Here is a 144,179-nt window from a genome sequence, read left to right as displayed (position 1 = left end):
TATATATACACATATTTCCAAACAGCAGCACAGAATTCCTCCCCATTCAGTTCAATGATCACAAATACACCTATGCCCACAAGCCCTAGGGTTCTATACATCCGCAGAGCCTCAAACACACGTACTCCTCCATCCCCAGCCTCATTCTGTGCTCCCTGTGCTGAATCGTGCATTTCCCCCCGTAGTCCCTTCACCTCTCCTCCTCCTCCTCCTTCTTTTCTGAGAACTAATAAACTTTATTAGTTTCAGCCATAAACATATGCTGCTCCAGTGAGAAAGAGACTTTATTGCCAGCAGGAAGGGCTTAGGTACATACAGTATAAGCAGGAGGTAAGTCCCCCGGAGACTTCAGCTCCCCATACAAATGTACTTACAGTAACCCTTTCATGGCAAATGGAATAACACAGAGCCTTCGGGTTATTTGCTGCTTCTTTCTTGTTAAGGGTATGCTTGCTAGGTACATTATGCTGAATTGGGTAAGAAATCACTGCTTTACACATTTCTTCTAATAAAATGCATGCACTTAAAGAAACAGTAAAACCCCAAAAATGAAAGTAATTCAAATATAATGTACTGTTGTCTTGCACTGGTTTGTTTGCTTTAGAAACTCAGCTATAGTTTATATTAATACCCTGCTTTGTAGCCATGGGGGCAGCCATTCAATGGAGAAAAGGCACAGGCACATAGCAGATAACAGAAACTTATCTGTTATCTGCTATTAAACCTGTGCCTTTTCTCTTTTTTGTAGATTACAATTGTGTTTTATCTGATTTTGTATTTATTTCTTGGTGTTACTGTTTCTTTAAGGTACCTTTCCTCCAGAAAATTGGAAAAATGTTCATATCCATCACTTTAGTTCCTGTGCCTAGGAAAGGACATGGAGGTATGGGTCACACCTTGTGTCTCAACCCTTTCTCCTTGTAGATTGTAAGCTCTTTTGGGCAGGGCCCTCTTCACCTCTTGTATCGGTTATTGATTGCTTTATAGGTTACTCTCTATGTCTCCTTGTAGATTGTAAGCTCTTTTGGGCAGGGCTCTCTTCACCTCTTGTATTGGTTATTGATTGCTTTATATGTTACCCTGTATGTCCAATGTATGAAACCCACTAATTGTACAGCGCTGCGGAATATGTTGGCGCTTTATAAATAAATGTTAATAATTATAATAATAATAATAATAACATGGACAGTCAGTCTGTGGATTAGGTTGCCAAAGAGGGACATTGTAGAAAATGAATAGGAAGTGCTGGACCTTGGGCGTCTGTCCCCTCCGGTCTGGCTCTACAGACAATGCCCATGTCTGACTCAAATTCATGACCCCAGCACCACAAGGTCCAAGTTCTAATCACTGACCCACCGTGCCATTGAAATGTACTGGTGATAGAAAAGAGTGTATGTACAATAAAGTACTATTCATATTTTACAGCTAAACAGATTTGCCCAGTGGCACATTATTCATGGAAACCCTCCGTACCTTATTAAACACAAACACAGTGGTGCAGAAGAGTGGGTGGCATGGAATGAATAGGCACAGTCTCCGGGCAAGTCGGACGGCACAAAGATGCTTATTCTAAGCAGGTTCCTAAGGCTCCTTTTATGATGCGCCATGCACCGCTGTGCTGCTACTGCTGCTGCGGCTGCTGAATTTGCAAATCCTGTAACTGGCAGAACAATAAAAGGCTTCCCCTTGCCTGACTGACAAATAGACTGCTTTGTCAATAGCTCATATCGGAATGGTTTTTATAGGAAACAAAGCTGCTTAGGAAAGAGCTGGGCTGCTCCTGAGTTGGCAAGATACATTCTGAGTCTGACCGATGGCTGTATCCACTCTCAGCAGGGGAAACTGGGAATATTATTGTATGGAAATGGGGGGGGGTGATAGTGTAGGATTTGTTAAAGGGAAACTATACCCCCCAAAGTGAATACTTAACCAACAGATAGTTTATAATATGTTAAGTGGTCTATTAAAGAATCTCGCCAAACTGTAATATATATATCAGTAAATATTGCCCTTTTACGCCCTTTCCCTTGAGCCGCCATTTAGTGATGGGCTGTGTGCTCCCTCAGAGATCAGCTGACAGGAAATAATGCAGCTCTAACTGTAATTAATTAATTATAGTAATGTATTTAATTAATTGGCTGATGTGGTCTAGCATGTATGTGTGCCTTGGCTTGTGATCCCAGGGGTTGGTCCTTAATTCTATATATAAAAGTATATTTATATGAAAATGGTTTATTATTATTTTACATATGAGCTGGTGTATGCAATATATGTTTATAGAGACCTACATTGTTCTGGGGTACAGTTTTCCTTTACATATGGGTAGCGAGAAAAGGGAATATAAACCCAATAGGGCTGTTCTGCCCCCAATAAGGGGTAATTATATCTTAGTTGGGATCAAGTACAGGTACTGTTTTATTATTACAGAGAAAAGGGAATCATTTAACCATTAAATAAACCCAATAGGGCTGTTCTGCCCCAATAAGGGGTAATTATATCTTAGTTGGGATCAAGTACAGGTACTGTTTTATTATTACAGAGAAAAGGGAATCATTTAACCATTAAATAAACCCAATAGGGCTGTTCTGCCCCCAATAAGGGGTAATTATATCTTAGTTGGGATCAAGTACAGGTACTGTTTTATTATTACAGAGAAAAGGGAATCATTTAACCATTAAATAAACCCAATAGGGCTGTTCTGCCCCCAATAAGGGGTAATTATATCTTAGTTGGCATTAAGTACAGGTACTGTTTTATTATTACAGAGAAAAGGGAATCATTTAACCATTAAATAAACCCAATAGGGCTGTTCTGCCCCAATAAGAGGTAATTATATCTTAGTTGGGATCAAGTACAGGTACTGTTTTATTATTACAGAGAAAAGGGAATCATTTAACCATTAAATAAACCCAATAGGGCTGTTCTGCCCCCAATAAGGGGTAATTATATCTTAGTTGGGATCAAGTACAGGTACTGTTTTATTATTACAGAGAAAAGGGAATCATTTAACCATTAAATAAACCCAATAGGGCTGTTCTGCCCCCAATAAGGGGTAATTATATCTTAGTTGGGATCAAGTACAGGTACTGTTTTATTATTACAGAGAAAAGGGAAATCAATTTTAAAAATCTGAAACTCCATTAAAATGGATGCTATGGGAGACAGGCTTTCCATAATTCAAAGCTTTCTTGATAACGAGTCTCCGGATAACAGATCCCATACCTGTACTTCATTGCAGTATAACAGGGGCTAACTTACTACAGAAGTGATATATGTGCCCATACCAACCACCCAGATATTTGCTTTCAATTTCTAAACAGAAGTAGGCTGATCAAAACTAACCAGCCCCATTACCCATCTCTATAACTTCTTCATGAATGTACAGTGCAGCTGGGGCTCTGCTATGGCAGTCCAGACTGTATGGACATTGCTACAGGAGTCACACTGGGCCATATTTGTTTCTTTCTATGAATATACCTTCTATATTCCACAACATAGGAAGTATCCACCATAGTGCCAAGTCAACATTCTTGCCTTAGTGAGAGTATATTGTACCTTAGGAGACACCTTTACTTTCATCTAAATGAGAAGTGACTGCCAATAGGGAAAGATATTGGCAATGGCAATTAATAAAAAAAATAAATATATACAGTATTATTGCCCTTAGAAGCTTTGATTTAGTTTAATTAGATTCACAATTAAGCTTTCAGGGTAACACTGGGTAAAACCCTACTGGGATATGTATCATTTCTCGGTCCCTGGGAAATAATAACTAGTGAGGCTCATTCATAAATTCAGCAGAATAATGAATAGCAATTGGATGTTTCATTGGGGGATGTGAGAGCCTATTACAGCCCCTGTGTCTGCAAGTCTGTGCAACCCCCACTGCATCAAAGCAAAATAATATTCCCAGTTCTGATGTCAATGGCAAACTTCAAAAGAAGCTGCAACAAATTGCATGAAACCCCTTTTAAAGCCCCCCCCCCCATACTAAATTCATGCATTTGTACTCCTTTAGGACTAGGTGGACATGTGTTTCTCTTCAGCTGATTATGGCAGATGAAAAGCAAACAGGGAGACCCCTGTACAGTTCCAGTAACCCATAGCAACCAATCAGCATTTAGCTTTAACTGCAGTTAAAATGGACTCAACTATTTGCTTTGATGCCACGGCATACCTTGCCCATGTCATTGCATATCAGTACATATAGGGGTGTATTTATTAACATAGCAACCAATTAGATCTTTCCTTTTGTTTTCTAACTTGTAGATGACCATTCAAATCTAATTATTGAGCGGTTGCTATGGGCAACATCACCGGCGATGTTTGTCTCCAATAAATACACCCCATATTGTAATATTTCAAGCACAAAATGTATGTTTCTAATTACCAAAGGCCACACGATATGGGTAATGATGTACTTGACAACACTCAAAGCTTAACGAGTCATTGTTCTCCTGAAATGTAGCATAAAAGGCAGAAATGATATGAGTTATGCTAATACAGAAGAGATAATCATTTCTCTATTGTTGTCTAATGGAAATATGTTTTCCCCCCAAAGCTATTATTATGTATGTATATCTTTATTTATAAAGCGCTACTTATGTACCCAGCGCTGTACAGTAGAATAGATTAATATAAACAGGGGGTTATTAAGATAATAGATAGATACAAAGTATAACAATAAATACAGATAAATACAAGTTACAGTTGCAATAAGATCAAAAGACACAAGACACAAGAGGATGGAGGTCCCTGCCCCGTAGAGCTTACAATCTATATGGGAGGGTAACTAACAGACACAAATAGGCAAATATAAGTGCTGTAGGTCACAGTGGGTGACATTACAATATAAGTGCCAGTTCCCAGATCAGGTGCTGGGTGAGTGCTCCAAAAGGGAGTCTTTAAGTTTAGTTTTAAAAAGACTGAGGGAGGATTCTCTCCGGAGGAAATCAGGGAGGGCATTCCCAATGTAAGGGGCAGCAAGGCAGAAAGGTTTAAGGCGGGAAACAGCAGTAGTAGTGGGGGGCGCAACCAAACGGTTGCTCTGCGAGGAACGAAGGAGTCGGCCAGGAACGTACGGAGACACCAGGAAAGAGATGTAGTGAGGAGCAGAGGAATGGAGGGCTTTGAAGGTTAAGAGAAGGAGTTTGTAAGATATTCTTTGTTTAATAGGAAGCCACGATAAGGCCTTTAGCAGGGGAAGGGCCTGAACTCTCCTGGATGAGAGGAGGAGAATTCTGGCAGCGGTGTTTAATATAGACTGTAGGGGGGAGAGATTGGAGTTAGGGAGGCCGGTTAGTAGCAGGTTACAGTAGTCCAGTCGGGATAGGATTAGAGCATGCATGAGCAACCTAGCTGTTGCAGTAGAAAGAAAGGGACGGATTTTGGCAATATTGCGTAAGAAAATGTGACAGGTTTTTACAGTGGTTTTAGTATGGTCAGAGAAGGAGAGACTGGAGTCAAAGATCACCCCCAAACACAATCACTAGCTCAGCTTACAGTTCAAGCCTTGCCTGTTTCCTTTTTTTTTCCGACAGGCTAGTCACAACCTAACTTGCCACTGCCCATAACCTTACTAATGCATGTATAATAATTATATCTAATTATAATTCCATAAGGAGGCAGAAGTAGAATGGCTTAATAGTTCAGATGTGGGGTCAAGTGGAATTGTGTGGCAGGGCCAGAACTAGGGGTAGGCAGAAGAGGCAGCTGCCTAGGGCACAACGATTAGGGGGTGCCAGGCAGCCTCTCCTGCCTACCCCTAGTCCACTCTCTTTAGTCATTGTCCCACCGCTTGTCCTTACGCGGTGGGGGCAATGATCCATCAAATCGTATCGCGGACCCCGCCCCCCCCCTACGACTGCACATGCGCGCCAAAGCGGGGTGGGGATGAGGAAGGTGCAGGGGCGAGGTGGCCGACCGGGTTGCCTAGGGCACTCGGTCAGCTTGGCCCGCCCCTGTTGTGTGGGCATAGCCAATCAAACAGGTCCTCTCCATAGCAAGGACAACACGTGTGCCTGTGGGTGCCTGGCACTGAGACAATAGATTGTTAGATTACCTTTTTAATTAACTTGGAATGTCATTGATGGACCTACTACTAAGCAACTTTCTAATATGTCTTATTAATGTTGTATTCATTTGGTTTTCTGGCATTCCTATTTCTTCCTATACCCAGCCTGCAACTGAAGCAGCTATCAGTCTATCGAGGTCACTGACCTGACAACCGTAAACATGCACTGTGTGAGTTCTAAGGCAGATCTGAGCCCCTTGGTGGTTTAGCATTTGCACCCGAGGTCACAGTCAATGTGCATTTGAGCACAGAATGCTGACAACTTCTTCCCTTCTACTTCTCCCACCGCTATGCCAATGGCACACACACATATAATAAATGAAGTAAAAATTCTGAGCAAATGTCATCACTTTACAGATGCGTGATCATGAATACTCAGCGCTGGAATGCGAGTGTAGTTCTTCATTAGTCAACCTGTACCAATTAAATTGATAACATAATGAGATTTAGAGTCTTCCTCTCAATTCTCAAAAAAGCCCAACCTCGGCACGATGAATTCCTCCGCTTACTGCACCGCAAACAATAAGGAGGGAAGTGTACTTAATGGGAGTTCCAAAAAATGCTTTTAAAACAATTTATTCAGTTCCCTCCTTTCCACCCATAAAGTAAACAGTCAGCCTTTTTGTTAGTATTAAAGGAAAATTAATGAGTTTGTTTGATGTGAGCTCTGAAAGGCTCCAATAGTTATTTCTTGTACAGTGTATCCCTCCCTATCTGTAGATTCATTAGACCTACTCTAAATTCCCATAGGCCCGTGGGGTGCCTTCCATTGGACGTCTGTTGAAGTTCTAAAGGTGGCCACACAAGGGCTGATCGGATATGCTCCTCATGCCCGTGGGCATTATACTCTAAAGTGGGGTACCTTCCATTGGACGTCTGCTGAAGTTCTAAAGGTGGCCATACATGGGCTGATTATAAATGCTCCTCGTGCCCATGGGCTTTATACTCTAAAAAGGGGTACCTTTCATTGGACGTCTGCTGAAGTTCTAAAGGTGGCCACACAAGGGCTGATCGGATATGCTCCTCATGCCCGTGGGCATTATACTCTAAAGTGGGGTACCTTCCATTGGACGTCTGCTGAAGTTCTAAAGGTGGCCATACATGGGCTGATTATAAATGCTCTTCGTGCCCATGGGCTTTATACTATGAAGTGGGGTACCTCTCATTAGACATCTGCTGAAAAGTCTAGAGCAGCGTTTTTCAACCGCTGTTCCGCGGCACACTAGTGTGTGCCTGGTGTGCCGTAGGTGCGGTCCCCTCTGGGACACCTTCCACTTCCTGGCTCCCTGATGCCCGGAAATTGTCACTGCCTGTGACGTCATCCGGCATCGGATCAAGGGGGGCGGAGCAACCAGAGAGGAGAGGCAGCACTATCCTGCCCTGGCACAACCCGACCGGGGGGAGCAACTGCCCAAGCCCTGCCCCGACAGACCAGATCCACCAGGGGCCAGGCCCATGCACAGCCGCCCTACTCCCCACCGGAGGACAATCCCGGGACACCCCTGGATGCCGCACCCCAAGACAGCCTGACATGTAAGAAAACAATTAATAATAATATATATATAATATAAAATTTTTGTGTGTATAAAAAAAAATAAAAAATCAGTGGGGGGGGTGGGTTTGTGGAGAAAATTTTTCACTATTTTGTTTACTTAATATTTCATAATAAAGTAATTATAAAATACTTTCTTTGTGTTTATTTGATTCCTATTCAAGAGAATTACTTTATATATAGTCAATATAGGCACAGAGTTAAATTTTTTAACATTTTCTAATGGTGGTGTGCCTCGTGATTTTTTTCATGAAACAAGTGTGCCTTTGCCCAAAAAAGGTTGAAAAACACTGGTCTAGAGGTGGCCATACATGGGCTGATTAGATATGCTCCTCATGCCCATGGGCTTTTTACTCTGAAGAGGGGTATCTCTCATTAGACGTCTGCTGAAAGGTCTACATCTGGCCATACATGGGCTGATTGGATATGCTCCTCATGCCCATGGGCGTTATACTCTGAAGAGGGGTATCTCTCATTAGACGTCTGCTGAAATGTCTACCGGTGGCCATACATGGGCTGATCAGGTATGCTCCTCGTCTAGTGGGTCAAATGGACAGACGGGTCTATACATGGTATGGCTTTCTTTTTATTATTCTGATTTTTGGGGTAAACAGTCCAAACAATTAGACCAGAAGGAAGTGAAGAGTAACTGTGCCTCCTCTTCACTTCATAATCTGCTTGTGCAGCACAGTCATTTTTCTGAAGAACAGTCACTTTTTGGTTTAAAGGAGAAGGAAAGGTAAAAACTAAGTAAGCTTTGTCAAAAAGGTCTATGTAAATACAGCCATAAGCACTTACAGTAGTGCTGTAAGTCCTCTATCAAAAGAAACATGGGATTTCTTGTCTTTTTTTATTTCTCTGTAAGACTCTATCTAGACTGCAGGAAAGAAGCTGCCTAAAATGGCAGCTGCTGTCTTAAGCCAAAGGGGAAAGCTTCTAAAGCTGTTTACTCAGGTATGGTAATGGTGTCTGCAGAATACATATAGTGTTCTAGGTGGCACTAATGTGGCAAATCTATTGGCAGTAAAATGCCAAAATGACTTTCTTTCTCCTTTAAAAACATATACTGAACAGCTAGATATAGCGGTGCCCATTATCTTTTAGGCAGTTCTTCTCCAAGGGTATTAAATTATTTGTTGCAATAGCAGAATAGCAGAGTAGAATAAATAAACCATGCTGTGTTTGCCTGTTTCTCTATTGCAGCAAGGCTAATTTCGTTTTATAGCAAGAGAAAAGCCTATCCGTCCCTCTGCTCCAAGCAACGAATTCACATTGTTTGGCTTCATGCATTTCTGTGATATAAACAAAGATAAACAAAGTGAGAAATGTACAGGGATGGAGCCAGATAGGGCCACTTGTGATTGTGATTGTGATTGTGGTTTCATAGTAAAGTAGAGACCGCCAGGCATCCGTTATATACACCGGATAGAAAGTCAGGACTATATAAAACCAGCAATTAAATAAGGAATGACTTGTGAACCAGAATGTGTTAACCAGCATGGGAATTTGGGTTCTATATTAGGAGACTTATGTCGTTTGTGCTTATAATAAAACTAAAACATATTAAAAACCCCAATAATGTTGCTTTTGCATCATCAAGCCCCATGGGGTGAGCAGGACAGCTGTGAGGGGGTCATGATGGGATTTTGGAATCAGTTTAGCCCCAGGGTTACAAGTTATGTAAGCAGGTGATTGGTTAGGAGAGGTGGGCAGCTCCCAACCCTAACGCAGAGAAGGCGCAGTTAAGGGGTTACATTGTTGAGCAGGGGAAGGGCTTCTTCTTAGGGTTTTACAAGGTGGGTAATTTACAATTAGGAGTGGGTTAGCTTTTCAGCTTTTTTGAACCCCTGAAGTGGTCAGCAGGAAACTGCCCCCGTGGTGCAGCTACACAAATGGTTTTGGTTGATTCAGTGTTATTGTTACTGATATTTACTAAAATATAGTAATATACTGAATGGTTCCTTTGGTTTTGTCTTGTCATCCTTTTCCATGGGGCTGATTTTTTTTTATTTTTGAGATTTAGTTTTGCCACAATTCAGTGGGTTTTTCATTGTTGGACTGGGGTGCAAGGTCCACCTGAGCTGCCACCTTAGGGGCCCCCCACGACCTGCACAATAAGTCTACAGCTGCCCCTCCCCCATACATGCAGATCCGCTGCCTACCTTCTTCCATGCAACCGTGCGGGATCACCCACAGTTCTTAAGGTCCCCATACACGGTGATTCTAGCTGCCGATATCGGTCCCTTAAGGTGGCCATACACGAGCAGATCCGCTCGCTTGGCGATGTCGCCAAGCGAGCAGATCTTCCCCCGATATCCCCACCTACGGGTGGGCGATATCGGGGACCATTTAGGTAAAAAAAATAATAATCCGATCGTTTGGCCCTGGGGCCAGACGATCGGATTATGTGGGCAGCAATGGGGCAGTCGGATCGGGGACCGCATCAACGAGCCGATGCGGTCCCCGATCCGACCAGATTTTCTAACCTGGCTGATCGAGATCTGGCCAATTTCAGGCCAGATATCGGTCGACCAGGCCGATCTGCTCTCCCCATACACGGGCCGATTAGCTGCCGAATCGGTCCAAGGGACCGATATCGGCAGCTATAGTCGGCCCGTGTATGGCCACCTTTAGACCAATTCGACAGTTAATTGGCCCATGTAGGGGCACTAACGACAGGACTGCCCAACCGATATCTGGCCTGGAATTGGCCAAATATCGATCAGGCAGGTTAAAAAATTTAGTTGGATCGGGGACCGCACCGGCTCGTTGATACGGCCCCCGAACCAACTGTGCCTATTACTGTGGTTCTAATTGAATTAGCCAAAATTCGCCCAATATCGCCCACCCATAGGTAACGTGTATGGCCACCTTTAGAATTTCCATTCATCTGGCATCTGTCTCCTAAATAGGAATTGGCTGCAGAAGATCAAGGGTGTTTGGGTCACAGCAGTTATCCATAAGAGGACAGGGCAAAAAATGGTTGCAATCCACTGTGCTTTTTTGCAATGGTCATATCCCAAAAAATATTTTTTTCAACATAGACATTTGCCAATGAATATGGGGCCTAATGAAATCATTTTAATTGATACAACTGTATCTTGTATTTATTGCAACTGTATCTTGTATTTATTTGTGCTTAATGTAATACTTTGTATTTATCTATTTTAATACCCCCTGTTTGTATTAATGTATTCTACTGTACAGCGCTGCGTACATAAGTAGCGCTTTATAAATAAAGTTATACATACATACATATCCACTTTGATTACTACTGCCAGATTTGCCATTAGTTTGGTTGCTTATTGACTCTGTTACAGACATAGGAAAGCTAGTAAAGTCATGGGCAGGAGGTAGATGTAGCAGGGTTTGTGTGTTCATTTATATATAACATTTTTGGCAGTGTTGAAAGAGGACAGCTATCAGTTTTCCCCTTTCAGCAGTCACTTTCCGTTGCCCAAGCAGGGGGGTACCAGTGGGAGAGCGGCTATCAGGACAGAGCTGTTCCACTGAAAGTCTGTTTGAAGTGCCGGCTAACAACCTCAAGCAGAGGATAAGTGAGTGGGGGGATTGTCAGAGAATGATGGATTCCAGCTATTAGCAGCCAAATCAAAGCATCAGATAGAAAGACGGTATTCCTCTAAAATGTACAGATTCATAAGGATGATTTCTACAGGCACGGTGGAGATAAAACAATAAATGGGACCCTATGGAAAGATGAGCGCTGGGAAAGTTCCTTCCTTAGCAAAAAGCCATTGTCAGCCATTGTGATTTATATTAAAGACTAGGAAGGCCCTTATCCCTGTGGGAAATGCAACTAAAATGCTTTAAAAAGCAAAAGACCATCAAGAACCTCCAAGAACAGAGTCATTTAGGTGAATGTAGTCTGGATCAGCATCTGGAAATATAATTAGGATCTAAATATATAGAACAAGTACATCATGAACATTAAATGGATTTTAATATTTACGATAACTACTGCACAGTTCATGAGGTCCCTCCCTTAAAGCCATATGGCTTCCTGGCTATGGTTGACTGACACTTTCTTATTCAATCGTTAAGGGACTTTGTTTTGGGTTTTAAGAGAATTCTTACCCCCATATATAATAAAAGGCACTAAGTTTGCCCAGGAACAGTTACCCATAGCAACCACTAAGATGTTTTCTTTTAAACAGGTGAACAGTAAATTGTACCTGTTTATTGGTTGCTAAGGGTTACTGCTCCTTTTAATACATGAACAACATGAATACCTTCAGTTATTAGAAGACATTTACTGCATATTGCACAGTAGAAGGCCTTTTTGGCTCTTTTTAGGCCTCCGTACCCCAACCTCTCTGGGTTCTCCATTGTACAAACTTGGGGAATGAAAGACTAAATAACTATACAATCAGCTCCATTAGACAAATCCACTGGTAACTGATATAAATGGGAGGTAAAATGGCCCCTTTACAGATAAGGGAACTGATTTGCTGATTATTGCTATATTATATTGAATTTCTTTTTTTGGAAGTATGGGAACAGTGGCAACATTGTTGTTTGTCATTATTATGGTGCCCAAATGTGTGAGTATATAAAAGATATGGGCATTCAACAAAACACAGTCAGTTGAACGTAAAACCACTTTCATTAAATGTACAGGTATAGGGCCCATTATCCAGAATGCTCGGGACCAAGGGTATTCCGGATAAGGGGTCTTTCCATAATTTGGATCTCCATACCTTAAGTCTACTAAAAAATTAATAAAACATTAATTCAACCCAATAGGATTGTTTTGCATCCAATAAGGATTATGTATATCTCAGTTGGGATCAAGTACAGGTACTGTTTTATTATTACAGAGAAAAGGGAATCATTTAACCATTAAATAAACCCAATAGGGCTGTTCTGCCCCCAATAAGGGGTAATTATATCTTAGTTGGGATCAAGTACAGGTACTGTTTTATTATTACAGAGAAAAGGGAATCATTTAACCATTAAATAAACCCAATAGGACTGTTCTGCCCCCAATAAGGGGTAATTATATCTTAGTTGGGATCAAGTACAGGTACTGTTTTATTATTACAGAGAAAAGGGAATCATTTAACCATTAAATAAACCCAATAGGGCTGTTCTGCCCCCAATAAGGGGTAATTATATCTTAGTTGGGATCAAGTACAGGTACTGTTTTATTATTACAGAGAAAAGGGAATCATTTAACCATTAAATAAACCCAATAGGACTGTTCTGCCCCCAATAAGGGGTAATTATATCTTAGTTGGGATCAAGTACAGGTACTGTTTTATTATTACAGAGAAAAGGGAATCATTTAACCATTAAATAAACCCAATAGGGCTGTTCTGCCCCCAGTAAGGGGTAATTATATCTTAGTTGGGATCAAGTACAGGTACTGTTTTATTATTACAGAGAAAAGGGAATCATTTAACCATTAAATAAACCCAATAGGACTGTTCTGCCCCCAATAAGGGGTAATTATATCTTAGTTGGGATCAAGTACAGGTACTGTTTTATTATTACAGAGAAAAGGGAATCATTTAACCATTAAATAAACCCAATAGGGCTGTTCTGCCCCCAGTAAGGGGTAATTATATCTTAGTTGGGATCAAGTACAGGTACTGTTTTATTATTACAGAGAAAAGGGAATCATTTAACCATTAAATAAACCCAATAGGGCTGTTCTGCCCCCAATAAGGGGTAATTATATCTTAGTTGGGATCAAGTACAGGTACTGTTTTATTATTACAGAGAAAAGGGAATCATTTAACCATTAAATAAACCCAATAGGGCTGTTCTGCCCCCAATAAGGGGTAATTATATCTTAGTTGGGATCAATTACAGGTACTGTTTTATTTCTACATAAAAAAAGGAAATCAGTTTTAAAATTCTGAATTATTTGCTTATAATGGAGTCTATGGGAGGTGGCCTTTCCGTAATTCGGAGCTTTCTGGATAACGGGTTTCCGGATAAGGGGTCCGATACCTGTACTTGGGTCCAACTGCACTCTGGGCAATTCCATATAGTTGCACTCAGCACTGATCAGTCCTTCCTGCCTTCTGTACTGAAATGAGTGCTGCTTCGTCAATTGATGCCATTACTTGCAAAAAACAGGGCACTCCTTAGAAAAACATTTCAAAATGTATAAGTGGCACACATTAAAAAAAAAAACAACGCGTTTCAGCCCTAACAAAACCAAGGCCTTCGTCAGGATCATCTGCAAAAAGGTGCAGGGCCCCTGATGAAGGTCATTGTTTTGTTAGGGCCAAATCGCGTCAGGTTTTTTATGTGTGCCACTAATAGGGTGCAGACATCAGTCACACACCAAACACTGGAAATTACACCAGGCAGGCTGTGAAAATATCGGTGGCAGATTTGCCATGAAGTGCAGTTGCATCCATTTAGATAATTCGCTGGAGTCAGACTCAGAGCAATGGAGTCTGATTCAACACCCACACTGCACCAGCAATAATGCATGAATTCTGGGTAAATCCAGTGCACTGTGGGAAAAAACGTGGTAATTGCGTCCAAAATTGCACGTTGCTTGCTGCATCTGAGTAACTGAATGCGCCCCAGTATATAAAGTTCAGAAGCACCATGGGTAGTTTTGGCTGTAAACAAGACTTATATTTCTGCCGTGATACAGTAGCTTTAAATTATACTACCTTTCTCTTTGACTTAAAATAAAAATCAGTCATTTTCCTGCAAAAACAACACTTGCTTTTTCTGTTGATGAAAACAATGTCAATTACACGCTTTTATGTTGTTCAATTGCGCCTCGCCACAAAACTGCAATAAAAATTATCCTAAATGGTATCAGAATAGTCAACAAATGAGACAATCGCTCCCCGTGTCGGATGCCGAGCAGGGATTCACATGGTTTTTTTCCTATTAGAGAAATATAATACAGTATAGAGAATGCAGCTACAATAAACACAGCGGACGCCGGGATATTCTGGGGGTTACAGGAATTTAAAAGGGTCTGGATATTAAACAGGGGAGTAATAAATGTTGGGGTGGTTATTTTTCTCTTATCAAAAGTAGTTTGGCTAAAAGATGGATCCAGATTATAAACCTCATGTTGTAGATCTTTCTGCATCAAAGGGATAGGTCAGCCCCAGTGAGTTACCCCCACACAGTCTATGTGCTGTTGTTTGTCCATTGTCAGAATGAAGAAAGAGCAGCTTTGAGCAGATGCACATTGTCATGGCTTGTTGTCTCCTCCGAGGAACGTTCTCTTCTGAAAAATGGGCACGTGATACCTGAGGGGGCTGTTAATGGTGCCGATGATAGATACTGTGGATTGTTTATAAGCCTTTCGTGGGTCAAAAACTGCAGAATGATATATCATTTTATTTTTTGCTGCACTATTGCAGCTAAATGGTTTAACCCAATGATGTCCACCCTTCTACCCTCCAGCTATTCCTGTAATGCTACCATTATATGGACAGAATAGTTTATAGGCAGTTTTGTCTGCTTTCTGGTAAGGAAATGGCGTTGTGTTTTTCCCCATAGTATGATATTAGTGATTTGAATGAGCACTGTGCCAGTGGCATATTCATATTACTTTGGGCCCCCTTGACTGCAACATAGTTATGGGCAAGGTCTTCTGACTGAAATTCTGTAAAATGTTCCTGCTGTCTCTACAACTTGACATTAGACTTCACGTCTACCCTGCCTTCCCTATACTATCATGGTACATTCCATCTAATGGGAACATGTAGTTACATGCAATTGAATACAAAATGCTTGCATTAGTAGCTTAAATAACATGGCGGATGCTTGTTGGTTTCTCTTCTTTGACAGCCTCTGACCTTCAACTGGGTTCCTCTTGGTAATCATGGGTTATCAGCTGCAACATTGGATTAAATCTCACACAACTAAAACAGCGCAGAGCAAGATATTAGCTGTTATCTGGCATGACATGAACCATGGGTTTGTGTTTCTGTATTCTCCACTTCAGACTTGGCAACACTAAACCCCTAACTCCAACATTTAGAAGAGTTTGGTTCCCTAACCCACCTACGCTCCCAACTCCCAGTGCCTCCCCTTACAATAGATGGTTCAGCACAATGAATTGCAAAGCCCCAAAGTGCCCCACTCTAATCCCTATGGCAGGGATCCCCAACCTTTCTTACTGAGCCACAGTCAAATGTAAAAAGACTTGGAGAGCAACACAAGCACCATAAAAGTTCATGGAGGTGCCAAATAAGGGCTGTGATTGGCTATTAGGGGCCTCTATGCACACTATCAGCTTACAGGGGCTTTATTTGGTAGGAAATCTTGTTTTTATTCAACCAAAACTTGCCCCCAAGTCAGGAATTCAAAAATAACTCCCTGGTTTGGGGGCACTGAGAGCAACATCCAAGGGCTTGGGGAGCAACATGTTGCCCCTGAGCCACTGGTTGGGGATCACTGACCTAGGGCATACTGCTTAGTACTTTCAGCATGGCTTCACTCACTTTACAGGCTACAGGGTCCTTGAAATAGCTTTTCTGCGATGCTCAAGCATATAGTATAATTATAATTGTATTGTCATCCTGTATATCTGCAACTCAATGTCCAAATTCTAATAGCTACTTTGCAGCATACAGTATAGCAAAAGCAAAATATTGCCTCTACAGTACACTGGGGTACATTGTCCCAATAGTGCATAGCACAGCTGGACAGCGTCCCTGCAGTATAGCCCTAAAGTTTATTGCATACCACACTGTACTTGCAATACAATGAACATTTCCAGGACCCTTTTTATCCATTGTAACCCCAAAATACATTTTCAAAATTGCAGTAATGTGCTCCTGAAATGCCTAGTACAATCCGTCCAGTATCCTTGCAGAACACTACACAGGTTCTTGGGGGCCTAGCCCATACACTACAGATTCCATCATCTCACAAAATGTATTTTCCCACAGTTCTCCTCCCTTATAGTATATTGTTGAAGCACCAGAAGTCCGACAGAGCATTCCCTGAACTGTGTCCATTGAGGCGCTAGTCAGTTTGTTCCTATGCATTATTTCTTAGGTAATATATGTCCACGAGGTTTCCTACTGTAGCAGCTGTTTCTAGGTCAGGAATATAAAAATGGTTCCCAAAGGTGAATACATTTTTCTCTCTCACATTCCGCAGCTTTAAACTTCTGTCTGCATTCTTTCATCATTCAGTTCCTCTAGTAAAAGGGAAAACCATATATATTGTGGGAAGGGCTTCACATTTGTATGTATGAACGTACAATAAATCAAACTGTATCTGCTGGGAGGCCCATTTTCCATACCTTCTTTACGTACTTTAGAATCTTCCCCCCAAAATAATGATCCATTCCAACAACAGCTGCTGGCATTTGGGTTGGCACAGTTGGATCAGTCATTTTTTCCACCATAATAACGCTATTAATTTAGTGTACAATCTGGGCAATTATCTTGATAAAGGCTGATTATCCTGAGCCTTCTGTGCTAGATTGTAAATACTGTTTCTATATTATATAGTGTTCAATATATTTGTGCTTGTAACCTTTTTTTCATGTTTTATCTTTTCCAGCAGAAAACTTGATTGATGATGATGTTGATGTCTACATGGTCTTTAATATAACATTTTAGACATTTGGAATAGCAACTTCATTAGGGTACTAGGCAGAATGGGTATATTAAACAACTCTTCCAGCAGGTCAAAATAACGGTTCTTCTACAGTAAAAATGTTATTACTATAATATAGTAAATAATATACCCCCTATTGTAAAATATAAGGATATTATAAGTCACTGAGGAGTTCCATGACAATATATGAGGCTGAAGACCGAGTGCTTTTATACAGGTCACAGAACTCCAAGGCGACTTCTCATATCCTCATATTTTATTATTTATTATAATGCACAAGTTTCAGTCACATGACATAAATGACATCATCAAGCATCGATTATAACTGATGACATCACTAAACACCATTTATAAGGATATGCTTTACAGGATATTCATGACCATTGTGTAGTGATCAGGGCCGGAACAAGGGGTAGGCAGAAGAGGCAGCTGCCTAGGGCGCAATGATTGTGGGGCACCACTGCCTACCCCTAGTCTGCAATAAGCTTTGCGTCACTGTGCATCGCACATCACTGCCGAACCCCCCCCTCGTACTGCGCATGCGCGTCAAACAACAGGGGGCGGGGGTGCGCGGTGCAGGGGCGAGGTGGCTAACCGGGTAGCCTAGGGCGCCCGGTCGGCTTGGCCCGCCCCTGGTAGTGATTAGGTAATCTGTCCCATTTCTCTTCACCGGAAAATGCGAAACTACAGAAAAATTTGTGACATGTAGTTGTCGCTCGATGTGTCTTTTTTTTTTTACGTGACCACTCCCATTTTGACAGTCCACAAGCCCAATTTGACACGACCGCGACTATTTTGACAAATGTTTTCGCATAAGTTTCCCGAAACTATTCACCAATGCTAATCACTGCCATTGTGTATTACTGTATTTAGTGCATAAAGTACCCCCTATTGTAAAATATAGGGATATTATAAGTCACCAAAGGCTGAGTGCTTTTATACAGGTCATGGAACTCCGAGGTGACTTCTAATATCCTGATATTTTACAACAGGGGGTACTTAATTTATTATAATAAACAAGTTTTAGTGAGTCATGTGATAGAAATTACATCACTAAGCACTGTTTATAAGGATATAATTTAGTTTGGTCCCATAGGAAAATGACCAAACTGTATTTATATACATATATACACATATAAATACATATATACAACAGTCCCACTTTTAACCTGTTTCGCTAAACAGTTTTATATATGCAGTACAAGTATTTTGCCCCCAGTGTATAGCAATTTCATGAATTCATTTGAATTCAATGGAAGAGGTGCATACCATGTTATTTTCTGATTTCTGTAATACCTAAGGCTTGACTGAAAAATGTACCTGAAATTGATGCGTGGGTGTTTGATTATACAACAGATTAAAGAGGTCTCTTGGCATCACAATACGTAGGCAAACAAACAGTATGTAATAAGCAACAAAAGAGGAATTGTGTTTGTTATAAAACATTTTTTTTTCAAGTGTAGGATATAAATAACATGTACATGTAATGTGAATCCAGTTCTTTTTGTAGTTATTTGCCCCTATCGTTAAATATATCCTGAAATCCCACTTACACTTTACTCTGCCAATCATCCCACTGTCTCTGGGCCTCTCGTATAGCCAGATTACGGTAACTGAAATTCGGATTTTTTAAGATTTTCTAATATAAAAAGGCCTGTGTTCACACACTGAAACGATTTGTGTAAAAAAATGCATTGTCGCAGCTAAAATCTCGTGATGAGCGAATCTGTCTCTTTTCAAAGATTTGCCAAATGACGGAAAATTCCCGACAAGGAAAAAAGGTTGCACGTTAAAAAAATCATGTGCGTCTTTTTTTTTGCCGCACGTCATTTTTTTAACGCACGCAACAATTTTTTTGACACGGACGACAACAACGGCGGATTTGTTATCTGGGCTCCCCTCCCCCCGCGCATGTGCATTCACTACTTTTTTTGTGGAAGGGGTTCCCATTGTTCCGTATGTGAGCAAAATTTTAGTGCGGCTTGGGCGGCATGCCACCCTAGGCTTTGCCACAAATCCGGGTCTGGGCGACAATATTTTTTATTGACACCCGTTTTGCGGAGAAATCCACCAGGTGAACGCGGGAATTAGCCGCAAAGCCATGCCTGCCTAATTATTACACGCATCACTACTGAAATCCCCTCTGTGGGCTACACAGACCAACAACGTACCAGTCAATGCATTTATGCCATGGAGCGAATGGAAGTGAATTGGCTTTTTTTTCACTGCATTTATACAGGAGGAGAGACAGCCTGGAGTGACATAAGATTAATGAAAATTCAAGATCGCAGCTCTAGCCTTCCTTTTAAAGAGAACTATACCCCCAAACAATGTAGGTCTCTATAAAAATATATTGCATAAACAGTTCATATGTAAAACCCTGCTAAATAAACCATTTTCAAGAAAATATACTTTTTAGAATATGTGCTATTGGGTAATCCTAAATAGAAAATTGCCATTTTAAATATTAAGGGCCGCCCCTTGGGATCATAGGATTCACAGTGCACACAAACAAGCCAAGGCACACATACATGCTAGGCCCACTCATTAGAGTTTAGTCAACAGTAAACATAACTCAGATAACTATGGGTCCAAGAGAGACTGTTCCACCAACTTTTCCAAATTCACTTGTCTGTAAAACCTCAGGGTTTTTTTGTTTTGTTACCTGCAGCAAAAAAAATTGTCAATTGACAATTTTTTCTTTTGCATTTTTTCGCCATTTTGCAAATCTTTTGAATTGGGCATTTTACGGCGAAACTCATCGGTAGTGTTCATTTCTAAAGAAGATCCTTATTTCCTTTGTGTAGGGTAGACTTCCATGAGCAGGTTGTGGTTGAGTAACTCATTTACATTAAAAAAATAAGAAAAACAATAATATGGTGGTTTTTTTAAGTTGTAAATGCAAGAAAAAGGTCAGAGGGTTTCTAACAATCAATCTCTGGGCCTTTCAGCAATAACTGTAAGCCGGTAATGGTCACAAAGCTGCAGCCCTAGCTACGAGAGAGCAGTGATAATCACTGAGGATATTCAGTCAATCTACTCGATGAAGATGCAGGAGACGGAGAAGAACTCATATTACAATTGATTCTGAAGTACAACATCATCGAAACAAATGAGCTGCTGGTAAGTACAGATCCCACCCGGCCCAAGGGACAAGTGGTTAGCCGAATGACTGCATACTAAGGTGCAGGAAGGAATATTGCACTTACTATAGTGACTTGAACATGGACATTAATTTGAAAATGGGACTCAATCGACATGATGAGCAAGAGCACGTACCAGGGCGAAGGGCTAGAGCAAATCTCTATTCACAGAGACACAGAATGACGTTCCTGATAAAAAGGTCTCCAGCTACACCATCAACAATCCCCAGCCCTTTGCCTCCCACCATCCTTTACAGTCTGTCATTTGCATTTAAGATTTCATTGTGGACTATTTTTTTACCACAATTCCAAAGCCAATGAGAAATTTTTGTTCATCAGAATCAGAAATATTGCCATATACTGCATAGTGTTGCATGAAAGTAAATCAAATATTCATATAACGGTCATATAATGATGATTATCTCAGGCTCGCCATAACCTATTTCAGGGTTCATTAGACAACTGGCAGTTGGGGGTACTCACTCTTGCTTGGTCATGTATTTCACGCAAGCTGTTAATGTTCTGTTTCTTGATGTTTTGCTGTATGTTCCCTTAAAAAGATGAAAACTAGGAAGGGGACATGAAGCGCACAGCTATCATTACATATTCTGGGCTGATAGGTGGGATACCGTGAAGCAGTGATCCCCAACCACTGGCTTGTGAGCAACATGGTGCTTGCAACCCCCTTTGATGTTGCTCCCAGTGGCCTCAAAGTAGGTGCCATTTTTACATTTCTGGCTTGGAGACAAGTTTTGGAAGCCCAGAGACAGTTTTACTCCAAGCAGAGCCTCCTGCAGGCCACATGGGGCTACCAAATAGCCAATCATTGCCCTTATTTGGCACCTCCAAATGCTTGTGTATTATAATAATAATAATAATATTACGTCAACGGGATAATTTATTGCTTGTTCATTTTATTTGCTTTACACTAATAATCCCAACGTTGTGGTTAAACAGTTTTATTACAGTTTTCTTTTCCAAATATGTCTGGTTCTGTAAACCAACAGCTCCCGGTCTCCTTCTGCTCACATGCTACCGCCATTTCATTTGTTTTATAAAGAGAAAATGTAATATTCTGATTCAAGCTGTTATTGGATTGTGTGCTTGAACGTTTGACATGTCTTCATCCTTGTCAAGATCCTCCCTGAAAGTTATTTGTCTCACAGGCATTATTCTCATTGGTATTCAGCTGCAGAGATGCAGAACTTTGCACTAGTTCTATTGTACATTGTATAATGTCTATTTTTAAAGGGGAACACCGGCCTCAGAACCAAAAATTGTTAAAGAGCCCCACACAACACAGAAACCCCTAATTTACCTATCACTGTAATCTGTTCCTTCAAATGAATAAATACCATTTGTATATGCTGAAATCCAGCTGCAAAACTGTTCTTCTCTTTCTGCATCATTGGAAATCATGGCAGGGGAGGAGGGACTAAAACATTGATGTTACAATTTGTAACAACTTCTCCACAGCTTACAGACAGCATGTAGGAACTCCATAACCCCCAATGCATTGCACTGTGATGTTCCTTTCCTTATTGACATCACGTGTGCAGGGAATTGTGGGATTGGGAGTATGTAGGCTAAAGGCAGAGGACAGGCGACTACTGTTACATTTTATTTGAGTCACAAAGTAGTCAGCCAGATCAGCAGGGGAACAGGGGGCGGGGCTTAGGGAACTGTTTCAAACCATAATATTGCATAAAAAATCATGAAAAGGCTGCATCATTTTTAATTGGTGCACATTGGAAAGTTGCTTGAAATTATGTTTACTTTTCAAAAAGTTATGTTTGGGTGGAGTTCCCCTTTAACAATGAGAAGCTTTCATGTTGGATTGCTAATGAGTAACTACCAGCACTAAGAATCCTGTTCTACAAGGGTGACAATAGTGATATCACATCTCACAAACATGGTGGATCCCAGCTACACATTCCCGGACAATCCTGAAGCACCCCATTTACTTCAATTATAAAAAACATAGGTCTCATTTACAGCTGTAACTGCAATTGTAGTCATGGTCATGCTAAAATGTACACACACACCAACGGCATTTATAAAAGATAGTTATATCCACAGGTCACCTTAGCGCTTCCCTATAGTTGTGCTTGGCACTGGTGCATGGGTCCTGCTTTCTGTTCCAAATTGTGCCAAGTGCATCTTTGAACACTGGAGCTACTGCCCACCCTCAGGTTGGTGGTAAGTCCAGGGTACCTGCAGGCTGGGCCAATAGGTGCTCCTGAAAAATCATATACAGGCGTCAATTTTATGCCAAGCTACAGAAATGATGGCCTCCTGACTCACAAGTGTGGAATTCACATTAAAACACAAGCACAATTGTGAGTGTTTTGACTCATAGGCCCACAATTGTGTCAGGCTCATCTCTCAGCGGAGGCTGAAATTATGGGAAAAACATTGCATTCAAAGGTAAAAACCAATGGCAAATTGCTTCTGGAATTGCGCTTTTGCGCCCTGCACTTGAGTTCATAAATGATCCCTCATATATCTATAAAGATTCTCACTCATCCAGGTCATGATCAACAGTATCTAGTAGAATTCTAAAGCAACTGGACTCAAAAATGTTTCACCACTCATTCGACCGGCTTCTTCAGTTAAAGAACTGACTTAATTCTACTAGAGACCCCTCGTATCGTTTATATTAGGATTTCCCTAGTGGCCACAAAGATGTTGTTATGAGATAACTATGATAGTATTGAGTTACATCTTAGTGAAATGGACCCTTGTATATCATATTTATTGAAAAGGTAATTATTATATCTGTGTAGAATAACCCCAGCAGTTTGGAGGCCTCAGCCTTTTCTCTGTTTCCTTATCAAAACCAATTATTAATCCTGTTATTAAGGACAAAAAGGAAAACTACAGCAATAGAAATGATCATGGGAAGCCAAAAGACAGTAGAATTTTAGCAAACAAGGGAAAGTTGTGCTCACCACTAAACTTGTAACCATTAGAAGGGGGTACAATCAGGTTGTGACCACACAATTCATACAGACGGCAACAAGAGATCCTCTGCACTCACCCATTATCACCCAGTATTTGCCCAGCTTGAAATATATTGCAATATATGGACAAACAATCCCTGTTTTAACTAAAGGGGAGGGCATTTCTTGGTAGCTTAGTGCACAGAATGTCCTATATATATTGATAAGACATGATTTTGTTGGGATTCCATGGAAAATGACCAATCCTTTATTCTATTCATGGCTACAATATTAGCAGTGATTTGCCATATACCATCTACTGGGGTGTAGAATAAAGTCCTTTTAGTGCCTTACCCATGCCCTTATATCCTCTGTCAGTTGTGCAATGTCCTAACTGCAGATATGACTCCCCATTACTCATCAGGATATGCCAGTAGCAGGAAAGCATTCACTGGCGGAGATGAAAAGCCAAAGTATAATGAATCACAACACTTCCCTCTGTAGTCCTGGCCAATCCATGCCAAAGTAATATTCTGTTATTTTTCTAGTGTACACAGCGGCCATATGTTCTGCTCCAATCGATCACATTCATTTCCAGAAACAGCAAAATAAAAATACCAAGCGTTTCAGAAACAAATTACCATAATTATATTCCGTACAGGAAAGACGAGGACAACCCTGTTTTGCATTTATCCGCAAATGAACGCGCACGTGACCGAAACTGGAATAGGACTTCAGTGCGAGCTCGCAGCAGCTGTTCCTGGGTTTAGACAAATAATAATAATGAATAAATAACCAGCAGCAAGTAAAAAAAGGCTCACAAATGTCAAAATTAGAGCAAGCCCAGCAACATTTCCCACCGTTATTATTGTCCTTGTTCCACAATGTCCTTGGCAATTGTCCTTGTGCAGGCCCATCTGCAGTTTGCCTAAAACCTTGTCTCTTTTCAGGTAAGCCTCGTCCCTTTTGTATTTGTGAACCAGAATAGTTATTCCTAAGCAAGAACATTCTGGATTCTATAGGTTAGCCCCGTGGCACAGAGGGCACCATTACAGCCTTGCACCTCTAGGGTCTGTGGTTCCGTTTCTGGTAGCGCACTATCTTTATAAAAAGGGTAATTTGGAATTGCAAGAGCAGAAAAACATGGCTCTTAGTGCTCATTGTGTCATTCTGTCTGGCACAGGAGCTCAGAATCATAGGGCCGGCAATAAGGACAAGGTCTCCATTGCACCCACCGGTGCTCCATAAGTTGCACATCTCCATTACATGCAAGTTAGAGGATATGCAACGCCATTGTACTCCCCGACATGGCTCCTACGAGCAATTGTGCTCTCTGCACTAGAAGAGACGAATATCCGGTTTAATAACCAAAATGTGGCTTTTGAAGTTACAGCTGCTTTTTGGTGTCCCTGGTAAATTGTGGGGCGCTTTCGTCAGAGGTGAAGTTCTCAACTTGCCTCAGCAGCACCCCTGAGAATATGTGGGGACGGAAGGGGATACACCTACATTCTTGATCATACCCTCCCCTCATAAATACAGTGCTGCTGCATTCTGTGCAAACATTGTAACTGGTTTTTGCACTTTGCACCCTGCCTTGCACAAAGTAAATCAACCCTTTGGTCTGAGTGTTCTTCATGTGTTTGTGTGGGTTTATTCCCCGTCTCTCCCACAGTAGTCCAAATCATTCTGTAAGGTCAACTGGCTACTAGTAGAACTGACCCATCTGTGAGCCTAAGATTGGGAAATTAGATTGTAAGCTGCACTTGTACAATGAAAGGCTACTTAACTTCATTGGCTGAGGATGGATGACCATGTTCATTTCAAGATAAAGGAAATGTATCAGATAAGGTTCTCCTTTAAGGATTAAAGGAGAATAAAAGTCATTTTGGCATTTTACTACCAATAGATTTGCCACATTAGTGCCACCTAGAACAATATATTTATTCCGCAGAAACCATTAGCATACCTGAGTAAACAGCTTTAGAAGCTTTCTCCCTTTGCTCAAGATAGCAGCTGCCATTTAAAGTAGCTTCCTTCTTGCAGTCTAGCCATTAGAGCTGAGATCACACATTCCTAAGGGAGGGGGAGGGAGTTCTTAGCATTCTGGTGGGAGGGGGAGCAGGAGAGGGGAGGGGGGAGCAGGAGAGGGGAGAGAGGAGAAAACTGCTCAGACTCTGGCCCAGGGAATTAAGGATGTTTCTGAGAGAGGAAGTCAGGCACTGGAGCATCATGTTTACAAAAAAGAGACAAGAAATTCTGTGTTTCTTTTGATAGAGGACTCAGTGCAGCATTACTGTAAGTGCTTATGGCTGTATTTACATAGACCTTTCTCCTACTGATCTGGCTGGCTACTTTGTGACTCAAATAAAGTGTAACAGTAGTCGCCTGTCCTCAGCCTGCCTTCAGCCTGCATCCTCCATATCCCACAATTCCCTGCACATGGGATGTCAATAAGGAAAGGAACATCACAGTGCAATGCATTGTGGGTTATGTAGTTCCTGCATGCTGTCTGTAAGCTGTGGAGAAGTTGTTATATATTGTAACATAAATGTCTTAGTCCCTCCTCCCCTGCCAGGATTTCAAATGATGCAGAAAGAGAAGAACTGTTTTGCAGCTGGGTTTCAGTATATAAAATGGTACTTTATGAAGGAACTGATTAGAGCTATAGGTATATTAAGGGTTTCTGTGTTGTGTGGGGCTCTTTAAACTACATTTTGTATCAACCTCAGCAAAGTGAATGGCACCCAACCCCCCCACACACACACATGCACAAATGCAAATTGGCAGACATTTATTTTTAGAGATGCAAATGCTCCGTCTGAGGCTTACGAACTCAATACCCCTGGCAAAGTACAGCAAAACAAGTAACTAACACGAGCCCTTTATCCCCTTAAATAAGCATTTTTGCATTCTTATACAGGATAAAAGAGTTTTGCCTTCATCGCTAACTCTTGATTGGAATGCTGACAAGCTATCCGCCATCTCCAAGGTGTCAATGCGATAATTAAGAGGCGGGATTGCTGCGTGCCAAGTGCGAAATGTTTGGGGAAAATTTGTGTATTAATTCTTTACAAGCCTCTTCTGTTAACTAATGAATTTGATCTTAATTGTAATTAGGCACATGTTTATGCCAGCATAATAGGCTGCGTGTTTCTGACAGTAGGCATCGGTAATTAAAATGCAAAAAAGTGTCGGACTGGAGCCAAGCTGACTCCTACAGTACGGCGGCCATACACACCTGCGCACGTTCTGTACTGTACTTTGGTCTGGACGCCTTCCCAGCTTGGAACTGCATGACCGAGCAGGCAATGCTCTCCTGAGCGAAGAGAAACACTCATTAGATGCTTATTTTTGCTCTCTTTTAGCTTTATATATACTCATGTTGTATCATGCGCCATATGCGCTGCCAAAAATCTTCTTAAAAAAACAAGGAATTCACATACCTGAGCCTAGCAGAGCCCAACAGAGCCCGAGCCTCTATATACATAGATTCTAAACATTAACAGCACAAGGATATATATATTTAAAGCCACAGTTCAGTGTAAAAATAAAACTGAGGAAAACAGACAGACTGTGCAAACTAAAAAATATTTGTAATATAGTTAGTTAAGCTGGAGAAGGCAGATGTCTAACATAATAGCCTGAACACTACTTCCTGCTTTCGGCTCTCTAACCTCTCAGTTAGTCAATGACTTTGGGGGGGGGGCACATGGGACATAACTGTTCAGTTAGTTTGTGAGCACCCAGGTCAGATTCAAATGCAAACAAACTTAACAGTTATGTCCCATATGGCCCCCCTCTAGTCACTTATTGGCTACTGACTTCTAACAGATTAAGGTCCCCATACACGGGCCGATTCTAGATGCCGATATCGGTCCCTCAGACCGACTCGCCAGTTTATCGGGCTGTGTATCGGCACTAACATCGGCTCGTTGATGCCCCCGAACCGACTGCGCCTATGCCCATCGTTCTAGTTTGATCATTTAGCCCCAGGGTCAAACGACCGAATTAGCCCAATATCGCCCACCCGTAGGTGGGGATATTGGGAGAAGATCAGTTCGCTTGGCGACCTCCCCAAGCGAGTGGATCTCAGCTTGTATGGCCATCTTGAGAAAGCTGTTAAGCAGGAAGTAGTGTTCTGGCCATTATGTTAGACATCTGCCCACTCCAGCCTTTATAGATTACATTTCTGCCTAACTAACTATATTACAAATATCTTTTATATTGTGCAATCTATTTTACCCAATTTCATTTTTACACTGAACTGCTCCTTTAAATTCTCCCTGATCTTTATTAAAGAGACAGGTGAGATGCACAAAACAGGAAGGATCGTCAGCCATTTACGTATATTGTTTTTAAGGCCTATTGTTTTTATCAACATTTTTATTTTCGTGGTTTTTGAAACCATGAACAGACTAATTTGCTCTAAAACTATAAATGCCAAGTGATATAGTAAAACAGCTTTTTTAAAAAAAAAAGCATGAATGAAAAAAAATGTGAATTTTTCCTATTGTCACACAAATGAAAGTGTCAACCCCCCCGAAAACCTCTACAACCACGAAGCAAAGAAATATCTTTCAGTTGTGAAACAGACACTGGCCACTGGCTTCTACATAATCTCGGTGGCTTTTAGATGATGTTATTTGTTGCAGTTTTGATGCATATTAAGTGCAAAAAAATCACTTTTCAGTGAAAAAAATCATAACTGTGTGCCAAAAAATACAAATCGTAATAAATGCCCCCCTTACTGTCAGACTTCAAGGCCAGTTTAAAGTAACTTTTACCTTTAAAGGCTAAAGTGACACAGCAAGATTATTATTTGCTTTTTGTGGCTTGTTACAAACGGGTTCCGTCATTCTCTATCAGGCAAGTAGTCTGTCACAACCCAATAGGAGACCACAAACCCCAGAGGAAGGAGATTCATGGGTGAACAGACGGAAAGACCATTAAGAAGCCAAAGGCAACAGAGAACTGTAGCACAGGATCATTGATTGGATAATTTTGATTAGTGCGGGTCCTTTGGTGCTGGACCAGGGTCTGGGTCACAGATTATTGGCTGTGAGTACATGACGTAACTTTCCTATGGAATAAGCCAGGGAACCCCAACCTTTCTTACTGAGCCACAGTCAAATGTAAAAAGACTTGGAGAGTAACACAAGCACCATAAAAGTTCATGGAGGAGCCAAATAAGGGCTGTGATTGGCTATTAGGCAGCCTCTATGCTCTATGGAACAACATGTTGCCCCCGAGCCACTGGTTGAGGATCACTGGAATAAGCCATAGTTCAGATTAAGAGACTCATTACATGAGAGAAGTAACCAGTTATTTTCATATCCCTGAGCCAAAGCTCTCTTCACCTTACAAGATTATTTCAGCCATGGGTAGAGGACCTTGGACACACTCAAAGCAGGGCCAATAAGGAACAAGACTGGGGTGTAAAATTACAGTAGGGTTTAGTGGTGGCACTGGGTAATTGATGACAACAGTAACACTTAATTATTGGTCTTGCCAACACTGCACCCCTCCATTGAACTCTAACTCCTAGTATAATACAATGGGGGGGGGGGGGGGTAGCAGGTACAGTAGGGAAAAGATGGGAAAAAAAAGCATCAGTTATTCCGGATTGTAGCATTAATACCAGTGTTGCCCAACCTACAGACATTTTGTTGTTGGAGTATAAATACCAGCACTGTATTTGTAGAGTTGCACTTCAAGGTGAAGGGCCATGGTTTAAACAGTCTTACTCATATATAATGGAGACCTCCGCTAGTTTCTCTAACAAAACTAAAGACACCCCTCAAATTACAGTTAAGTTTTACCCTGATAAAGATGTGACTTTCTGTGAGTGACACCTGAGGCCAAGGGTACAACCAGGGTCGGACCATAGGATGTAGCTGTGGGCTCCAGGACCTCCAGCCAATTCCTATCAGCTCTTTCTTATTTCAACCCCAGGTTTATATAACACCTACTACGTTAAATTACTGAGAGCGTGGCCCCTCTGTACCAAGTTCTGTGGTGGGTCCTAGGACCCACTGCAACTGCAACGGTGGTACAGGTATGGGATCCGTTAACCAGAAACCTGTTATCCAGAAAGTTCTGAATTACGGGAAGGTCATGCCCCATAGATTGCATTTTAATCAAATAATTTCCATTTTTAAAAATGATTTCCCTTTTCTCTGTAATAATATAGCAGTAACTTTGCTTACTTGATCCCAACTAAGATATAATTAATCTTTATTGGTGGCAAAACAATCCTATTGGGTTTATTTCATGTTTGAATGATTTTTTAAGTTATGGAGATCCAAATTATGGAAAGATTCCTTATCCGGGAATCCCCAGGTCCCGAGCATTCTGGATAACAGGTCCCATACCTGTACTTTGAAATATCAATGCTCAACGCTACAGCTTTGTGTCACTTGTCTCCATCTTTTGCTCCTGCCTAGAAATAATACTCAGCAATAAAATATAAGAGCCTATAAACCCCAACAGTCCCACGTGCTTTACTCCAGATAAACGAATGTTTTTATATACAGCTCCTGTAGATTTGTCACAAATTTAAATACAGATGTAAAAAACTCAAACCCTTCAGAACCACTTTGCTTAGTCTGGGGGGGAAAAAGCCAAAAACACCAGAAACCCCCCCCCATCCCAAGCCAATCAGGACACTTGATTGCCAAATGGTAATATAATTACCCTGTCATGTAAAAGAAATGTCATTTTCAAACGTGACAATTAACCCTCTGTGTGCGCCGACGTTCATCGCTTACATCCATCCTAAGCAATGCTTTCCCTTTCAAGATCTAAGTACCGCCAATGACAGGCTAGCCTGAACTCTTGCTGTTTCCTTGGCAACCAAGATGTTACGCTAAGAAACATGGCCATAAAACACCAATTTAGTGCTCTACTAAACATGAATACGTTCCGCAATAGTCTCCGAGAACTGAAACTCCTTCTTCCCCAACAGATATAGTCAAGTTGCAGGACTAATTATAATTGGGGCTGCATTAGCTGTTGCGACTAAACAAAAAACCTATTCATATTCTCTGGGAAGTATTCTAAGTACGCGGCTAGTAAAAAAAAACTGGCCATTTGCCATTTGGCACAGGCTCCTCTACGGAACGTCTCTGACAACTGGGAACCCAAGTGCTTCTGAATGGCAGTTGCAGTGATTAGAACCTTTGGAATATTTAAGAGAATATTAGCCCCGTCCCAGGGCAGGGAATGGGAACCACTGGCACCATATATCAAGGCAGAGTGCAGGGCTGACATTCCGATCAGTAGGATTTTTCCCAGGAGGGAAGAATTCATTCTACGTACAGGATGGGGGGGGGGGGGATACAGAGCAAGGCAACACATTAGGAAATGTAGCACAACTTTGTATCCCAATACTGGGACAACTTACCAACGTTTTGTATTGACTCATTAGCTGGTCACTAATTTGCTCTCATTCATCTATCACAGTTATAGCAGCGACAACAGCATCAATACAAGGATAACATAACACCTACCATATCAATATATACATATATACACAGGTATGGGATCCCTTATCTGGAAACCCATTATCCAGAAAGTGCCAAATTATGGATAGGTCATCTCCCATAGACTCTATTATAAACCAATAATTCTAATTTTTAAAAATGATTCCCTTTTCTCTGTAATAATAAAACAGTACCTGTACTTGATCCCAACTAAGATATGATTACCCCTTATTGGGGGCAGAACAGTCCTATTGGGTTTATTTAATGGTTAAATGATTCCCTTTTCTCTGAAATAATAAAACAGTACCTGTACTTGATCCCAACTAAGATTTAATTACCCCTTATTGGGGGCAGAACAGCCCTATTGGGTTTATTTAATGGTTAAATGATTCCCTTTTCTCTGTAATAATAAAACAGTACCTGTACTTGATCCCAACTAAGATATAATTACCCCTTATTGGGGGCAGAACAGCCCTATTGGGTTTATTTAATGGTTAAATGATTCCCTTTTCTCTGTAATAATAAAACAGTAGCTGTACTTGATCCCAACTAAGATATAATTACCCCTTATTGGGGGCAGAACAGCCCTATTGGGTTTATTTAATGGTTAAATGATTCCCTTTTCTCTGTAATAATAAAACAGTACCTGTACTTGATCCCAACTAAGATATAATTACCCCTTATTGGGGGCAGAACAGCCCTATTGGGTTTATTTAATGGTTAAATGATTCCCTTTTCTCTGTAATAATAAAACAGTACCTGTACTTGATCCCAACTAAGATATAATTACCCCTTATTGGGGGCAGAACAGCCCTATTGGGTTTATTTAATGGTTAAATGATTCCCTTTTTCTCTGTAATAATAAAACAGTACTTGTACTTGATCCCAACTAAGATATAATTACCCCTTATTGGGGGCAGAACAGTCCTATTGGGTTTGTTCAATATTTAAATGATTTTTATCAGACTTAAGTTATGGGGATCCAAATTACGGAAAGATCCCTCATCCGGAAAAGCCCGGGTCCCAAACATCCCAAACCTGTATAGGGAATCATGCAACTTGGGAGCCCATTTCCTCCCTGCAGCCCAACTTGCCACCCACAATCCCTGCACTCCCCAGAGATCCATGTACTGTAAATGCAGGGGCTGGGAATGGGGAATTACAGGACACGTACAGAATGGAAAGAACAGGCCCCCCCAAAGCCATGGGATCTGTTTCCCCTGTAGTTATGCCTCTGCCCCCCTTCTGTCAAGTACAAGAATTTTAAAGGTCCCCAAGGATTTTCTAGAGCCATAAGGTCACCGGCCGAGTGCATTTACACTGGGCATGGAATTCAGCATTGATGTCTAATATATGTATCTGTAATATAGTGGGTAATATATTATATTACAATGTTTCAAAGGGTCAAGTGACGCAAGTGATATCATAAGCGCTGATTATAACTGATTACATCACTTCTATCACTCCCTCTCTATATATACGTGATATATATATATATACATTGAAACTGTGTGTCCTGCAGACAACTTGAGTCTAAGCCAAAACGTTGAATTAAACACCATTTTTTTTGCTTCATACAAGTCCTGTGAGTGCAGTTTATTTGTGCTTACCATATATATATATAGAGAGAGAGAGAGAGAGAGAGAAAGAGAGAGAGAAAGAGAGAGAGACAAGAATAACCTGTAAAGATCTATACATTACAAATGTACATTATAAATGGTGCTTTGTGATATCATCAGTTATAATCGGTGCTTAGTGAGGTATCTTGTGTCACATGACTCACTGAAACTTGAGTATTATATATATTAAATTATGTACCCCCTGTTGTAAAATATAAGGATATAAGGGGTCCCCTCTACGTTCCATGAACCAGCCTTCAGCCTTTATATGGCCATGCAGCTCCTCAGTGATTTATAATGTCCTTATATTTTATAAGTATGGGGTCTCATACCACATGGCACTTATATATATATATATATATATATATTTACTGCATTTATTTATTATATCACTTGTCCTACCTGTGTGTAATTCTGTATATTGTAAGATTGTACAGCGCTGCGTACCCTTGTGGCGCTTTATAAATAAAGTATACATACATACATACATACATACAGTACATATGTGTATATATATATATATATTTGTACATACACAGAAGGAGCACACCACACGTGACAGTTGTTAAATAGAGATATGAATATATCACACTTGTTTCATGTTTTCATGTTTAATGACCTCTATCGGGGACTAAGAGAAAACTAATGAAACAAAATGCTGAGCCAGCAGTAGGATGTTGATCCCCTTGTTACATAAGAGCCAAGACACATCATCTCGGGCTGTTGCACAGGGGTCTATACAAAGCCCCCCACTAGGCTTTACGAAGGCCGTGGGACAGGCAAGCCCTATTTCCATGCCCAAATACTATTGTCGGGGCCCTCGCCGCTGCCAGTTGCTATGGCGCCCATGTGAACAAAGTCAGTCTGCTCTGAAGTAAAGGGGCGAGTATCCCAGTTTTTATTGGCTGCCCATTATCCAGACTATTGGTATGCACTGAGGGTCCAACACTCTGCATTCCGCTACATTATGTAACTGCACGCTTGGCCCCCAGTGTAACGAGGAATAGGGCCCCAAGGGCCGGCATATTGTCTCTTCAATACAGAAGGGAATTAAAATATGCTGACAGGCCAGCTGTATGGCTAACAGAATGAAATTATAGCCACGGGAGGGGGGGGGGGCAGAGCGTCATTCCAGTTCAGCAAAGTTCAGCATGACTAAAGAGTCCGGTGTGATTTCTCAGCAATCTGGGCTGTAAATTCAATTGCCATCTCTCTGTACAAGAAGGCCAGACATGAGAAGCATATATATATATATATATATATATATTTATAAACATATGCCTATGGTATAGGCAAAGCTGCAGTTAGAAAAGGTACAGGCTATAGTTCCCCCAAGGGGGGGTCACATTGCTCCCAAAATGCCCTACTTGGTGCCAGGTTTGTCCAATCAGAGTGGCCCTCTAGCAGTTGTGTAACTACAATACCCAGAATGCCACCAGCAGCCGAAGGGAAAACATCAGAAGCAATGAAAATAATAAATGCAAGTCACTTAGGGTCCAGCTGAGCCCATGTGCGTACCTTTTACATTAGTGCATCACAGAGCTTTACTGCCCCCCCCCTCCATCGTTAGCCCCATATTTATTATCTCCCTAAGGAAAAGCAGCTGCCTGAACATACAGAGAACCCTGATTAGAAGATAACCAAAGCCTGCAGAGCTCATGTTTTCCACTAGGGGTGCTAATGCAATGGTAGCCACTGATTTATGCTTAGGCAATATGGCAGCTCCCACCTTAATGTATGAATACATATAAATACATAATACATGAGTTTTGTGCCTTCTCCTCTCGAGTCTTTCCAGCTTTCAAATGGGGGTCACTGACCCCAGCAGCTAACAAACGATGGTTCTGTGAGGCTACAGTTTTAGTGTTGTTACTTTCTATGACTTAATTTTCTATTCAGGTCCTCTCTTAAAAATATGTCAGTCTCTTATTCAAACCAATTCCTGGTTGCTAAGGTCATTTGAACCCTAGCAACCAGATGAGTTGAAATTGAAAAAGGGAAAGTTGCTGAACAAAAAGTGAAAAACACTACAAATAATAAAAAATGAAGACCAATTGCAAACACAAAAAGGTGAATGATCCCTTTAAATGGTGGGAAAGACAGCGGGGAGCAACACAGTGAGGTTAGAAAGGCTACGCTAGCCGGTTGCTATGCATATGACACTTCTGAGCAAGATGTATGATGGGACCAAAGCCGGCCACACTGGCTTGGAAATGTGATGGGAACCCTGAATGCGGGCCAATGAGCGACCTATTAATAGCATTCTGACATATTGTGTATTTCAAAATTAGCATCCAGCAAAATTAGTATCATGCGAGGAAAATCTGAAAGTGATGCATGATTCAGTGCAGACTTGTCCTTTCTAAATGCCATCATTCTATTTTTCTTTTTTTTCTTCTAAATATTAGGGATCAAGAAAACTTTGTCCTTTGACTTAATGATGGCTACATTCTCTAGCGATCGTTATGATATACTGACATCTAGTGGCAAGCCTTAGAAATAACTGGGATACACAGTCTTTTCCTTTTGTAGGTGACTTTTTTTTACTTTCCTGTATTTTTGGAGTCCCAGGGTAAATGCCCCTCAAATTTACTCTAAAATGTAGCCTGATATCATTTAGATTGTAAGCTCTACTGAACAGTGGTCTGTTGCATCATTGGTATGTAATCTGTATGTTCAATGTTTCTGTTCTACTGTACTATAGAATAGGTTGACGCTTTACAAATAGGTGTTAATAACATGAATAATATTAATAATATGTGTTTGTCCATCGGAGAGCACTGAATCCTGTACTTAATTGGTCTCTTTTTGAGATGCTAAGCTTTCCTGTGCCTTCATTTGATGATCCATTTCTATCTTTGCCAATTAGAGCAAATCCATAGAAACCAATCAGATGTGATTATCACCATTAAATGGAACCTGTTGCTTGGTCGCTATGGGTTACTAGACTTGTAAACATTGCACCTTTTATAATATTGGATCTCCAGCCTGTAAACCAGCGAGTACAAACATGTAAATACAGAACACGGTGTGTGCGCAGTTATGTGTTTTATATATGATGGATGGGTGATAAAATAGCAGTTTATTATTACCTTTTAATTACAGCAAGACTTGGTATCCAAAAGTGCTAATTAAGTGCCATTTAGCTACAGCGCAGAACAGGCTTGTCACAAAAAGACAAGCAAAATAACACCTATTGCAGGGTAACAGCACAGCAATGTGCCAGTGTATTTATCATTCAGGGCTTTGCATTTATGATACATACACTAATAAATTGTGACTTGATAAAGTGGTTGTTATATCACAGTCCCTGACACAGCAATGGGCCAGTACAGAGACAGGTGGCTCTGATAATTCTCCTACATGCATGCTAGCATAGGGAAACAGTCAGGGTACGGCTAGCAGAGTATCCATGATGCAGCTCCAGCGCCCCCTGGAGTTATTCCGCTGCTTAGCAATATCCATAGGTGGGTATAACTGTACATAAAGGCTACACTCCTGGTCCTGAAAGAGAGAAGAGTGACCTCAGCAACATCTCATAGTGGTACCCAAATTCTTATTATGAAAAATCATTGTAAAAGCATCCAATTGATTCATTTTACAGTGCCCAAGGCTTGAGCTGCCCAAATGGATAACTTTCCCTAAAGCTGGCAATCTTGAAGATGACATAAGGCTTATTTATAACCTCAAGTGCAATTGCAAAAGCCCCAGTTTGGAAGACTGCGCACACTGCACCTATGCATGCCCCTAGCCACTTGTGGCCAGTTGTGTCTGGATGGAGACAAGCGACACCAGGGAACTCAGAAACTGCCTGTAGAAGGTAATTCCAGGACTTCCAGTTGCATTAATGGCTGCATTACCAAATGGATTGACTAATAATGGGTAAAAACAATTTGCATTAAAAAATGGCATCTTGCACTTTTGGAATATTGTAGTTAACAAGGAAGCCACACAGCAGTTGTGTAATTTGATGGCACCGGCCACCCCCCACAAACAAAAAAATATTTGGAGGGGTACGGTGCACAGTGATTCCTACCTTAAACCCCCCACCCACCCAATCCCTTCCCACTTTCCATGCTCCCCCTCCCCAGTCGCTCTCATACCTGCGGGGGGGGGGCATTTCTATTGCCTTATGCAGCTATTGAGGAAGCAGACCCCACAGTCTGGGCACCCCCCTGTTCAGATCATGGGGTCTGTTTCCTCTATAGCTGTATATATATATGCTCGGATCATGGGGTTTTCCTGGGGTCTTCTCATAATTTGGAACACCCTTAAAACATACCCAATAGGACTGTTCTGCCCCCAATAAGGGGTAATTATATCTTAGTTGGGATCAAGTACAGGTACTGTTTTATTATTACAGAGAAAAGGGAATCATTTAACCATTAAATAAACCCAATAGGGCTGTTCTGCCCCCAATAAGGGGTAATTATATCTTAGTTGGGATCAAGTACAGGTACTGTTTTATTATTACAGAGAAAAGGGAATCATTTAACCATTAAAAAAACCCAATAGGGCTGTTCTGCCCCCAATAAGGGGTAATTATATCTTAGTTGGGATCAAGTCCAGGTACTGTTTTATTATTACAGAGAAAAGGGAATCATTTAACCATTAAATAAACCCAATAGGGCTGTTCTGCCCCCAATAAGGGGTAATTGTATCTTAGTTGGGGTCAAGTACAAGGTCCTGTTTTTTTATTATAGAGAAAAAAAATACAAAAAAAATTTGTATTATTTGATTAAAATGACTCTATGGTAGACCCGTCCTGTAAAGCTCTCTGGATAATGGGTCTCGGGAAAATGGATCACATGCATATATATACAGGAACTGAAACTACTACTGAAACTAGACGTATTTATTGGGTGCAATGTCACCTACAGCCTGTAGAAGAGTGAAACACAGAATATTAACCACTAGCACAAGAATAGTGAAGTGTGAAGGGGATTGTAGGCAGCGTGATAAATGGCTTCAAGCTCCCAGCGAGTGTATTGACATATGAGCGTGCCTTTCCCCTCCGCAGAATTCTCATTAAGACTTTCAGTCACTATTTAATCTGCTCTTTGTCTTCGGAAATGTTTCCCTGCTCTTACAAATAGACCGGCCGTAGCTCTTAACATGAAAACTCAGCTCAGATCAATACTCTCTAATTTCTGCTGGTAACCTTTCTCTAAACAGCCCAGCGTCCCCTGCCTGCGAATGTGAACCACGTGGATATATATATATAAGCAAGTCACTTACTGTCACCTACAGGAGTAAAAAACTTATTGCTTTTAACTGTTTTGCATGAAATGCAGGGGGCATTTATGAACACAAACACATTTTGCAGCACAATAGGGAATCTTCTACAGGTATGGGACCTATTATCCAGAATGCTAGGGACCTGGGGTTTTCCGGATAAGGGATCTTTCCGAAATTTGGATCTCCATACCTTTATTCTGCTAAAAAAATCATTTCAATAATGAATAAACCCAATAGGCTTGTTTTGTCTCCAATAAGGATTAATTATATCTTAGTTGGGATCAAGTACAGGTACTGTTTTATTATTACAGAGAAAAGGGAATCATTTAACCATTAAATAAACCCAATAGGGCTGTTCTGCCCCCAATAAGGGGTAATTATATCTTAGTTGGGATCAAGTACAGGTACTGTTTTATTATTACAGAGAAAAGGGAATCATTTAACCATTAAATAAACCCAATAGGGCTGTTCTGCCCCCAATAAGGGGTAATTATATCTTAGTTGGGATCAAGTACAGGTACTGTTTTATTATTACAGAGAAAAGGGAATCATTTAACCATTAAATAAACCCAATAGGGCTGTTCTGCCCCCAATAAGGGGTAATTATATCTTAGTTGGGATCAAGTACAGGTACTGTTTTATTATTACAGAGAAAAGGGAATCATTTAACCATTAAATAAACCCAATAGGGCTGTTCTGCCCCAATAAGGGGTAATTATATCTTAGTTGGGATCAAGTACAGGTACGGTTTTATTATTACAGAGAAAAGGGAATCATTTAACCATTAAATAAACCCAATAGGACTGTTCTGCCCCCAATAAGGGGTAATTATATCTTAGTTGGGATCAAGTACAGGTACTTTTTTATTATTACAGAGAAAAAGGAAATCATTTTTTAAAAATTAGAGTTATTTGCTTATAATGGAGTCTATGGGAGACGGTCATTCCATAATTCAGAACTTTCTGGATAACGGATTTCCAGATAACGGATCCCATACCTGTACTATGAGTTCTGCATTAGAAATTCTATTCACTGGTATAGAAACGTCAGCTGAATGGGCCTTCAGACTCCAATTTTTGTGCAGTTCATTCTATATAATAAGTATCACCACAAGAGCCATTAATCCTTTTTCTATGAGCCATTTAGTAGAGGGGTTGAGATAAGGGAGTAAAGCAAGGACAGAGGAACCAAGCATATCAGTGTATTGAATAGAAATCTGAATGTATTATTTGAGCCCAACAAATTGGCAGATTGGACTAATATATAAATGCAATTTGCTGAAAGGAATTCTGACTGCACAGTTAACTACAGATGGAGTGCACTTAATAATAATAATAATAATAATAATAATGATAAAGTGCACAGTCTGGTTTAGTAGTTTTAACTGAGGGGAAAGTAAATGTCTTATTTGAGGCAAAAAAAATTGCAGCTTATACTCATATATTTCAATGTGCAATACAATGCAATACAGTATGCACAGTGAGCTATAGATGGAGCACACTTTATTTTATCATATTGCTCTACTACACGTTATTTTAGTAGATAAACACAGAATGTCTTCTAAACAAACTCTCAGCCTTCATTGTTGTGTAAATGCAATGTTTTAGGAGGAAGGTACGCAATGAACAATTAACAACAGATGGAGCATTCTCTATTTAATTCTGTTGCTCATACAGTATCCAATTTGTTTAAAATGATTAAAACCATGTGTGTGGGGCAATTAAATATCTTAACTGAATTCTTAGCTTGTTATATATAAATGCAATATATACAAATTCTTGCAGCCGTGTATAAATGCAATGTTGTAGGAGGGAGGTACAGAATGCACAACAGATGGAGCATACTCTAAGCACGTTGCTCATACAGTAAGCTGTTTGTTTTAAAAGATTACAACTGGGGGGGCTGCAATGTCTTAGCTTGAAATCATGTATAAATGCAATGTTCTAGGAGTAAGGCATGGAATGCACAATTAACGACAGATGGAGCATACTCTGTTTAAGTGTGCTGCTTGAAGTCCTGTATAATGCAATGTTCTTGGAGGAAGCTTGGTATGCGCAATTAACAACAGATGGAGCACACTGTATTTAATCATATTTCTCATGCAGTGCAACAACACTTTGTTTTAGCAGATAATTGAATGTTTTATTTAAATAAATAATAAACTTCTCAGCTTGCAATTATGTATACATGTGATTTGTTCTAGGAGAAAGGAATGGAATGCACAGGTAACAACAGATGGAGCATACTTTATTCAATCATATTTCACACGATTAATAGTCATGCTGATTCATGGCCATTAGTGAGGGGCCTGCCGACCGATATCTGGCCTGAAATCGTCCAGAACTCGATCGGGCAGGTTAAAAAAACCTAGTCAGATCGGGGACCGCATCGGCTCATTGATACAGTCCCCAGACCGACTTTTCCTATACCCATCAGTATAATTCGATTGTTTGGCCTCAGGGCCAAACGATCGAATTAGCCTGAATTCTCCCAATATCGCCCACCCATAGGTGGGGATATCGGGTGAAGATCCGCTCGCTTGGTGACCTCGCCAAGTGAGCGAATCTTCACGTGTATGGGCACCTTAAGGCATAGAGGTGGGGCAGGCAATCTATGATTGACAGCTGTGATTTTTAAATGCTTTTATAATGGGTTTGGATGTGTTAATAAGAAAAATAATTTGGATTTCATGTGTTATTTGAAAAGGGCTTTTATTATATATATATTTTTTTTGTCTGGGTGACAGGTCCCCTTTAAGAGAAGAGGAAGTAAGATATTTTATGGTTAAGAACATCAGGAAAGGCTCTTAGATCTTAAAGGACAATGAAAGGTTAATATAAATTAAAAGTAAGTCTAAAGGCATTCTTACTGCATATCTTAATTCCCAGATCCCTGCTTGCTTCTCTGAGATATGGTGCTGGCAGCCTACAGCAGTGTGAAGCCTACAGTGACATCACTGAAATCTCTCTCCCCTTCCTGTAGGTGCCAGCGGCAGCCTTCCTATTCTCTAAACATGTGTGTAACTTGATCCTGTCTGCTGTTCTGAGCTACACATGCCCACCAGCCAATCAGAAGCGGATCTGGCAGAGGGGAGGGGGGGAGGGAATGAAACACATGTGCAGTATGAAGCAAGGAGGGAAAGGAAGGGAGAATACCTTTTTAGAGATGGCTGCCTGTTCTAGAAAATGTGAAGTGAGTGTGACTGAGTAAATATGTGATTAGGTGAGCCAAAAGTGTGGCCTTTTTACTAAACAATAGGAGGACTATTGGGCAGTATGCTTTTTACATTTTCTCCTTTAACGCATGCTGGGTACAAGAGAGAAAGGAGATAAGATAGAAATAGGAGGAAGCAGAAGTTGGCTAGAACTATGAGGGTGAAGACACACTGGGCTACTAGTAGCAGCTACTTGTCGTGGCTACTAAACGCCAGAAAATCCCCTGCCATAGACAACACTGAGAATTGCCTCTGCTAAAACACACGTAGAGACAGTTATCAGTAAATGATCAGCATTGTCTATTTCTGTAGCTGTGACAAGTAGCTGCTACTAGTAGCTCTGTGTGTCTTCACCCTAAGACGCAAGGAAGGGGAACATAGGGAAACATTCCTGTACAGGAAGTAGAATATTTAATGGGGAGGGGAGGCTGACCAACTGAATGAGCTTGGCCTACGGACGCGGCACGCACACAATTCCCACTATGTCACCATAAAGCCAAAGACTCCCGCAGAACTTCCAAAGTCAGCCAATAACCTCCCACCGGCCACTGGCGCGAGCGCGAGCGACGGCGAATCACAGAAAATTAACAGATGGTCATGAAATTTTATACTACAAATGGCCTCATTTGAATATAAATGTTAACTGTGTTATTTCTCCCTTGGCATTCGCAGCACTTAAATTAATTGTCGCTGGAGCAGAAAATCATATGTAATCAGTCAGCGGATAATGAACAGCCTATTTCGCTGTACAGCCGCGGCCTTTCATAGGTTTCTTCTTTCTTTAATGGAAAAATTATATTTTTTAAAGAAGTGCAATCATGGAAAGGCATTTATCCCTTGTCAGTTTAATAAGCAGTCATTTTCTCTCCCTTATGGTACATTTCAGGGTAATGCCCATCATATATCCACAGTTTACCATTTCTTGGGATAATTGTGTTTGTTTTCTAATTGAAGTGATCGCCTCGGGGTTGGTGGGCAATAGACAAATAATTGTTCCGTCTGCTTGCAGGCATCATAGGGGAAATATTCTCTGCTCAGAGGAAGGGATTATATTCATGTATAAATGCTCAGTAAAGCACAGTAGGGCTCACATCACAATGATACTGATGACTCAAGTGCTGGAGAGCTAAGGGTGATTGGTACAAGCTGCCGTCTGTACATAACGCCTGGTACAAGGTGCAGAGTGCGGCTCACACAGGTATAATGGAGCCCTATAAATCCTGCCATGTGTTCTCCATTTTGCCCATTCTGAATGATGGGGCATGAGTTCAGTGGTACCATGTACCACCCACCACCTTTTGTAAACACTTCTGCCCACTTCTTTATGCAGTGCCTCCCCACTACCTGCCCTTCTGAATGCAATGCCCCCCCACTCCCTGCCCCTTCTGTATGCAGTGCCTCCCCACTCTCTGCCCCTTCTGTATGCAGTGCCCCCCACTCCCTGCCCCTCTGTATGCAGTGCCCCCCCACTCCCTGCCCCTCTGTATGCAGCGCCCCCCACTCCCTGCCCCTTCTGTATGCAGTGCCCCCACTCCCTGCCCCTTCTGTACGCAGTGACCCCACTCCCTGCCCCTTCTGTACGCAGTGCCCCCACTCCCTGCCCCTTCTGTACGCAGTGACCCCACTCCCTGCCCCTTCTGTACGCAGTGCCCCCACTCCCTGCCCCTTCTGTATGCAGTGCCCCCACTCCCTGCCCCTTCTGTATGCATTGCCCCCACTCTCTGCCCCTTCTGTATGCAGTGCCCCCACTCCCTGCCCCTTCTGTATGCAGTGCCCCCACTCCCTGCCCCTCCTGCCGCCATATGCAAACAGTGTTACATACAGAGTGACTGCTTGCATTACATTCTAGTAAAAACTTTGCATGTGTGGTTGATATGATCAGTATATATATATGAGTTTTAATATATAGCACACTACAGATAGGCTAAAAGGGGTGATAAGGTGGGTTTTGGCCAAGCAGGCAAAGCTGGGTGCTGGGAGAGTAAGTAGTACCTTCATAAAAGCAAGGGAAATCAATCCAAGATGGAGATATATAATGAAGGTACAGAATTTTAAACCCCAAGAGGCCTGAAAAAAATTGCTCTAGAGATTCCAGAGAAAAAAAAAGCAGAGAAAAAATTGTAAATACTGCCCCAAGCTACTTGGGCTTTACCCAAACATATAGGTATCTGGGCTTGAATGTCTTCCTGTGTAATTGCTTAGGCTACTTCTGTGTAATAGATATTCTTAATATTCCCCCTTTAAAAAACTGCATTGAGCCCTTGATGTATTTGTTCCTTATGGGGCTTATATTCCGTTACGCCGGAGTGCTTCTCAGTATATCCGTGCCCTCTAACAGATGCCTGAATAATCTCTCTAAAGATGGGGGAAGTAAATGAAAAGCAGTTTTCAAACATCTCCCATGATTAATTAACCCGCTGCGCCATATAACGAGAAAACGTGCAACGCAGCGGAGTGATGGATTGGAATTGTTATAAACACAAAGTGTCATTTGCATTACTGCTGCATTAAGTGGGTTAAATGTATTATACGTGGGTGAGAACATGGCAGCACTGTGCGAAAATAAGATTAATCAGCTTTAATCTCCCGACTGGAATGTGCCATTTAGATTTGTCTTTATAACAAGAGTTGAGATTCCGTTGGTTCCTTCCCAGAGTGTGATGCACGGTGTGAACTGATGGTGCGATGCTTTCCATGGCTCGGCTTCATACGCATCACCCTGAGCGCAAGGTGTGAGCTGGTTACAGTCTAACGGATTCTTCCATTTTATCTGTTTTCTACAGAAAGAACTGTAAGTATATAGAGCCTTAGCAATGTGTTCTTGTGTTTGTAACCTTGGGGGGCTCCAAACCCCCATATCCAGCTACACCCACCACCTAATACACGCTAAGGGGGCCATTTACTGTCCGATTTTTCTTTTCTCCGATGTTTCTGAACTTTTTCGAGATTTACTATGGATCCAAACAGCTAAAAATACATATCCCACAATCCGACTAAAACACGCCGAGATCATTTTGAAGTCAGTGGCAGATGTCCCTTTGCTTTCTTGAAAGATTCTTCTTTTGCTTCAAAATTTTAGAGGTTTCGGATTTTTGATGCTGGTTTTTTTGTGCAGACTTTTTCGGTTCAGTCTTTTTAGTAAATGTAAGGGATTTGTGGAAAAAAGGAGTTTTAGTAAATCTGTCCCTAGGGTTCATTCATGTCCACAAATGCCTGGAATATGCTTTTGCCCGCAGTGTATGTATATTTGTATAACTTGTATGTATTTATAAAGCGCTACAAGGGTACACAGGGAGGACAAGTGATATAATGAATACAATAAATAAGTATAAATACAGAGAAAGTAAGTGCCATGTGGTATGAGACACAGTAGGAAGGAGGTCCCTGCTCCGTAGAGCTTACAATCTAAGTGAGCTGCACGTAAAACCACTTTCATTTATGTTACTTGCATCCGAATGCACTCTTTGCACCTCTGTAGAGTTGTGTTCGGCGCCTCTCAGTTCTTTCTGCCTGCTGTTCCAAATTAAGTGCTGTGGGGCCTATTGACCCAAGGGAACCCGGAGCTACTGCCACCCCCTGACCAAGCAGCAGCTCTAGGGTTCCCTTAGCACCCTGCATTAATAGGCATAGCACATTTGTGGTGAAAAAAATATGGGTTTACATGATATTGGCATGCTAAACATTGCAAATGACGCCAGTCAGACTTAGAAAATATTTGGCACAACTGTGCCTGATTTGTGACATTGAAGTGGCACAATTGCATCCATGTTAGCGAATCAGACACAACTGTGGTAGTTGCAGCACAGTTACATCAAGAGAACTGCCTGTTTGCATCTACATGGGCAATTGCACTCACCTTGTACACTGCGTCTAGGTAAGTGAATGTGCCCTATTGTCATTAGAAGAGAAATCCTGGTCTGGAAACTGAACTCAGATTCACAAAAACACAATTTTGCACTCACTGGAGGACAAAAAGTCAGCACAGAAAACAGACTTTACTATGAAGTGTCCCGAAACAAGGTTGACTCTCCCAAGTTAAAAACCAAGGGGATTAATATGAAGTTGGTCCTCCCTGTGGTGTTGCTGCTGGAACACTGTTGGCAAGAACTTCTTCCATTCAGCCAAAAGAGCCTTAGAGGGGTTGGGCACTGATATGGGCACAGATATGGGCCTGGCTCACAGTCAGCGATTCATCCCAAAGGTATTCTATGTGGTTGAGATCGAGGATCTGTGTAGGGAAATGGTGCTCTTTGTGCTATCAAAGGATAGGGCCTTCCCTAAACATTTGCCGGAGTGTAGGAAGCTCAACGTCACTGCATAATGTAGCCTTATACAGAGTTGGTTCAAGGTTTGGTTTTACTGGAAGCAGATGTTCCGGCACAAACCAATAAACACCGCCCAACAATATAATTTCTTTATCACCAATTTACAGTCAGCAGTAATAGGGTATATCAAAACCTGAATCCAGACTGTCTCCTAAGTCTTGGGATTGTCTAACATGGCTACACACTGTCTGGGCTGTGGTAGGCAATTCCGAGTCAAGCAACCAATTAAAACACTGCACAATGACACAATGCTACCACTTTTAGCTTTACTGTAACTGTGCAGTATCTTGATGTCTTCCCCAGTCCTGCCTTCAGTGCAGTAGGGTTGGCCATCCTGTATTGCCCTGTAAAGTAAATTGGGAGCCCTGTTTTAAGGCCAATTATGGGGAGATTTGGGGCAAATCATATGAGGGATTAATTACTCCTCAGACACCCATGGGACTACAGCATTATATATTGATATACTTTTGATATTTCTAAAAGCCTTCAACCTTGAACCAAAAAAGGGAAGGTTTAATCCCAAAATCCTGGCAACCTCTGCTACCAGCAGTTATAGTGATACTAGTCTGAAGCTTGACATTATATATCACTGTTCTCCTTGTGTCACACTTATTCTAACCCAGGGTTTTTATGCCCCCCCAATCCTTTCTTAAAGTACCCACAAAACTGACTCCCCTACCCTAGGGAGCCACATATCTGCATTAGCACCCCCATACAATGTGCATTCCATTAAAGCCCCTAATGCCAGCTGTCCAGGACTGTAAGACTTCTCCGAACTCAGCTTGTACCATAATCCCACTAAACATTCCAAGCAATTCCAAATACAGAAAATAAAGTGCAGTAATTTCACTGTTCCATTAAACCCCAATAACAATATACCTAGGCTAACACTCCGTATATATAAAAAAATATAAATGTCTATGTGATAACTCTAGTCGCCACCTGCTGTACTAACAGTGTTACTGCAAGAAACCAATCCTGAAAACTAACAAGTACTGGAATGGGCTAAACCCGTGAGAGTCATTATCCACTCACTGGATTCCAATTATGATGAAAAGGTTTATGTAGTGACAGGGGAAAGTGTTTGCTGGGGGCTAGAAACACATGGAATCAATTAGCAGTTACTGAAAGTTTCACTAATGAAGTGCAGATAGAAGGCTTGTGTATAAAAGGGGTTGTTCACCTTTGAGTTAACTTTTAGTATGATGTAGACAGTAATATTCTGAGAAAATGTACAATTGGCCTTTATTTTTATAGGTGTGGTTTTGTAATGTTTCACTTTTTGTTCAGCAACTCTCCAGTTTGGAATTTCAGTTATCTGGTTGCTAGGGTCCAAATTACCTTAGCAACCAACCAGGCATTGGTTTGAATGAAAGACTGATATATCTATAGGAGAGGACCTAAACAGAAAAAAAGTAATAAAAAGTAACAATAACAATAACATTGTACCTTCACAGAGCCTCCATGCAGTACTGGTGGGCGGCTAGAGCTTATACCATACAACAGAACCCCCCCCAGTCAGGTTGTATTGTAGCTATGCTACTGAGCTTGTTTATATGCAGGTCTCACTCTGAAATGCTGCCATGGGCCTCTCAGCGGCTCCCATTGATAGATGACATAATGCTGTCGTGCCCCCTGCCCCCCAACTTGTTCCACCACTGGGACACAGCCAGGGCAGCCTGATGTACCTAGCACTAATGTCCTTACTGGGGCAGATACTGGAGCGCTGTGATATTCAGGGACGTAACTATAGAGGAAGCAGGGGGGCCTGGAGTGTAGGGGGCCCAGTAAGGCCCTAAACAATGAGCAATTGTAATATATCTTGATAGAATGGGTCAACTTACTAATGTTTTGGGGCCCTGAATTGAATTTTCTGGTGGGGTACGCCACTGGTGATCACTGCTGATGTGGGCGGATGGGTTATTCAAATAGGCTCCCCCACCAAATACTGATGGGAGAGACAATATGCTCATGTACATACAGCATTGGCTATAGGCAGGGACTGCACAACAAGGTATCAGACCCCTTATCCAGAAAGTTCTGAATTACGGAAAGGCCATCTTCCATAGACTCCATTTTAATCAATTAATTCACATTTTTAAAAATGATTTCCATTTTCTCCGTAATAATAAAACAGTACCTGTACTTGATCCCAACTAAGATATAATTACCCCTTATTGGGGGCAGAACAGCCCTATTGGGTTTATTTAATGGTTAAATGATTCCCTTTTCTCTGTAATAATAAAACAGTACCTGTACTTGATCCCAACTAAGATATAATTACCCCTTATTGGGGGCAGAACAGCCCTATTGGGTTTATTTAATGGTTAAATGATTCCCTTTTCTCTGTAATAATAAAACAATACCTGTACTTGATCCCAACTAAGATATAATTACCCCTTATTGGGGGCAGAACAGCCCTATTGGGTTTATTTAATGGTTAAATGATTCCCTTTTCTCTGTAATAATAAAACAGTACCTGTACTTGATCCCAACTAAGATATAATTACCCCTTATTGGGGGCAGAACAGCCCTATTGGGTTTATTTAATGGTTAAATGATTCCCTTTTCTCTGTAATAATAAAACAGTACCTGTACTTGATCCCAACTAAGATATAATTACCCCTTATTGGGGGCAGAACAGTCCTATTGGGTTTATTTAATGGTTAAATGATTCCCTTTTCTCTGTAATAATAAAACAGTACCTGTACTTGATCCCAACTAAGATATAATTAATCCTTATTGGAGGCAAAACAATCCTATTGGGTATAATTACTGTTTAAATATTTTTTTTAGTAGACTTAAGGTAGGTGATCCAAATTATGGAAAGATCCCTCATCCGGAAAACCCCAGGTGCCGAGCATTCTGGATGATGGGTCCCATACCTGTACAGCGCTTTCTGAGTGACTATCAATTGCCATCCCTGCAGCACTCCCTACACAGGGCCACAAGCCCCTCCTGCCTGTCTCCATGCAGCCACCATAACACACAGCACCCTGTACACCCATCTGACCCCGGCCTAAGGGACACTGAGGGGGACTTAGGGTTTACTCTCAGGAAAAACACACACTGGACCTCAGTAAGGGGTAGATTTAGGGCAGTGACACGGGGAAACTAATCTCAGGCTGGACCTCAGTAAGGGGTAGATTTAGGGCAGTGACACGGGGAAACTAATCTCAGGCTGGACCTCAGTAAGGGGTAGATTTAGGGCAGTGACACATGGGGAGACTAATCTCAGGCTGGACCTCAGTAAGGGGTAGATTTAGGGCAGTGACACACGGGGAGACTAATCTCAGGCTGGACCTCAGTAAGGGGTAGATTTAGGGCAGTGACACACGGGGAGACTAATCTCAGGCTGGACCTCAGTAAGGGGTAGATTTAGGGCAGTGACACACGGGGAGACTAATCTCCCCGCAATGCTCTCAAGGCAACTTTGGCAAACCGCGTATGCCATCCCACCGGTGATTTACATTCTAGCCCATGGGATGGCATTGCCCGTGGCGTCTAATCTCCCTGTGTGTCACTACCCTTAGAAATTAGAGTTCACCACAGAAAAACCACCACCTTCTATTCATTTCTATGGGATTTTTAGAAACATATGAATGAGAAATGAGAAAGTTAGAGTTCACCATTTTAGGAATGAACAGAAAGTGGGTGAATTTTAATGTGATGAGTTCTAACTTTACTCTTTGTTAAATCTGCCCCTTTATATCAACTGGGGGGCACCTCCAAGATATTGGGCGTGGCCAGGCCTTCAGTTCAGTATGCCCCGCCCCCCTGCCAGGGGCCCACAAGCAGGTACTGCCACACAATGGTAATGTCTGTAGCAAAGGGGAGAGGGGATATTTGCCCTTCAATGCTTGGTATTCAATACATGTCCCATATATACATGATTTCATATCTACCAATTTCTACCTAATTATATTTTTTGCCCCAAGTGACGCTTGTGATTGGGGGACCCAGAGCCAATGACGTCTCTGCCCGTCCCAAGTACAATGAAACACGCTGGGGCCGTACGGCTGCTGCAAACTATAACTCCCAGTACCCCTCCTCCGTGGCCTCCCGTCCGGCTGTAAGTAGCCCAAGCGCTGCTGGCAGCTCCTCACTACTAATCTCACATGTTCCTTTCCCAGTCAGACCCGAGCATAGCGGGGCACAGGGTCAGCCAATGGCATGCGTCCTAGCTCGGGCAGCAGCCAATCCGCACAGCAGATGGTAGGGGGCGGGGAGGTGACAGGGCTGCAGGCTGAAGCCAAGGTAGCTGAGCGGCTGTGAGGCAGAGACATGATCAGGCAGTGCCGGGCCGGGCTGCGGCTGTGCCGGTAAGTGGAGGGCACGGAAGGCTGTATATGGTTTATTCCGAAGACGAGCAGGATTTTGCCTGTTATAGTAAAGCTGGGCCGGGAACTTTCCTTCGACTGAGCTTTAAAAAAGGGACTACAATTCCCAGCATTCCTCGCTTCAACTTACTATATGCCGCCATGCTGGGAGTTGTAGTTCTGATGTAGCTGGATCCTGTAGGTTACCTGTGTTACCGCTCTACAGCCTAGAGCTGCCTATGGTATAGCACTGGGTATGTCTGTCCTAAGGACTCACAACTGGGGGACTTTAATGGGCAACTCCACCTAAAAATCCCTTTGCACAATAAAAGAGTGTTGAATTCTAATCAACTTTCCCACGTACATGAAATAATCTGTTTCACTGGTTTCACAGTTATTAGTGAGTTCAGATGCTACTAAGAGTGTCTAATTGTTTATATTCTGGGCACTGCTGATACTGACTGCTGAAACAATGTAGCAGAAGCCAACTGAGGAGGAGAACTGACTTCTGTTACATTGTTCAATAGCAGTTACATTTACTTATATATAAGCTGTATATACCTTTAACCATCTGCTTTCTTTCTGAACTACAGCTCCCAACATTCTCTGCCCACCAGTCAGGGACCCACTAGGTAAATTAGACTCATGGGATTTCAGTGGGTCGTAGGGTCCCTGTCTAAAGGGTAAATACCACTGACATCACTTCCATGTTGGGTTTGTGGCTAGCATCTGTGCAGCAAGTGTGATCACCCCAAACCTTCTCATTGCCCAGGGATCCTGAGGTCTGAATGATTGGGTGCAGGAAGGCCGCTTAGGGTGAGATTTGGGGTGATTGTTTATTTTGCTGCCCTGGGAACATTTGGAACTATGTAGTGTTGTTTTATAAATCTTTCTGACATTACAATACAGCAAATACATTCATACATGCAATTAGAAGAGTTTGAGGGTTGAGTTGCCCTTTAAAGCTGTGTCAGACCCCTGATTGCTGTGTAACTGTGAATAAGCATAATGACACAATGTAACAGAACCTGATTGCAATGAATTGCAACATTGTTGCTCAGTGATATCAACAATTCAGTTGACCTTGTTCTCTCCGGTGCCGCTGGAATCCGTTCCCTCGTTACTTAGAGTCGTTCTTTTCTGCCAAGGGCACAGTTTGGTTTCCTTTGGCCGGCTGTTCATTGGTGGGATTCAGGTTTAGCATGACCAAGCAGTTCTGTTTTCCCATGTTGGGCCATGATAAGTTTCTGGCCAATCAGCATCCCACTGACAAGCTGTAGGGAGAGGGAGATTTGCACGTCTCAGTATTACGTTGAATGGGGAGGGGGGACTCATTAGTCATTAGTTCAATTAGGGGTGCACGAACCCCATATAGTCTGGAAAGCACTGCAGTAGATTAAGACCTTATAACCCAGATGTGAAAGGTGCACTGGAATATTGCTTCCCCCACTGTGCTGAAACACAAGCCCGCCATTAAGGTCAGTGTATGTATGAGACTTTGTATTCCTGGCACAGTGGGTGCTATTGTTGTGCTGCCAGGTTGCAGACTATTATAACTACAGACATTAGTATAGGGCTATGGCACACCGTGCATTTGTTACCCTTCCCACTGATATTTATGGGAAACATTGTCAAAGCGGGGCAAACCAAAGTGCTTCCCATTCATCTGATCTGCGGTGGGTAGCTGGGTATTGTTTGCACTGATCAAATCGTCTATATTCCATTGCCATATCCATGCTGAGTAAAACAAAGGAACCTGCCTGGGCAGGATTGGAGATATGACCTTCAAAAGACCAAGGTTTATTTTTCATGATAATGTGGCCACTGTTATATGGATGCAGTATGGCAGCTCCTGTACATCGGAGCACAAATAAGCAGAGCAATAAGGCTCTCAGTGGTATTTTGCCTCCCATGGCCATCCTTGCTTGGCTCTTGCTCGTTAATGTAGCCTTTGGGCTTGAACCCTCTCAGCTGCCGTTGAACTCTCTTTATTCCAGTTGCACTCAGGCTGAATCTCAGAGGTGCCAGAGCTCATAGCAACTTTATTTTCTCTCTGCCGCCTCATTCCATGCCTGTCAGTCAACCCCTACGCTTGCTTTATCCATTAGGGCTGTGTATGTTTTCCTTTTTCCCTCCAGGCCAGGCTATGTAATGTCTGCTGAACAGTGACCTAAGTACCCTGGGCAACCTTGTCACTCTCCTTCCAGCCACGGGCTGCTGCACACTGACCCTACTAACCTGGCTTGTCACTCACACTCCATCTTTATTTACAGACTTAAGATGCCTTGTGTTATAATTGTGGAGTGGGTATAGATAATTGTATCATAACCTACAATGCAATGGAATTTAAAGGATGCAGGCTAAGGAGGTAACTGCTCCAAACTGTATTAATACATTGAAGGCTGAAAAAGCTGCATATTTTTTAACTGATGGTTATTGCAAAGGTGCTTGAAATGATGTTTCAGCTGTGTTCAGCTGGAGTTCCCCTTTAAGAAACAAAAAAAAAAGCATTTTACACTCAGTTTCCAACAAGTCTTGCTTGGCACCCTGTTAGTTATTGTGAGAGCATCCTGCCATGGTGAGCAGTGTAAGCAACAGGAAAATCATTCTGAGACCATTTCTCGTGTCAGCCAAAGGTGCCTATTAAGTGTATTACAGGTATGGGGCCTGTTATCCAGAATTGCTCGGGACCTGGGGTTTTCCGGATAAGGGATCTTTCCTTAATTTGGATTTCCGTAACTTAAGTCTGCTAAAAATCATTTAAATATTGAATAAACCCAATAGAGGTAATTATATCTTAGTTGGGATCAAGTACAGGTACTGTTTTATTATTACAGAGAAAAGGGAATCATTTAACCATTAAATAAACCCAATAGGGCTGTTCTGTCCCCAATAAGGGGTAATTATATCTTAGTTGGGATCAAGTACAGGTACTGTTTTATTATTACAGAGAAAAGGGAATCATTTAACCATTAAATAAACCCAATAGGGCTGTTCTGCCCCCAATAAGGGGTAATTATATCTTAGTTGGGATCAAGTACAGGTACTGTTTTATTATTACAGAGAAAAGGGAATCATTTAACCATTAAATAAACCCAATAGGGCTGTTCTGCCCCCAATAAGGGGTCATTATATCTTAGTTGGGATCAAGTACAGGTACTGTTTTATTATTACAGAGAAAAGGGAATCATTTAACCATTAAATAAACCCAATAGGGCTGTTCTGCCCCCAATAAGGGGTAATTATATCTTAGTTGGGATCAAGTACAGGTACTGTTTTATTATTACAGAGAAAAAGGGAATCATTTAACCATTAAATAAACCCAATAGGGCTGTTCTGCCCCCAATAAGGGGTAATTATATCTTAGTTGGGATCAAGTACAGGTACTGTTTTATTATTACAGAGTAAAGGGAATCATTTAACCATTAAATAAACCCAATAGGACTGTTCTGCCCCCAATAAGGGGTAATTATATCTTAGTTGGGATCAAGTACAGGTACTGTTTTACGTAATTCGGAACTTTGTGGATAAGGGGTTTCCGGATAAGGGATCCCATACCTGTATAGCACAGATTGCCTGCCCAAATGAACAAAACAATAGAAAACTGGTACTCGCCATTAGCTGTGTGACTTTATATCGATCCCACTATACAGTTTCTGGCTGTGTTTCACATAACAACACTCTCCGGGTGGCGATAAAAATGGGCAACAACTTTGTCTATATTTGTCAACAATTCTGGCAATAATCTTTAGTAAACCTTGCCAGACATCTTACATAGCATAAATGCTATAATAGGCGATAATATATATGTGTGTCAGAAAATTCTCAATGACAAAAGTTCTCTCACTTTAGTAAACCTGCTTTGCTTTTTTTCTGCTCTTAGTAAACAGATGCCTACGCTTGCCTACATATGCCTAAGTAGCAGTAACCCATCGCAACCAATAAGATGTTTGCTTTTAAACAGGCAACCAGTAAATGCTTCCTGTTGATTGGTTACTATATGCTACTGCTCCTGGACAAACTTATTACCTTTTAATTACATAACCCCCTAGAAATTTGTCATTAATCCTGGTTACTTTATTCGGCAGTGTAACTAAAAAGCCACAGGAAGTTGTGATGCCAACAGAACCCTAGATATCAGTAGGGTCCTTCTAGGATTGAACCTGGCTTCTTTTATATTGGGACATTTCTGTATCACCGTTTGGTACTCTCCATCAATTTCACATCAGCAATAGCCATGGAATTCCAAAGAAAGTTGGAAAAACCAAAAGAAATGTAAAAGTATCATTTTGTGATTGTCTTTCTGGTTACCCTCCGCAGAGCTCTGTATCAGACCTCCTACCGGTGGCACGGCAAGTCGGCTTGTGAGCGAGCCTTACGGTATGCGCCTGGAGAGTCTATCCACGGATTCACTGTGAATGAGGTAATGGGCTCATATGGTTTGTTCCTCTCCCGCACCTCGGGTATCATTCGTACAGTCTGTAAATGGGAGCCCGGCACAAACCTCTCCATCTTATGCACAGTATTGGGAATATTGGGTTTCTAGCTGGGCCCATATTGAATGTTTAGGGTGCATGCTTTCTTTAGTAGAAGTGGCGATGCTTTTAATTTATAAAATGAAATTATCAGAGCGTATGGACAATCGTGGGTTCATGGCAAGTTTTATGATGTTGCTTAGAGAGCAACAGGCAGCCTTTTTTCATATGCCCCCCTTTAACACGAGCACTTTGAGCTGGGCATAAGGAAAACCAAGTACATAAACACTATCTGAACATTTCAAAGTTGTGTAACACAGACATGCTTGATTCTATAGATTGAAAGGAAACCATAATACTCTTCGGGATCATTTCACAATCGCCTTAAGCCCTCAAGAGGATAACCCCTCCTTTGCCTTGTCTTATTGTGAAGTAATGGATTCTGGGTCTTGAAGTCCCTCTGCTTTCCAGAGAATCCGTGCACCACCCACTATGGAAAGCAGAGTGACTTTGAGTCCTAGAATCCACCACTTCACAATAGAACAAGGTGATTGATGGGTTGCATGACTCTGTGAGCCTAAGGGGGTGGGGAAATTGTCCTAGCAGCACAGGTAGAATGTCATAGTTTCCTTTCAGTCTGTGGAATCGCTTCTGTCTGTGTAAAAGAAAAAGATATATATTTTGTTTCTAGAAGTTAAGCTCAGTATTTATGCACCTTTCCTACATAAGCCCACTCGAATGATCTTATGCCTAAAAGGGTTAATATTGTTCCTTTAACCTCCACTATTTCAGTGTTACAGGGAAAAATATGGGGCTTGTTTTCTTTTCCGTGGTAATGGCAGTGCTGTATAACAGAACTTTCTGGATAATGGGTATTGTTTTTGTTCCATATTATAGGTAACGCCTGTTCCTGAATTGTTTTTAACTGCAGTCAAGCTCAGCCATGACAACACGGGTGCCAAATACTTGCACGTCGCCAGAGAAGATTCCAATAATTTATTCAGGTATGGAACATGGAGAGAAGCCTTTGGGACCCCAGAGCACCCAGTGCATTGAATGATTTCCTATCATTTATTTTCTCTCCCCAGTGTACAGTTTCGGACAACGCCCCTGGACAGCACGGGGGTCCCTCATATACTGGAGCACACTGTGCTGTGTGGATCGCAAAAGTATCCATGTAGGGACCCCTTTTTCAAAATGCTAAATAGATCCCTCTCCACATTTATGAATGCATTCACGGGTAAGTGCTTATCCTTCTCAAGATGCTCAGTAACCCTTAGGGGTATATTTATCATGCTGTGTAAAAAGTGGAATGAAGCATTACCGGTGATGTTGCCCAGAGCAACCAATCAGCAATTAGATTAGAACAGTTAGAAAACCAAAGCAAAGCATCTGATTGGCTGCTATGACGGACATCACCATCAATGCTTTACTTCACTTTTTACACAGCGTGTTAAATATGCCCCTTAGGGTTGCCACCTGTTCGAATTTGACCTACAGTTCGGTTTTTCTAAGGCCTGTTTGGGTCTCAAATGTCTGTTTAGTTTTCAGCCTTGTGAAACCTGAACAATAATCTGGCCAATGAATGAAAAACAAATATAAAGATAATCACCTCAAAATAGCTTAGTTATCATCAAGTGCAGTTAATTTCTTATTATTACAGTAACAAAAAAAAGCAAATCAATCAAACTTAGCTGTATTTCAAAGCTTTCTGGATAACTGATTATTGTATTACTGTATAATAGATCCATAGATTTTTTTCTCTAGTTTAAAACATTGACTAAAATCCAACAATTGCATCTAAAGTGATGCAATAACCCTGCTTTGGTGTCATAATCCCATTGACATCATTGTGCCTGTTTCTGATGTCATCATTTCCATGTCCATCATGACTGCCCCACCCCCAATACCATCTGCCCGCCCCCTTTGTTTAGGTTTAGCCTCTGGCAAAAGTGGCAACCCTAGTAACACTGGGCTAGCTTTATTCTATTAAAGTATATGAGGGAAAGGACAGAAACTGAGACAGACTAAAATGTTGGGTTGATGTTTGGCGCAAATAAAATCTAAGGGACTATATATATATATATATATATATATATATATATATATATATATATATATAATATCCCTTTTTGAAAAGGGCAAAGGAGTTCTTATATATGATATATGTATAGTAACCAATCCCATATCTGCTTTCAAACAGCAGACTGGTAAATATTCCCTGCTGGACTGGTTGCTATGGATTTCTGGAATAGAAGCAAATGTTGCACTTTACACTCCTCTGAGCACTTTTGTTTAGTGGTTGCTGAGATGTTAGCGGTTTTAGGCTGCTCTTATCGGACTTTCTTGACTAATATCTCAGAAATCGCTAAAATATAAAATTGATTTAAAATATGTTCATATCAATTAATTTTTTGAGTTTGATTCTCTTTAATTTTATCTTCTCAATGTATGTAGGGTATGTGTAGCCTGCTTATTTTTGTATCCCAAGTGTATAACTTATACTTATTTATTGTTTATATGTCATCTTTCAGTTAGCCTATTAGAATGCCAGTTTAAGATCCCCCTACCAGGATGCAACATCCTGGATGGATTAAGTTATTCTCTGTAGTTTTCCCTGCAGACTTGCTGCCCTGTAATTGGCTAAGACCATAACCCCCCTTTTTAAATATTGCAATTATTTAAGATTTCTTCTAATCCAAAAATAATCACCTGGCTGTCCCTGAACTAAGTGTATTCCATCAGGCCCTGGCCCTTGTATGTATTAACTCTCCCTTTAATTTCTTTGCATCTTTGAGTTCTCTAAGCACATTTACAATTCACATTAATTTTTTTTTACCTAGTTTTTTAATATATTAAGAGTGTAAACTGCTAATATAGTGAATTTGGTACAATAGCACCACCTGCTTGTCAATTGGCCAACTGGCTACAGTTAGATGAAGATTAATTTATTAAGAAAATAAATTCTTGTGATGTTGCTCTGCTTACAGCTGACTAGAGGAACATGGAATGACTCTTCCTTGCTCACAAACTTCATTATCTAAGTCATTTCTTTTCTCAGGAAATTAATTTTCAACCGTATTTAGTCGCAAAAGCACTTTGATGAGCACTGAGCAATATTACATTAATATATGGGTCAGTAACATGCAGTTATGTAATCACTTGTATATTTTTAAATAATATATTAATATATATGTATATTTTTTTTACATTTTATTGCAGCGAGTGATTACACAATGTATCCATTTTCCACGCAAAACGCCAAAGATTTCCAAAACCTCCTGTCTGTATATCTAGATGCTGTGTTCTTCCCTTGCTTACGGGAGCTGGATTTCTGGTAAGTTATCAGATAATATGACTGGATTTTGGCCTAAGCTGGGAAACTGGTGGTAGCTGCTTGCATTTTCCCGTGGGCTCAGAGGTCCATCACTGACTATGTTCCTCATATTACAGTTGACTTTAATTAAGTGAATGACCTTATCTTATGAATATGGCTAAAAATGCCATATTTTATATATTGAACTTACTGCATAATTCTAAAGCTACAGCATCTCTATAGCAGTAATTACCCAGGTCTTTGCAATTGTCACAGGAGCTCCCCATCTTGGATTCTGTTAGGGGTGTCAATGACACTGCACATGCTCAGTGAGCTCTGGGCAGCTGTTGAGAAGCTAAGCTTAGGGGTCATTGTGAATTATCAAGCAGAAAAGCTGATGCTACAGGGCTCGTTATTAAATTCTGATGCTAATTGCACCAGTTTCCGAGCTGCCATGTACTAATGAGCTGTATTTTTTACTAATCAATTTACTGTTGTGACATTTTTTGTATATATACAGTATATTGTGAGTGGGTCCCTAAACTTAGTTACTGACAGTAGCACAGAGCAGGGAATCGGCAGAAAAGAAGATGGGGGGCTACTGGGGCATCTTTTGGGGCACAGATCTTCCCTGCTAAAGGCCTGTGGTTGCCTTGGGCTGGTACAGAAACCCAAAACATAATGTACAGCATTTCCGCCCAGACGACAGACGCTCACATGATGCTTTTATATCCCTGATGAAAGTCTCTAGCAACACAACTTGACTATCTCTTTTGATTCCAGGCAGGAGGGGTGGAGACTGGAGCATGAAAATCCTGAGGATCCAAACTCACCATTAATTTTTAAAGGCATCGTGTTCAATGAAATGAAGGGGGCATTTGTGAGTTGCTGCTTCTTTCTAACATAATTACAATTACATTGTTAAGGATTTAAAAAAATGAGTATATCCTAGGTTACTGTTATGTTGGATTACTCTCATCCCTACGGGGAAATCAGTAGCTGGCAGGATTAAATCAGAAGCAGATCTGGTAATTAGCTTGGGGCTGCATAGCCAAGCCCAGTGCCTATAAATGACAAAACAGAAAATAAAGGTTGGAGTGGTTCTTTGCCCTGCATAATTCCCAGAATCAGTAGAGGTGGTTTTTGGTTACGTAGTAACGCCAACTAAAGACTGGCGGTAAGTGCCAGTGTTCAGTGGGGGGGGGGGGGGGGAGAGAACAGAAATGCAGTTTCATTTAAAATTCTATTTTCTCTGTATATTTAATTCTTGTAACTGTCTCTCTTGTCTTAGACGGACAATGAGAAAGTATTTTCCCAGCATCTGCAGAACAAGCTGCTCCCAGACCATACGTACTCAGTTGTGTCCGGTGGGGAACCTCTGAACATTCCGGATCTGACCTGGGAACAGCTGAAGCAGTTCCATGCGACTCATTATCATCCCAGCAATGCCAGGTAACACCCAGCTTTCATATAGGGTATTTGTATTTTCATATATACAGTTATTAAAGGAGAACTAATACTCAACAAAAAAATACTCTGAACATATTACACTGTATATTTTGGGGCTTCTGTACCAGCCCAAGGCACCCACAGCCCTTTAGCAGGGAAGATCTGTGCCCCAAAGATGCCCCATTAGCTTCTCATCTTCTTTTTTGCTGATTCCCTGCCCATACTCTTTGCTGCTGTCACTTACTTGAGCTTAGGGACTCACTCACAATATACTGTATATATAGAATATAAATGTCACAATATACTGTATATATAGAATATAAATGTCACACTATACTGTATATATACAATATAAATGTCACACTATACTGTATATATACAATATAAATGTCACACTATACTGTATATATAGAATATAAATGTCACACTATACTGTATATATACAATATAAATGTCACACTATACTGTATATATACAATATAAATGTCACACTACAAATATGTAATTAGTTTAGATTAACATTACAGGGCAGCATATAACCCAGCTCTCTTTGGAATTCATTAATAATTCATTGACAGTCAGCCCTGTAGCCTCAGCTATAGCTGCTATGAGATGCAATAAAACATTTTGCTGACCAATATGATTTATTTTATCCCTAAGTTTAGTTTTTTAACTTCAGCCCAGAGCACACTGAGCGTGTGCAGTGCCACTGACACTGAACAGATGGCCTAGCAAGATCCAAGATGGCCAGCTCCTGTGGACAACTTAGATCATTACTGTTATAGGGCTGCTGAACCTCTGGGCTGGTACAGTATATAAAACACAGCATTTCTAACCATATTCTTTTAAGGCTGTAGTCCTCATTTAAAGGGCAACCTAATGTTTTTTTTACAGTGTTTAATACTGTCTACTCTGAAAATCATATTAGGTTACAGAAAGATAACCCTTATTTTATTTTTATTTTTAATGTTACCTTTCCATTACACAGTATTGCAATAAACACAATCATTAACCCCTTAAATGAAAGGTTCAGAAGCGACTGTTAGCTGCAGAACTCCATTTTGAACCAAGATGGACCAAGATCATCTCAGTGACTCAATACTTGAGTATTGGGCACAATTATTGCTGACCTGTTCTAGCAAGATTTCTATATTTGTACTGTACCGTATTATAATAACCAAAACCCATATGTCCCTTCTAGATTCTTCACATACGGCAATCTGCCACTGGAGATACATTTAAAACAGATCCACGAAGATGCTCTGAGCAAGTTTGAAAGAATAGATCCTAAAACATCTGTTCCACCTCAAGAGCGCTGGCAAAGCCCTGTGAGTGAGTGTGTATGGTTACTGCAGTGACTATATACTGAATATACAAGGTTTACAATTACAATATAGCTATGAAGATGCATCTGCCTAGTCACATTGAAGGCCAGGCATAATAGCAACAAAAGAAATCCTATATAATTATTCATATCTTGTACACGGAGGTGCTATAAAAGTAGATAGGGCCACCATCAGTGTTATATAGAGCTTGGGAGAGAGTGGGCAGGGTTTGGATGATCATGACCATTCTTTCAAGGGGTATTTTCTTTTGATTGGGGCTCCATTCTACTGTTGGTAAGGCCCACCTACCAGGTGGACCAATGAGCTAATAAATGGAATGCACTTTTCATCCTGACTGTATAACCTACAAGTTTAGGTTGTGGGGGAAGCCAGGAGAAGTCTACCAGTAGTGATATACTGATTGTAAAGTTTGGCAGTGGAAGAATAATGGTGTGGGGCAGTTCTTCATAGTTTGGGCAAGGACCACTCTTTCATTACAAGCTAAAAATGTTAACTCTGGGGATATCGGGCAATGGGAACCACTTATTTTAGTGCACTTGTTCTAATACGGAGACAGCTAATTCATTTCTTTCTTTCTGTTTGACCAATACCAATGGTGCAGCGGGAATACAGCATTTCCTGTGGCACAGACTCCTTTGCGTCTGATCCTGAAAAGCAGACAACGGTCAGTGTGAACTTCCTGCTGTCGGAGTAAGTAGAGCTACTTTGTTATTTATTATGTGCGTCCCCTTTCCCATTTGTCAAGCCTCCCATACACAGGCTGAGGGCAGCTTACTCTGATATAGTACAGTTAGATCACACAGAGGTGGCATGGTGGCCTTGCTACAGAGATCTTACCTTTAAGCCCCCTGGCTGTTGTGTCCAATTGTTAAACCATAGGACTACACATGCATTTCCAGGTCTGCTAGTGACCCCAAACATACATCAGTGGGTAGAGTTTATCATATACTGGCTTTCGTGCAGCTTCCTAGACACTCTTTGCCTCTTAAATAAGACCCGATCCCCTGAAACACTGTTACCTTTCCAGTACGGCCAGTGCATTGCATATACCCTATACCCTGTGTTTAAAGGACTAGGGCTAGCTAAAAGAACTGGTATATTTAACTAAACAAATCCAGTTGGCAAATTCTGACGTAAGGGCTTTATTCTGCACGCACAAACAATTCTGGCATGCCTTTCTAGCTCAGTTTTCAAGCCTTCAGCCTCCTAAGCTAATTACAAGGCTCCTAACCCCTTCTCCCCTAGGCAAAAGGCAAAGAGAAATACTATTTTCTGAACTAGATCTAGAAGACTGGGATGAGTGATGGAACTCAAGGACCAATTTAATTTACTCCACCAACTCTACCTACCCCCATGTGTCTAAGCCACACTACAAGGGCAGTTACTGTCCCCCTATTGTTCTTTGCTTTCTACACTTCCTTTCATTCTCCCCATGGATGCACAGCTTCTGTATATCTGTAATGCCCCACATACAAGATATGCGACCTCCCTATAAATATGCCCATTGGGTGCCCTTGATAATTGACCACCAAAAATAATACCTGGTTTCTTCTTCGTATATATTATACTAATGGAAAACGGATTAGCTTGGTCGGTTCTGGGCTTCCCATTTCCATATCTAGCTAAAGGCCACCATTTAGAAGCAATCTCATAACTGATTTCAATTTAAGCAACAAAGTACTTGGTTTTCCCAAATGTTTTGGAAACCTGTATTCCTGTATTTACTGGCCCAAAACTGGTTTTACTGTTAAATGTAATTTTAATAACATCCTTGTGATTTTTTCTGACTCTAACTCGCTGAATGTGCAGAATTACAGACACGTTTGAAGCATTTACGCTGAGCCTTCTCTCCTCCCTTATGGTTGACGGACCAAATTCCCCTTTCTACAAAGCGTTGATTGAAGCCAACCTTGGCACAGATTTTTCTCCTGATACTGGGTAAGTTAAAGGGTTACTGGAGTCACATTGTGTGTGTGTGAATGGGATGGGGACATTAGACTGTAAGCTCCAATTGGACAGGGACTGATGGGAATGGGATGGGGACATTAGACTGTAAGCCTTTATGGGACAGGGACTGATGGGAATGGGATAGGGACATTAGACTGTAAGCTCCAATGGGACAGGGACTGATGGGAATGTGATAGGGACATTAGACTGTAAGCTCCACTGGGGCAGGGACTGATGGGAATGGAATAGGGACATTAGACTGTAAGTTCCACTGGAGCAGGGACGGATGGGAATGTGATAGGGACCTTAGATTGTAAGCTCCACTGGGGCAGGGACTGATGGGAATGATGTATAATCTCTGTAATGCCCCATGAATATATTGGTGCTATATAAATGATACATCATTATTAACTGGAGGTCCAATAAAATGCCTGTTTTTTAACTCCTAGATTTAACAATTACACTCGAGAAACCTACTTTAGCATCGGGTTACAAGGAATAAATAAAGAGGATTCTGAAAAGGTGAAGGCTATAATTAACAAGACGATTAACGAGGTTGCTGAGTAAGTATGACGTGGGTCATGGGCTTAGGGCTTATTAGTAAGGATTCTGTAGAAAAAGTTGTTTCTTTGAAGCTGCTAAATACCAAAGTTAAAGGAGTTGGTGACCTTTAAATTAGCTGTTAGTATGATGTAGAGAGTTCAATTCTGAGACTGTTTGCAGTTGGTCTTCATTTTTTATTATTTGTGTTTTATTTAATTATTGATCTTTTTTATCAGCAGCTTCAGTTTGGAATTTCAGCGGTTATATGGTTGCTAGGGTTCAAATTACTTTAACAACCAGACAGTGGTTTGAATAAGTAGCTGAAATATGACTAGGAGAGGGCCTGAATAGAAAGAAAAGTGACAGAATGTAACAATAACAGTAAAATTGTAGCCTCACACAGCAGTAGTTTAAGGGCTGATGGGGTTAGTGACCCCCATTTAAAAGCTGGAAAGAGTAAGAAGAAAAAGGCATATACTTAAAAAACTATGACAAATAAAAAATAAAGTAAAGTTGCTAAGAATTAGTCATTCTATGGCATAAAAAAAGCTTAACTTAAAATTGAACTGCCCCTGTCAATTATTACTTGCTGCTGGCTAGAAAGAGAGTTGATTGTGTTGTCTGAAACACTTATAGGGTTATGTATGAAAATACACTGTTTGCCCAGGAGCAGTAACCCATAGAAATGAATCAGCAAGTAGCATTTACTGGTCACCTTATTAAAAGCAAACATCTTATTCGTTGCTATGTGTTACTGCTCCTGGGCAAACCTAGTACCTTTTATTACATATGGGGGGTAGACTGTTATTCTCCCATAGCAATGAACTCTAGTTCTAGCCAACTACAAGTAGCAGCTACTCATCAGTTGGTGAGACACAGGCCTTAGCCTTTTGGCAAAAGCAGATAAGTTACCAAATTGGCGATGGCAGGGGCATTTACTAAAGAACCATAGAACAGTAGGAAGTTATTGTAATGTATATATCTTTTCTTTCAGGCACGGGATTGAGGCAGAAAGAATAGAAGCTCTTCTTCATAAGCTGGAGATCCAAATGAAACATCAGTCAACAAGCTTCGGGCTCACCCTAGCATCAGTAGGTTCTGATACCATTTGTAAGCAACTGGCACTGTGCAATGCGTCTGATGCTTTACTTTCATTTATTATGTTTGTCAATCTTTTGGCATTACCCCAGTTGGTGTAATATAAGGATGCTAGTCATGAGCTAATATTTTAGAAAGCACATTAGTACATGTAGGTACATTTTGCATTATTAGTATAATATACACAAATATTCATTTGTCATGTGACACAAGTGACATCACTTGGCACCCGTTTTAAATGGCTAAGTACAATTTTTATTGATCTATTTCACAGGGTCATTACAGATTTTGTATATTTTATATTTCTCTCACGTCTAAGGGGGACACAGGGACCATGGGGTAAAGGGTCCCTCCCATCAGGAGGCAGGACACTGATGACATCAGAGTTGCAGACCCTCCTACTCTCCCTTTATCCCCTGCTGCCCCTGAAGGGCGCCAGTTTTTTCAGTGTCCTTCATACAGGAGGTTGGACCGGCCTCTAGTAGGCCCAACAGAGATGCTTCGGTCGGTAGTTAGTACCGACACCCGGGGTGAGGCCTTGTCAGAACTTACACTGACATTACAGGCAAGCCCCCAACGTGGGATACACGGTAAAAAAAAAAAAAAAAAAAAAAAAAAATCTCTGAGCCCCAGCTCACCTGCGGGATCAGACTACCTAGCGCCCGACATCAACGCTCTCGTTAGAGCAAGCATGCGGGCCGGCACCACGGACACGATCCTTAACCGTTCGTGCTCCTCGCCATGCCAGTGCGCTTTCCCCCTATGCGACGCTCCCTTACTGGCGCGTTGGCGACGGGAAGTGACGTCACGATCACTCGCGCCGGAAGTCTGCATTCGCGCGCGGTGAGTCACAACTACGCACTTGGACCACAGTTCGCGCCACTACCCGCGCCACTGCAGTCCCAGACGAGCTACGCAGAACCGATTGACAAGGGGTGCAGACTCTCCTACCCTGCTCTTCCCCACAGGCTTCCGGTCTGTAAGTAACACCATTCTGCCGAGCACTCTCTCAGCATGGCAGAAGGCAGGGGAGATTTATTTTCAAAGGGGGGTAAGCACTCAGATTCGATTGCTACCTTTTTTGCTTGCACAAAATGTTTAACAAAGTTTAGGGAGGGACAGGTCGAGCCGCTCTGCTCCAGCTGCAGCCCCACTCAGGCCCATACATCAGGCACGTTAACCCCTTCACATATGGGGACGGTTCCAGACAGAACATTACAGGGGTCAGCTACCAGGGGCAACTCTGAACCCCAAGGACCTTCCGAGGTACCAGGTTGGGCACTCACACTGTCTCAATCCCTATCCAGTCTACAATGTATACCACAGTTAGCATCCTCCATTGATAGGATGCTCTCTAAAATGTCGGCTAACACTGACACCACACCAAAACGCAAAAGGTCTTGCCCAGTGGAAACATCCCTTAAGGGTTCATCCACGCTCCCATCCTCTGATGAAGAGATTAGTGAGGGGGAAATAATCTCATCCCCAGCGGCCTCTGACTCCAGTGAGGAGGACAATTCGGCCGACACAGCATCTGGGGTAGATAGCCTCATTAGGGCAGTCCTGGAAACCCTAAACATCCAGGAGGAAGACCCCACGCTTTTCAAAAGGCAGCGCAAATCAGTAGTTACCTTCCCTGCCCATGAACAACTACAGAATTTGATTCTTGAGGAGTGGAAATTCCCAGATAAAAAATTTCAACTTACAAAACGCTTTTCTAGACAATATCCGTTTCCTAAGGACTCAATAGAGAAGTGGAGTTCCCCTCCAATGGTGGACGCACCAGTCTCGCGGCTGTCCAAGGCCACAGCCCTTCCAGTCCCAGACGCCTCAGCGTTCAAGGACCCCACTGACAAAAAGATGGAAGGGCTTCTCAAGGCCAACTTCCTCTCCACCGGGTCGGCACTTAGACCCATACTAGCTTCAGCCTGGGTCAGTCGGGCAATTGAGTCATGGTCCAGCTCTCTAATACTAGCCATTCAGGACGATAGTCCCAGGGACAAGGTAATACAACTGGCGTCCTACATCCAGGAGGCCAACCAGTTCCTAGCTGATGCCTCACTTGACGCAGCTAGGGTTATTGCAAGGGCATCCGCACTATCGGTTGCCACGAGAAGAGCACTCTGGCTGAAACTTTGGTCGGCTGACCTTAGCTCCAAAAAATCCCTAACATCTATCCCATTTCAGGGTCAGAAGTTGTTTGGCGACGAACTGGACAAAATAATTTCTCAAGCAACAGGAGGAAAAAGTACACTTCTACCTCAAAACAAGGCTAAGTCCGTATTCAACCAAAAGAAGGGACAGTCCTTTCGGAACCAGGGGTTTCGCAACTTCAGATACAACCCGCAACAAAACTCTCAGAATAACTCAAAAAATCGATTCTCTAACAAGGGGAAATCTACATGGCAGCCCCGCAGACACCTGCCCAAACAGACCGGAGACAAGGCCTCTTCCTCCTGACTACACCTGGGTGACTCCAGACACAGGTGCCATAGGGGGTCGACTACGCCTATTCGCAAACATTTGGTCACAACTCATAGACGATGCTTGGGTGGTACAATCCATATCAACAGGTTATCGACTGGAGTTCCGACAAGCTCCCCCAAGACACTTCTTTATGTCAAGGGTACCAACCCCGGATCAAAAGAGACAGGCATTCCTCTCCATTATAGACTCCCTATACGAAACGGGGGTCATCATTCCGGTTCCTCCACATCAGCGGTTTCAAGGATTTTATTCGAACCTCTTTATTGTGCCAAAGAAGGACGGATCTTTCCGCCCAATATTGGACTGGGCTCCTAAACAAATGGATTGTTTACCACAGATTCAAAATGGAATCAGTTCGGTCCATAATTCGGGCACTGGAACCAGGAGACTTTTTAGCTTCCCTAGACATAAGAGATGCATATCTCCATGTCCCCATCTTTCCGCCACACCAACGGTTCCTACGGTTTGCCTTTCACAATCAACACTTTCAGTTCGTTGCTCTGCCTTTCGGGCTTTCTTCGGCACCAAGAGTGTTTACAAAGATCATGTCCTCCATGGCGGCATTTCTACGCGTGCGGGCTGTCTTCATAATGCCTTACTTGGACGACCTCCTCATCAAGGCGAGATCCAGGGACATGGCAGAACGGAACATACAATTATCCATTCAGAATCTCCAAATGTTCGGGTGGTCAATCAACATGCGCAAGTCCTGCCTAGTACCCAACCAGGCCATGCCGTTCTTGGGACTTCTGTTCCACACGACATCACAGAAGATATTTTTACCACAAGACAAACAACTCAAGATCCAGAATTCTGTCAGACTTCTCCAATCATCAGTCAGACCAACAGTTCAGACATGCATGAGGGTGTTGGGACTGATGGTATCCACTATAGAGGCAGTAACATTTGCCCAGCTTCACTTTCGACCGCTACAAGCGGCGATTCTCAGATTGTGGAAGAAATCATCTCTATTACAGAGGATAACTCTCCCAGAGGAAACTCGGAGATCTCTGGTATGGTGGTTAACCCCCAACAGACTGAACCAGGGAAAATCCTTTCTAGAACCATCATGGATAATAGTGACAACGGATGCCAGTCTCACAGGCTGGGGGGCAACATTACAGAAGTTTTCATCCCAGGGTCTATGGTCAAGGACGGAAGCATCCCTTCCAATAAACATTCTAGAGATCAGGGCCATCCTGCGAGCACTTCAGACATGGGAAAATATCCTGAGAGGCCAAGCTGTGAGGATACAGTCAGACAACGCCACGGCAGTGGCGTACATAAACAGACAGGGAGGCACGAAAAGCAGAAAAGCAAATCTAGAAGTGACTCACATACTGGAGTGGGCAGAAAGGACGGAAACCCAGATATCGGCAATTCACATTCCCGGAATAGACAATGTGGAGGCAGACTATCTCAGCAGATATCAGATAGACCCAGGGGGATGGAGTCTGCAGTCGGAGGCGTTTCAACTGCTGACCAGACAATGGGGAGACCCAGAAATCGACCTAATGGCGTCAAGGCAAAACAGAAAGGTACCCAGATTTTTTGCAAGATACAGGGATCCTCTAGCGGAGGGAATAGATGCAATGACAATTCCATGGCGATTCAGACTAGCCTACATATTTCCTCCTCTTCCCATGTTACCACGGGTGTTACGAAAGATTGCCAGGGAACCTGTCACGGTAATCTTGGTCGCTCCCTGCTGGCCCAGGAGGTCATGGTATTCAAGTCTACTAGATCTATCCCTGGAACCTCCAATTCCGCTTCCCTTGTCCCCTCATCTACTCACTCAGGGACCACTGTTTCACCCCAACCCTCAGATATTCGCCTTAACGGGATGGCTCTTGAGGCGGCAATCTTAAGACAGAAAGGTTTTTCTGAGGAAGTAATTCTGACTATGATTAGGGCACGCAAACCTAATACGTCTAAGATATACCACAGAACATGGGAATGTTACAGATCTTGGTGCGAAAGGGAGGAATTGCAGTTTCCGGAATTCCGCCTAGCATGGGTGCTACAGTACTTACAAGAAGGTCTCAAGAAGGGACTTAGACTGGGATCACTGAAGACCCAGGTGTCAGCCTTATCTGTCCTATTTCAGGAACGCCTAGCTCTTATGGAAGATGTCCGCACCTTCCTTCAGGGGGTTTCCCGACTTTCTCCTCCATTCAGACATCCGGTGTCTCCGTGGGACCTCAACCTGGTACTATCAGTCCTCATGGAAGTACCCTTTGAATGGATTTCCTCACCTGGAAGACTGTGTTTCTAGTCGCAATATCTTCAGCCAGGAGAGTGTCTGAGTTGGGGGCGCTATCGTATGCAGAACCATTCCTAAATTTTCACGAGGATAGGGCAGTACTTCGTACGGTTCCAGGATTCCTCCCCAAGGTCGTATCATCCTTTCACATTAACACTGAAATCGTGTTACCATCCTTTTGCAACAACCCAAAGAATGAAAAGGAGGCCAAGTTACATAGGTTGGACGTGGTCAGAACCCTTAGGGTCTATGTTTCCCGAACAAGGGCTATTCGAAAAACAGAAACACTTTTCATAGTTCCCTCAGGGGCACGCAAAGGGCTTCCAGCCACAAAGGCTACTTTAGCTCGTTGGATAAAGGAGACAGTGAGACGTGCATATCTGGTACGGAGAAAGGCACCCCCGATAAGACTCAGGGCTCACTCCACTAGAGCAATAGGAGCTTCTTGGGCTCATAGGAATGCGGCCACAGCCGAGCAGGTATGCAGAGCGGCCACCTGGTCCTCTCCGCATACATTTACAAAATTTTACCATTTCAATACTTACCTGTCTGCAGAAGCAGCCTTCGGACGAAAGGTTCTCCAGGCAGTTATTTCCTAAGTTGTCAGAGTTCTTCCCTCCCTACTGTGGGTGGCTTTGATACATCCCCATGGTCCCTGTGTCCCCCTTAGACGTGAGAGAAAAGGAGGTTTATGTACTTACCGTTAAAGCCTTTTCTCTACAGTCGTAAGGGGGACACAGGGACCATGGGGTAAAGGGTCCCTCCCATCAGGAGGCAGGACACTGATGACATCAGAGTTGCAGACCCTCCTACTCTCCCTTTATCCCCTGCTGCCCCTGAAGGGCGCCAGTTTGTAACAAGTAACTGAGAACTAAAAACACATCTCTCAACATTGTAGAAATGAACTATAAAACAAGAGTTCGGGAAGGGAAGCCCTGTGTCCCCCTTACGACTGTAGAGAAAAGGCTTTAACGGTAAGTACATAAACCTCCTTATATATAATATATATATATATATATATATTTGAAAGACTCACTGTCCTGAATGCTTGTGATAATTGTCTGTCCATCTATTTATTAGCCATAAGTTTTCACTTTGGCCATGCCTGGGGGACACAGGGACACTGAGTTATAGAACCTTTTGTTAGGAGCAAGGAGTCAAGCAAGGAGTCCGTATTGCACAAGTTATACTAATGGGGGGAACATATTTCCAGAGTTCCTAGTCCCCCAATCAACCAAAGAGAAAGCATTCTAGCTGTAAATAAATCCTGGTTCAGGCTTCTTTCTTCTACTGTATTTTGGTATAATTTGATGTGAAAGGCATATAATCTCTGTACAAAGATGTGGAATGCTAAATAAAGAAAGAATAATACTTTACTACTCAGAAATATAAATGCACTTAAAGGTGGCCATACACGCACCGATATTATCGTACGAAACCTCGTTTCGTACGATAATCGGTGCGTGTATGGCATGTCAGCGAGCCGACCGATATCGCAGGAAGCTGCTGAAATCGGTCGGCTCGCCGATCGGCCAAGTTAGAAAATTTTGATCGGGCGCCATAGAAGGCGCCTGACCAAAATTCTCCCTTCAGAGCTGAATCGGCAGAAGGAGGTAGAAATCCTATTGTTTCTACCTCCTTACCTGCCGATTCAGCCCTGAATGGTGTGTGGCGGATCTGACGATGTTTCGTGCGACCGACGGTCGTACGAAACATCGTGAGATCGCCACGTGTATGGCCAGCTTAAGATTGTAAATTGACCGCAAGCTATGTCTTATAGATTTGCTAGGTACTACCTTATTGTTTGAAGTGTTTAGACATAGTATTGAAATTATATATTCTGATTGAATCTATTATATCATATAATTTGTCCTCCTTTTACAAGATAAATACATTTTTGTTTCTGAATGATTTTAATCTAGTACGTTGCATCATGCTGGAATCATGAGGGGGACCCTGTGGACCTCTTGAAGATCGGAGATAAAATTAGCCGCTTTAGGGAGTGCCTCAAAGAGAATCCAAAGTTCCTTCAAGACAAAGTCAAGCAGTACTTTCAGGTAATAATGTAATAGTTCTTTTAAAGCAATATCTAATATTGAATCCAGGATTCGCTTTGGGATTTTCCTAAATAGTGGATTCAGTGCATCTAATACGAGAGCTTCTCATATAGGCCCTGCTTCACATAAGGCAAACCTAGCAGTGGTGCAACTCGCCACATGTCAAATAGTAACATAGAATTTCTGTTGGATTGACATCAACGCTTTGATTGAACCACCTTCACTATTCACCTTTTCCTTTTAAAGCCTCTCCAGTGTGACACGAACCTAGGGTTGCCACCTTTTCTTCTGGCCTGTACTAACCAATGATGTAAGGGGTATGGGGGTAGGTATGAAAGGGGCAGCATTGTGGGACAGGGGCATGACATCCTGGGTAGGGCTAGAGAGAGCAAGTGTGAATTCTGTGAGTAGCTGGGTGTTTGGGTGCATAAAGGGGAGAAAAGCAAGGGGACGTGGGCAGTTTGGAGGTGAGACTGGATGCAAACAACTAAGGTTTGTTATCTTACCATCAAGTGCATTTATGGTAAATCTCTAAGGCCCTGGCTTTCAATGGTATTGTATATTGTCCTACCTAAAGGTGAACTTTTCCCAAACTTCAGTTTTTTAGCAGAAGGAAACTTGTTCGTTATTTTGATTGGTCCTTTTTTTTGTTCCACCCTGAAGATGCAAAGCAGCCCCACAGCATGATGCTACCAGCACCACATTTTGTGCCACCCTCCCATGGTTACCCATATGGTCCTAGATAGGAAAATCTAGAAAAAAAAGATTCTGAACCAAATACTGTAGTAAAATATTTTATATCAACTGTATAAAGTTAATTGTCTCTGGGCTCGCACATAATGAGGCTTCCCCCAGGCCCCCCCCCCCAAGCATCCTTCAGCTTCCCCCAGGGCCCCCCCCCCCCCCCAAGTATCCTTCAGCGTCCCCCAGGGCCTCCAAGCATCCTCCAGCTCCCCCACGGCACCCCCAGCATTCTTCATCTTCCCCCAGGGCCCCCAAGCACCTTCCATTTCCCCCCTAACCTACCCCCAGCGGCCTCTGACTGCCGTGATGTCTTCCTCTCTGTGCCGCGGCTCCCAGCGTGTGACATCAACCTTATAAAAGCGAGGATGCGGCAGAGAGCCGCGGCACATAGAGGAAGACAGTTCGCCGTATTAGACGCACCAACTTTTCCCCCCCAGTTTTGGGGAAGAAAAAGTGCGTCTTATACGGCGAAAAATACGGTACCTAGCGTCAAGTATGGCATTAGTGGTAGCACCATGCAAAGATACAGGGAATCACTGCGTAAACCTACATCAGGGCAATGAGGCCAAAGTAACGCCAGAGTGGCTCAAGAACTAGTTTAAATTTAGTGTCAATGCCCTAATCTCATTCTAGCTGAGAATCTCTAGCACTGTTTTACAGTCCAGATGCAGACAACTAAATTCGGGTGCAATTGCTTACCATTTGCTGGTGTTATTGTGTGTGTGCAGGTCAGTCAGCACCGGATGACCCTGTCGATGAGCCCTGATGAACAGCACTACGACAAGGAAGCACAACTGGAAGCAGAAAAACTGACCCAAAAGGTCAAAGCTTTGTCTGAAGAAGAACGAAAGCAAATTTATGAGAAAGGTTCCAGCCAAACTTCTGTTATAAGCAGTTTTCTATCCACATATGGACAATTATATTTACACACACAACTGCTGTTATACTACAGATATGTGAGAATTATTGGACATGAAGAGAAAACTCTCGGGAGAGAACCATAGTTAGGATCTACATAACGTATCTGCCTCTCTTTCCACTTCCCTATTGACTTGGCTGATATTCAGACCGCAGATAAGTCAGCAGTTCCATATAGGATTTCTGATCTTTATTTGAAGTCTTCATTCCCCAGTGATACCAGATGGTTTGGCCCATATACAGGGCTTTTCCTATAAGGGTTTATGTGGCAGTGAGTGGAATTGGGTATTTCTCCTTAAGAGGACCTTTAAGAATCCTACACTACATGTTTGTATTCATGAGGCATAAGAGGAGAATCCTGACTATACACTGGGCTGCAGAGGGGGCTTGAATGTCTGGAAACCTTTACTATAGGCTGGACCATGCAGTAGGTGGTACCATACACTACAACACAAATCCTATATACAAAGTGCTTTAGTTCTGTTCAGCTGAGGTAAAAAGGGAATATATGAATGTGTATGATGTTGGACTATCTGTTAGAAAATAATATATAATATAAATGCTGTTTCTTTACATCTCCAGGTCTAGAACTGATAAGGCTGCAGAGCAAACCACAGGATGCTTCCTGCCTTCCTGCTCTTAAAGTATCTGATATTGAACCCAAAATCCCACTGACAGACTTAGATATCACCTATGCAGGTATTGTATTGCGCTCAAAGATCCATACGAGTTCCTAAGTATATAGGGAAGCCTCTACCAAATACAGAAGCATGTTTCTAACAGCCCAACATAGCATACTATATACAGTTAATCCCACATTTTATGTTAAGGGGACCAGAAACAAAGGTATAAAATCCGGAAAAAACATTATGCATTATACCAACGGGACCTATAACAGTGGGAAATTAAGGAAAACCTAAACTCGTACATTTTTTTTGCCTGTTTTGCAAAAAAAAATACAAAATCAGTGCTTGTATTATGCTGTCTAATGCTGTCAGCCATTTTGCGTATCTTGCTCCGGCCACTTCCACTTTTCACCTCCCTCCCAGTCCCCACCGGGTGCCTATAGACAGGCAGAGACTCGCTCCCTCATTTGACCCTACTGGACTCAATAGGCAGCCCATCTATGGGACAGTGATCACTTTTCCTGGGGCTTGGTTACATGTCGATCAGGCTAGGTGGAAAATTTTAATTAGTCATTGTAAGTATGTGGTTTATAATGGCCCTCACTTGGGGTGGCCCTGGTGATACAAGTACAATTTAAATCAGCCATTTTTGTCTGACAACGTGGTAACTTAATGGATGTGTTTAGTGATGTCATACTGGATGTTATTATGTCACGTTGCAGGCGACGTCCCTGTGCAATACTGTGCTCAGCCAACCAATGGAATGGTATATTTCAGGGCAGTCTCTAGCCTGAATACTCTTCCTGAGGAACTAAAACCATATGTGCCCCTCTTTTGCTCAGTCATTACCAAGTAAGTATTAACAGGGTAGGGACCCATCATAGTAATACTCATGCCTATATAATTATACAAATTATTTGTAGTTTTATACTGCTAATATCATGCATTTGCTTGTTCTGACCATCTGAACCAGCCAGAAGCGTCATGTACTGATACAGGAGGGGCCTCTTGCTGCTTCTCTGCTCAGTTTTATTGCTCATTGTGAAGAGACAGTTCTTGCATCAGTAACTTCATTTCATGGCACAGGAGCAGGGGATGCTTCTGTTGCACATTCAGTGTCAACTGCTGATTTCATGATGCTGAATATATATTAAATTGATATACATTCAACAATATTATTGTGCCAGTAAGTGGAGACATCTGATTGACAGTGGGAACTATTTGCTCTTTCTTGTGCAGGCTTGGCTGCGGGGTCTATAATTACCGGGAACAAGCACAACAAATGGAGCTGACGACAGGAGGAATGTCTGTCTGCCCCCACATTATAACAGATGACTCCAATCTGGATACTTATGAACAGGTGAAGCGAGGCGTGAACAGGGAGCAAAGCAAATTGTAGGCAGTGGATCCAGCAGTGGGACAGAGGGTGCAAAATGGCTTCAGAAGGCAGGGAATGTGCATAAAAGCAGGGATACTGGGGGCGGGGAGATGAGTGCTCAGAGATCATGGAAGCCATAGGAAAACAGGGCTAAAGCTTAAAATTAACATTTAGTATGATGTAGACATTGATATTCTGAGACAATTTGCAATTGGTCTTCATTTTTTATTTCTTTGTGGTTTTTCAGTTATTTAGCTTTTTTATTCAGCAGATCTTCAGTTTGCATTTCAGCAGCTATCTGTTTGCTAGGGTCTTGTTTACCTTAGCAACCATGCAGTGGCTTGATTGAAATACTGGAATATGAACAGGTGATGGAGTGAATGGGAAGGTAAACAATACAAAGTAACAATAACTAACAATTATATTCTAGCATCACAGAGCAGTGCTGGGGTCAGTGACCCCTGTTTGAAAGCTGGAGAGTGTCAGAAAAGGGAAGGCATATCATTCATAAACTATAAAAAATAAATAATGAAGACCATTTGCAAACTTGTTAGGAATACCAAAAGTTAACCTAAAGGTGATCCATCACAGCAAGGATGAATTTGAGGGCCAAGAGCTTGGTAAAGAGAATGCTGTCTGACTAGAGGTAGAAGTAGAAATATTATTGAGACTGGGCAAAAAGTAAATTCATATTCTCTCTCTGTTCTCTAGGGGGTGGTGTTCTCCTCTTTGTGTTTAGACAGAAACTTGCCTGACATGATGCATCTGTGGAGTGAAATATTTAACAGGTAAGGGTTTTGTATGTAACAGGTATTAGGCAATATATCCTTCAATGCTAGTAAATTGTAAAGGTAGATTAAAGGGTAAATTGAGTTTTAGCTTCTGAACAATATAAAATTGTTTACATCCCTTTTAAAACAGGCATACCTCTTGTGAAGGTGCCTCACCTTCCCTATTGAATTAAACATATAGTGGGGAATTGAACCAAAATCAAACAAATGCATATGTCCAAGCTGACCCTTTGTAAGAGAGTGGACAGCCCACCCTGCTCATATTGATCAACTACTCAGCAGGGTCAGTCTTACACCACAATACATAATAATGTATTATATAGAGAACAACAGCCGTGCATTTATCTGAAACATGTAGTGACAGTTATCACAGGGCCCCTGTACAGAAGGAATAAGGCCTCTGCACCCCCCCGTCCAACCCTGTCTCTAACAAGTTGTTTCTAGGATGTACAGGTATCGGACCCCTTATCCGGAAACCCATTATCCAGAAAGTTCTGAATTACGGAAAGGCCATCTCCTATAGACTCCATTTTAATCAAATTATTCACATTTTTAAAAATTATTTCCTTTTTCTCTGTAAAATAAATAAAACAGTACCTTGTATTTGATCCCAACTAAGATATAATGAATCTTTATTGGATGAAAAACAATCCTATTGGGTTTATTTAATGTTTAAATGATTTCCTTTTTCTCTGTAATAATAAAACTGTACCTGTACTTGATCCCAACTAAGATATAATTACCCCTTATTGGGGGCAGAATAGTCCTATTGGGTTTATTTAATGGTTAAATGATTCCCTTTTCTCTGTAATAATAAACAGTACCTTGTACTTGATCCCAACTAAGATATAATTACCCCTTATTGGGGGCAGAACAGCCCTATTGGGTTTATTTAATGGTTAAATGATTCCCTTTTCTCTGTAATAATAAAACAGTACCTGTACTTGATCCCAACTAAGATATAATTACCCCTTATTGGGGGAGAACAGCCCTATTGGGTTTATTTAATGGTTAAATGATTCCCTTTTCTCTGTAATAATAAAACAGTACCTGTATTTGATCCCAACTAAGATATAATTACCCCTTATTGGGGGCAAAACAATCCTATTGGGTTTATTTAATGATTTAAATTAAACGATTTTAAGTAAACTTAAAGCATTGAGATCCAAACTAAGGAAAGATCCCTTATCCGGAAGACCCCAGATCCCAAGCATTTTGGATAACAGATCCCATAGCTGTACCATCTTTTTACAGCTTGTCATGTGCCTACTTCACCACAAGATGTCGCTTCTGAGACCAAAAGCAAACCCCATTGCCCACCCACACAAATGAGCTATGGAAATAATCACCGGCCAATAAAAGCAAAAATAGTGGTCGGACTTCCTACTTGTTACTGATTTGCAAATTCTGCCTTCATAGCTGAGCCTGTTAGTAAGCCGGGGTATTTATTGTGTAGCGAGTTGGGGCCCTGACAGTGTGACAGATGTCTGGACTGTAATATTTTCATGAGCCGCCCTTTCTGGCAATTCTTTGCAGCCCCCATTTCGATGATGAGGAACGATTAAGGGTGCTGGTCCGTATGAGCGCCCAAGAAATGTCCAATGGAATCCCAGACTCGGGACATGTGTATGCCTCCATCCGTGCCGGCAGAACTCTCACACCCGCAGGGGAATTACAGGAACTCTTTAGTGGAATGGACCAGGTAATGGTACCACTCTAGAACATATAAGCTTCTTCAGATTGTTATATTTCTGCCTATCAATAATTCCCTTTAACATGTTTGTCTTCTTTCCAGGTGAAAATGATAAAGAGAATTGCAGAAATGCCGGAAATGGGCCCAATATTGCGCAAGTTATCTCGGATTCGGAAATACGTCCTGCTCAGTGACAACATGAGGTAGTTTGCATTATTCCTGTGCTCTGAATGTCTTCACATTTTCAGCTTTAAAACTTAAATACAGGCAGCTGCCTCCTAGAAGGGGGCCTCATATTTCTGGTGTATAACGCCTGCCTCATGGGGCAGCTGGCCGATGTAACCGAGTTAAAAGATGCAGTGAAATCCATATTTTTTGGACTTCGTTGAATTCCTAATGTCCAAGAAAGATTTTTAAACAAATGCAATTAACATTGTATTATTAGAATTTTTCATTTGGAATTCACCCAGTTTATCCCGAGTACTTTTCTTTTTTGGAATACAGGGATGGGATCTGTTATCCAGAAACCTATTATCTTGAAAGCTCAGAATTATAGGAAGGCCATATCCAATAGACTACATTTTAAAGGAGAAGGAATGTCCCAATCATTCAGGGGTGCCAAAATATTAGGCACTACTCTCCCCCCCCAGTTATTGTATCTGCTTACCTGGAACCCTGGGTTGGTGCTCCTGTTGGGAGAAAACTTCACCGGCCGGGGTGTAAGCGACAAAGTGTTCCTCTTCCTCCCTCGGTCTATGCGTATGTGCAGTAGAATGGACAGCTGAATTTTAAGAAAAAAGCCAGTATTTCACTCAACTGCATGGGCCCCAGGTTCTGGTCAAAAGGAGACGAAGGAAGAGGATCGTATTTAATTGTTAAATGATTCCCTTTTCGCTGTAATAATAAAACAGTACCTGTACTTGATCCCAACTAAGATATAATTACCCCTTATTGGGGGCAGAACAGTCCTATTGGGTTTATATAATGGTTAAATGATTCCCTTTTCTCTGTAATAATAAAACAGTACCTGTACTTGATCCCAACTAAGATATAATTACCTCTTATTGGGGGCAGAACAGCCCTATTGGGTTTATTTAATGGTTAAATGATTCCCTTTTCTCTGTAATAATAAAACAGTACCTGTACTTGATCCCAACTAAGATATAATTACCCCTTATTGGGGGCAGAACAGCCCTATTGGGTTAATTTAATGGTTAAATGATTCCCTTTTCTCTGTAATAATAAAACAGTACCTGTACTTGATCCCAACTAAGATATAATTACCCCTTATTGGGGGCAGAACAGCCCTATTGGGTTAATTTAATGGTTAAATGATTCCCTTTTCTCTGTAATAATAAAACAGTACCTGTACTAGATCCCAACTAAGATATAATTACCTCTTATTGGGGGCAGAACAGCCCTATTGTGTTAATTTAATGGTTAAATGATTCCCTTTTCTCTGTAATAATAAAATAGTACCTGTACTTGATCCCAACTAAGATATAATTACCCCTTATTGGGGGCAGAACAGCCCTATTGGGTTTATTTAATGGTTAAATGATTCCCCTTTCTCTGTAATAATAAAACAGTACCTGTACTTGTTCCTAACTAAGATATAATTACCACTTATTGGGGACAGAACAGCCCTATTGGGTTTATTTAATGGTTAAATGATTCCCTTTTCTCTGTAATAATAAAACAGTACCTGTACTTGATCCCAACTAAGATATAATTACCCCTTATTGGGGGCAGAACAGCCCTATTGGGTTTATTTAATGGTTAAATGATTCCCTTTTCTCTGTAATAATAAAACAGTACCTGTACTTGATCCCAACTAAGATATAATTACCCCTTATTGGGGCAGAACAGCCCTATTGGGTTTATTTAATGGTTAAATGATTCCCTTTTCTCTGTAATAATAAAACAGTACCTGTACTTGATCCCAACTAAGATATAATTACCCCTTATTGGGGGCAGAACAATCCTATTGGGTTTATTTAATGGTTAAATGATTCCCTTTTCTCTGTAATAATAAAACAGTACCTGTACTTGATCCCAACTAAGATATAATTACCCCTTATTGGGGGCAGAACAATCCTATTGGATTTATATAATGTTTAATTGATATATATATATATCCTCCAACTGAGCCGCACTCCAAAAGCATAAAACTTAGCTTTTATTAAAGCATCATTTTAAAAGAAGGTACAAAAGCCATTCAAAGCAGTATAGCAATGATACTTATCAGTCTGTTATGCCACATCTACGCGACGTTTCGGGAGTATCTCGCTCCCTTTCTCAAGCGTGCCTCGTGGCTGAACATAATCAATCGTTCGTATAGTCTGTTACTTCCTTGTATAGCTGAATACAGGAAATGACGTGACGGGTCACCATGGAGACAGAACACCTCAGTGTATTCGGTATACGTGGAAGCCGGCACATCAGTCCTGTATATTGCACATATAATTGGTACTTATCAATGTAGAAAGCTATCAAAATACCTTACAGTGGTACCTAGACATACATATTATTAGAATAAAGCTTGGCAAAAACATTTTTATATATATATATATACTGAGGGCCGGGCATAAAATCATAATGCTACCTAGATATTCACTGTCAGCATAAACACTTTTATAAAGAAATAACATTACAGAAATAAATGCAAATCAGATAGATAGGGCCCATCCAGATATCCAATGTACAATGACAGCTAATATCCACAAAATAGTCTTTCTTGATGTTGAGGTTGGTAGGAGCGAACAAAAATTCTTTACACGCATTTATACAAAACCCACGGATCGTAACCAATTGTTAAGGTTTGATAGCTTCCACCCTATATTTGTTAAAAAATCTATTCCTATTAGTCAATTCTCACGGGTCTGTAGGATAGCTAATGATCCAGATATTGTTACAGAGGACCTAGGAAAAATGGATAAAAAATTTAAAAATAGGGGTTACCCTAAACATATTCTTCAGGGAGGGCTATCTAAAGTGAGTGGACAGGGAGGAATAAGTCAATCAAACAAACAAACGCAAATCCACACAACGGATGACATTTGTTTCTCAATATCATGCACAAAGTGGCCGGTTACATTCTATCTTGCAGAAGCATTGGCATTTATTAAGGGAGTCATATCCCTCAATTGAAACATTTCAACATGCTCCTATGATGTCTTATCGCAGGGGCAATTCTATAGGAGGTAGATTGGTAAGAGCTGAGGTCCCTCCTGTATCACGAAAACTTACTTTCCTGGGTATGTCGTTTTGTGTTAACAGGATCACAATTTACTGACCCCCATACAGGAAGATCATATAAAATACGTGGGCATCACACATGTGATACCAATTTTGTGGTCTACATGTTAGTTTGCCCATGTAATTTGATCTATATTGGAGAAACGATTCAAAAAGTTAAAGACAGGTTCTCACAACGGTTAACACTGGTAATAAGATTCTTCCAGTGTCTAGACATTGCTTGGAATTGGGACATACATCGGATGATCTTAGATATTGGCTTATACAACATGTCCCTGTTCCCAGGAGAGGTGGAGATCGAGTTAAACTCCTTAAGAAAATTGAAGTAGAATGGATTCATCGTTTAAATACACTGGCTCCAAATGGGTTAAATAGAGATTTTGATTTGCATTTATTTCTGTAATGTTATTTCTTTATAAAAGTGTTTATGCTGACAGTGAATATCTAGGTAGCATTATGATTTTATGCCCGGCCCTCAGTATATATATATATATATATATATATATATATATATATATATATATATATATATATATATATATATATATATATATATATATATATAAAATTTTTGCCAAGCTTTATTCTAATAATATGTATGTCTAGGTACCACTGTAAGGTATTTTGAGGTGGACTCCCTGCGATTTGAGCTGTTTTACACGCACCCACAACATAGTGTCTAGGTCTGAGTGCACCGCATGTTGGTCTTTTTATATATATATATATATATATATATATATATATAAGTTTTGCATGAGAATTTAGGAATCCGTTGATAAATCAGAACTTTCCGCCCCCAGGTGCTCAGTGAACGCCACCCCTCAGCAGATGCCAGCGGCCTCCAAGGAAATAGAACACTTCTTGGCCGGAATCTCTCGCAGCAAAAAGGAACGCAAGTCTATCCGACCCCATGTTGTTGAGGTACAGCTTGGTTAAAATAGTTTAAAGATTTGGTTCCTTGTGAGTTGGATACACAGGTCTGTTAGTCCATTTGTACATTTGGTTAGTTCTATTATGGCCATTCTTGGGTGCCACATAAGGTTTGTGAACCATTATATCACTCTAGGCCAGGGATCCCCAACCTTTTTTACTTGTGAGCCACACTCTGATGTAAAAAGTGTTGGTGAGCAATGCTAGCATGAAAAAAAGTTCTTTGGGGATGCCAAATAAGGGCTGTGATTGGCTGTTTGGTATCCCCATGTGGGCTGCTGGCCCGCAGGAGGTTTTCTTGGAGTTTCCAAAACTTGCCTCCAAGCCAGAAATGTAAAAATGGCACCTACTTTGAGGCCACTGGGAGCAACTTTAAAAGGGGTTGGTGAGAAACATTACTCAGTTACTGCTGAGCCGCTGGTTGGGGATCACTGCTCTAGGGGTATCCAGTCATGCGACTAAGTATCCACCCAAAGTCATGCTCTCCCACCGTTCTGCTCTCTGCTTATCACTTGGGAACATATCATCTATGGACAAATTTAGAAGGCATCGTTTACTGTAGAGGCATCAAGGTTATGGAATTCCTTACCAAGAGTAGCTGTAACGAGTGATTTATTGGTGGACTTTCTATCAGAAAAGGGTTTAACTGTATCATTATATATTTATTGGCCTAGTGCGTTATCTTGGTAGCAGTTTGGGTTCAGGAAGGAATGTATTCCACCCCCCTCCCCGATTCTGAGTTAGTCGTTGGCTTTCTGGCAATATTGTTGGGTAAGGGCAAGTTCCAATAGTGTAGCAGTCACACCAGTGGTTGGATCCAGTTGTGGGAATATGCAACCAGTTTGACCCAGTGCAGAGAATATTCCAACTGGAATTTTGAATTGTTTCTGGCCCATATACACAAGTAAAGGCCATGCAAATTCAGACCAGCCTGACTAACATTATATACCTATGAATGACCAATACGACCATGGAATTATATCTGACTAGGATAAAATGGGGGACAAAATCCCAATTTACATGTTCCTTTCATTTATCTAAAAAGAACTTATTTTATGTTCTGCTTTACAGAAATCATCCAGTCCCTCCTCCTCTGGAAGTGAAATTTCTCGAAGAGCCACAAGAAAGTTGGTCGGCGTAAGTGATTTTCTATATCATACTGTCCCTTTGCCAGGCCCTGTTCAATTTAATATGTTTATAAGTGATATTACGTATGGGGCACATTGACTACAGTGTGAACTTTCTCCATGTCTAACACCGCTCCAAGTTCACCTGTAAATCCCACAATTCCCTGCACACGTGATCTCAATAAGGAAAGGAAAATCATGGTGCAATGCATTGTGGGTTATGTAGTTCCTGCATTCTGTCTGTAAGCTGTGGAGAAGTTGTTACATTTGTAACATTAGCGTTTTAGTCCCTTCTCCGAGAAGAACTGTTTTGCAGTTGGATTTCAGCATATAAAAGGGTATTTATTCATACAATTTGAAGGAACAGATTACAGTGATAGGTATATTAGGGGTTCCTGTGTTGTGTGGGACTCTTTAACAAATTTTGGGTCAGAAGCCGGAGTTCCCCTTTAAGAGGACTGGATAAGGGTTTGGTTCATCTTTAAATTAAACAGTGATGTTCTAAGACAATTTTCAGTTGGTCTTCATTTTTTATTCTTTTTTTTTCGGTAATTTAGCTTTTGGTTCGGTAGCTCTTTGATTGTTAACTTAAAGGTGAAACATCCCTTTATGTTAAAAGGGCAAGTAAGACGATCAAAATAAAGGATATCAGGCTCCAAAACCTTAATACTTATGTTCTGTCTAAATTAAGAACCATGAAGTGAAATGGAAAAGGAACATAAGGAAATGCTGCTTCAGGCAAATGTATGGGGAAAATAACCCGAAGGAATTCACACATCAGCAGAATAGATACAAAGCAAAATGTCATGGCCTAAAACAAGGTTTTTCAAGGGGTTCTAAATCCATAAGAATTTTTCCAATTATACATTTCAGATTTTAAACTAAGTTATCTTACTGTCCATTTTTCTTCTTTGCACTGCTGGTTCTGGCTACATGTACCAGTCAAATGAGGTTTTGGTAGTCGGCACCCTTACAGCCAAGATGTGATAGGAAATGGTTACTGTCTCAACTTCCAATGTGTCACTGGTTGGCCCTTCCATAGGCGTCCTGTTGTGTTACAGCAATAATGCCTTAGAAGGAGCATGGTACAGTGTCACGAGGGACATGGCCACATTAATACAAAGATGGAATCGCCCAGGCAATGCATAAGAAGCAACACACCTCATATTATCCTGGTCCATACAAAATGCTTCCCTGCGCCACAAACAATTCCACAGGGAGATTTTTGTTGCCCTTTACATTAGGGATACACTGAATCCACTATTTTAGGATCTGGCCAAACCCCAAATACTGAATCAAATCCTAAATGATATTTTTCAAAATCCCATCAGTTAATAGAGCTTCTCCAGCAGAATCAGCAGTGAAATGTCACATGGGGCTAGCCATATTCTTCATTTCCCAGGGTGCCACTGCCATGTGACCTGTGCTCTGATGAACTTCAGTCACACTTTACTGCTGAGCTGCAAGTTGGAGTGATGTCCCCCCCTCCCAGCAGCCAATCAGCAGAACAATGGGAAGGGAGCACTATAGCAGCTCCCAGTAGGTATCAAAATAGTAAGAAATCCAAGTCCAGCTTGGGACTCCTCCAGTTACATGGGAGTAGGAGAAACAATAGGTTAGCTGAAAGCAGTTCTAATGTGTAGCGCTGGCTGAAAGCTCAGACTCAGGCACAATGCACTGAGATGGCGCCTACACACCAATATTACAGCTAAAAATACATTTGTCCATTTTAGAAAATTCTTGTTTAATATTAATGTTACTGGAAAAGTCCTCATTATTGTGTGTGTCTTACAGGATCCAACTTTCAAACCCTGTCAAATGAAAACTCACTTTTCCCTGTCCTTCCCAGTCAATTACATTGGAGAGTGTGTGAGGACTGTACCGTACACACACCCTGATTATGCCAGGTAAGGTGCCAAGGCCGGCAACACAATTAATTGATGTTACCCATATAGAAAAAGGTGAGTTCTAGGTGTAACCTTATTCATGAAATGCTACGCACAAATTAGAAAAAGTAGCAGTGACCAAAACACCCTACTGACCAAGGAGCAAGCAAATCTAATGGGACCTGTTATCCAGAATGCTCGGGACCAGGAGTTTTGCGGATAAGGGGTTATTCTGTAACTTAAAAAAATAATTTAAACAAAAAATAAACCCAATAGGGCTGTTCTGCCCCCAATAAGGGGTAATTATATCTTAGTTGGGATCAAGTACAGGTACTGTTTTATTATTACAGAGAAAAGGGAATCATTTAACCATTAAATAAACCCAATAGGGCTGTTCTGCCCCAATAAGGGGTAATTATATCTTAGTTGGGATCAAGTACAGTACTGTTTTATTATTACAGAGAAAAGGGAATCATTTAACCATTAAATAAACCCAAGTACAGGTATGGGATCCCTTATCCGGAAACCCATTATGCAGAAAGCTCTGAATTTCGGGAAGCCCGTCTCCCATAGACTCCATTTTAATCAAATAATATCGAATTTTAAAGCTGATATCCTTTTTCTCTGTAATAATAAAACAGTATCTTGTAACTTATCACAACCAAGATATAAATAATCCTTATTGGATGCAAAACAATCCTATTGGGTTAAATTAATGTTTTATTGATGTTTAAGTAGATTTAAGGTATGGAGATCCAAATTACAGAAAGACCCCTTATCTGGAATACTCATGGTCCCGAGCATTCTGTATAATGTGTCCTATACCTGCACAAGGTACTGTTTTATTATTACAGCGAAAGGGAAATTATTTTTGAAAATTAGAATTATTTGCTTATAATGGAATCTATGGGAGATCTTTCTGGATAATGGGTTTCCAGATAATGGATCCCAAACCTGTAGTAACATGAAGATCATTAGTAGCATGACCCTATTATCCCTATACTATGCACTGCTGCTGAAGGTGTGTGCGTGATTCCAGTATCTCACAATGAAACGTATACTTTTCCCCTTAAGCCTCCGTATCCTCGCGCGCATCATGACCGCTAAATTCCTCCATGGAGAGATCCGTGAAAAGGGCGGTGCCTATGGTGGTGGTGCCAAGCTCAGCTTCGATGGGATTTTTGGCTTTTACTCTTATCGGTAAGATATTAAACAGCTCAGCATAATCTGAAGTTGCATGAAGTTTCATTAACGGCCATGTAGAGCTGCTTAGTTGTCGGTATATGTAAAGGGAAAATGAAGGGAAGGAGGCAAAGCACTAATGCTGGAGCAAGGGGTTAAGAGAATCACAATACTCCTGCTGTAGATTTTTTTTTGGGAGAGATCTCAAAGACCAAAGTCCATTTATAAAGGCGTAAGAATGCCATTAATGGGTGTTTAGGTTGCTTCCACCACATAGTGCAAAGGGGGCTATGGGAGCACTATAGGGTTAATTAAAGAGTAAGTAGAGTATAATGGATATATATATACTTTCTGTGTATTTTTCAGAGATCCAAATTCACTGTCGACATTGTCAACATTTCAAAAAGCAGCCGATTGGGCGAAATCAGGCCAGTTTACCCAGCAAGATGTGGATGAAGCCAAGCTCTCTGTGTTTTCTGCTGTTGATTCCCCCATAGCTCCTTCTGATAAAGGTAAAAATGGATCCTTGTATCTCTACCAGGTCCTGATTGCCTGGATTGAATTTATTTTCCTGTAGTACAGCCAAATCAGTTTGCTTGTGCCACTTACTTTCCATTATAAGTTTGGTTGCTGTCATTCAGTTCTTCTTGAGTTGTGCTTAGAAGTTCAAGTGGCTACCCCACAGTTCCAAAAACTGGATCCTAGCCATAAATTGTCTAGGATCAGCCATGAAGCCAGAGGAACTGTAACCTGGATCCCCTGGAGGCAATCGGGACTTAGTTCCACCTCCTTTACTTCCACTCCCTCTCGGTGAATGTAATATGTGTCCCCTTTGCTTTGTGCTGTGTAGTATACATGGTCACTAGCCAATGTTGTATATTTTGTTGTGATTTTGTATGTTATAGAACCAAATAAAATTTGCCTTTACAAAAAAGAATTAGGCTGGGATGTACGGGCTTAGGTACGAGGGACAGGATTTTTGAATAACTTTGGAATCCGTTGCAGAGTTTTTGTTGTTAAATTCCCCACCAATATGTCATATCCCCTATAGCAGGGGTAGGGAACCTATGGCTCTTTTGATAGCTGCATCTGGCTCTCTGCCAAATCTTTAATAAAAAAATAACGGGTGGCGTGGCCTGCACTTGGCGGATAGTAGACGTGTTCTAAACCTTAGAACATGTCTTCTATCCACCGAGCACAGGCCACGCCCTCCTCCGCATCTGGCATTCTTGGCACCCACCCTACCTTGCCCCTGAACTCGGCGGATAGAAGACGTGTTCTAAGCCTTAGAACACATCTTCTCTCTGCCGAGTGCAGGCCACACCCTCCTCTGCATCGCATCCGGCATCCTTGGGACCCACCCTACCTTGCCCCTGCGCTCGGCGGATAGAAGACGTGTTCTAAGCCTTAGAACACGTCTTCTATCCGCCGAGCGCAGGACACGCCCTTCTCCGCATCGCATCCGGCATCCTTGGGACCCACCCTACCTTGCCCCACAGCATCCGCGGCCAAACATACTGTATGACTCTCACGGAATTACATTTTAAAATATGTGGTGTTTATGGCACTCTCAGCCAAAAAGGTTCCTGACCCCTGCCCTATAGCATGAATGAAGTGCATTTTCCAACATGGCGCTTCCATGACTTGTGTGCTTCTTATTGCAGGCATGAATCATTTCCTACACGGCATCTCTGATGAAATGAAACAGAAGCACAGAGAGCAGCTTTTCGCCGTCACCCATTCAGATCTAACGAACGCCAGTAACAAGTACGTTTGGGGGTTTTAATTACACAAGGCATTTAGAACCTGTGCCCCCCAGGCTTCCCATCATAAAGGGAAAGAAAAGAAACACAAGGTGCAGGCTGGGAATACTGGGCAGGGTAAAGGTGGCCATACACACTGAGATCCACTTGCTTGGCAAGGGTTCCAAGCGAGCAAATCTTCTCCTGATATCCCCACCTACGGGTGGGCAATATCAAGCCAATTCAGGCTAATTGGTCGCTTGGCCCTGGGCCCAAACGATTGAATAATGACGGGTATAGGCGCAGTCAGTTCGGGGACTGCATCAATGAGCCAATGTGGTCCCCGATCCAATTAAATTTTTAAACTTGTCTGACCGATATCTGGCCGATTTTAGGCCAGATATCGGTTGGGCAGGCCCGTCATTAGTGCCGCTACACGGGCAGATAAGCTTCTGAGTCGGTCTAAAGGACCAATATCTGCAGCTAGAATCAGCCCGTGTATGGCCACTTTACAGTGAGGGCATGTTCATGTGGGATGTTTATAGCATTAATGGCAGAAAGAAAGGGGAAGTGTAATGGCATCTGTGTGTCACTGCCGATGTATTTCAGCTGGCAGAGAAGAGGCTTATACCTCTCAGTGCTTCTTGCCATTCGTCAAATTGTGAGTTTAGAGCTTAATGCATAAAAACTCACCCATTTTTTTTATGGGATTTTTAGAAGCATATTTATCAAATGGAGTTCTTTCTTGATAAATACGCTTATAAAACCATAGGAATGAATAGAACATGGGTGAGTTTTTATGTATTGAGCTGTAAACTCACATTTGCCAGTCCATGTAGGGGCTACCAAACAGCCAATCACAGCCCTTATTTGGCATCCTAGGGAACTTTTTTTCATGCTTGTGTTGCTCTCCAACTCTCTTTTTATATTAGAATGTGGCTCATCAGTAAAAAAGGTTGCCCCCCCCCCCCCACTGAGTGCTTTTTCCCATGTGACCTGCCTCTTCTCCCTTCCAGGTACCTAACTGCCGGTCAGTGCACTCGTGGAACCGCTATCCTGGGGCCAGAAAATAGGAACATTGCAAAAGATCCCTCGTGGATAATTCGATGACCTTTTTACGAAAGGAGTCAACGCTATACGATATTATTGTACCTTTTTATGGATTTCTATTTATAGGAGTTTCATTTACTAAAGAGTTTTAATGTGGTCACATGTCACTAATGCCAAATAAATCATTTCTACTAAATTTCTAGTTGTTTTTATCTGAGTACATTGCTAGAGTGAATCCTATCACATACAGCGCTCCTGCTCCCAGGTTCTCTCTCTATTGCAGCGCCGTCCAACTTTCTACATGAAATGGGCAGATTATTTATAAATCCGTGCATTTGAGGGGGCCTCCAGATGGGCAGAAGAAGACACACAGAGCTACTTAGTAGCAGCTACTTGTTACAGCTACTAAACTCCTCTCTCAGAAAAATGCTTCATTCCCGGGGCTGGAGTCTGTGCAGTTCTCTCCCCCTCCCTTATCCTCCACCCCCCCCCCATCAGAATTCGCTCCCCCTCCCATCTCTGTGTAATCTGAGCTACCAAGCTAAAATGGCAGCTGCTACCTTAAGCAAACACAGGGAACTTCTTGGGCTGTCTTCATTTTTTATAGTTCTGGAATTATTTCCCTTCCCTTCTGACTCTTTCCAGCTTTCAAATGAGGGTCTCTGACCCCAGAAGCCAAAAACTATTGCTCTGTGAAACCACAATTTTCATTATTTTTTTATTACTCTCTTTCAAACCAATGTCTGGTTGCTAGGTTAAATTTGACCCTAGCAACAAGATAGCTGCTGAAAATCCAAACTGGAGAGCTGCTGAACAAAAAACTAAATATTTCAAAAACCTCAAATAATGCAAACTAAAGACCAATGGCAAATCGTTTCAGAATAGGCATCTCTACATCATACTAAAAGTTAATTCAAAGGTGAATTACCCCTTTAAAAGGGCATATTGTCTCATGTGAGCGGATCTTCACCTGATATCCCCACCTACGGGTGGGTGATATCGGGGAACGTGTAGGGCCAAAAGATCAAATTATATTGGCGGCAATGGGGCAGTCGATTTGGGGACTGACCAAATTTTTTAACCTGCCCGATTGATATCTGGCCGATTTCAGGCCAGATATTGGTTGGGCAGGCCCATCAGTAGTGCCCATACACATCCCGAATAGCTGCCGAATCAGTCTAAGCGACCAATATCGGCAGCTAGAATCGGCCCGTGTATGGGGACCTTAAGTCTCTCAATGGTATGGTTCATTTGCTTTGTAGTTGGGAATGTAGCTTGCTATTCTGTTGCTATGGGCTAACATCCTAGCAACTAAGGTGAATGTTCCCTTTCAAGTCTTGGTGGAAGACCAGATTTGCAATAAGCGAAGATTCCTATTTGGTTTGCGAGTTTTTTTTTTTATTTTTGTGATTTTACACCAACATATATAACTTGTCACTAAAAAAACAAAAATCCAAACATTGCACATTGATTGTACGTGTGGAATCATTACGTCTCTGGTACAAAGTGGAATAGAAGCAGAACTCAACTACGCAGCAGGAACGTTTCCAAATGTTGGGGGTTTTTTGTTGTCCCATTTTACTCATAAAGGCAATATGTGGAATATTGGAGCCGGAGTAAAATGGGTTGGAATACAGGTGGGTGTGGCATTTACACATATGTATAGATGGTACTGGGGCTGCGCGGGCCTGGGCTGGAGAGATACGTATAGATGGTACTGGGGCTGCGCAGGCCTGGGCTGGAGAGATATGTATAGATGGTACTGGGGCTGCGCAGGCCTGGGCTGGAGAGATACGTATAGATGGTACTGGGGCTGCGCGGGCCTGGGCTGGAGAGATACGTATAGATGGTACTGGGGCTGCGTGGGCCTGGGCTGGAGAGATACGTATAGATGGTACTGGGGCTGCGCGGGCCTGGGCTGGAGAGATATGTATAGATGGTACTGGGGCTGCGCGGGCCTGGGCTGGAGAGATATGTATAGATGGTACTGGGGCTGCGCGGGCCTGGGCTGGAGAGATACGTATAGATGGTACTGGGGCTGCGCAGGCCTGGGCTGGAGAGATACGTATAGATGGTACTGGGGCTGCGCGGGCCTGGGCTGGAGAGATATGTATAGATGGTACTGGGGCTGCGCGGGCCTCGCAATGGAAACCGGATGGACAGAAAGTGCTGGAGCAATAAATAGCAATAGGCAAGTGACAGACTATGGCGCTACAGCACACAATGTAGATAGGCGATAACAATAGGTTTGGGCATGAAGTTCAGATGGGTCCCGTTTCATCTTTCCGTCTGCACATGTTCACGTGTTCCAGCTTCCCGGCGTCTGAAATGTCGTAGCTTGTCTTGTACTTGGCCAGAATCTTCATCAAAGGCCTCATCTTCAGCCACCACTGTTCCTTGGGAATCCTGTGCCTGTACATAGGGACACAAGATACTCTCAGGACTCCAGCAAAGCCAATAATAACCAGCACGCTGTATCCTTCTACTTGCTCTTTAGTGACGTCATCTGTCACATGACTCATAACTAAGATTAAACTACACAGAGAGCAAGATACAAATATCCTAGTGTACATATGGCTGTGACTTTTTTGATTATTTTATTAGGGCTCATCATGACTGGCATGGGCAGGACCCTGCAAAAACAGGGTCCTCTTGTGCAAAGCAAGTACTACCTGCCCCACACGCCCCCACCTACTCCTTATGTGAGGGAGGGGCAGGCACTGAGTTGGGACATGAGGGGTTGGCAGGGAGGCGGGTTGTGAGGGGTCTGCTTCTTCTATAGTTACACCACTGAATGACGCCCTTTAGAGAAAATAGTTGGTTCAAAAGCCACGTGGCTGGTCATACAGGTATGGGATCCGTTATCCAGAAACCCTTTACTTAGAGAGCTCTGAATTAGACTTCATTTCAATCAATCAATCAACCTTGTAATTGATCCCAACTAAGATATAATTACCCCTTATTGGGGGCAGAACAGCCCTATTGGGTTTATTTAATGGTTAAATGATTCCTTTTCTCTGTAATAATAAAACAGTACCTGTACTTGATCCCAACTAAGATATAATTACCCCTTATTGGGGGCAGAACAGCCCTATTGGGTTTATTTAATGGTTAAATGATTCCCTTTTCTCTGTAATAATAAAACAGTACCTGTACTTGATCCCAACTAAGATATAATTACCCCTTATTGGGGCAGAACAGCCCTATTGGGTTTATTTAATGGTTAAATGATTCCCTTTTCTCTGTAATAATAAAACAGTACCTGTACTGGATCCCAACTAAGATATAATTACCCCTTATTGGGGCAGAACAGCCCTATTGGGTTTATTTAATGGTTAAATGATTCCCTTTTCTCTGTAATAATAAAACAGTACCTGTACTTGATCCCAACTAAGATATAATTACCCCTTATTGGGGGCAGAACAGCCCTATTGGGTTTATTTAATGGTTAAATGATTCCCTTTTCTCTGTAATAATAAAACAGTACCTGTACTGGATCCCAACTAAGATATAATTACCCCTTATTGGGGCAGAACAGCCCTATTGGGTTTATTTAATGGTTAAATGATTCCCTTTTCTCTGTAATAATAAAACAGTACCTGTACTTGATCCCAACTAAGATATAATTACCCCTTATTGGAGGCAGAACAGCCCTATTGGGTTTATTTAATGGTTAAATCAATTTATTAGTTTACTTAAACGTATGGAAATCCAAATTATGGAAAGATCCCTTATCTGCAACACCCCAGGTCCCGAGCATTCGGATAACAGGTCCCACACCTGTACTAAAGGAAGAAGTGGTTTTGTGGAGAGGCAGAGCACAGTTATATGCACCTAATTATGTTCTCTTTCCATTCATTTCTATATTGTGCTTGATGCTATAAATCATTAAACCCCAAAAGGGCACAAGGGGGGGGGGAGCTACTTACTTGAAGTCTGTTTCGTCCTTGAGTTGTGTAACTGGCTGGAAAAGAAGGTTCCTCCTGCGCATTCCTAACAGGCAAACGCTGTCGTCCGTGTTGGCGAATACCCTGCCTGGAAATAGCAGAGTACAACAATATCAGCAAGATTCCGGGGTGAGAAATTCTTTGCTCCTATCAGAGCTGATTGCACGTATTCTGGTTCTATCTATGGGGAAAGCTCAGGGTTCTCCATGTACTATAAGCTGTGACCTGCTGGGTCACCATTGGTTGTACGTTGCCCCACACAGAAATAACATTGAAAAGGGATCCAATAAGGGCTTATATGGAAGGTTGTTGGAAGAAAGTGGAATAATTGGTACAATGGGGTTAGGGTGCTACTCTATAGGTCACTGATGGGACCTCACCTTGATCACCACTATCAGTTCTGAAGGCTCTGGCTACAGGAAGGCACAAATAATAAATAAATAAGATGTTTAAAGAAGGCTACAAAGATGGTGCAAGGGCTACAGTATAAAGAACTGGGAAATCTAAGCCTTGGTCTTGTATAGCTTAGAGACAACACAACAGAAACACCAGTACATGGAACAGTTATGGAGGACAGACTGTATAAGAGGAGGGTGGCTAGAAACCAACTCCCAGGCAGAGAGACTGAGGCACCTACTGTGTCACTTGTGTCATTGTGTAACTTTTAATTGAACTGAGCTAGAATAATACTATAGCCAACCCCCCTTCACTGTACACTAGTCATTCAGAGAATTGGAATATTCTAATCACAGAGCTGTCTGTAATATACTGGCCCTTTAAATAATCAGTAATAAGAATTTATTGGTTACAAGAGCCCCTTGCAACTTTGCAATATACATAAAAAAAAAATGCAGCCTTTTCGTGATTGCTAATGTTTTAGTCCCTCCTCCCCTGCCAGGATTTTACATAATGCAGAAAGAGAAGAGCTGTTTTGCAGCTGGATTTCAGCATATAAAATGGTAGATATATTAGTCAGTGATAGATATATTAGGGGTCTCTGTCTTGTCTGGGGCTCTTTTTACAAATTTTCGTTTGGCAGCTGCAGTTACCCTTTAAAAAATTGTGATCATCCAATTGAATCAAGCCTGATGGAGAGGTCTTTAGTGACTACAGTCTCCTGTCTGATATTCTGCTTACTGAGAACTGTGATTAGTGTATGTTAGGATTAGAGGAAAGGTATTAGTGTTCTACTTCTTTTTTATTAATTTATTTAATGGGTTAATTGGGTTACATATTGATAGCAAAAAAAGGCACATTACCTTCATCTAAGATTCCAGGTAGCCAGAGAAATAAAAGAAGAAAAAAGAACAGAGCAAACAGAAGAGGTTTAAACTATGTGCACCACTAACAGGCAGCGACTGTACATATCTATCTATATATCTATATAGCATGCAGCTGGGATGCAAAGGAAGGACAGGCAAAGGGTTACAGCAAGCCGGTATTATCTTAATTAACACAACCAATTATAAACACCAAATAATGATGTTACGCCACAGAGTATTCCAATCTGATTCTGGGATAATTTGCACAATGACAAGGGTTGAACAATATGATGTCCTGGGGGGCCTTACCTTTCCTGTAGGTTTCTTTTAACTTCTTGGAAATCCACTGGACGGCTTTGGCAGAAATTTTAGTGCCGAAGTTTCTGTCGAACGGGGAAGGAGCGCCACCCTGTGACATACAAAGCAATACAGTTGCTTACGGTGATTAAAGGGCAAGTAATTGCTTTGATCCATTTCAAATGCCTAGAGGGGTTCATAGCTATGTTGCAAAGCCTGGAGCGGATCAGTGCAGTCACATGATGAGAGGAAGGATCAGCGCCTAGCGGCGCTCCCTGGGCCGCAATTACCTGCTGCATGTGGCCCAATACATTCTTTCTGCAGTCAAACACGCCTCTGCCTTCCTCCGAGTAAAGCTGATAAATGAAATCTGTCGTGTAGTTCTCATTGCTGTTCTCATTTCTGAAAAGAAAATGGCAGTTTGTTACAGGTCTCCGCCAAGCAATATCACATAATGGACAGTAGCAAGAAAATGCCAGTTTGTTACAGATCTCCGCCAAGCAATATCACATAATGGACAGTAGCAAGAAAATGGCAGTTTGTTACAGATCTGTGCCAAGCAATATCAGATAATGCACAGTAGCAAGAAAATGCCAGTTTGTTACAGATCTCTGCCAAGCAATATCAGATGATGGACAGTAGCAAGAAAATGGCAGTTTGTTACAGATCTGTGCCAAGCAATATCAGATAATGCACAGTAGCAAGAAAATGCCAGTTTGTTACAGATCTCCGCCAAGCAATATCACATAATGGACAGTAGCAAGAAAATGGCAGTTTGTTACAGATCTGTGCCAAGCAATATCAGATAATGCACAGTAGCAAGAAAATGCCAGTTTGTTACAGATCTCTGCCAAGCAATATCAGATGATGGACAGTAGCAAGAAAATGCCAGTTTGTTACAGATCTGTGCCAAGCAATATCAGATAATGGACAGAAAAATGCCATGACAGTGATGGAGACCCAATATACAGGCCTAGGGACTAAAGATATTTCCCCAGTTCCTTGGTGCCGGGTTCCCTTGTATTGTTCCCTTACTGACACCCATTCTAGGCCCTGTTGTGCCTGAGTGCCCTTCAGAGTTCTCTGCACAAGCAGACTGGCATTAGAGGCAGGGGGTGGCACAGTTGTAGAGCACTATAGGGGTAAGAGAGGGGTGTAAAGGGCCGGATATAGGGAAATTAGTGCAGTATAGCAAGTAGTGCCTGTATGGAATGTTCAAAGAGAATGAGAAAGCAGCTGGCGTGACTCCCAAATATGGCAGACAAGCTTATGTCAATTAAAGGGGTTGTTCACCTTTAAAGGAAAAGGAAAGGCATTTTATTGCCAATACATTCCCCACATTAGTGCCACCTACAACGCTATATTTATTCTGCAGAAAGCTTTACCATACCGGAGTAAAGAGCCCTTAGAAGTTCCCTCTGTTTGTTTAAGATAGCAGCTGCCATTTTAGCTTGGTCTTTGTAACTTTCTGCTGCAGCTGAAGCTGTTGGTAGCTCAGATTACACATTTTGATGGGAGGGGGGAGTGAGTTTTATGAATTCTTATGGGAGGGGGGAACAGGAGAAGGGAGAGCGGAGAGAACTGCATGGACTCTGGCCCCGGGAATGAAGGCTTTTTCTGAGAGAGGAGTCAGATACCAAAAAACATGTGTACACAAAAGAGGACAGGAAATCCTGAGTTTCTTTTGATAGAGGACTCAGTGCAGAGTTTCTGTGAGTGCTTATGGCTGTATTTACATAGACCTTTCTGATAAAGCTGTTCTTTCTCCTTTAAGTTAACTTTTAGTATGATGTAGAGCAGTGATCCCAAAACAGTGGCTCAGGGGTAACATGTTGCTCCCCAACCCCTTGGATGTTGCTCCCAGTGGCCTCAAAGCAGGAGCTCATTTCTAATTTTTTGGCTTGAAGGCACATATTGGAGGCATAAAACCAGACGTACTGCCAAACAGAGCCTCCTATAGGCTGCCAGGCCACATGGGGCCACCAAATAACCAATTGCAGCCCTTTTTGGGCACCCCTAGGAACATTTTTCATGCTTGTGTTGCTCCCCAACATTTATTTGTATTTAAATGTTGCTCAGGAGTAAAAAAATATGGGGACCCCTGATGCAGAGAGTGAGATTCTGAGACAATTTGCAACTGGTCTTCTTTTTGTATTATTTATAGTTTTTTCATTATTTCACTTTTTGTTGAGCAGCTCTCCAGTTTGGAGTTTCAGCAGCTATTTGGTTGCTGTGGACCAAATTACCTTAACAACCGGGGAGTGGTTTGAATGGGAGGCTGATCTATGAATAGGCGAGGCCTGAATAGAAAAAAGATAAAACTTAAAGGACAAGGAAAGTCAAAATCTATGAAGCACACTATTAAATAGTACTACTATTACTGTGTAAAAACACTATATTTCTAGCTTGTCTAATGAAAGATTTACAGAGACACACTTACTACAAACTACATACTTGTTTAAGTGAATGGTGCCGCCATCTTTAAAAAGGGATGCCCATACCCTTTCCCTCACAATCTCTACTGCACATGCGTCCCCAAACCAGCTGACAAACCAACAGCCCGCCCCCCGCACCTGCCAGCACACACCCACCAGTGCAGAAACATCTCCCCCGCTCCTCTCTCCAATCCCCACACAAAAGCACAAACTATCGCACCCCCCGTCTGCTCCCCACACCTGCCGGCACACACCAGTGCAGAAACATGCACCCGCCCCCCCTCCCGCTCCACTCTCCAATCCCCACACAAAAGCACAAACTATCGCACCCCCCGTCTGCTCCCCACACCTGCCAGCACACACCAGTGCAGAAACATGCACCCGCCCCCCCTCCCGCTCCACTCTCCAATCCCCACACAAAAGCACAAACTATCGCACCCCCCGTCTGCTCCCCACACCTGCCAGCACACACCAGTGCAGAAACATGCACCCGCCCCCCCTCCCGCTCCACTCTCCAATCCCCACACAAAAGCACAAACTATCGCACCCCCCGTCTGCTCCCCACACCTGCCAGCACACACCAGTGCAGAAACATGCACCCGCCCCCCCTCCCGCTCCACTCTCCAATCCCCACACAAAAGCACAAACTATCGCACCCCCCGTCTGCTCCCCACACCTGCCAGCACACACCAGTGCAGAAACATGCACCCGCCCCCCCTCCCGCTCCACTCTCCAATCCCCACACAAAAGCACAAACTATCGCACCCCCCGTCTGCTCCCCACACCTGCCGGCACACACCAGTGCAGAAACATGCACCCGCCCCCCCTCCCGCTCCACTCTCCAATCCCCACACAAAAGCACAAACTATCGCACCCCCCGTCTGCTCCCCACACCTGCCGGCACACACCAGTGCAGAAACATGCCCCCGCTCCCCCCCTCCACTCCGCTCTCCAATCCCGGCACAAAAGCACAAGCGATCGCACACCAACCAACCCACCCCATTCCTGTTCTCCCGGCACACACACCAGTGCAGAAACATCCCAGACTCCCCCCGCTCCAAGCCCCTCGCTCCCCGCTCCGCTCTGCTCTCCAGGCTGCTTCCTCTGTGAATGGTCCGGCTCCCCACTGCATGCGCTATTTATATAGCGCGTTGCCATAGCAACCGGACGATTGCCGGTTCTGTTGGAAGGGGGAGCGCGCCTGCTTGTGCAGAAGAGGGACATGTGCACAGTAACAAGTCGCCAAGTCTGGGAAGGAGCGATGCATTATGGGAATCTTCTCTACCCTGCTCAGCGTTTTTTTTTTCTCTGTTTGGCTTCTGATCTTCTGAACAGGTGAAGTATGGGGAGACTTAAGGGCACTATTGAGAGAACTGAAGGGATGCCTGCAGCTTGAGATTAACTCTTTACTAGCCTTTCCTTCTCCTTTAATAATAACAATAAATTTGTAGCATCAAAGAGCAATAGATTTTTGGCTGCCGGGGTCAGTGACCCTCATTTGAAAGCTGCAAAGAATCAAAAGATGAAGGCAAATAAATAATCAAAAATAAAAAGTGAAGACTAATTGAAAAGTTGCTTAGAATTGGCCATTCTGTAACATAGTTACAAGTTAAATTAAAGGTGAACAGCCCCTTCCCCACGGTTGATTTAGAAGGTACGATGACAAGTTCAGCAGTAAATATGTTTAGTTTGGTACATACAGCTACATTGGCACTGTCTGAGTGCAGAGCAAGGCTGAGGGGCCACACAGATATTATCCCAGGTACAGCTCACACAGCGCCCCCACCTACCTCAGTACCAGACCTCTTTGGATGCTTGTTTTCATCTTCTCTGTTAAATGTTCCACATTTGCCTAAGAATGAAATAAAGCACAGTGATAGGGAAAGCCAATATACCATCCGTCCCACACTGTGAGCTGCAGGAAACAGCCCCTTCTCTCCCCGTCCCACAATCAATACCTATATAATAACATGGGACATATCAATATGAAATCAATCATATACATACACCTACACTGGGCTTCATGGGAGAATATAAAGTGTAAGCAATTACCTGGAGCTCCCGAATATCAAAGGATTCTTCAAAGATGTACGCCGCATCTGCACCGGCCGCGAGGCCGCCCATGTTAGCCAAGTAGCCGCAGTAGCCACCCATGGTTTCAATGATGAAGACCCGCCGTTTGGTTCCACTCGCTGACTGTTTGATGCGATCACACGTCTAGTGGAAATGGGGCACAATTAACTCCTTTTTTCAGAGGCAGAGATGGGGCAACTGGTTTGCAACCCAGAACATACTCCATTAACTAAATGTGTATGTGTTTTGTTACATGCATGAGTATAACCAAAGCTTATGTATAAAGCATGGTGGGGAGGAAGGGTCAAACAACTGGATCAGTCCAATAAAGCCCATGTAAGGTGGCCATATTGGTGCTTGTCTGGCAACCTAGCCAAATGAGTGACCCTTTACATGTATGGCCACCTTTATTCTACGGTAGCTATTAAGAGATGGCACACATGGGTATCTCCATGTTTAATAGTACAACTATTCTGCCAAATCAATAAACTGTATGTCGTCTGCCCGAGGATACGGATATAATACATTCTTCTACAACCCGTTAAGAGACCGTTAATAAAGAAGAGCAATATCTGGCAGCCTTGTAATAATCCTCCCATTAAAATACCAGTAACAATAAAAATATCTACATCCTGTAAAAGTACAAATAATTTCCACCTTTATTTTGCATGTATTTGTTCCTAACCCAAACCAAAAGCTCTAAACATTCGGGGGTGATTTATCAACATTTGAGTTTGATTTTTTTTTCACAATTTTTTGGGGCTAAAAAAATATGAATTATAGTTCAAAAACTCGAATATCTGGTATTTCTTAAGTGAAAAAAAAACCCGAAAACATAAATGTAAAACTTTACCATCTAAAAGATTGCGAGTTTCTATAGAATTCAATGGGACTTGTCCTAGGCAAATATATTTTCAAGTTTTGAAACCCAAAAAATCAAGGTATTCAAGTTTTTTTTATTCGAATGAGTTTAGCAAATGAATAAATAAGAGAAAATTCAATATGTGAGTTTTTTTGATTTAGGAAAACAAACTCGAAAACTGATAAATAAGCCTGTTAGGGTTCATTAATATGTTCTCTAGTTCTACCACTAGGTGGAGCATATGGTAAAGACTGCCAAAAGCCTTGTCTAATGACACTTGAAAAATGTATGATAGGGTTGTATTGCACTGATGGTAAATTAAAGGCCCTACAGATGTTCTCAACCCCCCAACAGCATGGGAGTTGGCTGAACTCTCAGTCTTAAACCCATGGTCCAATCAACGTGTTTGTTATTAGCCCCAGGCTGCATGTCAGCCTCCCAGTGGGAATGGAATGGTGGTGTGACCCCTGCCATGTTCCTTCTGTCCAATGACGCCTCTCAGTGGGAACTGTAATGGTTGCGTGACCCCTGCCATGTTCCTTCTGCCCAATGAGGCCTCTCAGTGGGAATTGGAATGGTGGTGTGACCCCTGCCATGTTCCTTCTGCCCAATGAGGCCTCTCAGTGGGAATTGGAATGGTGGTGTGACCCCTGCCATGTTCCTTCTGCCAAATGAGGCCTCTCAGTGGGAACTGGAATGGTGGTGTGACCCCTGCCATTTTCCTTCTGCCCAATGAGGCCTCTCAGTGGGAATTGGAATGGTGGTGTGACCCCTGCCATTTTCCTTCTGCCAAATGAGGCCTCTCAGTGGGAATTGGAATGGTGGTGTGACCCCTGCCAAGTTCCTTCTGCCCAATGTGGTCTCTGAGTGGGAATTGGAATGGTGGTGTGACCCCTGCCATTTTCCTTCTGCCAAATGAGGCCTCTCAGTGGGAATTGGAATGGTGGTGTGACCCCTGCCATTTTCCTTCTGCCAAATGAGGCCTCTCAGTGGGAATTGGAATGGTGGTGTGACCCCTGCCAAGTTCCTTCTGCCCAATGTGGTCTCTGAGTGGGAATTGGAATGGTGGTGTGACCCCTGCCATGTTCCTTCTGCCCAATGAGGCCTCTCAGTGGGAACTGGAATTGTGGTGTGACCCCTGCCATTTTCCTTCTGCCCAATGAGGCCTCTCAGTGGGAATTGGAATGGTGGTGTGACCCCTGCCATGTTCCTTCTGCCCAATGACGCCTCTCAGTGGAAATTGGAATGGTGGTGTGACCCCTGCCATGTTCCTTCTGCCCAATGAGGCCTCTCAGTGGGAATTGGAATGGTGGTGTGACCCCTGCCATGTTCCTTCTGCCCAATGAGGCCTCTCAGTGGGAATTGGAATGGTGGTGTGACCCATGTCATGTTCCTTCTGCCCAATGAGGCCTCTCAGTGGGAATTGGAATGGTGGTGTGACCCCTGCCATGTTCCTTCTGCCCAATGAGGCCTCTCAGTGGGAATTGGAATGGTGGTGTGACCCCTGCCATGTTTCTTCTGCCCATTGAGGCCTCTCAGTGGGAACTGGAATGGTGGTGTGACTGCTGCCATTTTCCTTCTGCCCAATGAGACAGGGAAATGTGGCCACTGCCACTTCTTTTTGCCCAACTGAGATGAATGTGAGACCACTGCTGTGTTACGGTGCCCAATTATATCTTTTACACTTGCCAATAGGGGGTCATTAAAAAATACTGTTGGGTGAACAGCTGTGACCTACTGCATTGCAAACTGACTGCTCTAAAGGTCTTCCATAACGATCAGAATATAGAATTAGCCCCCAAAACACTACTGCCTATAGGTCTGGCTGATAATAAGAGAAAACATTCCAAATGTTAATAGTCGAAAATGAAAAATGGATCGTGGCCCCAACTCTAACTGCTCCTATATGACATAACCCCTACATTATCCCTTTGCCTGAATAAAATCCATTTGGACAAGCTTTAAAAAGTGATCAGCCAATGACAGCATCAGAAGGTATTATTGTGTGTGTGCCATAGTTCCAGGAGATGTGTTCATAGGTGCAATGACAATTTGCAATAGTCATTAACCACAGAATCAGTTAAGTCTTTGTCTTACCTCCATAATAGCATTGAGAGCAGTGTCAGCGCCAAGACTTAAATCAGTGCCTGGTACATTGTTGCTAATGGTAGCTGGCAAAACACACATAGGGATGCAATATTCCTCATATATGCCACGTGCCTCGGCCAGCTGCACCATACTTTCAAATGCCTGAAGCAGCAGCATAAACATCATCAGTAATGTGCACTCAAGTACGGTGCTAGTGGCTCCTTCTGTGTGATGGGAGGCTTAGCTTCCCACAGGCACAAATTGGGGCAATAAAGATTTATTTTCTGTGCCAGGGCTGTCGGTGCCTTAATGCGAAGTGCAGTCATGGCTCGATAAAATACAGCATCAAATGATGTTTAGCTGACTATGGGCAGAAATTCCGTGCCCGTGTTGGCAAAAAATAATAAGCAAAATAAAAAGTGCACTGGCTTGCATTGCATTGGCGCATTTCATTTCTGAAGCGTGTTTGGAAGAGTCCCAATGCATGGAGAGAGCAGGCGTGCAAGGAAAGCAGAGTCAAAGAGCACAGTGGGGTAAGTACAGGGTACTAGCAGGTGGGAAAAGCGGCATTAGAATAGAAAGAAGCAGGTTTGCAGTCAAAAGCCACTAAATATCATTTTTTGTTATATTACTTTGATATTAGTATTGTATACTAGTGGGTAAAAGAACGTACAAAACTGCTCCAGTTATGATAAAATTTTCAAAATGTATGGGGAATAGAAGGCATGGATGAATAATGGGCAACAAATAATAAGAAGTAGGCTCTGCCCTAAAGCTGCACTTGAGTTATAGGGCTACAGGACGTCTGGGCATGTACAGCAGTTCTATGGCTAATATAAGCGCTTTAAACTTGTGAAGTTTTGGGGGTTTTTTTGGTTGGTCTTTAAAACCAAGGGTATCCAATCGGAGGTCTTCCAGGTATCGGGCATATATAATGAGTAGCCGGGAGATCTGAAGGTGGTATAATTGGATTCTACACGCCAGAGACAATACTGTAGGTAATTACTGGGGCAAGGCTGGTTCTGTTTCTAGGAACACACAGCAACCAATTAGCAGGTAGAATGCAAGGGTCTTCTGCACACATCTAATTGGTGGGTATGGATTACTATAGCGGAAGCTAAATTTAGGACTGCTTATTACATAAAAGAATCCAGGCTATAACCTTTTTGTTTAGCGTTTTCTTCTATTTAATGTCCCTTTAACAGGGCATAGAGGGTAAAGCTTAATATTTACAGATAAAAATGGCAACTGCACCAAAATGTGACTATAAGGGTTACAGTTCTACAGAAATGCCACAATGTGAGCAATATGAGCAAGCATCATGGCAGGTCCATAAAGTGACATAGTTAGAAATCTGTAATAACTACTATATAAAATTATATTTCAAAGTATTTGGGTGCATTTACCAAGGCTTTCATTGGTTGCCAATTTGATTGATTTGCTTTGCCAAAATCAATCCTCACCGTAATCTCTATCCGGTCGGGGTTTGTTTCGAGGGGCCCCATGTAGTCTTATTTTTGGCTTGAAGGCTGAATGGTTGGTTCAGTCCAATCTGGTCCACTACTTTGATGCCCAAATTGCATTAATTTCTGCTTTCCATAGGTAAATCATAACAAAATACTTAACCAATGGGGAACATTGGGCCTTCTAGTGCACAAACAGACTGAAGTAAACATGGCCGTTACAAAATGATAGGGCTTGTTCATGAATGAGACCTTTCATCCAAAAGAGCTAAACTGACCCCAGTACAAACAAACTCTCATAGCTCAATAGAGTGACGGGGACCATATTTAAAAAGGATAATGCCTCCCCACTTACAAATCACTAATACTTCAATGAGCAGTGAAAACTAGCTACATTTACAATCCCAGGGTGCCCCGATGGTACTGCTATGGGGTGCAAACTGTCACCTTCAAATCTCTTAGTAATCCAAATGAGTGAGGACCATTTTTACTCCATGTCTCTCAACACCCATTGGCTAAGAAGATCTAGTTTGATACAATATTCCCTCAGCCAATGAATAGAGACAGAATATCAGCTACATTTAGGTAGGATGGGTCTACTTGAATATATAATTTTTTAGTAAAAATACTATAATTATTGGCTCTAGTTAGTGCCACCCATACAAAAAAGAAAAGAAAGAAAAAGCATCAACTAAAGAGAAGTAGAAGGGTTAAAACTGGATAAGTTTAATCTACGTTTGGTTTTAAGAAGACAAAATGTGTATGTATATTAATTGTCTTTCGATGCAAGTGGTTTATTGTGTTAGTTTTACCAACTGTATGGCCCTTGTTCATTTAGTAACAAGAAGACATGACAGTGTTAACATGAGATGTAATCTGTATCCCACAGGCTTTGCAGGTGTATATAACCTATAGCAACCAACGAGGAAGCATTTACTGGTCACCTGTTTAAAAGCAGACATTTCATTGGGTGCTATGGATTACTACACTTCAGCAAACTCTGCCTTAATACATATATGAATTAGTGATAAAGCAATGCTGAAATATTCTCTTGTGGGAGCTATGTCTCCTGCACCTATGCCCAATGGACTAGGCATGCAATAAATCCATCACTTATTCATTTGGATAAATACTGAACCCCCTACAAAAGATTTAGTGAAATACTAAACCCTATTTTGCTTTGATTCGGTTTGGCTGAACACTTCTATTCTTCCGAATCAAAATTCTGAATCCCAAACCAAATCCTGGATTCAATGGTTCCCCAATAAGGACTTATCCCAGCAACTGGTATCTCTGATCTTAGGAAATCAGTGGAAACGCATTTTTCATATTTACATTTAAAGGAACCATTAGTTCCATTAGACAAAGCATCCCCTCCAATACCTGAAATGGCATCTTCCTCGGTAGCCGCTCGAAAAATATAAAAATGTCCATACAAACTCGGCAGCCTTTAAAGCTTTGACGTGATGCACAGCAACCAAAAAAAAAATACTAAAAACTAGCAAAAGCCTACAAATCTAGGCAGCATTCTAATGTCTACGGTCTGCTAAATGTAAGTGCTATTTATCTAGATGCAGTGAGCGCCTATGAGCAAGCAGCGAGTAAGCAGAAATGCTGAAAAGTTAGAAAAGCAGCATGCAGCATGCAATACTTACGCTACACAACTGCTTATTTCATTTACCAGGACAAATACTTCTGCCTAACTGGGAAGGGCAGTGGCCATTTTGTTTTACAATAATATTAAAAAATTCAATGATATCATAAGGATTTTACAAGGCAGAGGAGATCAAATTAATACAATAATATTAAAAAATTCAATGATATCATAAGGATTTTACAAGGCAGAGGAGATCAAATTTAAGTAAAATATGATTGATTACAGTTTGACTGAATCAAAGGAACATTTTACAGGTATGGGATCCCTTATTCGGAAACCTGTTATCCAGAAAGCTCCGAATTATGGAAAGCCCATCTTCTAAAGACTCCATTTTAATCAAATAATTCAGAATTTTAATAATAAAATAGTACCTTGTACTTGATCCCAACTAAGATATAATTAATCCTTGTTGGAGCCAAAACAATCCTATTGGGTTTAATTAATGTTTTATAAATTTTTTTGGTATGCAGATCCAAATTACGGAAAGACCCCTTATCCGGAATACCCTTGGTCCAAGCATTCTGGATAATGGGCCCTATACCTGTATATATTTTCAAACCTTGTATTGTAATAGTTTTGCATAATTTTCATGAGATAAAATATCTGCCTTGTTTTAATTGGTCAGATTAACATTGGTTTTTTTGTTTTTGATTGGCCATTTATCGATGCCTTTGTCCCGTTAAACAAAGCAGCAGTTGCCGTATGAAGACTGTAGAAGATCTGTAGGTTAGTAAGTGCACTCGAACTTATCTGATTGGACTTACATCGGTTATAGTGTTCAGAGCTGTATCTGCACCAATGCTGAAATCTGAGCCGGGCACATTGTTGGAGACAGTAGCGGGAACCATGACCATAGGGATACAGAACTCATCATACTTCCCTCGGCCCTCAACCATTTCCATCAGTCCCAAGTAGGCCTGCGATGGACAGGCACAGTGTGGGAAGGAAAAAAAGAAGACAACAATTCGTTGCAAAATGAAAAAATAGTAGGGTCTCTATGGAAGCCATGGGGACAGCCAATGCTACCACAGCACACAGATAAACTAGCTTAGGAACCACTACACACATCATTGACAAAGACTGTAAGAGACAAAAGACATATTATGTAACATAACAGACAGTATAGCATACAAACTTGGAATGGCATGTAACTAAACAGACAACATGATCGGCACTTTCTAAACTCAATTCACAGGTACCAAAAATGAACCTTTTGCTCCCACACTACTTCCTGTTACAGTTAGAGCTGCATTACTTCCTGTCAGCTGATCTCTGAGGGAGCACGCAGCCCATCACTAAATGGCGGCTCAAGGGAAAGGATGTAAAAGGGCAATATTTACTGATATATATTTTAATAGGTCTGTTAACATAATATAAACTATCCGTTGGTTAAGTATTCATTCTGGGGTATAGTTTTCCTTTAAGTATATCTTGCTTGCGTTGGACAATTGAGATACAATTTCTGCATAATCTACCGTATATACTCGAGTATAAGCCGAGTTTTTCAGCACTCATAATGTGCTCAAAAAGGCACTCTCGGCTTATACTAGAGTTTTTAGATGTGAATAATTTTTCTTCTACATCTTTCCAACTATCAAACAGGGGTCACCGACCCCGGCAGCCAAAGAACTATTGCTCTGTGCATTTACATCTTTATTATTAGTGTTATCTTTTTATTCAGTCCCTCGCCTGTTCTCTCATTCAAATCACTGCCTGGTTGCTAAGGTAAACAAGACCCTAGCAACCAGATAGCTGCTGAAATTCCAAACTGCTGAACAAAAGCTAAATAACTGAAAATCCACATAAAAAACAATTTTAAATTGGCTTAGAATATCAATGCCTACGTTATACTAAAAATTAATTTAAAGATAAACAACCCCTTCCCTTTAAGACCTGCTCTTTTAAAGGTACTTGAGAATTGTGGTTGAGAAATTTTACGCTCAAACATTTTTTGCAGTAACAAGAGAAGAGTTATGGTAGTATCGCATATAATGCAACTTATAATTAGTCATTTCCTTATACAGGTATGGGATCCCTTATCCGGAAACCTGATATCCAGAAAGCTCCGAATTACGGAAAGCCTGTCTCCCATAGACTCCATTTTAATCAAGTAATTCAGGTTTTTAAAATGTATTTCCTTTTTCTCTGTAAAAATAAAACAGTGCCTGTACTTGATCCCAACTAAGATATAATTACCTCTTATTGGGGGCAGAACAGCCCTATTGGGTTTATTTAATGGTTAAATGATTCCCTTTTCTCTGTAATAATAAAACAGTACCTGTACTTGATCCCAACTAAGATATAATTACCCCTTATTGGGGGCAGAACAGCCCTATTGGGTTTATTTAATGGTTAAATTATTCCCTTTTCTCTGTAATAATAAAACAGTACCTGTACTTGATCCCAACTAAGATATAATTAATCCTTACTGGATGCAAAATAATCTTATTGAGTTTAATTAATGTTTTATTGATTTTTTTATAGACTTAAGGTATGGAGATCCAAATTACGGAAAGACACCTTATCCGGAATACCCTTGGTCCCGTGCATTCTGGATAACGGGTCCTATACTATACTATACTACACTATAATTCATAACTAGTAATTGTAGCTACTGATACAAGAGCAACATGGAGGGAGGGATAAATGAAGGAAAAGGTTGGATGGAGGGACTGTCAAACATCTCTGAAACGTTCACATTCAAGACAAATGTTTAACAAGAGTACATTCTTTTTAGATTGTAACTCATCTACAAGTATATTTTACAATTAAATAGTTTTATTGACATAAGGTTAAACCACGGATGGATCGGGGGGCAAGTGTTTGCTCCCATTCTACTGTTGTGTATAGGAAAGAAAGAAGAAAATATTCCATAAACAGGCACATACCTCAAATCCACCAATGACAAGGAGAGCGTTAATTTTATGCGTTCGGATTTGCTCTGCAATTTTGTCAAAGTATTTAGCAGGAAGGGTCCTGAAGCATGAATATAACAGTGATATGTTTAATGGTTACTAAAGGCATTAGAGGTGACCTACAGGTAATATACAAGCATTCTGACAACAGGAGTGTTTGTTATTACTCACTATATATACATACTTACATTAAATGGGGGCAGAGGTGAGACAAAATATTAGCAACACTAAAACATTACAGTATCTAAATGTGCATTATCTTGTGAATCTTTTTGGGAAAGTACTGACTTATAACCAATATTCTTTTTCTTTTTTTGCGCTTTTTTTGCACCTTGTCTGGTAGATGGCATTTTCATACAGTAAATAATTTAGCTGCTTCAGAGAGGAACACAGGTGCAAATAGGAGTCTAACTGTAAAGATTCTTCCCAAACTGGTTAGACTTCTCAGGCTGGTTTAGAAATGAACATTTTAAATTGATGAATTTCAGGTTTTTCTGTGAGTAGAGGCATGTTGGCAAAAGGTAATGCATTTGTTATGTATCAGGCATGGAATCCTTTTAAAATAGTATTCTATGATTCAGTGTTGTCTTATATATATAGTTATGGGATCTGTTATCCAGAAATTGGTTATTCAGAAAACTCTGAATTACGGGAAGGCCATCTCCCATAGAGTCCATATTAAGCAGATTTATTAAGTTCTTTAAAATTGTTTTCTTTTTTCGCTGTAATAATAAAAAGTACCTGTACTTGATCCTAACTAAGATATAATTACCCCTTATAGGGGGCAGAACAGCCCTATTGGGTTTATTTAATGGTTAAATGATTCCCTTTTCTCTGTAATAATAAAACAGTACCTGTACTTGATCCCAACTAAGATATAATTACCCCTTATTGGGGGCAGAACAGCCCTATTGGGTTTATTTAATGGTTAAATGATTCCCTTTTCTCTGTAATAATAAAACAGTACCTGTACTTGATCCCAACTAAGATATAATTACCCCTTATTGGGGACAGAACAGCCCTATTGGGTTTATTTAATGGTTAAATGATTCCCTTTTCTCTGTAATAATAAAACAGTACCTGTACTTGATCCTAACTAAGATATAATTACCCCTTATTGGGGGCAAAACAATCTTATTGGGTTTATTTAATGTTTGAATGACCTTTAGACGAAATTACAGAAATATCCAGGTCCCGAGCATTCTGGATAATAGATCCTATAAATGTATATAAATATTTTGTCTCCCACTTGGATATCAGGCAGCATTTTAAATAGCTTTTTATAAAACCAAAGGCAATATAACTGGGGAGTAGATCTGTAATATAATCCAAAATATACCTCTTTGTTCCCAGAAGAGATCCACCTTGACCAGTCCAGCCACCAACATCTCCCCATTTTATGTCTTTAATCTGTGCAAGAAATAAGTATAAAAAAAAATCAATTAAAAGTGTGACATTTTTGTAAGATCCGTTGCTCCAAGATTTTTGCAGTATAAAGCATCACAAATTGTAGCCAAGTGCACTGTTCTATCGAAAAAGTCTGCCACCCTGCCAAGCTGGTGAGACTTGGTACTGCAGGTAACAGAGCTTTCAACAATAGCCCGTAACTGCAATAGCTTTTGAAGGCGCTTCTCCCAAATACGATGTATATACAGCTCTACAATAATATTTTTAAAGGCAATCCTTCCCCTTTAATATATTTCTTTATTAACATTAGTGAATGCAAAGAAAATACTCTGAATTACATAGGATGTACTGTATGACTGCAGCAGATACACCCTTAAGTAATACTGTCAGTTTGCACTATATTACCAATAATAATAATACATCATTATAGAGTTACCAACCTGCCCCTTGGCGAATCCTTCAAAACCATCATTGACGGCTAGCATTTTGTGGCCTTCTGTTATTCCTACTCTCACCGCAGATCTGACTGCAGCGTTCATGCCCGCAGCCGGTGCCCCCACATTCAGAACGGCCACGGTGAAATTACTCTGTAAAGTAAAAGGCAATTTTTTTTTTTTAATACATAGCCCAAGGGCTCTTTGTTTATGAAAGCAAAGTCATACGGCAAAATCCAAGAAAAGCCAAATAAATAATATTAAGCCAAAAAATACACATAAGCACAGCTAGTAGTTCAGGGGCTGTAGTTCAGTTACAGCAAGTCTCTCAGCTTAACTTTTCTACTACAGGTATGGGATCCCTTATACGGAAACACGTTATCCAGAAAGTTCCGAATTACAGAAAGGCCATCTCCCATAGACTCCATTATAAGCAAATAATTGTAACTTTTAAAATGATTTCCTTTTTCTTTGTAATTATAAAACAGTACAGGTATGGGACCCATTATCCAGAATGCTCGGGACCTGGGGTTTTTCAGATAAGGGATCTTTCTGTAATTTGGATCTCTACACCATAAGTCTACTAAAAGATTATTTAAACATTAAATAAAACAGTAAGGATTAATTATATCTTAGTTGGGATCAAGTACAAGGTACTGTGTTATTATTACAGAGAAAAAGTAAAAATTGAATTAAAAAAAAAAATTAGAATTATTTGCTTATAATGGAGTCTATGGGAGATGGCCTTTCCGTAATTTGGAACTTCCTGGATAACTGGTTTCCGGATAACGAATCCAACACCTGTACCTTGTACTAGATCCCAACTAAGTTATAAATAATATTTTTTAATTTTTAAAAATGATTTTCTCTGTAATAATAAAACAGTACCTGTACTTGATCCCAACTAAGATATAATTACCCCTTATTGGGGGCAGAACAGCCCTATTGGGTTTATTTAATGGTTAAATGATTCCCTTTTCTCTGAACAGCCCTATTGGGTTTATTTAATGGTTAAATGATTCCTTTTTCTCTGTAATAATAAAACAGTACCTTGTACTTGATCCCAACTAAGATATAATTACCCCTTATTGGGGGCAGAACAGCCCTATTGGGTTTATTTAATGGTTAAATGATTCCCTTTACTCTGTAATAATAAAACAGTACCTGTACTTGATCCCAAATTAGATATAATTACCCCTTATTGGGGGCAGAACAGCCCTATTGGGTTTATTTAATGGTTAAATGATTCCTTTTTCTCTGTAATAATAAAACAGTACCTGTACTTGATCCCAACTAAGATATAATTACCCCTTATTGGGGGCAGAACAGCCCTATTGGGTTTATTTAATGGTTAAATGATTCCCTTTTCTCTGTAATAATAAAACAGTACCTGTACTTGATCCCAAATTAGATATAATTACCCCTTATTGGGGGCAGAACAGCCCTATTGGGTTTATTTAATGGTTAAATGATTCCCTTTTCTCTGTAATAATAAAACAGTACCTGTACTTGATCCCAACTAAGATATAATTACCCCTTATTGGGGGCAGAACAGCCCTATTGGGTTTATTTAATGGTTAAATGATTCCCTTTTCTCTGTAATAATAAAACAGTACCTGTACTTGATCCCAACTAAGATATAATTACCCCTTATTGGGGGCAGAACAGCCTTATTGGGTTTATTTAATGGTTAAATGATTCCCTTTTCTCTGTAATAATAAAACAGTACCTGTACTTGATCCCAACTAAGATATAATTACCCCTTATTGGGGGCAGAACAGCCCTATTGGGTTTATTTAATGGTTAAATGATTCCCTTTTCTCTGTAATAATAAAACAATATTTAAATGATTTTTAAGCTATGGAGATCAAATTACAGAAAGATCCTTTATCCGATAATCTCCAGGTCTCTAGGGTGAGTGACATTGGGGGTTAACATTATTATCCTTCACTCATCTCTACAGGTATGGGACCTGTATCCAGAATGCTTGGGACCATGGGTTTTCCAGATAAGGGGTCTTTCCGTAATTTGAATCTCCATAACTAGGTGCATCATTTACCAACAGGTACATTTTACTCTAACAATGAGCTGTAATGATTACCACCACCATCTGTGTGAATGAGAAAATATATACTGTACAAATATTATCATATCAGCAAGAAATGCATGCTCCCTGTGCTGTAACACCAGAAACAAAAGGCCAAATCCAATGTGCAGGGTAATGCACAGAATTAGTTGAAGCAATGCTAGCAGGTTAATGTGTCTGAATGTGAGCAGCGCTTAGTAACTGTGTGGGTAATGGATCATGGCAGCGCTTCATACACAATACAGGAGAGCAGCTTCTCCCCTCACTTCCTTCTTCTTGCCCCCTCATGACATCACTTCCATGTTTTAAGGAAGGCAGCAACTAGCTTTTGCTCTCATTGGTCAAGTCTGTTTTGTTGCTATGGGTAACGCCTCAGTGTAATAGATTCACTTGTGTTAAAAATTTCCCCTCATATTCGTAACAAAAATTCTTCCACTGTAATTTACTATTTCAATATTGAGCATTTACCCTAAGGCAAAAAGAAGAGTAGCCATTAGTAGCACAGATGGGTCATTCATGAGCACAGGCAGATCTGTCAGATCCAATTGCTCCCAGTACCCCGGACAAACCCAACAGCAGAATTTAGAATTCAGCAACAGTTGCCCAAGGCTCCACCCACTGCCCCCACCTGTGCTGCTGTAGCCTGTAAGGGGCAAAACATTGCGACTATAAGCATCTAGCGCCAGTGTTCTAAAAGTCGCTGCAGCAAAGCACCTTTAACACAGGTGAGGCTTTGTTCCTACAAGTCTCTTGGATCAAGTGGTATAAGGAGTAACTGTCCATAATATGCAAGAGAACTTTCAGGAATACTGTCAGGTGTCCAATCGCTGAAAAGATCTAAAACAGGTTTAATAAAATAGTCCGTGGTTAAATATTGATTCCTGGTTTGTCCTGCGCTGTTTGTCACGTCCTGTTTTGGGAGTAGAGCCATTTGGGGGAGACCATTGGGGTAAGCTTGACTAATGGGCCCATCAGGATCAGTTATCTGAATGGAGTCTGAGGCCGACATAAAAAAAACCCCCACTAGTCTGAAGAAGTGAAACTGTATAGGAAACCTCATTCCCTCTTATAATTGTGTCCATCATCCGCGAACAAGTCTGCATTATAAATCTAATTAGTGGCCTAGGGCAGCATGAAGGACAAATTCATTCCTGTCTGTTAATGTACTGTAAATAGCAAATATTTAAGTGCATATACAGGGGTAATCCTGCCATAGATTACAAAAATGATTACAAAAACAAAAAAAAAAAAATGAATTTGTCTCGATTTGGTTTGGACATCCAAAAATCATGGTATATAAACTGTAGCTAAATTCTTTGCTGCTCCTAAATAAAAGAGTATTTAGTAACACTTGCAACTAAATTAAAGTCTCATCGTCCTTCTGATATCTGAAGTCCATAGGGCTCATTGGTAATGACACCAGATGCAAGTGCTATAACACTAAGGGGTGCACAATTGTACCCATCACTGCTCATTTAATAAGCACTTGTGCCAGGGGTCACAAGGGAGCAAGGCAGCCCTGCCTTTACTGTTTGCCATGGGGCAGAAGGTAAGCACAGGGCTCCTCTGCAGCACATCCCAATGACATGCAAGTTAGGAGAGAAATAGGGGGCAGGACAGGGCTGCCCATGATGAATACAGAGCTGCCAAAAGCCAGCCACACTTTATTCATGGGGTATATGATTTATAAAATCCAGCTAATTAAAGCAGCATTGAAAGTGTGCAAAATATTCTTACAAATACCTTTTCATTTTGGAGCATTAATTTGCCTTTAATTAGCAGGCTACAGGAAGCTAGAACAATCTACTCAACGATTCAAGCAGCAGGAGGAATTACAACAGATCCCTTCTAGGTTCTTACTTTTTTTTTTATTATCAATCACATCATCTTTTCTAATGTGGAATAAAGACTCCATCGTGAGATGGACTGTTTGTTTATATGTGGATCTAAGGAGGTTTGCGCTTGGGGTTCAGCAAGTTTCACATGGAAGTAAGTTTAGTTCATGCGTATAAAGCGCGCGTACAAGCCCGGGTAATATAGCCACGGTATACATCATGCACAAGGAAAGCATGTAAGGTTATGCCTGGTAGCTACGGTTAAGCGCTGTGCAACAGATTACGTACACTACACGGGGCGTTATCCTGTCAGAAATAAGAGAAAATCAGTATTGTTACTATATTAGTAAGTCAAGAAATAACCCATAACCCCGGCAAAAGAACAATTTCTATCATGTCCATGTACAGATACACTGAGGGCATCTTAAAAAGTGCCCTGAAAATTTATTTTTGACTCAATGGCATTTGCCACACAAAATGTGATATCAGATTCAGGATTCTGTTCCACGGTCAATTGCAATCAGGTTCAATAAATACCCACCTCCGGTATTATCACCAAATTTCAGGTTTGTAAAGCTGGAAGCTGCCCATAATGTGGCTCCTCCGGGAGCAAGAATGAAGCAACCAAGTTTTCTTTTAAGATGCGAGAACCAACTTTGGGGGCCACTTTGGAAAACCAGCCTTTGTGTCTGTGTGTTATTATATATTTTTTCTTACCTTTTACACTCTTTTAAAATAAATATTCCATTCTTTCCCACAACCCACCATGAATGAAAGGGTACAAATACATCACAAAACATAGAAACAGTAATACCTATTCTAGCCCAAACCAAATGCTTAGAAAGGGGAAATTTCAGAAAGCAAACGCCTCCCTCACAAAATGATTTCTGAATTATACATTGCCCCCCATTATTCTTCACAGCATAAACCACTAGGGGTACAGAAAATACAGGTGCAGGTTCTGCTTTCTGTAGGATTCTAGAGGGCGAGTGCCGGAATGATCATTTTGGAGAGAGGTTGGGAGTGCCTGGGATCACCACATACCAAACTTCTTTTTGCATAACTGATAAAGATGCATTTGTATAATTAGGGAGCAACTGTATATATGCACAAAACAAGCATATATCATATTGGTAAATCAGTCCACAATAGTTGCAGAAACTGAAACTGCCAAGTAATTCATTATCTGGTTCATGAAATGAACTGCATTTACTTAGGATTAAGCTAAGCAGTGCAAGTGATTAGGTTTCCCTGACGATGCTAAATAGCCAGCCTGTTAATGTCTTTTTAATAAGCAAATGTATCAGAAGGATACATTTAGCTTAATAAAATCCAGTTCAGTTGCTTTTCTGCATCACTAGCCTGCCACACAGCAATCCAACCGGAAACTCAGGAGGCTACACTTCTATTGTATGAAATCATTCCATCACCCACATTCATTTTTAAACTCAAAATTTTTACGCACTATAGAGGGTTCTTAGCTCTTTTCTAAAAAGAAGCAATACATTGATGCCTTCCTCTGTGTTCACTGCACGGGTCCCAATGGCTTGCAGGAGAATCGATTTTAAGGTGCTTATTACTTATATAGGTAAAATATATCACTATCTTATTTTATATATCAACAGACAACCCACAGCCCATCTTACCTTTGGAAGGTCTGCTACATTTTTCTTATGGGAGAGCAGCTTGTAAGTGTTTAGGTTATTTTCAAAGCTCCTGAAACAGTTATTAAAGCAAGTGTTACAATTAAGATGTAATCATTTCCTCAATACAGTGCTATGCAAAAAGACATATTAAATTTGCAGTTGAAATAAATTAGCAAGTTGCAAATATTTTGGGTTAATACGATAACAGATGCAAAGTTTGCTCCATTTTTAGAAATCACAGCAACCACTGCCCTTTAAAAACAAACATTTTATTGGTTGTTATGAGCTACAAGATCTTGAGTAAGGTCCTATTGCGGACCGAAACGTCGGATTCTTTTAAAACAATATGTCTTAAATAAACGTATGACAATTGTAAAGGGTGTGCCGGTCACAGAATATTTATTGATATATATATATATACATACACATGCAATACACGTAGATCCAGCACTCCCGAGCGTAGTCAATGGACCCAGGTGCTACCAACTAAGTATTAAAAATAAAAAAATCTAGTGCATGTGCACACCGGGAATAATTTCAAACATAACTTTTATTAAATAATTAATACATTATAGGACAGGCCCGGTGTGCACCAATATACACTAGATTTTTTATACATACACATGTACATATACACACATTTTCCACATATAAATCTTACCTTCCCCGTAACCTTACAGCATCATCAAATCTTCTTTCATCCATGGCCTTCTGCACTTCCTGGGTCTAAATGAACAGATAATGTTTAGTGAACATTCTGACTGTCTTTCTGTTGGCTGCTTCTCTGAATACTGGGGACTATATTAAAAGCTAATATTACTGAAAACAAATACTGTCTGCAGAAAGGCTTGACATTTACAAAATATCTGTTGAATGTCTTGTCAGGCTCTCCAGATACGCACTGGAGTGAGTGGCTTACAACTGAGATTGTGGCTGGCAGGCTAGTACTATGTGCTAATTTACTCTTTAAATAACCATGATACACAAAGGAGCGGCTTGCACAAATATTTATAAAAAACAGTAGCACTAGATATTGACAGAAATATTTTATGTACTGGCTATATCTATAACTTTATATGCTCGGTTTAACCCTTTGTCCCTACAGCCGAAAAGGGCATTCCTAACCACAATCTTTAATTCCATTAACTGTGAATGCTATGGCCAGACAGCATTTTACTATGTAACAAGGGAATGGTACATGTATAAACCGTGGTGATAAATGATTAAAAAAAGAAGATAAATAATACCCGTTTATCTATTACATAAATATGTACATATGCTGAATAGAAACTTAAGCTGCACTGGGCTACATTAACAGTAAAGTTATTTCCCTGGTTCTGCTTTAAACCCAGTGCTTCAACATATACACTATGGTATTCTATGGAAATAGAAAACTGTGAACAGTGTTGGACTGGGACACAAAGGGCCCACCAGTCAGAGACCTAAAACCTTTTCTTCTTAGAGAGAAAAACCCTTGTATCCCCATCTTTGATAGGTGTTTAAATATAAGTGATTAATATAGCCTAGAAGGCATTGTTTTTGCCCACTAGATTCCAGTTCACTGAAGTCTATGGGAAACATTTTATACAAGGTACAAGCTGTGTAAAAGCACAGAGCTATACAGATGTCTAAACTAACTGTTTCCTATCTTTCACACTGCTGGGAATTGATGAAACACAAGCCAAACCTGGAAAAGTTGGTAAAGAGTTAATGCTCCAGACAGGGCAAAGGGCCCACTAAGGTCAGGGCCTACCGATAAAAGTCTGGGTAATACAGCAGGCCAGTCCAACATTGACTGTGAACTTGCAGTCAATATATAAAATTGCCCAGCTTATAAAAAGGAGACATTTACATAATGGTGCTATCTATTTATTAGATATAATTACCCCTCAGTAAAATAGGGGAGGACAATGTGTGCATGGAATGTCACAGTGAATAAATATTACAAGTCCCTGGCTCAGTAGGCCTATGCATTGCCTGCCAAGTTCTGCAGCTAAACACTGCCTGCCTTTGTATCCCACAACTTTCTGGTTCAGCCAACTAAGCTTTACAGGGGATCAGCAGCTCACCATCTGAACACATTCCATAAGGGGCAGTCGCACAGCTTGGTTTCCACATAACGACACAACACAGGCTGGCGTTTCTGGCGTAGCTTCAAGCAGGGCCAACACACAGTCCACTCCCATTCGACTTGCCTGAGATCAGGAGAAAAAGAATAAATCTGTTTCAAGAAGGTAATGGTTATAACTAGACATTTGCATTTATAAATATATATATATATAAATATATGTATATATATATACACCCATGCATAGACCTAAATACAATGGAGTAGTTTAGCGACTGTGGCCTCCTGTGTCAATATGATTGGGGCTCACTCACTAATGACAGTGGAGGCTGGAAATGAATCCTGTTATGTGAGGGTCACTTGGGATGTGGATGCTGTCTTCTGCTGTACAATCAGTAACCTTAACTTTGTATTGCAATGGGGTTATGCAATAAGACACTGGGGCTCATTTATCAACACTGGGCAAATTTGCCCGTGGGCAGTAACTAATAGCAACCAATCAGCAACTGGCTTTTTTCAGCCAGCTGCTAGTAGAACAATGAATGCCACAATTTGATTGGTTGCCATGGGTTACTGCCCATGGGCAAATTTGCCCAGTGTTGATATATTACCCCCACTGAGTTTGCCCAGGAGCAGTAATCCAAAGCAACCAATCAGCAGGAAGCATTTACTGGACACCTGTTTAAAAGCAAATATCTTATTGCTTGGGCAAACTGCCTTTTATTACATATGGGGGAAAGTGTTTTTACTATAGGTAGTGGGAACAATGCCATATGTCGCTGCCCCCCCAAAACTAGACACAAGAGACTCCTCACTGTGCAAAGCATATGTATACAACTGAAACACACTCTGTAAAAATGAGACGTGGGAGGAAGATTCTAACAAACTACAATGTGCTTCTGGCTCTTTTAAACAGAACCAATACTAACGAATTACTGGAACTAAAAACTAGTTCCCACTGGAACACTCACCAGAATCCTGTCAAAAGCTGATGGGGTTCCACCTCTTTGGACATGGCCCAATATTGTAACACGGGTGTCAAACCCCAGGCGTTTCACAACAAGCTAGAAAGAACAAAACAAAAAGAGCATTTTAATTACTCCGCTCACAAGGATCCATTATACACGCTGCCAAGGTCATGTAAGTTGCCATTATTACTCTACGGCTGTTGAGAACTACCGCTCCCAGAATCCTGGGCAAGAAGGGTTATAGTTTACAGCTGGAGTGCAGTAACTTTGACCTCCTTTGGTTCTTGGCACCACGTTATTTTTGGAAATGTATAAAGAACATGTTGGTTTAGCAGACTAATACTGATTAAGGTAGAAGGATTAATCATAATCCCTCAGGGTGTAATATATTCAGCTGTCTCTGACTATCATGGCAGGGGAAAGGACTAGGTGGATTCCTAGACAGGCCAGAGAAGACAGTGCTGAAATTTTAAAGATTTTTTTGTTATATGACAGGGACTTTAGAGTGCAAGCTCCTCTTGACCAGTGTCTGATATATGAATGACGTATAATCCGTTAAGTGCCTTATTTCTATGGGCAGGCTATCTGCTGTGTAAGAGAGATCTAGAGGCTCCTGGATGGATTGGGTTGCTTTGGGTCAGGACTTCAATCAATGTGTAAGAGTGCAAGAGATCGATAACTTGTGACTTACATCCTTAACCATGTCTGACGTGATTGCCTTATTATGGCAGTCGATGGCTCCTTCTGATACAATGATGATATTAAGCCTTTTCTTCCTTGCACGATTCTAAGGGGAAAGCAGATAAGTGATTTTAAAATTCAACACTTGAAGGAATGTATCTTTATGTATGAAATACATGCCTTAAATAGGCAAACTAGATATCTAAATCAGTTGGACGTCTTGGTGCTCTGGCAACACACATTAGCCAGTTCTGCATTGCTGAACCAATTACTAAAGGATAGATTTTATGAGAAAAAATACTAAATGATGCAGTATATAATACATCAAACAAACGTGTACCCAAGTCTCACCCTAACTGGACATAAGGCAATGCTCTCCATCCAATGGAGGCAAGTGTTGGTTGCATAAACCCCAGTGTAAAGCCAAACAGAGCCTTCTATAGGCTGCCAGTCCACATAGGGGCTACCAAATAGCCAATTATAGCTCTTAATTAAACCCCCAGGAACTTTTTCCATGCTTGTGTTGCTCCCCAGCACTTTTTCCATTTGAATGTGGCTCACAGGTATATAACGTTGTGGATCCCTGGTTTAAACCATTAATAACCACCTGGTGGACCCTCAGACTGCAGTTGACATTAACCTTCAAACTCCCCTAAACAAGTTAAGGATGCAGTAAACTGCAGTCCAGTAACAGCTGAAAGGGCCACTAACTATAGATATTCCAAATGAACAGAAGCCACTGTACCTCAGACAGTTTGTTGCACATCATGTCTTCCCATCCCTCTTCCGGAGGGTATTCAGGGATAAACACCCAGTCTGCCCCACAAGCTAAGGCACTGACCAGAGCGAGGTACCTGCATAGAAAACAGAACAGATCAAGCATCAGAGAAAGGGTAAATTCAATTTTTTTTCCCATTCAAGCAAACCCAACATTATACATACCCACAGTGTCTTCCCATAACTTCCAGCACAAAGGTCCTCTGGTGGCTAAAAGAAAAAACACATCATTAGCACTGTCTCTGTTTCCCCTATGGGGCCATGTTTGTGCTGCGGCCAGTTTCCATTGGAGTTAATGCAGGTTCCACAATATCATGGGCACAGTCTGTCAAAGTCCAATAGCCTACAGAAACTAGTGATTTTTCTGAGGTCTGCTGAAGTATTAAATGAAGCATCTGATTGGTTGTCATGGGTTACTAAGAATAAGTGCATAGGGAGTAATGATAAAATGTCAGCTCCATGCCATGCAAATTCTCCCTGTTAACAAGCATTCCTTAGTATGCAATACACATCAACTAAAACAGCCTTTTTTAATATAATAATTTGGTTTGGAATAATTATATAAGCCTGGCCGCCCTCTTCTCCTGCAATTCCCTGCACATGTGATGTCAATAAGGAAAGCAACATCACAGTGCAAAGCATTGTGGGTGTAGTTCCTGCATGCTGTCTGTAAGCTGTGGAGAAGTTGTTACAATTTGTAACATGAAAGTTTTAGTCCCTCCTCCCCTACCAGGATTTCAAATGATGCAGAAAGAGAACTGTTTTGCAGCTGGATTTCAGTATATAAACAAGGTATTTATTCATACTTTTTGAAGCAACAGATTACAGTGATAGGTATATTAGGGGTTTCTATGTTTAACAAATTTTGGTTCAGATGTTGGAGTCCCCCCCTAAAAATTGCTACAGTTTTCTCACTTCAATGCAGCACAGAGAGAGAGAGAGAGAGAGAGACAGAGAGAGATCTGTGTAGCCTTGCCTTATTAACACTAGCTTCTTTTTTTGAAGTTCTATTTGAAAACATATAGTGGGAGTTACCCTTTACTTTACCAGAGGCAGAGAAAAGCATCTCTGACATCCAATGACAAACACAAGCATAGCAAAAATGACTGGTCATGGGCTATCAGTGTCCTACAAGGGTTTATACAAAGCTACTGATAAAAACAGGTTATTTACGGAACACATCTGACAGGCAATATAGCAACCCCCACCCGTCTATATACAAAGCATGCATACAGAAAAGGCAAGTTCTCCGCCTCATAATGTCCAGCCTGCTCAAGAACATAGGCCCTGCTTATAACCAGGCTATACTTTCCTTTCAGAGACATACGCAGCCTAACTTGTAATGTTACTGTCTATTTAATTGCTGTAAGCACCCCACTGAATGTCCTATTAGCGTCTCCGAAAATGATTAGAAATAGGACCCGGTATCACATTGTGCTAGGGTTTAGCACCTTGTTAGGCATGTCCATGGATCTTGCCAGCTGGGATTCATTCAAATGCTCACACCATGGTGACAAAATGGAACTGGATTTCTAATTTGGGTTCTGCTCAGAAAACAAATGTCTCCTTGCCAGGAATAGTGCTTATATTTGCACCACAGGTGCATGGCATTGTTGCTTTCTGAAACAAATGTGGCCAAGCATTTATCTGGCCCCCACGGTCAAATAAGGTTTATTTGCTTCTCCTAAAATGTTAAAAAAAAGGACCGAATTAAAGCTCCCAGCATTCCTTTGTCAGCAGAACAGGCAGGGGATTCTGGGAGTTGTAGTTCCATAACAGCCAGAATGCGTAAAGTTGTTCTCCCTGACATTATTCAGCAAAACAAACTACTGCCGAGAACTCCCAGTGAAAAGAATACTTAAGTTTTGTTAAGCTATTTCCTGGGTTCGACAAAAACCAAACCAGAAAGATGCGGATATGCTGGAACTGAGCATGTGTGATCAGGTGGCAGAAATCACCGTCATTCCAGGTCAAGCCAGACTGCCTGATACACTTCTATGTTAACTCGCCACTTTGAGTCTCCTTATGTGACATTCTAGGCATAAATAATGAAATACTTGAGATATTGTATGTATGTGCCTATAGCACCCAAACTTACCTCTGAGCTGTGGTCATGATAGCATCAACCACTTCAATAATCCTATGCAGTGCAGAGTCGGTCCCAATGGTCATATCAGTTCCACAGAAATCATTATCTATAGATCCCACCATTCCTACAATGTTCAGATGGGCATATTCCCTGGTTGCTTCTGCCTCAATTTTTCCTGCACAGAAATAAAAGCAGTAAGTAATGGCACTGTTGTTCCCAGGGAAAAGTAGCAGCCATCAAAAAAACACTATAGCGTGCAATCACAATATCCCAGGCAGTGTTCAAAGTGCAAAATCAGCCAATTTTTTGCACTTTGTGGGGAATTCGGCATGCAGGCATGGGCACGTAGGATTTTTGATGCAGCACTCCGAGCAAAGAGCGGCACACCCATGGGCACAAGCACTCTGTAGATGAGCATTAAGGGGCGCACTCCTTGTTCCCAGGGGGTTTTCTAAATGACCCCTAACATGTGCCATTTACTCAACGGCTACATTGTTGTCAAGGTCCTGTTATATCCATGGCAGAATGATCTACTATCAATAGAGACAGAATCTCATGACCATATATAAACATTATACAGTTTCTCTTCCATAAATGGATCCTCACTGCCACTGCAGTGGCCCATTGGGAGATTAATCTCGAAGCGACGCCTATGCCTTCCTACCAGTGATTTACTTTATTCCTGGTGGGAAGGCAGCAGTAGCTGAGATTAACCGCAGGCGACTAATTTCTCCGTGGGCCATTGCCCTAAGCTGACCATACACATGAAAATCAGTTCGATTGGCAGATCATTGCCCAATATGCCCACCTTGTGCTGCTTGATATTGGGCTGATCCAATCGCTTGCCCCCTTGGAAAAGGACTGCATTAATAAGCCGATAAGGCCTTCGCCCCATCAGGATATTAGGCAGATATCTATCAGAGTGCCCATACAGATAAGCTAAAGGGGCCAAATATGCAACTGCCCCTGTATGGTCAGCTTTAACGGAACTCAATAATCACTAATCTGCATTTAAAAGAAAATGTATGGAAAGGAAATATCTCAATTACCATTTTGCATTAGTTCATCAAGAAGCCCGCTCCATTCCTCACGGAACAGGTTAGCACCTGTCAGACTGCCATCACCGCCAATAACACACAGATTGGTAATTCCACGTTGAACAAGGTTATAAGCTGCCTGCAAACGTCCTTCGCGAGTCCGGAATGCCTTGCAACGCGCACTACCAATGACGGTCCCACCCTTGAGGGAAAAATATAGGGAAAGTTACCTACAGCTACTGTGATCACTGCAGAATAACTGCCTGGCTGGAGAGTCAGAGCTCGATTCTCCATTCATGAGGCTTCTTAATTCAGAATCTTCCTTGCATCTCTCAGTTATTTCAATGCTTTGGGCTATAGAGCAGTGTTCCAGAACACAACTGGGGCTCATTTATCAACACTGGGCAAATTTGCCCATGGGCAGTAACCCATGGAAACCAATCATTGATAGGATTTTTCCAGCCAGCTGCAGAAGGAACATTGAATGAAACAATCTGATTGGTTGCCATGGGTTACTGCCCATGGGCAAATATTCGGAAATAATTTTTTACTGTGAGAGCTGTGAAGTTGTGGAATTCCTTCCATGAATCAGTCATACTGGCTGATACATTATATAGCTTTAAGAGGGTTTGATGGCTTTTTAGCAAGTGAGGGAATACAGGGTTATGGGAGATAGCTCTTAGTACAAGTGAGGGAATACAGGGGTAGGGGAGATAGCTCTCAGTACAAGTGAGGGAATACAGGGTTATGGGAGAAAGCTCTAAATACAAGTTGCCCCAGGGACTGGTCCGATTGCCATCTTGGAGTCAGGAAGGAATTTTTTCCCCTCTGCGGCAAATTAGAGAGGCTTCAGATGGGGGTTTTGCCTTCCTCTGGATCAACTAGCAGTTAGGCAGGTTATATATAGGCATTATGGTTTAACGTGATGGACGTACGTCTTTTTTCAACCTAACTTACTATGTTACTATGTTACCCAGTTTTGATAAATGACCCCCAGTGCCGGTACCACATTCTGACAGTAATTAACAGACACATCAAGCTCTCACAATGGTAAAACCCTGCTTTTCACAATGAAAGTGTACCCTGTTGATATTTGTTATAATACATTTTTGAAAATTGAAATTGTCATTACCATATACTACAAAAGCACTTTTCTCTGAATTTGCTCAAACACTTGCCATTATCACAATAAACATTTCTTAGGTTACATTTATAATTTATACAGATGTTCAAAACCCACCACTTGCAAGATGCTAGAAACGCTTTCCCATGACACTTCCTCAATGTTGTCTCCGCCATCCACCATTCCTTGGTAGCCCTGAAACAGGAAAACAAACACATAAATACCAGTGGGAAATAAAAATTCTGATCCTGCCTGTGATAAAGATAGAAAAGAAAATCTTACAGGTGTAAACGCAACATTAAAGGTGTAGTTCAACCTTAAGTTAATTTTTAGTATGTTAGAGAATGGCCAATTCTTCATTTTTTATTTTATTACTATTACTTTTTATTACTTATTCGCTTTCTAATCAGGCCCTCTCATGTTAATATTCCATGTTTCTCATTCAAACTACTGCCTTCTTGGTAGGTTAATTTAGACCCTAGCAACCAGATATGTGCTGAAATAACAGACTGGAGAGTTGAACAAGAAGTTAAATAATTTAAATCCATAAATAATAAAAATAAAAGATCAGTCGCAAATTGTCTCAGAATATCACTCTCTCCGTCATACTAAAACAAATAAACTACAGAAATAAGATGATATGTAGCCGTTAGGGCTGCCATATAAGTTACAGTGCCGTTTGGCATAGCAGGTAGCAAAATGAAAAAGGAAAATATTGTGTAAAACACAGTACTGAACCCCTATGCAGTTATTCAGGTTTCACTTGAGAATAAAAGGAAAAGATTGGTAATCATATCTCCTGTGAAAGCGCATTTCATACCCCATATCTGTGCATGTATAATGCACACTTGGCAAAGGGCACACAGCATCCCTAAATGCTCTTATGTTCCTATAGATGAATGCATAAATCATCAGATATTTATATAACTGTACTATATGCCCTAAAAAGCCAGCAGATGCTTTTAAACATTAAATAAACCCAATAGGACTGTTCTGCCCCCAATAAGGAAGAATTATATCTTAGTTGGGATCAAGTACAAGGTACTGTTTTATTATTGCATAACAGAATGATTCCATTCTTGTGCTAAAATACTCACATACAGACAGCACGGAGCACATTTGGAGCCATTAGAAGGGGCCACGATTAAAAAAAGTGAAAGAAAAACAGGTTTTGCCACTGTTTTTGGTACAAAGGGTGTTTGTACCCCTACTTGATCCTGCCTATTGTTGTGTTTGTTTTGTTGCGTGTTTATACGGCAATCTGATAATTATAAGGCAGTTTAAGCCATGTTATCAGATGCTACTGGCATACAGCTTGAGTAGCAATGTATCTTGCCTCTGAGCAAGGCAATTTACTGTAATTACCAGCGTCAGTTCCTGTAAAACAGGCAGAACGGATGAGCAGAAAGTAAAGTTTCAAACTAATGGTTTAGCCTTGTAAGTAATGAATCAAAGAAGGAGGCTCAGTGTTTGATCCCTGGCTATTAAAAGCTTTGCCATTGTCCCCTTTGCCTTTAAAGTTAATGGCATTTTGGGTAATTTAATGATCATGATTTTAAAAATGAACCCCCCACTGCCTGCTTGAGCAAGGATTTTCAGGCTATGAGACTGCCATAGCAGGCTAATGAATGAATTTCAGGTGATTTGATGCCCCATAAGCTACTCATTATCATAGGTGCCAAAGCTCCCAAAATCACCCTATAACCCCTAATGGGTGAAGACCCACCGAGCTACTAGTAGCAGCTACTTGTCGTGGCTACTAAAAAAGACAATGCTAATCATTTACTCATAACTGTCCCTGTGTGTGTTTAAGCAGAGGCAGTTCTCACTATTGTCTATGGCAGGGGATTTTCTGGAGTTTAGTAGCCTTGAAAAAGTAGCTGCAACTAGTAGCCCAGTGTGTCTTCACCCTTAAGCACCCGTAAGCTGCTTTCTAGGCCTTTTTATAAATAGCCCTGTAGTGGTGTGGACCAGTTTTACTGGTTTATGTGGCAATACCTTTCCTTTGGTAACCTTCCAATTACAAAGTAAATACACTAGTTCCCCCCATAGGCTGCCTCCTATGCACATTAAAGTGGAATAGGCTTGTGGAATTTTTACACAAGCTGGAGGATAATAAATTGGGAAGAATGCATCAAAACCACAGGCTGCTAAATACAGGGTAATGTTGTTAGAAATCCCTGTCTGAGCAGAGCAGGAATCTGGGCCATGGCTTGTTATGTACGGCTCATAATGCTCTGAGGAACCAAGAAGGAAAACTAGGAATGCAGCCCTGAGGAAAAGGTTCTGTTCCGGCATGTACACACTAGAACAATCTGCTTTCCTTTAATATGCAGTGTGCCCCCTCCCTTGTCAGTAAAGATGGCTGTAAACACTTAAAAGCCAGTAAATAATAAACATATCAATAGAAAGCTGAGTCGGACTGGAAACGTCTGCATCATTGCCGGGGAAGGTGTTATTTTTGATTATAAAAAGCTTTTGGGCAAAGTCAACAAAGGCATCGACCAGACCACTACAGGCCTATATTCTGCATTTGCTTCTCTACTTACAGAAACTTACAGATTAATGGGATCAATCGGCAGTTAGCTTTGGCTAGTCCACTTTTATAAACGTGGGCATACATGGGCAGATTAAAAAATCTTTTTGCATTGGCTAACAGATGCAATCCAACAGCCTGTGTCCCTGTTGTTTTGATCACTGTTGGAGAGGCATAGGCATAATAGTGTGGGCATATCAGGAAAAAATCCACTCTTTGCCAAAAGAGCAGATCTTTAAATATATGGCCAGCTTAAGAATGAGGAACACATATGTCTCACTAGTTGCTATAGGTTCCTAGACTGGGTCAGAGAAAAGAAATCAAAAGGGCACTACTCTGACAGCTGTTTCCTTGGGGTCAAGACACTCATTCCTGCCAAGTGTGGTGCTTGGGTTGCAAACTTGTAGTATAAATGCACTAGAGCCTATGTAGATAGATTTGATAGAGACATGAGTAAAGCCAGCCATACATGCACCGATAATATAGTAAGAACCTCGTTTTGTACAATATTTGTTGCGTGTATGGCGGCTCAACGAGGAGACTGATATCACAAAAGGCTGCGGATATCAGTTAACTTGCCGAATGGTTAAAAAAATCTACATTCAGGGCAGAAGGAGGTAGAATTTCTATTGTTTCTACCTCCATATCTGACGATTCAACCCTGAACGTCAATGGAGGCTGGGAACGATCTTTCGTACGACCATTGATCAAAATTGCTACGCCTTGCTTAGGTATGCCATCGCTAGGTCCAACTACAGTGTCGAACTAGGGTATCTTAGGCCCACCGGGGCGGCCACCTCGGGGGCCCCCACCCAAGTCAGAGTGTGCTTCCTCCACCCATCCCTATTGTACACCATGCCGCATTCTTAGGGGGTGAAAGTGGAGGGCCGAAGTTGTTGGCAGAGATCGGACCTAGGTCGGTGAGCCCACCGGGTTTCTTCCTGGTGTCCCAATGACCCAGTCCAGCCATTCCCAACTATATAATATCTAGGTCTAGTTAAGAGTGCTACTTAAGCCAGAAAAATACATTTATTTGTACTTATGATACATATTTCCTTTCACTATCAGAGACACTTTGTTAACCACTCCTGGAAGCTTATTTCCAGCTTATTTTGTTTTAAGTATTCTGAAAGGGAGACTTCTAATTTTAAATGCCCTATTTTTTGCTGTGTGCTTGCCTGGATTCTAATCTGCTTTGGCATGTGCATCTAGATCCGCTGGCTCTGGTGCTCTGAGTCTGAGGGGCAGATTTATCTAAATGTGAGTATAGAGCTTAATACATTAAAACTAACCTATGGTCTATTTATTCCTATGGGATTTTTAGAAGTGTATTTATCAAATGGTGTGTTCTAGCTTTCACCCACACTTCTAAAAATTCAGTATAAATGAATAGGACATGGGTGAGTATTTAAGTATTGAGCTCTAAACTCACATTTTGATAAATCTATTAGAACTATTCTGGCTCCTGCGTTCTATTTCGTACTTTTGTGCTTGCAGGCCCGGACTAGCAATCTGTGGATTCAGGCAAATGCCAGAGGGGCTGCTATAAGATTCCATAGACAGTCACTATTTATTGGGCTGGTGGGGGGCTGTTTGGGCCTCTGTGTACTTGAAATTCCAGGGCCTATTTTGAACACTGTTCAGGCCTGTGTGTGTTAACAATCTTGTCAAAGATTGCACAGCATCAATAATAATTATCCAGTCAGAGTTTATGTTGTATCCTCAAATGCGTGGGTTTCAGCCGAAATTTCTATTTTATTCCCACACTCCTACGTATATACAGACAGGGTCAATAATTTGACCCTATTGTGGGAATGTGATAGGGACCTTAGATAGCAAGCTCCACTGGGGCAAGGACTGATGACAATTCTGTTTTTAGCACTCTATAAATAAAAAATAATAAATAACTATATATGTGTATATATCTCTCGGCAAGAACACAAGCAGGAAGGAAATGTAAAAATAAACAAAGGCTAACATTGTCCCTATTGAATCTCTATCTCATAGCCCATTATGTCTAGGTACTTCTCTGACTATTAAAGTGCTGATTTTTATGAAATAACTGCATCTTTAAGAAAGCATGAAGGAAGTGTGTGGGCGTATAAAATCAGAACTTTCAAAAGGAAACTAAATACACCCTAGTGTGCACATAAACTGTGCAGCACATTTGGGTCAGCTTTACAGGCACCCCGTAGGCGTCTCTCCTATTAATAACCTTCATACACTGTTACTGTGATGCACTGCTGTTCTTTCAGAAAAGAAGCGAAACTGCTTTGAAACCACAAAATGCTAACTGTAAATGTAATGGTTGCTTTAGCATGCCCAGCACAGTCACACAGACCCCAAGCCTGAGCGTCCCTAAATGTATGTATAAAATACATACAGGTCATTTGTTTTATATGATACAGGTTGTATAGGTATGGGATCTGTTATTATTATGGGAAGATCATCTCCCGTAGACTCCATTTTAATCAAATAATTCAGATTTTTAAAAATTTTAAAGATTTTTTTATTTAAACAGTTCCTTGTACTTGATCCCAACTAAGATGATTTTTTAGGGGACTTAAGGTATGGAGTTCCAAATTATGGAAAAAACCCGTATTAGGAAAACCCCAAGTCCCAATCATTCTGGATAACAGGTCCCATACCTGTGCTGCACCAGAAAGAGCAATGCAAAGCAGAAGGGGTAGACTACAGGTCTGGACTGGGATTCAAAGTACAGTAGGCCCTGGCATTTCAAGTATACAGATGCCAAACAGCCCCCACCGGCCCAATAAATAGTGACTGTCTATGGCATCTTACAGCAGCCCCTCTGGCATTCGACAGAACCCACAGATTGCCAGTCCAGGCCTGGTAGGCTACAGTTATTAATGTAACAATGCTCACAATCCAACAGCAAAGAGTGTGTGTCCTATAATACTTTTATGGCAATAGAATATAACAGTAAGACCATCTGCAATGAAGTCTCCAAATGTGGTCCTATCTGATGTCTTAGGGCTCTGGCACACGGGGGAGATTAGTCGCCCGTGATAAAACTCCCTGTTCGCGGGCGACTAATCTCCCCGAGTTGCCTACCTCTGCCATCCCACCGGCGAACATGTAAGTCGCCGGCGGGATGGCAGACGCGGCGGCGCGATTTCGCGCAAATCGCCGAAAAAGACTCGCGAGTCTTTTTCGGCGATTTCCTGAAATCGCCCCACCGCGTCTGCCATCCCGCCGGCGACTTACATGTTCGCCGGTGGGATGGCAGAGGTAGGCAACTCGGGGAGATTAGTCGCCCGCGAACAGGGAGTTTTATCGCGGGCGACTAATCTCCCCCGTGTGCCAGAGCCCTTAAGAACCATTAGGGAATGGCACATGGAGCAATTCCAAAGTTTTGTCATCCATGGGTTTTCCAGCTCGGGGGACAGGAAACAAAAAACTCGGAATCGTCCTCCATTCATTCCTATAGGAACTGCCTGCAGCCACGTGTAGGGCAATTATTAGCTTAATTCCTAGGGTAATTTTGGAGTGATAATAACCTAACCTGAAAGGGCAGCTTCTCAGCCAGGTGATTCCAATAGGAATAAATAAAGGTTGACTTGGGACAAAATGCTTGGAATTTCCTATTTGCCATTACCCTTAACAATTTAGATTCAGCTGCCTAGGAGAAAGTGCAGGCAAGAGAGCCCATTTCCAACCAACATCACCACCAAATCCAGTTCCAAAGTGATGACATCCCAGGGTCCAATCACTAACTGATATTGTCTGACGAAATGCCATTAAATCCTGGAGATTGCTGCTGCTGCTGAGTGGGTTTACAATTAACCAACCCAATAATAAATGAGTCAGCGTCGAAAGCTGATATCTGACGCATACTGTACCTTCTGTCTGTGTTGTAATACTCTGCAGATAATTTACCTTTGCACCCAGTAAGAAATAGCTTTTTCATATTATTACATACAAGGCAGTATGCCAACAAACAGAGCAGAGCACAAAACTAACCTCATAAATGAAGTACACTTTGGCTTGTACGTAGATGCCCATTCGCACTACGGCGCGCACAGCTGCGTTCATACCTTAGGGGAAAAGAAAGAGCATTAATCACAAGGCAATGCTTTGGCAAACATGCATAGCTTGTTTATTTCAACATAAGGCTATGACTACCATATGAATATGTGTGAATTACACCACATTTGTGCATTAACAACATTGGTTAAATGGAGGGAATACTTCATTTTTTTGAACTTTTGTATGACATAGACAGTGATATTCTGAAACAATTTGCAATTAGTCGATTGTTATGTTTTTTTTGGTTATTTGTTTTCTATTCAGCATCACTCCAGTTTGGCAATTCAGTGGTGAACTGGTTGCTAGGATAAATAAGATCCTAGCAACCAGTGGTTCGAATGAGGGACTGAAATATGAATAGGAGAGGGACTGATAAGTAGAATAGGTAATAACAAGTAGCAATAACAAAGAAATTGTAGCCTCACTGCAATAGTTTTTAGCTGCTGGGGTCAGTGACCCCCATTTGAAAGCACAAAATAAGGTGGCCATACACGTTAAGATCTGCTCATTTGGCGAGGTTGCTAAAAGAACAGATTTTCTCCTGATATGCCCTCCTAAGGTGGGTGAGATAGGGCACATATGATCATTTGGCCCTAGGAATTATAATGATGGCATAGCAGCTGTCAGACCGAGGACCTTGTCAATGAGCCCATGCAGAACCCAATCCGAAGGGAAAATCAAAGCTGCCCAAATTGACCAGACCGAATTTTGGCCAGATATTGATCAGAGGGGCCCATTGGGAGCCCCATACATGGGCAGATAAGCTGCTGAATCGATCTGAAGGATCTAAATCGGCAACTTAAATCTGCCCGTGGATGGCCACCTATAGGTGGAAAAGGAAGGTAAACAATTAAAAAAAGCTATAAAAATAAATAATTAAGACCAATTACAAAGTTGCATACCACCAAGTTAACTTTAAGGCGAACCACCACTTTAAGGTTCGGGGTATGTAATAAAAGCCCAGGAGCAGTAACCAACAGCAACCAATAAGATGACTGCTTTTAAACAGGTGACCAGTAAATGCTTCCTGCTGATTGGCTGCTATGGGTTATTATTAATCCTGTGCAAATTTAGCGCCTTTTATTACATAACACCCTTTGAGCCTACCTGCCACCACCCCCCATACCTTGCATAGAAAACATACAGTACTGATGTGTCAGATCAGCTAACAGATTCCCACCCCTGTAAAGATTTCCACTGGGGATCAGAACATTCAGGACGGTCAATAGAAAGTCATTGAGGGGGTCACAGAGAGCACAGATACATCCTTCAATTATTTTCTACTAGATGTGCTCGTATATACTATAGAGGACGACTCAGGGCCATGGAATGCCAATAGAGGATAAAAAATGACATATTATCAAATGCCATGCTGCCTTAAAGGTCATTCCATGGGTGCACATAAAAAGTAATATGACAGTCACTTGAACTGGAGTAGATAATAGCATCAGCTGTATGAAATGAATATCAGACTGTACTTAGTGAAATGAGGGTGATGTGCATGGTTAGACTGAAAAGTGCTGATGTGACATTTATTTTTAGCAGCCCTTCTGGTTTACGTCACTAAGATAGCAGTACTCTTTCTCTTTAGTGTAGGTTCAGCAAAGAGCCTCTCAGACTTTTTTTTTTATAGTTCCCCTTTAAAGGGAAGTATTTGCTTCCTCTGCCGACCCTCCACCCCAGGCTCATCACAATGCTACAGAATAGATAAAAATATGCAATAAATATAAAACAGTCACCCTTCTGTAGTAGCCAAGACAGCAAACCATCGCCCATTCTAAACCTCAACCCCATCCACAGGGGTAGCGGATGAAATGTTTGTTTGGGGAGGCTACCAGCAGAAGGCTTTCCATTGGAAATATAAAAACGAATGTCTATTGGATATATGAGTAAGAATATATAGAAGTTGAACTGTTTTTTTTTTTTGGCTTTTTTTTTGAGGAGGCCTCCCTAAATCTTCATTATTTTTGTCTACGCTCATTGGCCTTTAGGCTGGCCCTACCCTACCACTGCTTTGGGTTACCCTGGAGGGACCTCTGCTCCAGCATTCAGCACCCAGTCTCTCCTTCTTTCTCTGTTTTGTACTCTATTCATCTTACATTCACTATTTATTTTTGCCCATATTAATATCTTCTCCTTACTTACAGCTACATTTATTCCATAAAGGAAGAGAGGACACCCAAGCCTCTTAATCTTTGATGTCCAACCTGTGATCATTCAATTACTGGTGGGATACTGGGTGTTGTAGGCCAGTAATTTGTACTTTCAGCCCAAAGTGGCCTCTCTTAGCATTAGGGTCACAACCTTAATCAGAAATGGCTTTATTTTTAATTAACTAGATAGAATCCCCAATGCACCAACTGCTCAGTCTAATGAATTGCCTACTCCTCCCGTGAAACTACTCTAGTACCTAATAATTCACTTTTTGGGATTTATGGAAAACTCTCTGGAATCCACTTTATGGTACATGGGGACCTCGCAGGGATGTATGGAATTAACTATTGGAAATGTGTACATCTCTGCAATTGGATTTCTGTCATCCATGTGGACTAGAAGCATTTACATGTTCATAGTAACATAGGGCTGACATCCCCACACCAAAAACAGAGAAAAATGTACCCCCTGACAGGAAATACTGCAGCTCTAACTGTAACAGGAAGTAGTGTGGGAGCAAAAGAACTTTGTCCATTAATGTGCCCTAACATATATGTGTGCCCTTGGTTTATTTGTGTGCACCATGAATGATATAATACCATATAATATATAACACTAAAAAAAGTATATTTTTATGAAGATGGTTTATTTAGATGAAGCAGGGTTTTACATAAGTGCTGTACAAAATAAATCACCACCAAATTAAGTTGTGAGGTACCAAAGAGGCCTGCAGGAACAAATGGCACTTTGAGATGGAAGAAACTCATTCCAATAGTGGATAAGAATAACTGGTGGGATGCCACAGTCTCTTTCACTTATTCTATCAATATTATGTTTCGGCTAGAATGGATTAAGAGCCACTGTGTGTTCAGGCTCCGCTTCCATCTCAAGTGTTTGAAGGACAAATAGGACAATATGTAAATGCTAAAAGACAGGAATAAAAGGTCTATTTTTAAACAAGTGCCAGCTGATTTATTCATTCGTATGGGCCCTGATGACACAGAGAAACCCTCCCCCTCATCCTGCATTCTCCTTTCTAAATATGACCAAGCACATTCTGCTGCTCAGATGACCTTCAGCGGCTTTAAAGAGGTCATACACCTGATGCGCTGGCTCTGCTCTACTGCCCCCCACCTCCTTCAGTCCCTGGCTATGATCAATTCACCTTCTCTGTAACCCCCAGGGACCAAATAAATAATAGATTGAGTCATTATTTTTTTCTTTTCATTGCTCCCGACATTTATCCTGGTCAACTTGTTTCCTGGTCCAAATTGTTTCCATGGTAACAGACACTCCCAAAAAAGATAGAAATCAATGTTTTTTTTGGCATAAATAACATATTATTACATGACAGTGGATTCTTCTTAAAGAGGAAGGATATGCTATTTTTATTAATAGAAACCAGATAACCAACATAAAACATGTTGTAATATACAGATAGGATCTTCACCCAAAAGGATGAGATTCTATTCAGCTTTCCTTTACTTCTTACATTAATTCCAAATATTCCATGGCTTTAAATGTATTTGCAAATTGGGCCTGCAAGCGGTATTTGCTTATCCTTTTCTGTTCTCTGGTTCTCACTCTCGATACAACATAAGCCAAAGTCATCTTCTGCTATTCCGGTTCAGGAGTCAGGAACAGCGGTGCAGAGCATATAAACAGGTGGAGAGACACGGCTTTCAAAAGCAATTACATTTACAACTAATTTTAAAACCAGTGAAAATGATAGATGCCTCATTATGGCTTATCCAATCACAAGCTCGGCCCCTTATCTGTGGGCGCTTAGCAACAGATTCTGGATTCCAATTTATTGGAAGTCACTTCCCAATGATGAGGAGCAGCTGCTCTGGGGAGAGTGTTGCCTCCAAAGAGCTGCTGCAGCAGACTCTCAGCTCCACCTTTAGTTCAATTAATGTGATATTAATAAGAATACTATCAATAAAGCAACCGACTTACTACAGAGTAGTAAAACTGCTGACCACCAGCAGATGCTGTAGGAGCTATAAAAGTTGGTACAGGCAGTAACTATGTGATGGCAGAGACCCATTTTGGGCATGGGTGCCCCTTTCCTGTACAAGGATAATATCTCGGCTAGGCGAGAGGGGAGGATGAGGAGGCTGTTCTTACTCCCTCCCAGTCTATGTGACTCATAGGAAGCCCTGCAAGGTCTGACAGTGCTGCACGTACACACAGCCAAGCGCGGGAGGGAGGAGGAAGATGAGAGCAGGGAAGGCTCAGGGAGGATCATGCACACATAAGGGGGGGGGGGATGCAATGGCTGGAGAGGATGGGAGCACTAACTATACTAATAGACTGACAACTAGGGGAGAGATATATGGGATTTGAATGTGGAAAAAAGATACTGAAAATAAGATGTGCAATGGTTGGGACCTGTAGAATCCAAATGGTTGGGACCTGTGGAATCGAAAGAAGATCCACTGATGCCAAAGACCTACCCTCACCCCAAACCCCCCCCTTCTTGGTGCCCAAGATCATAGTTGATTCAACCATTCATATTAGGCCTGTTAAACCTGTGGCTCTCCAGATGTAAGGAAGCAACAGCCCCCCTGAATCCCACCGACACATATAGGCGACAGATTCAACCATGCCTGATTAATAGCAATGCATATACAGGACTGCCAACCACTATCATGCTAAACCTAATTCCATTAATACTGGCCACATCTGACATCCCAAAGCTTAGCAGGAGTAAACATAAGTGTATACTGCATGACTGCAATAAAACCAGTACAGTCTGCAGCATGCATTTGCGCTGATTAAGCAAATAGAATGTGTATTCTATATGCAGCGAGAGGAGCTTGAAAGCCAGTATATTAATATATATTGGGAGGTGTAAGGAGCAGCAGAATGTCAGCTGTGTCACTGAGGCCTATCTCTCCCCCACGGTGTATTTATTGTGAGTATTGCAGATTTGCTGATAGCACTGAGCACATTGGCCTGGCTCATATCTGCTTCCTGTAATAACTGACACCGGCCAATGTAATAATGAAAAGACTACATGCCCCGCCCCAGGATGGAATGATTATGAATGGGCAACAGATAGGAAGTAGTACTGGATAGTGCACACTGCACAAAATGCCTGCAATGCAGCAGCAATACGTGAACACTGGAGATCTTGGCTCCGCCCCCTGGGCATATACTGTGTGCCGTTACCTGGGTATCCCAGGTCTGCTGGGGGTAGATAGGCTTTTAATGCTATAAATGCAGGTTGCATGGAGCCTTGGACTTGTCAAGCTGCCAAAGTGACTTTAAATTCAATTAGGGAGGAGTTGTTAGAATGCTTTGATGTTAATTGCATATGCACTCTGTGACCCTCCAGAACTTCTTGCAATAAAAACTACCAACATCCCCCAACTGCCAAAGGATGCTGGGAGTTGTAGTTTGGCACCGGCTTGAGAGTCGCAGTTTGAGCCTTCGAAATGAAAGGCAAATGCAGAGATAGGAAATGGGGATATACTCTGGGTTATACAGAGGCGCACTCACCAGGTACCAGACAAGCTAAGAATAAGAACTGGCACATCCCTAGGCTTATGTCTGGTTCAAACCATTATGGAAAAATAGGTGGTAAAGGGTATCTGACATACAGAATCAGGTAAACATAACTTGGTTTGGTTGGACTATCCTGGCCTATTCTGGCCGCTTAAGAGTCTCAGGGCAGAGGCCTTGGATGAATATAAGACAAGTCAATGAGAATATGGGCCTTTCTGGCTCCAGTCTCTGAGCTTTCCATGTATATTACTGAATATAGCACTGCACACAGCGTATCTTACAGCCCACTGAGTCTAGTACAAGGGCCACTGCAAGAGAAAAGAGACTTGCCCAAGGTCATGCCAAGTTGGCATGGCAATATAACACAGGATTCATTGTTTAGAGTACAGAGCTACAGCTTCAGCCACCTATTCACCCTATATGCCCATGGGATAGCTATATCTATCTATCTATCTATCTATGTGGTTTGTCCCTGAAGAAGAGTACAGTCAGTACTCGAAACGTTGGATTTTTTAAAATAGATTTTTTCACTAATTGCTAAGTCCTTGCGCGTGCGGCTCTCTGTCCTTATATTTCCTCATTTTGCCAGCACCCAAGGCATTTGAGCCTTTATAGGGTGTGCTCCACTCTTCCTTGTGTTATCTATATATCTATATATATATTTAGCCTGCGTACAATAGACAAGGGACCTTGCGGGAAGCTCGTTGGCCAAGGATTCCCATCCCTATGGGATAAACCAGAGGTCCCTTCATAACTGATGCTCTATAGGTGCTCAAACCAACCATACAAAGGTATTTTCTATCAGGGCACCCCAAGACTATTCCTGCATGAAACATATTGGCACCCCTATGGCACCTGCATGTTACATCAGAGAAAAGCATTAAGATGCCATCAATGGGCAGGGTGGCACAGATGGCTACTTTGCACATCATGATCACACTTTAAAATGTGTACATATATATCATTACACTTCATTATTTTAAAGGGGATCATAGAGACCCACCCTAGAGAGAATTGGGGGCCCGGTAGCCTCTGGAGTCAGACAGACAGTGTGATTTAGCCTATAGATCAGTAGGTGTCAGGCCAAGAGACTCTTATAAATCTGAAACACAGATCTGCAGCCTATAGGTCTCCATCATTTGTTCAACTACAGGTCCCATCATCCCCCTGCAGCCAATTCTGGCAACTGCATCTCCTCCCTTCCCCTGGCAATACAGCTTCACCTTCTTTGTGAACTACACCTCCCACAGTGTCTGACAACTGTTGGACAGAGCGACTTACCTTGGGCATCTCCTCCGCTGGTCAGCACCCCGATGGCTTTGCCCTTCCCGGACAGATTCTCGAAAAGCTTCCTATCTGGCTGTGCCATGATTGCCACTCTCCGCACTATACTCTATGAATAAATATAGCTATATATATATATACACTCTGTGCCTATATGAAAAAATAAATATACTGTGAATAAATATAATGAAGGCTGCGATGGGGAAACTGCACCCTTCCCCTTGCCGAGCCCCCTCTCTACTCTCTCTGTGCCCGTCACTCGCACTGCTGCAGTTCTTCCACACTCAGGTCCAGGAAACGCCCCCAAGAACGATCAAACTCCGCCTTCTTCCCCGCCAAGCCACGCCTGCTCGGGTGAGTGACAGGTGCGGAAGGGTTATGGCTGGAGGTGTGTAGAGCTGACTGACAGAGATAGTGGGATCAGCAGGGCTCAGGCGGAGCGGCAAAAGGAAGGGGGGGGGGGGTGACAGATAGGTGACAGGTTGTGTTCGTGTGTTGTCTCAGCTGAGAGGAGAGGCTGTGGGGCCTGTATCTCTCAGGCCATTTTGGTTTCTATGAGCTTTTTTTATACTGAAAAAATATCAAGGAAGTTGTCTACATTCCCTAATACAGTAGTGCCCGTCCTTCCCGCCGGCAAGCCTATCACTGGGTTCGCGAGTGTTGCTTAGCAACATCTGCCCCGCCCCTATCAGCTTGCCTGACTGACTGGATGCTTTGGCACCTAGTTAGGCCGGCATAGAGGGAAGTGGCACGTATAGTCAGGTGGCAGAATCTGGTGTAGGTGCTAGTCAGTTTTTAAAAATACACACTGTGCACATTGACCAAAACTTGTAGTTTAGAGACTTCTTATAATCTACCTGCACGAAAGCTAGTCATTTGTTGGTTGCTATGGGTTACAGCACTGGGTACATTTTTTTAATGATAGTATATGAGCTCCTATTCGGGGAATATAAAAAAGGTGCAAAGTTTGCCAAAGGTCTACCTAGATCAACCAGTAAGCAGGTAGCATTTTTATATCAGCTGCGTGAATCTTCATATCTAATTGGTCGCTGTGGGCAAACTCTGCCTTGAGATGAGTTACCTTGGTCTCATTGCTATCATTATTTCCTTGGCTTCATCGTCTTCCTGACAGGACCAGTAAAATACCAGCCATGTGGCCACCATAGAGCTGCCCAGGGTGGTTACACCTTCAGGCTCCGGTCTAAAGACAATTGTGACTGGGGTTTGGGTTGCCACATTTGTAGAATTGTTGTCATTGTCTTCTTGACGGGCCAGTAAAATACCAGCCATGTGGCCACCCTAGAGGCGCCCAGTGCAGAGTAGTGACCCATGCTGACACCCATCTAAAGACAGTTCTGGCTGGGGTAGGGTTGCCACATTGCAGTCATTGTCTTCCTGACGGGCCACTAAAATACCAGCCATGTGGCCACCCTAGAGGCGCCAAGTGCAGGGCAGTGACCCATGCTGACACCCATCTAAAGACAGTTCTGGCTGGGGTAGGGTTGCCACATTGCAGTCATCCTCTTCCTGACGGGCCACTAAAATACCAGCCATGTGGCCACCCTAGAGGCACCCAGTGCAGGGCAGTCACCCATGCTAGCACCCATCTTAAGACAGTTCTGGCTGGGGTAGGGTTGCCACATTGCAGTCATCGTCTTCCTGTGGGGCCAGTAAAATACCAGCCATGTGGCCACCCTCGAGGCGCCCAGTGCAGGGCAGTGACCCATGCTGGCACCCATCTAAAGACAGTTCTGGCTGGGGTAGGGTTGCCACATTGCAGTCATCGTCTTCCTGTGGGGCCAGTAAAATACCAGCCATGTGGCCACGCTAGAGGCGCCCAGTGCAGGGCAGTCACCCATGCTGGCACCCATCTAAAGACAGTTCTGGCTGGGGTAGGGTTGCCACATTGCAGTCATCGTCTTCCTGTGGGGCCACTAAAATACCAGCCATGTGGCCACCCTAGAGGCGCCCAGTGCAGGGCAGTGACCCATGCTGGCACCCATCTAAAGACAGTTCTGGCTGGGGTAGGGTTGCCACATTGCAGTCATTGTCTTCCTGACGGACCACTAAAATACCAGCCATGTGGCCACCCTAGAGGCACCCAGTGCAGGGCAGTCACCCATGCTGGCACCCATCTAAAGACAGTTCTGGCTGGGGTATGGTTGCCACATTGCAGTCATCGTCTTCCTGTGGGGCCAGTAAAATACCAGCCATGTGGCCACCCTAGAGGCACCCAGTGCAGGGCAGTCACCCATGCTGGCACCCATCTAAAGACAGTTCTGGCTGGGGTAGGGTTGCCACATTGCAGTCATCGTCTTCCTGTGGGGCCAGTAAAATACCAGCCATGTGGCCACCCTAGAGGCACCCAGTGCAGGGTAGTGACCCATGCTGGCACCCATCTAAAGACAATTCTGACTGGGGTTACGGTTGCCACATTGCAGTCATTGTCTTCCTGACGGGCCACTAAAATACCAGCCATGTGGCCACACTAGAGGTGCTCAGTGCAGGGCAGTTACCTTTGCTGGCACCCGTCTAAAGACAATCCTGGCTGCAGAAAGGGTTGCCACCTTTTTTTGGGAAAAATACCAACTTTCCTTGTATCTTACTTTCATATTAATAACATGGAACATTGGTACAGGGTACAGGGTTAATATTTAAATCCAGCTACGGGGTAACTGGGAGTTATCCCTGCTGCGGGAAGATGGCAGAGCAAAAGCTGGACAGCTTCAAGGGGTTAATGGGAACTGGCTGGGCTATGACATACAGTAATCATATTGGAGTGGCTAAACACAGAGAGTATGAACTGTGGCACTGGGCAAGGCAGGGGGCTTCTATAGGGGCAACCGTGGCACTAAGATTATCTTGCTATAGGCAGTTAGTGGAGGGAAAGCTGTAGAACTGGGCCTGGGGTGTTTGGTCCTGCCACAGTTTGCTCAATAAAGCCTTTTAATTTGGAATTATATCTGCTACATGGCAAATTAGTAATTCAGTTGCATAGCACATAGTTGAGGATATTGATGCAGTCTGCAACATGCACTCTTCTTGACTGATTATTGATTTTCAATTAATTTTAGTCTAAAAATATTATAGTCTTTATGTGCAGTCTACTGCTGCAAGGCCCACGCTATTTAGTATTGAATGTATGGACAATAATAACATAAATAAATATCTGCACCACGGACCACTCCATCTCTCTGGCCTATATATCCCCTTTAGACCCACAACTTTACGACAAGCAGCTGTATATGCTGTATATTACGATTGACCTCAGTTTTCACTTTTTCACAAGCTGCTTTAGGAGGAGCTGCTGTCTCTATGTTGCGTGTTTGGGAATGCTTAGTTCAGCAGAAACATCGGTTAATAGATAACTGTGTTGAAGCCCCAGTCACCCCAGTGTAAAAGTACAGTTCCCAAACCCCTACCACCATTAGTGTTAGAGGATGCTGGGAGTTTTAGATCCTGAGCAGCAGGTGTGCGCTACAGATAGCCTTCCTCCTCAGCACATGCATTACATTGTCCGATACAGTTCTATTCAACTGTAATCAATGATTTGCCAAATTGTCCTTCATACCTTCTTATAGGGCATTGATTTTTTTCTGACCATTTCATGCTTGCAAGTTATCGGTACACAGGCACAGATGGTACTGCTGTACACACAGGGCATCTCTCAGAGCAACCTAGCCCATTGATCCATTTGTGATCCCATGGGATCATCCCCAACATTCATTATAAATGGCTGCTGTGCAGGGGTGGACTAGATCTTCCTAACCTTAATAAGATGTTCCTTTGGGATTTTTGAGCAATCAATGAGCATTAGAATGGATCATTGGAGTCTATTAGTTCAATATTTAGGCCTCAGGCTCACTACAGACTGGATAAAGATGTATATGAAACCAGGACTGACTTCTGTTGGGTTCCCAATGTGTAATTCCATGCCAGCTCTTTACGTTTGCATTTTTCTGGTTATTTGCCAGTGTCTATGGTTACTTGCAATGGGGAAGAATTGCCATAGGGTCAGCTAGAAATAGTTCTCTTTCAGTCATTTTTGAAACCAAGGCAAAGATCCTATTAGTGAGAACCTCATCCCTCACCCCATCTCAAAAAACATTGTGTTTAATGCTGCCGCCACACTATTTAGGCTAATATCACAACAGGCGAAGTGTGAATCTTTTGCCATTTCTTTTGCAATGTTTCTGTGTGCATACAGCAGGTAAACAAACTCATGGAATTGTATGGTCATTGAGCCAGTCCACTGTAACATCTAGGTGTGAGGAATATATAATTCTGGGTATACAGAACATCCAAAGATCCATTTGGAATTGGTAGAGATATGGGACCTGTTATCCAGAATGCTCAGGACCTGGTGTTTTCCAGATAAGGGGTCTTTCCATAATTTAGAACTCTATGACTTAAGTCTACTAAAAAATAATTAAATAAATCAAATAGTATTATATTAATAAGGATTAATTATAAATTATATCTTAGTTGGGATCAAGTACAAAGTACTGTTTTTTTTACAGAGAAAAGGGACATTTTTTGAAAATTTGAATTACTTCATGAAAATTGAGTTTATGGGAGATGGCCTTCCTGTAATTCAGAACTTTCTGGATAACCGATCCCATACCTGTAATATTTTTTACACTTTATTGCATCTATTGTTTTTGCCTTACCAGACTTTCATCCACCTGGCTATTATAAGTCTGAGGTGGAAAGAAATAAGGTTAAAAGAGATATCTTCTGTTGGATCTATGATGGTATTGTACTGTACTGGCCTGTGAGTGCAATTACTAGGATTAGGCATGCATTAACTGTAAATCACCCTCAGGCACTCTCCGCTCAGACTGATTAAGGCTGTAAGTTTCAGTTTTATTAGGGCTGCTTGCTAAGTGTGTGCTGTGTGGTGCCAGGGATACTGCAATGATAGTATTAGTAATAATACAGTATTAGTCAGGGTTGTAGATCTTGTACAGCTTAGAGGTAAGGGGGGCCTTTAAATTCTGACAGACCCCCTTTTAAAAGTTATTGCATTTCAAAGGGCTGGTGGTTGGTCCTTTTCCTATGAAAAATTCTCTTTTTGCCCATTTATTAAAGAGGCCCATCTTGGAAATTATCCTTGTTATAGGATGTGTTCTTGAAATTGGAATGGTCATCTTTATGCTTAAAATCTCCACTTCAGCTTGCATAATTCATTAGGTATTGTTTTGTGTCACACTTAGGGATGCACCGAACCCAGTTTTTTTTGGGTTCGGCCGAACCCCTGAATCCATTCCAAGGGATTCGGTCAAATACTGAATCCGAACCCTGCCGAAAAAGTCTGAATCCTGGCGGAATACCGAACCAAATCCGGAATTCGGTGCATCCCTAGTCACACTGAATGTCACTTGAATTCCTCTTGTGACAGTTGCTTGTCAACTTGAAAAAAACTGCAAGTATGGAGTCATAACTAGAATCCAACATGGCCTCTTGCAAGGTTTTGACTGCCCTGCCCTTTTTCCCCTAGTACAAGAAAACACCAGCCTGCAGATTGACAGCTGACTGTGTTTGCTTACTTTTTTTGACTGACAAAATTACTTAGTCCACATTGAACCCCAGGCGACAATGTTCCTCCTCACTGTACTTTTAACGTTCCCTTTGCCCTCAGAATATTGTAAAGTTTAATGTACATACACTACAGTCCTTATCCTTTTCAGGCAGAAAGTAAAGTTCCACCGTTCAAGGATAAAGAAGATATGCTCATTGGTTGCTCAGTATTGTATGGTACATAGCCACTTATAGAGTAAAGGCAGCGATATAAAGTTGTCTTTGGTTATCCATCCAGTTGGCAAAGAGACCAGATGGTTGGGTTGGGTAGCATTTGACCACCCACATGAATAGCCAGAAAGGAATAGTGAAATCTAATTATCTATCTGAACAAAGAAACTGCTGTCTTTTTTGAAATACAGAATATCATGTCCCGACTGCCTCCCACAGGGTCACCAGATACTCTGACCATATTCATGCATATATGGCTACCTTAATTTTGCTGGTAGGTTTTTGTTATGCAGGATAATAGGGATGCTTTTGTCCTACATTAAAATTTTGGTTGATTAAACTGTTCAAATGTTCTGGAAACAATGAGAGCTTTCACAAAGGCCTCTGTGTGTACTAAAACTAAAAGGAAATAAACACCTCTCTGTTTACTGAAAACTCACAGGAGGACTTCCACTATTACCCTAAATAACAAGCAGCAACTGACCCAGAACAACCCAAGTTTAAAGGGATAATCAGTGTAAGCTATACTGGATACACTGGTTACCATTGGTTAGAGAACTTGTTATATTCTATTTATTTTGCATTAAATGCAGTTTCTTTATGAGGTTACTTGCTCGCTGAGCCATGGAGTAAGGGTAGCGGCACTGTTATTTGTAACCTCCATTTTTGTCCCATGGCATCCTCTTAGCATTTTGGCTTGCAACACTGTAGGGTGGATATATGCATGGTAGAGAAAACTCAAGTCATGTAGTAGATTACACTCCAAACCAAGAGCAACTTAAATTAGTTACTCCATTATTGTATAATTTGGACAGCATTCATCAAAAGAACTTCCAAAAAATGCTTTTTTCATTTAGATCTTAACTTAACGCCAATGTTCATGTACAGAACATAATCCATTCTTGAACATGTATTCAGGATTTCCCAGTGATTTTTTTTGTTTGATTTGATAACTTTTATGTACTGGTAACCTTTACCCTTGGTCAGCTGTACTTAACTTTAAGAACCTGATAGCCTAGAGGGGATGGTTAACATAGCTAAAATCTTGTTTAAGCAGGCTGAGCAGTTTCTAGGCTAAAACAGATTAAGGGATAATTTAACAGGAGCAAAATATGTTTAACTCATAGCACCCAACCAACAGGTGGCATTGACTGGTCACTTGACTGAAGCCCATATAAAAGTGATGTTCTGGGTAGGTGCCTGGTAGGTGAGCACGGCTCCTTCTCTTGAAATATCTACCATCCTACTGAAACTTAGAACAGCAAGAAATAGCTATATAGCAATTACTCCATCCTGATCTTAAATTTCACTTCGTTTTCTATAATTTATTAAGAGCTGTACAATAGATTTAATAATAGAACAAACAAAGCAGCTGACAAGCAACCGTTGTTGCGCCAAGAGCTACTCACAAGAGTTTACCATTAACAAATTTAGCTCTGGTCTACGTGAAGCACAAAGCTCTTATCAAGGTGGAACACAAGGCTCTGGTCTAGATGGAGTACATAGCTCTTGTCTTGATGGAACACAAAGCTCTTCTCTTGATGGAACAAAGAGCTCTTGCCTTGATGGAACACAGAGCTTCGGTCTTGATGGAACATAGAGCTCTGGTCATGAAGGTACATAGAACTCTGGTCTTGATTGAACACAGGGCCCTGTTCTTGTTGGAACACCTTGCTCTCATCTAGATCAAACATAGTGCTCTGGCCTAGATCTAGTACGGCAGTGGACTGCAGGAAGGAATGTGTATATGAACAACATCACAAGCTTGATGCCAGGAATATCACATAATGAAATTGGGTATTCTGCTAATCAAAATGAGTGCCAATGTGCTGCAAAGTCGGCAGGCTGTACTGACCCATGTATTAGTGATTATAATTGGACCAAGTGCAATAGCAACCAGTCAGGTGTTTGTCTTCATTTTCACCTTGTAATTGCTTTCATATTTGT

At 41.7% G+C, this 144,179-nt stretch overlaps 2 protein-coding genes across 10 annotated transcripts; one reads left to right on the top strand and one right to left on the bottom strand.

Moving 5' to 3' along the window:
• Nucleotides 1-49,435: 49,435 nt before the first annotated feature.
• Nucleotides 49,436-87,990, top strand: pitrm1 (pitrilysin metallopeptidase 1). 2 transcript variants are annotated; one of them, NM_001045797.1, is given in 27 exon segments: nt 49,436-49,491; nt 53,809-53,911; nt 54,861-54,967; nt 55,052-55,203; nt 57,186-57,300; nt 58,063-58,159; nt 58,571-58,731; nt 59,930-60,056; nt 60,676-60,764; nt 61,884-62,012; nt 62,471-62,584; nt 63,559-63,655; nt 70,335-70,469; nt 71,942-72,080; nt 72,714-72,830; nt 73,480-73,609; nt 73,997-74,117; nt 74,847-74,923; nt 76,463-76,628; nt 76,722-76,822; nt 80,678-80,798; nt 81,879-81,944; nt 83,729-83,841; nt 84,895-85,020; nt 85,369-85,514; nt 86,667-86,769; nt 87,761-87,990. In NM_001045797.1, coding segments are annotated over 27 exon segments (3,084 nt in total). In that variant the 5' UTR covers nt 49,436-49,453; the 3' UTR covers nt 87,855-87,990.
• A 1,180-nt stretch (nt 87,991-89,170) lies between these two features.
• On the bottom strand, nt 89,171-137,072 carry pfkp (phosphofructokinase, platelet). 8 transcript variants are annotated; one of them, XM_012964440.2, is made up of 24 exons: nt 136,479-137,072; nt 129,465-129,538; nt 123,062-123,139; nt 121,834-122,023; nt 120,794-120,959; nt 118,861-118,905; nt 118,664-118,772; nt 117,929-118,024; nt 117,241-117,333; nt 116,271-116,396; nt 114,863-114,927; nt 114,202-114,271; nt 108,641-108,787; nt 108,133-108,203; nt 106,767-106,854; nt 104,643-104,795; nt 97,788-97,952; nt 97,526-97,587; nt 95,547-95,600; nt 93,591-93,702; nt 93,313-93,412; nt 93,001-93,006; nt 91,724-91,829; nt 89,171-90,206 (listed from the first exon to the last, which is right to left on the bottom strand). In XM_012964440.2, the coding sequence occupies exons 1-24, from the start codon at nt 136,564-136,566 to the stop codon at nt 90,056-90,058; spliced, it is 2,415 nt and encodes an 804-aa protein (XP_012819894.1). In that variant the 5' UTR covers nt 136,567-137,072; the 3' UTR covers nt 89,171-90,055.
• Nucleotides 137,073-144,179: the final 7,107 nt, after the last annotated feature.

The sequence above is a fragment of the Xenopus tropicalis genome, chromosome 6 (assembly GCF_000004195.4).
Source record: "Xenopus tropicalis strain Nigerian chromosome 6, UCB_Xtro_10.0, whole genome shotgun sequence".
In the NCBI taxonomy this organism is placed as follows: domain Eukaryota; kingdom Metazoa; phylum Chordata; class Amphibia; order Anura; family Pipidae; genus Xenopus; species Xenopus tropicalis.
Note: the sequence above shows the minus strand (reverse complement) of the source record. Positions and strands in the feature narration are given on the sequence as shown.

Excerpts from the sequence above, each read along its gene's own strand:
- pfkp (XM_012964440.2), bottom strand. The coding sequence starts at position 136,566 with ATGGCACAGCCAGATAGGAAGCTTTTCGAGAATCTGTCCGGGAAGGGC. Across the intron at positions 129,539-136,478 it reads CAGCGGAGGAGATGCCCAAG|GTATGAACGCAGCTGTGCGC; the intron begins GTAAGTCGCTCT and ends TTTTCCCCTAAG. Across the intron at positions 97,953-104,642 it reads CTCTGAACACTATAACCGAT|ACGTGTGATCGCATCAAACA; the intron begins GTAAGTCCAATC and ends CATTTCCACTAG.
- pitrm1 (XM_031903425.1), top strand. The coding sequence starts at position 55,161 with ATGCTAAATAGATCCCTCTCCACATTTATGAATGCATTCACGG. Across the intron at positions 80,799-81,878 it reads TCCGACCCCATGTTGTTGAG|AAATCATCCAGTCCCTCCTC; the intron begins GTACAGCTTGGT and ends TCTGCTTTACAG. Across the intron at positions 85,021-85,368 it reads TTTGGCTTTTACTCTTATCG|AGATCCAAATTCACTGTCGA; the intron begins GTAAGATATTAA and ends TGTATTTTTCAG.